General features: G+C 41.1%; 3 protein-coding genes, 1 non-coding gene and 1 pseudogene across 14 annotated transcripts; all 5 read left to right on the top strand.

The window, feature by feature from the left end:
- Positions 1-29,144: 29,144 nt before the first annotated feature.
- Positions 29,145-29,621, top strand: LOC147345900 (small ribosomal subunit protein uS8 pseudogene; annotated as a pseudogene). The gene has a single exon (XR_015153417.1). The product of XR_015153417.1 is annotated as a small ribosomal subunit protein uS8 pseudogene (transcript).
- Positions 29,622-61,184: 31,563 nt separating this feature from the next.
- Positions 61,185-88,301, top strand: SERPINB2 (serpin family B member 2). 2 transcript variants are annotated; one of them, XR_015153416.1, is made up of 10 exons: positions 61,185-61,275; positions 65,745-65,924; positions 70,187-70,306; positions 71,953-72,081; positions 72,723-72,840; positions 75,847-75,989; positions 76,676-76,840; positions 84,620-84,772; positions 84,866-84,939; positions 86,377-88,301. XR_015153416.1 is itself a non-coding variant. In XM_086372241.1 (8 exons), exons 2-8 carry the CDS (start codon positions 65,754-65,756, stop codon positions 77,782-77,784), a joined length of 1,251 nt encoding a protein of 416 aa, XP_086228367.1. In that variant the 5' UTR covers positions 61,185-61,275; positions 65,745-65,753; the 3' UTR covers positions 77,785-78,582. The 2 variants fall into 2 exon arrangements, 1 of the variants encoding a protein (XP_086228367.1); XM_086372241.1 differs by lacking the exons at positions 84,620-84,772; positions 84,866-84,939; positions 86,377-88,301 and adding an exon at positions 77,380-78,582.
- Positions 88,302-92,613: 4,312 nt separating this feature from the next.
- Positions 92,614-107,992, top strand: SERPINB10 (serpin family B member 10). The gene is given in 4 exon segments (XM_086372252.1): positions 92,614-93,576; positions 101,537-101,679; positions 105,393-105,548; positions 107,493-107,992. Coding segments are annotated over 4 exon segments (756 nt in total). The 5' UTR covers positions 92,614-93,524; the 3' UTR covers positions 107,898-107,992.
- Positions 107,993-110,542: 2,550 nt separating this feature from the next.
- On the top strand, positions 110,543-132,485 carry SERPINB8 (serpin family B member 8). Of its 9 annotated transcripts, none has more exons than XM_086372249.1 (8): positions 110,543-110,606; positions 119,480-119,657; positions 123,666-123,803; positions 125,377-125,462; positions 126,109-126,226; positions 126,818-126,960; positions 128,538-128,690; positions 131,959-132,485. In XM_086372249.1, exons 4-8 carry the CDS (start codon positions 125,385-125,387, stop codon positions 132,361-132,363), a joined length of 897 nt encoding a protein of 298 aa, XP_086228375.1. In that variant the 5' UTR covers positions 110,543-110,606; positions 119,480-119,657; positions 123,666-123,803; positions 125,377-125,384; the 3' UTR covers positions 132,364-132,485. The 9 variants fall into 9 exon arrangements, with proteins under 9 accessions (XP_086228375.1, XP_086228371.1, XP_086228370.1 ...); XM_086372245.1 differs by lacking the exon at positions 125,377-125,462 and adding an exon at positions 112,110-112,237; XM_086372251.1 differs by lacking the exon at positions 110,543-110,606 and adding an exon at positions 110,675-110,970.
- On the top strand, positions 113,787-113,859 carry TRNAK-UUU (transfer RNA lysine (anticodon UUU)). The gene has a single exon. It is a non-coding gene; the product is annotated as a tRNA-Lys (tRNA).
- Positions 132,486-144,179: the final 11,694 nt, after the last annotated feature.

The following is a 144,179-nucleotide window of genomic DNA, read 5'->3' as shown; positions in this document are numbered from 1 at the left end:
CTGCAATCACCATCTGCAGTGATTTTGGAGCCCAGAAAAAGTCTGACACTGTTTCCACTGTTTCCCCATCTATTTCCCATGAAGTGATGGGACTGGATGCCATGATCTTCGTTTTCTGAATATTGAGCTTTAAGCCAACTTTTCACTTTCCACTTTCATTTTCATCAAGAGTCTTTTTAGTTCCTCTTCACTTTCTGCCATAAGGGTGGTGTCATCTGCATATCTGAGGTTATTAATATTTCTCCTGGCAATCTTGATTCCAGCTTGTGCTTCTTCCAGTCCAGCGTTTCTCATTATGTACTCTGCATATAAGTTAAATAAGCAGGGTGACAATATACAGCCTTGATGTACTCCTTTTCCTATTTGGAACCAGTCTGTTGTTCCATGTCCATTTCTAACTGTTGCTTCCTGACCTGCATACAGATTTCTCAAGAGGCAGGTCAGGTGGTCTGGTATTCCCATGTCTTTCAGAATTTTCCACACTTTATTGTGATCCACACAGTCAAAGGCTTTGGCATAGTCAATAAAGCAGAAATAGATGTTTTTCTGGAACTCTCTTGCTTTTTCCATGGTCCAGCAGATGTTGGCAATTTGGTCTCTGGTTCCTCTGCCTTTTCTAAAACCAGCTTGAACATCAGGAAGTTCACAGTTCACGTATTGCTGAAGCCTGGCTTGGAGAATTTTGAGCATTACTTTACTAGCATGTGAGATGAGTGCCATTGTGCGGTAGTTTGAGCATTCTTTGGCATTGCCTTTCTTTGGGATTGGAATGAAAACTGCCCTTTTCCAGTCCTGTGGCCACTGCTGAATTTTCCAAATTTGCTGGCATATTGAGTGCAGCACTTTCACAGCATCATCTTTCAGGATTTGAAATAGCTCAACTGGAATTCCATCACCTCCACTAGCTTTGTTCATAGTGATGCTTTCTAAGGCCCACTTGACTTCACATTCCAGGATGTCTGGCTCTAGGTCAGTGATCACATCATTGTGATTATTTTGTATGTTAGGCGCTTATTAATGGGTTATGAAGTTATTGATATTGGAGGGGGTGACTGTGTGTGCTTCATGACTCAGTCAAGCTCTCTATTCTTTATTAACCACTAAATTCTCCTTTTTTTTTTATTTCCTCAAAACTTTTGTATAAGCTATGTTCCTGAGGTACAAAACACAGCCTACATCTTCCCCTCCCTTTGGCTACGCCTTGACCAAACATCTGATCATTACAGTAATTATGCTTTCTTCTGTTCTTCCCCAGGGTTCCCTGAGATGGGGTTTACCAGAGTGTTGATTATCAAACAGGCTCCTCTAGAGGAGAGTGAATCACCACCAAGTTCTCTGACTTTTAAGCTGATGCTCATCCTATTCTGGTGAATAATTTTGTTGTTATAAGTATGTGAATGTAGGGCTAAGCATAGAGGGATATGTAATCCCAGTGTGGATCTTCATTATGGTGTAATCAGAAGTGTTAAAGTCAGCTTCATGGCTTATTTATGCTTTTTTTATTATTTTATTTTTTAATTTAAAAACTTGTCTTCCACTTTTATTGATATGCAATTGACATATAGAGACTGTATAATTTTAAAATATGCACCATAATAAGTCAACTTACATACATGATGAAATGATTGTCACAAAAAATATAGTGAACATCCAATCTTACATAAATACAACATTAAATAAATATGAAAAATAGTTTTTCTTTGTGTTGAGAACTCAAGATTCTCTTAACTTTCATATGTAACATACACAGTGTTAAGTTTATTTCACAGTTTATTTTCTTTTAACTGTGGATTTTTACAACTTCACGAGGACTTAACTTTATTTCGAGGTAATCCCATGCTTTACACTGGATTTCTATTGATATGAGTTAATCTTGGGACCAAAGTGGCTGACATGCAATGTGCCAACGCTAATTAGTTAATATAACTTCCTCAGACTCCCTCTTGTATATGCTTGGTCTCACAGTCGTATCTGACTCTTCGAACCCCATGGACTGTAGCCTGCCAGGCTTCTCTGTCCATAGGATTCTCTAGGCAAGAATACTGGAGTGGGTTGCCATTTCATTCTCCAAGGGATCTTCCTGACCTGGGGATAGAACCTGCATGTTCTGTATCTCCCGCCTTGCAGGTGGGTTCTCTATCTGCTGAGCCTCCTCTTATGGCTTACCTTTCATCCCTACCATTTCCCATAGGGCAGGGTTACACAAGGCATAGTTTTTTGTGCAGCTGGTGTCTGCTTCTTCTAATCTTCTGTGTTTAGAGAGCATTCTCGACAGATGCAGATAATTGCATGTGTAATTGTATCAATGTTAGACATTAGTAGACTAAGATCATGGCATCCGGCCCCATCATTTCATGGCAAATAGATGGGAAACAGTGGCTGACTTTATTTTTTTGGGCTCCAAAATCACTGTAGATGGTGATTGCAGCCATGAAATTAAAAGACACTTGATCCTTGGAAGGAAAGTTATGACCAACCTAGACAGCATATTTAAAAGCAGAGACATTACTTTGCCAACAAAGGTCCGTCTAGTTAAGGCTATGGTTTTTCCAGTGGTTATGTATGGATGTGAGAGTTGGACTGTGAAGAAAGCTGAGCGCCAAAGAATTGATGTTTTTGAACTGTGGTGTTGGAGAAGACTCTTGAGAGTCCCTTGGACTGCAAGGAGATCCAACCAGTCCATCCTAAAGGAGATCAGTCCTGGATGTTCATTGGAAGGACTGATGCTGAAGCTGAAACTCCAATAATTTGGCCACCTTATGCGAAGAGTTGACTCATTGGAAAAGACCCTGATGCTGGGAAAGATTGAGGGCAGAAGGAGAAGGGGACGACAGAGGATGAGATGGTTGGATGGCATCACCAACTCGATGGACATGGGTTTGGGTGAACTCCAGGAGTTGGTGATGGAAAGGGAGGCCTGGTGCGCTGCAGTTCATGGGGTCGCAAAGAGTCGGACACAACTGAGTGACTGAACTGAACTGAACTGAGATTGGAACTTGTTTGCTTATGGGGCTATTAAATCCATCCAGGTATTTACAGGGCTTCACTTTAATTATTAAGCTATATCTCCAGGTTGAGTATGACTTTCTATGTATAAGTTTAAGTCATATATTGGTATTCAGTGTAGTAGTTTGAGTTAGGTTAAAATCAGAATTGAAATATCTAACATTTTTTTTCTTTTGAAGATTATTAAAATGTACTTTATTGCTTATTTTGTTTGAGGTGCATGACAGGTCCAGAGTGATGTCTTTTTTTTTTTTTTTTAACACACATTATCTTTTTTATTGGGGTATAGTTGCTTTACAATGTTGTGTCGGTTCCTGCTATACAATGAAGTGAATCATTGTGTGGTTGTGAATCAATGAAGTGAATCCCCATCCCACCCCTCTAGGCCATCACAGAGCACAGAGCTGGGCTCCCTGTGCTCAGCAGCAGCAGCTTCCCACTAGCTGTAGGTGTTACAGATGGTAGTGCGTATATATCAAAGGTACTCTCTCAGTTTGTCTCACCTGCTCTTCCCCCACTGTGTCCACAAGTCTGTTGTTGAAGTCTGTGTCTCTAGTGCTGCCCTGCAAATAGGCTCCTCAGTACCTTAAGTCAACATTTTGCTTCAGTAGACAAGACATGGGGGCTCATACGTGGTTTCGTTAGCTGGAGCACAATTAGCTCCTTGTGCCATCTACTTCTTGCCCAGAGGCCAGAGACAGACTGGTCTGGAGATGGAAGGGCATGTATTCACAAAGCTAACTCAAAAATGGGACAGCTGGGAAGGCAAAATTGTGATAATTTGAAGTGGCTCTGCATGGTGGCTTTTGTTAAAAATACCAAAACAAAAACCCAGTTCTGGGTGCCTCTCCAGGAATCAAGCCTGCAGCTGACACAGAGGATCTATATTAAACCCAGTCACACCCCTCTCAGAGCGTTACCATGTGACATTTACATGGAGTTTGTTAATTTATTGGACTTCCCTGATGGCTCAGCTGGTAAAGAATCTACCTGCAATGCAGGAGACCTGGCTTCGATCTCTGGATTGGAAGATTCCCTAGAGAAGGGTCCGGCTACCCACTACAGTATTCTGGCCTGAAGAATTCCATGGACTGTATAGTCCATGAATTACAAAGAATCAGACACAACTGAGCAAGTTTCACTTTCATTCTGTCAATTTATTACAACTGCTACACTCAACAACACTTTGATATGTCATGGGTATCTCTGCCATTTGCTACTGTAAAATCACATAATATCTATGGTGATACAGCTCAGTTGAAATGTGGCTTTCCATTAAACAGCTTCAATTTACTCATCCATATGATAAACTTTTAACCATGGTCAGAGTGGGCCTACCCAAGATAGTTTTACAAATCAAATGAAGTAATTCATATTTGATTAATTCATGTACTTATTTTTGTCCATGCTAGGTCTTCACTGCTGCTGAGGCTTTGCACTAGTCATGGTAAATGGAGAGAACTCACTAGCTGTGGCGTGTGGCCTTCTCACTGCAGTGGCTTCTCACGTTATGGAGCAGGGTCTCCAGGGCACAGGCTCAGTAGTTGTGGGGCACAGGCTCAGTTGCTCCATGACATGTAGGACCTTCCTGGACCAGGGATCAAGCCCCTTTTCCCTACACTGGCACACAGACTCTTCACTACTGGACCACCAAGGAAACCCGTGAAGTAATTAATACACAAGAGAATTTTACAGAAGCCACACATGCAAGCAATTCCAGTAGTTGGAATTCTTCAGAAGGAAGTAATGAGCGCATCATTTCCATTTTATATTTAAAGCTTTGCTTGCATAATAGTTTAAAATCATTTCTTAAAAACACAGCAATACAAATGCCTCTAAGCAGGAAGCTGATATAATGGAATGCTGCGGAGAGATAGCAAGAAACACACACTAATCAGAAATGTCATTAGTAGCTGTTTTTTCTGGGTAGTGGAATCACAGGAAATGATTAAAATTTTCTGTTTGCTTTGCAGTAAGTTATGAATTTTCTCCCATATATGTATAACTTTGATAACTTTTTAAAAAGAGATTACTTGTGTGTGGGGGGGGGGGGCGGGGATAGGAATCAATGTTTCCCTGTAAAATAGCTTTTAGATAGCTCTCCCCAGAATTTTCATTCTACAGAATTCCATTATTCGACGCTTGCAGTAGAACAGTAAGTGCAAGGCCATTCCTGAGCGCTATCAGAAAAGTCTTTTAAGCAAAATTACTGCCTTTCCAAGTAATCATATCCGCAAAAGAAAAGGATTTCTCTTCCATTTCCTGTCATTATAAGTTTAAATTAAATTCTGTCTTCTCTTTGTTTCCTTGTTCTCTTGTCCATGTTGTTTCTCTGTGGCTTAGAAGTGGATCATTTTGTGAGACTGTCTCTATGGAAACTCTCAGAAAATACAGAAAGAATTGGCCAAGTTGGAACAAACACAAACAGTGAAATTCATTTCATAGTCCTTTTGTGGACTGTGATTGTCCAGTCCATCTCTTTCTTTTCTGGTTCTGATGCTGAAATGCTTCATCTCATTTTGCACGGCCTCAGCCACCTCTGAGACATGGTGTCCCTCAGACCTGAGGAGGAAGGCTTTGCTCCCTACGTCACAGCACCAGCAGGACAGTTGTTCTCATCCCCGCTAATGTGTATGGGAATCCAAAGTAAAGGAAGAGATGCTTTATTTGCTTTGTTTAGTTCTTTTATTTCTCCTTGATGGAAGCTAAGGCTCTGTAAATGTTATTGTAATCTACTTATTTTATAACAGCTACTTAGCAAAAGTGTTTAGCCTTTCTTCTCTGCTGAATCTCAAATGAGAGCCTTTAAAAATGTAACTTCTTTCTGAGGTAATGCAACAGTAACCCATATATTGACTCAGGATATGAGAAACTCTTGGACAGTTTTTTTTTTTTTTTTTTTTGGTATCCTGCTGGTTGTGGTTGGCGAGAGTGCATGTGTAATGTGGCATATGCTTTGCCCAGATGGACTTATAATAGAAACAATTTCAATGAAATTATTTAATATGTACCATTTTCAAAAATATGCACTGTTGAAGACCAGCTCAGTGGATGGACCGAGTATAAGCTCCAAAGCACTTCCCAAAGCCACACTTGCAAGAAAAAAAAAGTCATGGTAAATGTTTGGTGGTCTGCTCCCCAGTCTGATCCACTACAGCTTTCTGAATCCCAGTGAAACTATTACATCTGAGGAGTATGCTCAGCAAATCAGTGAGATGCATCAAAAACTGCAAGGCTTGCAGCCAGCATTGGTCCACAGAAAGGGCCCAATTCTTCTCCATGACAATTCCCCACTGCACATCACACAAGTAACTTCAAAAGTTGAATGCATTGGGGTACGGCGTTTTGCCTCATCTGCCATATTCACCTGACCTCTCGCCAACCGCCTAACACTTCTTCAAGCAACTTGATGACTTTTTGCAGGGAGAATGCTTCCACAACCTGCAGGATGCAAAAAAAGTTGTCCAAGAGTTTGTCATATCCTGAAGCACATTTTTTTTTTTTGCTACAGAAATAAACAAACTTATTTCTCATTGGCAAAATGTATTGATTCTAATGGTTCCTAAATAAAGATACGTATGAGCTTAGTTATAATGATTTAAAACGCACAGCTTGAAACCACATTTATGTTTGCCCCAAACTAATAGATGGACAACAGGCATATAATAAGATGCTCAGCATCAATAGTTATTAGAAATGCAAACAAAATCACGGTGAAACACCACCTCACACCAGTCAGAGTGGCCCTCATCCAACCCTTCTTGTAGATAGGACACAAGTCAGGTATCTTTATGTATCTTTGTACCTATTTGTGTCTTTCATTCATAAAAGTGATTAATAGCAGAGAGGCAGAAAGTACCATGATGTTTTGAAAGGTTCTTAATTCTCACCAAATGAGAATTTCTAGGAAAGCATTTATTTTATATAAAACTGAAAGATGGTATTAAATGTAAAATTATGAAAAGGAAATAACTGAAGAAGCTCTGATGGAAACATTGTTGAATTCTTTTGTCAATCTCAGGGAGAGAGTATTAAATGTTTAAAGGCATTTTAATGATGATAACTTTGGAATTAGATTTCTCCACAGTGTTAATGCTGAGGGAGGCTATTTGATACACTTTCAAAATGTCATGTAGGTGAGATTTACATAAATAACAGCAGTTATATACCCATGCAGATAACTAAGATTTGCTTTGCTAATATGTATCACTGCAAATCACAGAACAATAGATTAAAACATTTGTGAAACTCATATAACAGGCAAATTAGCTAGTTGCCTTGGGATTGTTAATTGGAAAATTGCTGACTAGATCTAGGTATGGTACAGTATTTTAAATTAGTGCCTTCCTTTATCAGATAATTTCAATAATTTGAGGACGTGAGAAGAAGCAGCACATCTTTTGTCTTCCATAGTTCGTGATTGCATGAAAAGGATGTTGGATATTCTACATCAGAAAGAGTGGAAAGCTCTTAGTCCTCAGGGCAATAAGCAGTATGATATAACTCTGTTCCCTTGGGCACATGGAGCTTTAGGATTTCCTGTAAACCCAAGTTCAGTGCTGCTCCTTTGCTGAAGTCTTACGTCTCTGGGTAAGTTAGTCTTCACACTACCATCAAGGAGCATAGGAAAGCAAGTTTCATCTAGAGAACTAGAGTGCATGTCCACAAAATTTCACGTAGAAGGAAAACAATCCCTCAGATCCATGAGACTGGCTATTACATGGAAGTTCCTGAGCATGAATGCATGTGATTTAATATGCTTTTCAAATCCAGGACACCTGAACACTTGCTCGAGATCCCCAAGGAAGAGAGAGGTCATGAAAGGATAAAGCAAGCTTCATCACCAGCTCCTTTTTGATGGTCTCTGGTGGTAGACGTGACAACATGGAGAACATGCCTACATCAGAAGGTCCCCAGAGCCCAGGACCCCAGCAGGAGGACCACAGTCACAACCAGGGGCCACCCAACTTGGAATATCAGGCCTTCAGTCCCTACCACATCTCCCAGCATGCCACAAATAATTAAAATTGAACGGATGAGAAAGCATCACCCTCATGACAATAAGAGACTATCTGGAGCAAAGAGCTTGGAAGAAGGAAACCATGCCTGTCTGATCAGCTACTAGGGCTCATCCCTGTAAAATGTGAGTCAGTGGCCTTATTCAGCATAACACACACACAGCATACACATGGAACACACACACACAGAACACATACACAGCACACACACGACACACATGTACAGAAATTGTTTCATGGGAGTAGAGTGAGGGGAGGGCCTAGGTCCCTTTGGGCTACTATAACCAAAGACCACAGGTGCCGAGGTCCAGCCCCAGCTGATCCAGGGTATTCGAAGGGGAGATGGCTTCGGTGAGTTCACTGGATACAATAGCTTTAATTAAATATTAATTAGAGATGTAAAGAGTAATAGAATAAGGATAGCTTAGCAGGAAAATTCAGTGGAGAAAAGAGGCTGAGTAGCTTGGTTTGCGCGGGAAACCAATAAAACTTCAAGACAAGAAGCTTGCACCACTTACGTAGGCTGCAGGCGTCCTTCTGTTCTCCCGAAGGAGAGGAGACACTGAGGCCTCCCCGATCGGATCTTAGAAGCCCAGGCAAAATTAGTAAGCATGGTGGGCTCCATGCTCCAGATGGAAACTCAGCCAGAGTTTGAGAGAGAGAACGACATGGGGAGACCAGTCTTTCGAGGAACTGATCCCAATTCTTTATTTTCCAGGGTCTGTTTTTATACACTGAGATGTTATACAAAAGTCACGCGGGGTCAGCAGTCCTGACTTTTATTAAAGTCAGGTGCTTCATACAAATGTATACAGAGGTCTTAGGGGTGTTACGTCATCTTCTGGCCAGGGGGTCTGCTGACAATTTATGACCCTCTCCTTGTGACAGTGGTCAGTCAACACTTATTTCTCTGGGAGTGATTATTCTTAAAACAGACGCCACCCAAATAAAGTTACATTCCTATAGGGTGAGGGTGTAGTGGGTTTTAATTAAGGAAAGAATTTACTTAGCCTAAGGTCTAACGTGATTAATATCAAAGGTTAATACTTATTTCTTCTATATATTCATTAATGTGTATAAGGGCAGGGGATGTGGAGACAGCAGTAAACATTGGCTCAACAAATGAAAAACCCTTCACCAATACAATTTCTAATCAGCCCACTATAGACTTATACTAATAGTTTTCTAACTTCTCTAAAGAACCTGTTTTTAGAAGGTTTAAAGTATCTCATGCGTCTCACGGTTGGGAGGCTGTGAGCAATTACATGTGGCCGGACAAACCTGTCAGGCAGGCTAGAGACCCTTCAGAGGAGTTTGTAGATTGAAACACTCCTATCATGCCCAGGAATTATTATTAACTGGAGCTCTAAGTTAACTCCTTCTCCGAAAGAGGTGGTGGGGGACAGCCCCCCATAAAGTCAGAGGTGTAGGTGAGAGCGCAAAGTAGTAAAGTAGGCAGACTCTGGTTTTGGGGGTAGATGCTCAAGAATTTCCAGGGGGCCTCCTGAGGCTCCATCCTGCCTTTGCGTATGTCGAGCCTCCTTCCTCATGACCTTTGCCATGGGTGGAGGTCCTCATGCCACCTCCCTGCACACAGGCATGGAGGTTTATGAACAATAGATGCTTCTGGAGGCTGAAGGCCAAGGTCAGGGTCAGGGTCAGGGTCGGGTTCATGTGGACCCCACAAGGAGAAATGGGGAGGGGCTCCATGGTCCTTCTGTAACAACACTGACCCCATTTCTGAGGGCTCCACTCTCATGATAAGTGTCTCTCCAGGGCCCCACCTCCTAATACCATCACATGGGCATCAAGATCTAATGCATGAATCTGGGGGAGACACAAATGTAGCAGGAGCTGAAGTGAACATCCTTGGGCCGTACTTTTGAGTTATTGCTTTTTCTGTCTTTTTCCTTAACAAGATACATTTAAAAGCCAGATGTGATCAACCAGGATTATTATTCTTTTTAAAATTAAAATTAATAGAAATGTTGAATCAACTTTGCCTACTTGGGATAAACCACCCTTGATTGTGGTGTATAACTATTTTTAATACATTGTTGGGTTCTATTTGCTAACATTTTCATGTAGATTTTTACATTTATGTTCATGAGAGATATTGGTCTGTAGTCTCCTTTCATTTTTCAGAATTTACCTTTGGTTCTGCTGGGCCTTCATTGCTGTGTGGGCTTTTCTCTAATTGTGACAAGCGAGGGTTACTCTCCATTTCTGGTGCATGGGCTTCTCTTCGAGGTGGCTTCCCTTGTTGTGGAGCACAGCTCTAGAGCACAGGTTCAGCAGTTGTGGTGTGTGGGCTTAGTTGCTCTGTGGCATGTGGAATCTTCCCAGACCAGAGATCAAACCTGTGTCCCCTGCATTGGCATGTGGGTTCTTATCCACTGTACCAACAGGGAAGTTCATTATATGATTTCTGTTGTTTTAAATTTATTAAAGTGTGTCTGTGGCCCAGAATGTGGCATGGTATATCTTTGTGAATCTTCCATGTGAGCATGAGAATAATGCGTGTTCTGTTGTTGCCATAATTCGTAGATGTGAATTGTATCCAGTTGATGAATGCTATTTTTTTTAATATTTATTTATTTGGCCATGCTGGGTCTCAGTTGTGGCATATGGGATCTTCACTGTGTTATGTGGAATCTTTTGTTGCAGCTTACAGACTCTCTAGTTGTGACATGCAGGCTCAGTAGTTGGGGGTGTGGGCTTCAAAGCATGTGGCTTCACCAGCTGTGGCAACGGGCTTAGTTGCTCCATGGCATATGGGATCTTAGTTCCTGAACCAGGGTTTGAATTCATGTCCTTTGCATTGCAGGTGGAGTCTTAACCACTGGGCCACCAGGGAAGTTCCTAGATGTTGTTGTTGAGTTTTACTGTGTCCTTCCTGATTTTCTGCCTGATGATTTCTAATAGACATTTAGATTTCTAATAGTCCATTTCTAATAGACAGGTGTTGAAATCTCCAGTTCAGATAGTGGATTTACCTATGTCTTTTGCACTTTTATTAATTTGTCCTTCACACAGTTTGTCCGTTTCTAGGTTCATTCACATGAAGGATTGTTGTCTTCCTGATAATTGATCCTTTTACCATTATTTAATGCCCTCTTTATCCCTGACACCTTTCCTTGCTTTGAAGCTTTTTCTCTGTGAAATTAATAGGCTACTCCTGCTTTATCTTGACTACTGTTTACATGTGGATTTTCCTTCATCTGATTGTCTTTATACTCAGTGTGAGTTTCCTATAGACAATGTATGATTGAGCCTGCTGTTTTGATCCAGCTTACAATCAATTATTGGTCATTTAGATCACTGACTTTCAAAGTGTTTACTGATACAGTTGTATTAGTATCTACCATATTTGTTACTGTAGTTTATTTGTTGCCCTTTTACATCTAATTTTTTGATACTCTTTCTGCCTTTTGTGATTTTACCTGAGCATTTTGTATGATGTCATTTTCTCCCTTTTATTAGCATATCACTTAAATATTCAGTTTTACTTTTTTTAGCAGTTGCCCTAGAGTTTGCATCATACATTTACAGCTATCCATAGGCCACTTTAAAATAATGTCATAATTCAAAGGTGGTATAAATACCTTCGGAGAAGGCAATGGCAACCCACTCCAGTACTCTTGCCTGAAAAATCCCATGGACAGAGGAGCCTGGTAGGCTGCAGTCCACGGGGTCGCTAAGAGTTGGACACGACAGAGCGACTTCACTTTCCCTTTTCACTTTCATGCACTGGAGAAGGAAATGGCAACCCACTCAATTGTTCCTGCCTGCAGAATCCCAGGGACGGGGGAGCCTGGTGGGCTGCCGTCTATGGGGTCACACAGAGTCAGACATGACTGAAGCAACTTAGCAGCAGCAGCAGCATAAATACCTTAAAATAACAAAATAATCCTTGTCCCTTCCTTCAATCCCTTGAATCTTTGCTGTCAGTTTTAAAATATATATGCAAGCATGTTTTTGTTGTTGTTTAGTCACTAAGTCATGTCTATTTGTGACCCCATGGATCATAGCCTGCTAGGCTCCTCTGTCCATGGGATTTCCCAGGCAAGAATACTGGAGCAGGTTGCCATTTCCTTCATCAGGGGATCTTCCTGACCCAGGGATTGAACCTATATCTTCTGCATTGGCAGGCAGATTCTTTACTGCTGAGTCACCTGGGAAGCTCATATACAAGCATAAACAAGCATATATAAGTATATAATATATGCTCGGATAATTGAATATATTATTGGTAGTCTTATTTAACAAAATATTATCTGATAGATACATGAGAACTAAGAAAAATAAAAGTTTATTTTTGACTTCACTTATTCTTTCCTCAACGTTCTTTCTTCCTTTATGTAGGCCTGAGTTTCTGACCTTCTCTCTAAACAACTATCTTTTTCCTTCTATCTAAACAATTTATTATTTCCTTCTCTAAACAACTTACTTTTACCATTTCTGCCAAGGCAACAAATTTACTCAGTCTTTGTATGTCTGAAAAAGTCTATATTTCTCCTTCATCTTTGATAGATAATTTTGCAGGTTATAGAATTCTAAGTTGGTCGTTTTTTTTCTCAACACTAAATATTGGACTCTCTTCTTGCTTTCACGGATTCTGAGAAATCAAATGTAATCCTTCTCTTTGTTCCTCTAGGGTGTTAGAGAATGATTAAAGAAAATTCAGGAAATACAAACAAACTTTAACCCTTCATGAAGCAAAAAGTGTCCATTTGGAAAATTGCAAAATGGGGGAGACGGCAAGAAGCTTTTCTAAGAAAGAATGAAGAACAAAATGGAGACGAACAGAAAATTTCTGATTGGCTGGGCAACATAGTTAATCTTGTTTAGGATGAAAAGAAGCAGGTAATAAGTGTAGAGCCCAGAACTAGCTTGGCCTTTGGGGATTGACTGACTGGATATGCACTGTTTCTGGTCAAGAGGAACATGTCCAGAGACCCAAAAATCGTGTTGTTTCAATTTCCTGCCATGGCACCCTAGGCAGAAGCAGCTCCACCTTGGACCTACGAAGTTATTTTAGCACCAGAAAAAGTGCTTTGTTTTTGTTCCACACCACCCCCCCACTCTTGTGTCTCTCAGGATTTCTTGTTTGTCTTTGGTCTTATGTAGGTTGAGCATAAAATTCCAGCCAATATTGTTTCATAACCCTAAAAACGATGATGCCATACACATGCTGCACTCACTGTGCCAGCAAATTTGGAAAATTCAGCAGTGGCCATAGAGCTGGAAAAGATCAGCTTTCATTCAAATCCCAAAGAAAGGCAATGCCAAATAATGTTCAAACTACTGCACAACGTTTATTTCACATGCTAGCAAGCTAATCCTCAAACTCCTTCAAGCTGGGTTTCAGCAGTATGTGAACCAAGAATTTTCAGATTTACAAGCTGGATTTAGAAAAGGCAGAGGAGCCAGAGGTCAAATTGTCAACATCTATAGGATCATAGAAAAAGAAAGAGAATTCCAGAAAAACATCTATTTCTGTTTCATTAACTATGCTAAAGCCTTTGATTCTATGAATAACAATAAACTGTGGAAAGTTCTTGAAGAGATAGGAATATAAAACCATCTTACCTGCCTCCTGAGAGACTTGTATGCAGGTCAAGAAGCAACAGTTAGGACAAGGCATGGAACAGTGAACTGGTTCCAAATTGGGAAAGGAATACATCAAGACTGTTTATTGTCACCCTAGCTATTTAACTTATATGCAGAGTACATCATGCGAAAGGCTGGACTGGATGAGTCACAAGCTGGAATCAAGATTACTAGGAGAAATATTAGCAATCTCAGATATGCAGATGATACCACTTTAATGGCAGAAAGCAAAGAGAAACTAAAGGGCATCTTGATGGAGACTGAAAGAGAAGAGTGAAAAACCTGGCTTAAAACTCAACATTCAAAACTCACCATTTCATGGTGACTGCACCTTGAAAATTAAAAGACACTTGCTCCTTGAAAGAAAAACTATGACAAAGCTAGCCAGCATATTAAAAAGTAGAGACATCACTTTGCTGACAGGGCTGCGTCTAGTCAAAGCTATGGTTTTTCCTTTAGTCTTGTATGGATGTGAGAGTTAGACCATAAAGAAGGCTGATCACCAAAAAATTGATGCTTTCAAACTGTGGTGCTGGAGAAGACTCGAGAGTCCCTTGGACAGCAAACAGATCAAGCCAGTCAATCCTGAAGGAAATCAACCTTGAGTATTCACTGGAAGGACTGATGCTGAAGCTCCAATACTTTGGTCACCTGATGCAAAGGGCCAGCTCGTAGAAAAGACCCTGATACTGGGAAAGGTTGAAGGCAGGAGAGGAAGGGATAACAAAGGTGGTTGGATGGCATCAGTGACTCAGTGAACATGAGTTTGAGCAAACTCCAGGAGACAGTGAAAGACAGGGAAGCCATTGTCTGTGGAATTCCGAAGAGTTGGATACGACTTGGTGACTGAACTATGATAAATTATTTCATATATTTCGTATGTTTCTTTCTCTCTGCTCCTTCAGTTAGGCTCTGATGATTCCCAGGTGGGTTAAGTTCTCATTCCTAGGCTTCCCCAAGTGCAGCCTTATTAAGAAGAACAGAGGGCTCTTTCTGTTAGAGCATAAAGAGTTTTCTCACTGATATTTTATGTGAGAACCTGGTGACTGGGTTGAGGACCTCAGGGAAAACCCCACAATCTTGTGGGTGTCGTCCCCGATCATTAGGTCCCTTCTGGATTTTTTAACACAGATTGTCTCCCCTGATTAGATCAGATCAGTCGCTCAGTCATGTCCGACTCTTTGCGACCCCATGAATCGCAGCACGCCAGGCCTCCCTGTCCATCACCAACTCCCAGAGTTCACTCAGACTCACGCCCATCGAGTCAGTGATGCCATCCAGCCATCTCATCCTCTGTCGTCCCCTTCTCCTCCTGCCCTCAGTCCCTCCCAGCATCAGAGTCTTTTCCAATGAGTCAACTCTTCGCATGAGGTGGCCAGAGTACTGGAGTTTCAGCTTTAGCATCATTCCTTCCAAAGAAAGCCCAGGGCTGATCTCCTTCAGAATGGACTGGTTGGATCTCCTTGCAGTCCAAGGGACTCTCAAGAGTCTTTTCCAACACCACTGTTTAAAAGCATCAATTCTTCGGCACTCAGCCTTCTTCACAGTCCAACTCTCACATCCATACATGACCACAGGGAAAACCATAGCCTTGACTAGACGAACTTTTGTTGGCAAAGTAATGTCTCTGCTTTTGAATATGCTATCTAGGTTGGTCATAACTCTCCAAGGAGTAAGCGTCTTTTAATTTCATGGCTGCAGTCACCATCTGTAGTGATTTTGGAGCCCAGAAAAATAAAGTCTGACGCTGTTTCCACTGTTTCCCCATCTATTTCCCGTGAAGTGGTGGGACTGGATGCCATGATCTTTGTTTTATGAATGTTGAGCTTTAAGCCAACTTTTTCACTCTCCACTTTCATTTTCATCAAGAGGCTTTTGAGTTCCTCTTCACTTTCTGCCATAAGGGTGGTGTCATCTGCATATCTGAGGTTATTGATATTTCTCCCGGCAATCTTGATTCCAGTTTGTGTTTCTTCCAGTTCAGCGTTTCTCATGATGTACTCTGCATAGAAGTTAAATAAACAGGGTGACAATATACAGCCTAGACGAACTCCTTTTCCTATTTGTCTTCCCTGAGCCTCTGGCAACTCATAAATTACAGTTAAGGCTTTCCTGCCCCAGGACTGGCTCCTGTGATAATTTCCACTTGTGGAGTCTCCACTCCAGATGTTTTTTTCTCCCATGTGGGATGCAGGAGGGAAACAGAGGTGTGTAGTTCCTGGGCACAGGGCAGCTAGGCAATGAGGAAACCTGAGTAGGTTAGCCTCTGTAAAGTGGTTTCTCATGAGGTCAGGTATGGCGAAGGCCTGGAACATTGGGAAAAAATGATATTCAAACATAAAAGTGTCATGAAGAAGTTCTTGGACCTTATAAGCAAAAGCAACATTCTTTAGTGCCAATAAAAGATGCATATTAGGTTTTGGCTTGATTCACTGATCATTGTTCCTTGAGTTGAGAAAATCCCTTGGAAAATGGAATGGCTACCCACTCCAGTATTCTTGCCTGGAGAATTTCATGGATAGAGGAGCCTGGCAGGCTACTGTCCATGTGGATGCAAAGAGTTTCATGATTGAGGTAACTGACACACTTCTGCTTCTTATCCAGTGTAATGGAGCAAGATGTTACCAGTGACACGTTTTCAGTGGCATTTATATTTTAATAACTTTTAAAGTTTTGAAAATGCAGGTTTGTTAGTCCAACTTCATCCTCTCTATGCTCAGAAATTACACATTGTAAGTATAAGCTGGGAGGACATCTGTGCGAGTAATTCGAGGAGGCTTGAGAACGTGACCGTGTTGGCAGGTTGTGATGAACTCCGTGGCAGACAAGTGTGTGTGAGTGACTTGCAGATGAGATATTCAACGCCACATAGAAAGTCAGTTCAGACAGTGTCTTGACCGAGGCCTTCCCAACAGGGTGATTCCTAAATGACAGAAACGTCTGTCTCCTCATTAGATGTTTGTTTACATAACGAATCATTGCCTGAGATACTGAACCACCGTGAATCCTTGACATGCTGTTTTTGTACAATATAGAAACTCACAAGTGTTTTCTTATGTGACTGTACAAGCCACCTAAAATATTTTAGCAGGTTCAAGGCCACTTCTGCTTTCACCTGACTCATTCATTTTGGGGAGAGAGATCTGTTTTTAAGGTAGGGTTTTAATGGTACATGAGACCAGAGTCTCTTTTTTCTTTTTTTAAAAAATAAATTCTTGGAGTATAATTGCCTTATAATGTTTTGTTCATTTCTACTGTACAGCAAACATAAAAGTTTGCACATTTCCAAAAAAAAAAAAAAAGAGGGGATTCAAAATTAAAAAAAAAAGAGAGGATATAGTTATACATACAGCTGAATGTATATGTATAACTATATCCCCTCTTTGTTTGCATTTCAAGGGGGACAGAGGGGTGGGATGATTTGGGAGATTTGGATTGACATATATGCACTACTGACGCTAAGAATAAAATAGATAATTAATGAGAACTTACTGTACAATACAGAATCTTTTAAGTTTTTTTTCTTATTTATTTGTTTATGGCTGTGCTGGGTCTTCATTGCTGTGTGGGCTTTTCTTCTAGGTGTGGGGCATTGTGGCTTCTCTTGTCATGGTTCCCGGACTCCAGAGCCCCGGCTCAATAGTTGTGGCTTACTTGCTCTACAGCATGTGGGATCTTCCTGGACCAGGGATCGAACTCATGTTTCCTGCATTGGCAGGTGGCTTCTTTACCACTGAGCCACCAGAGAAGCCCCCAGGATCACTCTAACACTCTTCTCTTGGCCTTTAACACACTCTGGCTTTAACACACTCTAACACACTCTCAATCAGATTGAGACACTGTTTAAATAAATTTAAGTTTCTTTTTCTTTGAGTAGGGGAAGTTGATACTGCTTCAAATATCTTCTGAAGTTAGGCTTTCAATTTCACATTCATATATCCCAGGAGGGAGGCAGGACTTTCCAATATATGACAGTAAGGGTCAATTACACTTAAATTCATGCTTAATCATAACATGCTTACATTGTGGAAATTTGCATAAATTATTAATTACAGCTCATTAAAATTTTACAAATAGCAACCCACACCAGTATTCTTGCCTGGAGGGCTACAGTCCACAGGTTTACAAAGACTCAAACACGACTAAGCGACTAACACTTTCACTTTCTCAACTTTTCTCAAGCCAAAAAGAAAAAAATCTAGTTGTCTTTTGTTCGTACTCTCATAAATTCAGAGTGTCTTGTTAAGATCTGTTGGGACGTACCTTGGTCTTCATGGTCTGAATTTTTGCAGCTTCTTCTCAAAATGCCTCCAGCTGTCACCAAAGCTACTCCTGGTCTCTACTCAAAAACTGCCCCCTCCACTTTTAGCAGGAGTGAGTATACGTCTTTAAGTTAAAGGGTCCAGAGATCTCAAGCCAGGCCCCTCAAGAAGTTTATAGATGGTTTTGCAAGGGCCGTAAACCTAACCCCAGAACACCAACCAAGATGACACATCCAGAAGACAACTTCTCCAGAAGACCCAGGAAGCAAGCTCCCAATATCAGAGGCAGTTTGTCCTCTTTCAGTCTGCTCTCCCAAGTTATCTCCCTGCATCCTCACTTTCTTCTGCATTTACTTAAGAATCTAGATTATTAACAGATACTCAAAGTTCTTATTTACAATGTGTATGTGTTTCTCATCTTTAATTTTTCTTGTGATGCTTTGAGTCACTCCTTTGTGTGTCTTCTGATTAAGATGCACATTCAGGATAATGTTTTTACTTGTGTTCCTTTGAATGATAACCAGCTGTCTTTGATGCTAGTTCATTGCAGTAAGAAAGGCAGTTTTCTGTGTAATTGGAATCAAGCAATAAGTGCTTTGTAAGTGACAAAACACTGGGTCAAGTGGCCAGAAAAATCAAACTCCCATCAAACCTAGACATGAAGATGTCTGCCTGAACAATAACAACACGTGGCAACTTTGTAGCCCGTGTTTCACAGAAATAGAGCTTGGACACCCTTAGCTCCTGCTGAATACAGGACTACAAACCCCAAGACATGCCTTTCTTCATATTATTCCATGTCGCTTTGCTCAGATCAGTCATCACCAAAGTCCGAAATACTGAGGAATGGACTTTGTCCCTTCATGTGATCCAACAAGTGATCTTTGAGCAAAAGGAAATAGCAAATCTGACAGTAATAGATTCTGGAAAACTGCCAGCAGAGCCTTATCATACATGCCCAGCTCTCCAAAAAGCAGTGAAGATGGAAATCGCTTGTTTGCAGACAATGGTGTTGCAGTTTCCAACCTGAGCTGACAAAGATGTCAAGGGGGAGGAGCTGGGAGCCTAAACCCATGTGGTTTTGGTTTTCCCCATGATTAGAAACTATGCATCCCCAAGATACATTCCTGTCACTATGTGAAGGCTGATGAAAATGAAAGACAGGGCAAGTCTGGCTCTGGGAAATACCTTGCCCTGGAATCAACTGTAAATCAGCAAAAGCACCTGAATTATCAAGACTGTTGAGCAAACCTGGCTCAGAACTTGGTCTCGTATGCGCATGAGTATAAAGCTATTGTACCTCACACACTGTGGGGTCCCTAGGAGTTCCCCATCTCACAAGACTCATCTGAGAATCTGTCACCTAGTCAGACCCTGCAAACCCATCACTCCACTCTGCCTGTCTCGGCTGTCAAGATTCTGCCAAAGTATTTTCCAGGATGTTTTTGAGGGTGTTGTGCTAAAGCCTAAAGTTGACAAAAGCTATAAACACAAAATATTATAAGGTAATTAGCCTCCAATCAAAATAAATAAGTTTAAAAAATCAAGTTTATCTATAGGATAGCAAGCATGCCTAGAAATAGAATTGTGAAACAATCTTTCCATGATACATAGAGCAATAATAAAATGCTTATAAACAATGTCCACAAGAACGGCACAGGATCTATATAAATAAATCAATCGAGTCATTCTGAAAGAAGTAATGGAAAATGCCAACAAAATGAAAAAGTGGAAAAAGGATAAACTATCACTTTCTCCCAAAGTATCATAAAATTCATAGTCTTAAAGGGCCACAATTAAACAACTAGCACCATTCTCAAACTGGTACTTTTAGATGAAATATGAGTGGAGTGTTACATCCATCATTTATTTTGGCAGGTAAACTATATTAAACTAGATAAGCATTAGTCTTATCTTTATAAAAATAAATAAGATTTAATTACATTTTCAAAAGCATTTATATTCAGCTTAGTTTAAGTCATTCTGATCTCTTTATATTGTTCATTCTAATTTATCTTTTAATTTTAAAGATAATGTTGAAGTAATATAATTTTGATTGAACAAATTGAGGTGATCTATTGAAGGGAAAGTAATGTTTAGATCGAAAAAATTGAGTCATATTTTGTAAACTTTTATTACCTTCATTTTAGCAAAATCACTGCTTTCAATTATTTATATAAATATCCCTTCTCTTCAACAGAACACGGAAGCTGTGCAGTGAGAGTCAGCACTCTTGGATATTTTGTCAAATTTCAGTCACATAGTGCTCATAATTTCACATATTTTAAAGTCTCGTCTTGAAGATTCACATACTATTTGATAGTTTATTGGCATTTGTAATTTTCTCTTTTAAAATGTAAGCACAGCACACACTCGCCTCACTTGCACCGTTGTTTATAACTGTTACGAGGGGCTGCAAGAGGGTTCCTGAATTCATCTGAAAAGCTGGCAGGAAGTGAGGAAGCGCGGAGTCCTGAGGATCTGGAGTGGGGCCGGGGCGCAGGTGGAGCCTGGAGGAGCTCTAGTCCAGAGAAACTACGGAGGGACTTGACCACGGTTCTTGACCGTGGTTCTTACTTATTTTATTCTTATTGTGGCATCTTTATGCTTTCATTTATACATTTTACTACTGTAATAGACCCAAAGGAAGACCAGTACTGGACGGTGGTAAATTCAGCAGTGTCATATCATTTAAGATCTATCTGGTCTTTGGTGAGGATTATTCTCAACATCATACTCTATGAAGCTATAGCATCGATTATTGTAAAACCCATCTTGCATACTGTATGAAAATACAGTATCACGGGTCTGAAATGTTTCTGAAACAATCTCATAAGAAATAAAAATTTTTATTTAATTTTTATTTATTTTTCTGCACCTGGTCTTGTTTGTGACATGTGGGATCTAGTTCCCTGACCAGAGATTGAACCCAAACTCCTTGCACTGGGAGAAGAATTTTTCCCGCCTAATTTTTATTTAGTTGTTAGCTCTGAATATGGCAACTAAGGCTCTATATAGGAAGACTAGGACTGGATATGATAAAGAATTTAAGAATAGAAGACTTGGAGAGGAGTTTTGTTGTGGTAAATAAAGCAAAAGAGGGAAAAGGGCAAGTAACACTTGGCTTAAATGTGAGATAAGTGCAAGTTCAAAAAAAAGAAACATGGTGGAAAAGGCCACTCTAGTACTTATTGAGGAAATATTGTGTGGTGAGCCAGGCAGTTTCCCATCCCACGAACTGTACATTCTAGTGGGCAGATAGGACACCCCATTTTCTGAACCCCAAGCATGCCCTTGACGCACTTGTACTAGACAGGGTTGTTGGACCTATTTGAGTCGCTGTGTAAAACAGCAGAATCCAGTGAGTCAGAAATGTGCAAGTTCTGACGTTCTGCAAGTTCTGAGGCCTCACAAACCTGCCAATTCAGGAGACACGGGTTTTCAGGAAAATTCTGAAAGAGATGGGAATACCAGACCACCTGACTTGCCTCCTGAGAAATCTGTATGCAGGTCAGGAAGCAACAGTTAGAACCAGACGTGGAACAGACTGGTTCCAAATAGGAAAAGGAGTACGTCAAGGCTGTATATTGTCATCCTGCTCATTTAACTTATATGTAGAGTATATCATCAGGAATGTTGGACCAGATGAAGCACAAGCTGGAATCAAGATTGCCAGGAGAAATACCAATAACCTCAGATATGCAGATGACACCACCCTTATGGCAGAAAGTGAAGAAGAACTAAAGAGCCTCTTGATGAACATGAAAATGAAAGAGGAGAGTGAAAATATTGGCTTAAAACTCAACAATCAGAAAACAAAGATCATGGCATCTGGTCCCATCACTTCATGGCAAAGAGATAGGGAAACAGTGGAAAGAGTGGCAGACTTTATTTTGGGGGGCTCCAAAATCACTGCAGATGGTGACTGCAGCCATGAAATAAAAAGAAACTTGCTCCTTGGAAGAAAAGCTATGAAAAAACTAGACAGCATATTAAAAAGGAGAGAAATCACTTTGCCAGCAAAGGTCCATCTAGTCAAAGATATGGTTTTCCCAGTAGTTATGTATGGATGTGAGAGTTGGACTATAAAGAAAGCTGAGCACTGAAGAATTGATGCTTTTGAACTGTGGTGTTGGAGAAGACCTTTGAGAGTCTCTTGTATTGCAAGGAGATCAAACCAGTCAATCCTGAAGGAAAGTAGTCTTGAATAGTCATTGTGTTAGGGGAAGCACACTGATTGAAACCGCCCACCCTGGCCAGGCACCATAGTAACCATTTGCATGAGTTGTTTTATGACAGGAGATCCTGATAAGAAATGGAACTAATAAGCCACCACCAACCGGAAGAGTCCAGGAAAGGTCGAAAGGAGACACCGCATGTCTGTCCACTTCCCAGAATCCCTCTCGCTAGCATCCATCTTGGCTGAGCAATGCGTGCGCCACCAAGAAAGACTCTAAATTAGAATGATTGGCCAAAGACCACCCGGAAACTAATCCCATCACCATAAAACCCTATATTGAGAGCCATGCAGCAGAGCAGTTCTCCTGGGTTCCCTTACCCTACTGCTCCACACCCGGGTGCCCTTTCCCAATAAAATCTCTTGCTTTGTCAGTACATGTGTCTCCTTGGATAATTCATTTCCGAGTGTTAGATAAGAGCCCAGTTTCGGGCCTTGGAAGGGGTCCGCCTTCCTGCAACAAACGGCGACTCTGGCGGGGACTCTTCTTCACTGAGACTGACATCCTGACCACTCGGGGTACTCAGGGGCCAGCTTGCCTGCCCATGGACCAGACCCAGCAGCTGCAACTGGGACCCTTTTGTCCCTGGTCTCCTCCTGACGTGGACAACTGGCCAGAGTGCCCCGACCGGTAAGGAACAAGAGACTTTATTGACCCCTCTCCCCTTCCCTCTCTCTTTCCTCCCCTTAACCCTTCCTATCCTTCCCCGTTTTTCTAGTCCCCCTGTCCTGGACGCAAGAATCTGGTCGAACGGCCCTCAGCCTGAGCTGAGGATTGGAGATTGATCACCTCCTCTAGGCAGAGAATTCAAATTCTGGTTCTGGTCTGGTCTGATTTCTGGTAGGGCCAAGTTCCAGTCCTCCCTTCTCTGGAGGCCCAGGGAAAAGTCCCATAATGCCTGGGTATCTGTAGGTGGCAGGAGACGTCTGTAAGGCCACCTCTTTTGCCCCCCCTCCCGCCTCCTCCCCCTTCTTCTTTCAACCTGGTTTCCTTTCCTTCCTTTGAAATCTTTGAAGATGTTAGTACTTGGATCTGAAGTTCTGTGTCTCTGTAGGAGGTTTTCTGAGAGACTGTATTCTTGTATTTAAGGGAGTGTCTGATGAGGACTTCCAGGTTTATATGTGTGTGTTTTAACTCTGTGTTCTGTGTTGTGGTTTTTGATGGCCATTTTGCTTTGTCTGGCCACCATTTGGTTTAGACCTGCTGCCATTTTGTTAGAACTTGATTTTCTTTCCGTGTGCCTTGAGACAAGGGCTCTCAGGAACACTTATCTAGACCATCTCTAACTCCCTGAGACTGAGGGAAAAGGGGAAAAAGACTTTAAAATTTTTATATATTTCAACTGTTTTTTAAATAAACTAATAAATTTTATATTGTAATATCTAATTCACGACTAAACTTAGATAATGAAGCTAGATCTTGCACTGTGTCTGTGTAAATATGTCTTGGTATGTCTTTGTCTCTGGATAATATTTTTGAGGTTAATTTGTAGATGAGCTCTATTTAATTGGCTTAAAAAAGGTAAGCACTTACAAATCAAATAATTTTAAATTAATAAATTCCAGGTTCATGTGAACTGGGAAATATTCAGTATTAAATACCTGATATTAATGTTTGTTTGTTGACCTGTCTAATATAGATATATCTTAGAGTAATTAACACTAAGTAAAATATTTTCATTGTATCTAGGTTTCAGTTCAGTTCAGTTCAGTCGCTCAGTCGTGTCCGACTCTTTGCAACCCCATGAATCGCAGCACGCCAGGCCTCCCTGTCCATCACCAACTCCCAGAGTTCACTCAGACTCACACCCATCGAGTCAGTGATGCCATCCAGCCATCTCATCCTCTGTTGTCCCCTTCTCCCCCTGCCCCCAATCCCTCCCAGCATCAGAGTCTTTTCCAATGAGTCAACTCTTCACATGAGGTGGCCAAAGTACTGGAGTTTCAGCTTTAGCATCATTCCTTCCAAAGAAAGCCCAGGGCTGATCTCCTTCAGAATGGACTGGTTGGATCTCCTTGCAGTCCAAGGGACTCTCAAGAGTCTTCTCCAATGCCACAGTTCAAAAGCATCAATTCTTGGGTGCTCAGCTTTCTTCACAGTCCAACTTTCACATCCATACATGACCACAGGAAAAACCATAGCCTTGACTAGACGAACCTTTGTTGGCAAAGTAATGTCTCTGCTTTTGAATATGCTATCTAGGTTGGTCATAGCTTTCCTTCCAAGGAGTAAGCGTCTTTTAATTTCATGGCTGCAGTCACCATCTGCAGTGATTTTGGAGCCCAAAAAAAGAAAGTCTGATACTATTTCCACTGTTTCCCCATCTATTTCCCATGAAGTGATGGGACCAGATGCCATGATCTTTGTTTTCTGAATGTTGAGCTTTAAGCCAACTTTTTCACTCTCCTCTTTCACTTTCATCAAGAGGTTCTTTAGTTCTTCTTCACCTTCTGCCATAAGGGTGGTGTCATCTGCATATCTGAGGTTATTGGTATTTCTCCTGGAAATCTTGATTCCAGCTTGTGCTTCTTCCAATAAAAGTTAAATATTATATGTTACAAGTTTGTCAACAAGGAAATTACCTCGAGTGAAGAAACTTCTAAAAAATGTAAATGATGTATGAGCTTTTATATAAACTCTATTAAAAATAATTATTCTCTAGAAATATGTCTAAAATAGCTTCTCCAGATTGGCGTAACTTAAATTTCTAAGAGTTGTGCCAAGTGTGTTTAGTGTTGGAAGTCTATTAAATAGTTAGGTCATTTCCAAATAAAATAAGATTTTGAAACATTTACTACTAAACACTAATTTGCTTTTACAGAGAAACTAAAGGGATTTGAGACTATAAATGAATAATGTTTGATGCCATCCTAAAATGTTCTAAGAAAGCAAGGATTTTAGAAATTATCACTGGTATTTATGCTCACCAATGTATAAAATGCTAATATAAAAGTTAATTCTTGGTTGCTAAAGGAAAGTAGGACGTGTGTTTTCAGTAAAAAGAAAAGAAAAGAAAAAGTTATTAAAAAATACTAAAAAGAGTTATGCATGATCAGGATTTTCTAAAAGTAGATTACAGTTAGTTAGATAAATGGATTTTGTTAGAAATGACACAGCCATAAGAAAACTGGTTAGAGTCAACTTGGTCCAAGATGGCAGAGCTGACTTTCACTAGACCTTGAGCCTTGGTATTTAGGCCTATTATGACATATCAACAAGCTAAATGATACACCCATCAACATTGACTGCTGCTGCTGCTGCTGCTAAGTCACTTCAGTCGTGTCCGACTCTGTGCGACCCTAGAGATGGCAGCCCACCAGGCTCCCCCGTCCCTGGGATTCTCCAGGCAAGAACACTGGAGTGGGTTGCCATTTCCTTTTCCAATGCATGAGAGTGAAAAGTGAAAGTGAAGTCGCTCAGTCACGTCTGACTCCCAGTGACTCCATTGACTGCAGCCTACTAGGCTCCTCCGTCCATGGGATTTTCCAGGCAAGAGTACTGGAGTGGGGTGCCATTGCCTTCTCCCAACATTGACTAAATCTGACCAAATGTTCTAAACCTTTTTACTTGATCTTTTCAATAAAACTTCCTAAATAGAATTCTTTTGAAGTTTTTTTGACCTCTAGCTAACTTTGAGGTACTTCAGAGGGGCCCTGAAACATCTCAAAAAGAGATATTAAACTGTGTTTATTTGGTTGGTTAAATTACATTGAAAAGATTATCAAATGAGTAATAAATCCACTCATGTTATAATATATGGTAAAATTATTAATACAGATATCCTAGAAATTATATGGAGTTCTTAACATTCTGATATGTCCTGGTATTCTAATGGAAAACCTGATGCCTTCACAAAAGTTAACAAAAAGACTGCATGTACCAACAAATATGCTTATAACTTTTATGATTTCTATCTGAAAAATTATGGATTTAAATCTTAGGTTTTCAGGAAATAGGGAAAACTGTCCTCTCAAACTAATTATGACAATACTTTGGTAAAATTAGATGTTATAAACAAAACAATTATATTTTCTCTCTATCTGACTCCTCTAAAAATTGGAAATTCTTAGGTTTCCAGTAAGTTTATCAAATGAGTTAAGAAGGTTATCTCACGGGTACAAAAATCTCAAGAAATTTTTGAGACCTTAAAAAGGGAAAAATTCACCTATATTTGTTAGGCAAAATCTGTGATAAGCCTTTTGTGTGAGTTTCCCAGCCCTGTTTTATTTTAGAAGTTCAGTCTGAGACTCTATAAATCTTTCAGCAAAATAAAAAAGTCTATAATCAATTATGGTTATATAAATCATCAGACCAAAATTAGTGAGAACAGAACTATTTTGCTAACAAATTAGCCTTAATTTGTTTATATTTGATAAAAATGAGGGTAACTGTAGGGAAAAAAAGATATTTCAAAAAAATATTAAATCCCAGTTTGTTAATGGAGGTCTGCATCTAGTAAGACTCATCTCTTAGATAATTCTTTGCTGTTATGTGATATTAATGTAAAATTTAATTAAATTCTTGGAGAACACCCTAAGTTTGTTTCTGAAGCTTATCTCAGTAATCTATCTTTGGATAAAGATCAGATGCCTCATGACCTGCAACCCAGGACTGGAAAAAGACATAATTTAAGGGACTGTCTCCAACCTGGATGGAAGGACTTCTTTATCAGGTACTCTTAACTAGCTCATGCACAATGAAACTGAAGGGAAATTAACTCTTAGATTAATTCCCACTTCCAAAAGCCCCTACACTGGATTGGTCTATAGAGAAGACAGCTGACCTGATCTCACCTTAAAATGATGCTCAAGCAAGAGAAACTACACTACAACAGGATGAGACGATGACGACATCAGAGATAGACAGCTTACCCAAGATGCTGGACCTGATTTGTATGATCATTTATGTTTTCTTGACTTCTTAGACCTTTACATACAAATCAAATGCTTTTCCATCATAGGCCTGAGTCTATGCTAGTTTTAGAAATCAATCCAAGTGTTGGGTTTGTGGCCAATTACCTGTGTCTAGTTCTGGGTTACCTTGGTAAATTTCTCTACTACAAGACTCTAACTGGTTGGCCCTGAGAAAATTTACTTTAAAAAAAAAAAATTAAATTAAAAAAAAATATATAGTCATATTCAGGTCACTGTGATATTACTAGATGGGATCCCCACACCAGGCCAATTAATAATGCGTGCTCTGACTCTGGCCATAAATTTGAGCTTTTTTCTATTACTCAAGCTCAATCAGAACAACAAAAAAGGTTTCAACAAAGGAGGAAAAAATCTCCCACAATTATGGGATAGATTTATATAGATAACACCAGGCTATGGTAATTTAGGTTTAAAGTCTCCTCTGTGTTGGAAACAATTAAATCATACTAAGCCCAATCAGTCTAGTAATACTAGAAAACTGGGCTATGTGCCTTATAGATGGTGCCAATATATAATTTCCCTGGAAAATAAAGATTCTACAAAGCAGACTAAGTCAGATGACCTGAGATCTACTGGGCTACGTCTAATGGAAGCTCTTAAGTCTTATTTGTGACTTTACTAATACTGCTGGGCTATGTTATTTGTATTTCACCTGTTTTACAAAATTGCTGTTTCTTATACTGTCAAATGTGTGTCTGAGGCCTCTAATAAAATAATATATAGTCCCATATGAGATAGATGATAGTAACAGTAACTCTAAATATGGGAAGAAACAACAAGAAGAAATATTTTCCTGGACCAAGAGGCTAATAGACAGGTGGTCCAGAAAATTTTGGATACTGTTTTATGGCCTAGTCCAGTAACAGCACATTGAGTGGCCTGTCAACAAAACCTTTGCCAAACCTGAGAATGGACATTCTCAACACCATGGGATAAAATGGTCATGAAATGCCCCCCTCAAAATCATGGCCAAGCTTATGAGCAAAAAGGGGCTCTGCCAACTGAAGACTGACACTTGCCATCTACATCTACAAAAATTAAGTCATGGCCGCTGCAACTGCTGACTTTCAACGCCCCTAAAAGGAGTTCAGGGTGATAAACAAGAATCAGACACTCTGTGCTCTGGAAAAAACTGGCAGAACAGGTCTTCAGATAGTTAAATCTTTTCAAGAAAAGATGTTATGAGTCCCAATTCTTGCATCTTCTCATACCTAGAAAAACACTGATGTCATTAATGGTGAAATCTGCTTTGGCTATTAGAGTAGCTATGGTTCAGATATCCTGGGAAATAATTAGGTGTTGCTATAGGTGTACTTTCAGATTAGACCTTGTATTGCTAAACACTTGAGTTTTCTGAGTCGTGTCAGGCTTGGATGCCACCATTCTCAAAACAATGTTTGCTGGAAGCAAGTAACTGCAACCTTACTTTTTATAAAAACTAGGCAACTGGCTACCTGGCTACAAGTCTCCCTGAAGTGCCAGGTCCAGACTGGGTTTCAGGCCTATTCTTCTAAAAAAAAAAAAAAAAAGAGATTTATTTTGTCTACTAAATTCCAGTTATCACTCCTCCAACTACTTCTAATTGGGTCTGTTACACCAAAATGGCAGACCAAGAGATTGAGATTTCAATCATACAAGACTCAGATCTAAAACTTAGAACTCAGAAATACTTCCAATTCAGTGTCTCTTCTCCAAGCTCCTATGCTCCATTTTGACAGGAAGTTATCACAGTCATAGTTGCCTAGTTCCCTAAATTAAAACCGAGTAAAACTCTGTGGGGTTCTGGAGTAGAGATCTGTTCTGTGTTCTCCATTTCTTGTCTGTAAGATATGGGCTTCATTCAACCTCCTTGACCTTCTCTGAGTTCCAAAGGGTGGATTCAGACAATTGCTTGCTGTTCTAGGGGACATTTGCAAGGACTGAATAGTCTCTTTATTTTGTTTTCTCATCTCCCTTCTCATTTCTGACCCAAAAAAGAACCTGGCAATCAGGCCCTGACAAGATGGCTATTTCAAGGCACTAGCCTGCCGTCTTCTTGGTCAGCCGACTCCTCTATTAAAGTCTCTTCCTGTCTCTTTCCTCCATCTTTCCGTGCCGCCAGAATGGTGCGCGTGAATGTCCTGGCCGATGCTCTCAAGAGTATCAACAATGCCGAAAAGAGAGGCAAACGCCAGGTCCTTATTAGGCCGTGCTCCAAAGTCATCGTCAGGTTTCTAACAGTGATGATGAAGCATGGTTACATTGGCGAATTTGAAATCATTGATGATCACAGGGCTGGGAAAATTGTTGTGAACCTCACAGGCAGGCTAAATAAGTGTGGACTGATCAGCCCTAGATTTGATGTGCAACTCAAAGATCTAGAATGGCAGAATAACCTGCTCCCATCCCGTCAGTTTGGTTTCATTGTACTGACAACCTCAGCTGGCATTATGGACCATGAAGAAGCAAGACGAAAATATACAGGAGGGAAAATCCTGGGATTCTTTTTCTAGGGATGTAATACAAATAAAATGCCTCAGAGGACTCTGATGCTTCCTTAAAAAAAAAAAAAAAGTCTCTTCCTTGCCTCAAGTGCTGGTGTCTCTCAAATTCTTTGGACTGTCTTGCAGTGAGCAGAGCGAGCCAGGACTAGGTAACAGAAGCAGTGCTGTAGTGTACCTTGGGTTCATGCACCTTTTCATCAGTGGCTTTCTCAGGATATAGGCCAAGGTGTGGGGATGTCAGATCCTCGTTTTGATCTCTCTGAGAGGTTTTTTTTTTTTTTTTTTTTTTTCAGTCATTAAGAGACTTTCCATTATGCTGACTATTGCCAAAGAATGTTCCCACAGACCGCTTAGAGGCATTCTTTTTCCTCCAGGCTCCCGCCTGCATTTATTGTTTATAAATTTGTGATGATGGTGATTGTAACTGGTGGGATTTATTTCCCACCATCATTTTGATTGGCATTCCGGCAGGAATTTGGGATCCTTAGTTAGCATCTTGTCCTGTTGTGGAGGATTATTTTGTCTTCCCCCCGCCCTTAAAAAGTGTCAGGACACTTTAACTTTGAAAACTGGATTCCTGAAAGTCAGGTGTGCTTGGAATTTATTTCTCCAATACGCACCCCAGGACATTTCCTGAGGGCATCTGTCATTAACAGAATCTCAGCCCTTGTGAATTGAGGTGCCAGTGACCACCAGAGATAAAGTTTTAGTTACAAGAACTGTCCTCAAGGTGTCACCAGTGTTCAGTCCTACCTTTAGTTTCTGAGATAGGTAGAACCTTCCCTTGTGGCTCAGCTAGTAAAAAATCCGCCTGCAATGTGGGAGGCGTGGGTTCGATCCCTGGGTTGATCCCCTGGAGAAGGGAAAGGCTACCCTCCAGTATTCTGGCCTAGAGAATACCAGGGACTTTATAGTCCATGGAGTCACAAAGAGTCAGACCCAACTGAGCGACTTCCACTTTCACTTTAGGGAAAGTTGTGGCAGAAAGCAAAGAGGAATTACAGAGCCTCTTGATGAAAGTGAAAGAGAGTGAAAAAGCTGGCTTAAAACTCAACATTCAGAAAACTAAGATCATGGGATCCTGTCACATCACTTCATGGAAAAGATGGGGAAAAAATGGAAACCGTGACAGACTTTATTTTCTTGGGCTCCAAAATCACTGCAGATGGTGACTGCAGCCATGAAATTAAAAGACACTTGCTTCTTAGAAGAAAAGCTATGACCAACCTAGGCAGCATATTGAAAAGCAGAGACATTATTTTTCCAACAAAGGTCCATCTAGTCAAAGCTATGGTTTTTCCAGTGGTCATGTATGGATGTGAGAGTTGGACCATAAAGAAAGCTGAGTACCCAAGAATTGAGAGTCTCTTGAACTGCAAGGAGATCAAACCAGTCAATCCTAAAGGCAATCAACCATGAATACTCACTGGAAGGACTAATGCTGAAACGTCAATATTTTGGCCACCTGATGCAAAGAACTGATCCTCTAATGCTGGGAAAGATTGAAGGCAGGAGGAGAAGGGGACAACCGAGGATAAGATGGTTGGATGGTATCATCGACTCAATGGACACGAGCTTGAGTAAACCGCAGAAGTTGGTGATGGACAGGGAAGCCAGGCGGGCAGCAGTCCATGAGATTGCAAAGAGTCAGACATGACTGAGCAATTGAACTGAACAATAATAGAAGGATGCAATATTTTTACAGAATCTACTTTATTGAAATATTACCACACTGTAAGCTTTTTGTTGGTTTTGGAGATGAATTGCTCGTGGGTATCTTGGTTTACAAATAGTTCTTTGCATTCCAGGTTGCCTCCTTCATTCCTGAAGATTTCCTTTTTCGAACACCTGCTTTGAAATCATGTTTTCTTAGTTTTGGTTTATTTCTCATTGTCCTAGGAGATGGGCTCCTAAAGACCTTGCAATAAAGTCATCCAAACCCAAAAAGAACTTGTAGTTTATATCCTCACATGCCTTCCCTATATTTTCCTTGAGTTTCATAAAATCCCTCCTGACATTTGAATATTTATGATTTGGATTTCATTTCATATATGGTGTTAGAGTATTCTAACCTCATTCTTGTTTTGTTTGTTTTAATAAGCCTCCCATCAGTTCAGTTCAGTTCAGTCACTCAGTCGTGTCTGACTCTTTGCGACCCCGTGAATCGCAGCACGCCAGGCCTCCCTGTCCATCACCAACTCCCGGAGTTCACTCAGACTCATGTCCATCGAGTCAGTGATGCCATCCAGCCATCTCATCCTCTGTCGTCCCCTTCTCCTCCTGCCCCAATCCCTCCCAGCATCAGAGTCTTTTCCAGTGAGTCAACTCTTCGCATGAGGTGGCCAAAGTACTGGAGTTTCAGCTTTAGCATCATTCCTTCCAAAGAAATCCCAGGGCTGATCTCCTTCAGAATGGACTGGTTGGATCTCCTTGCAGTCCAAGGGACTCTTAAGAGTCTTCTCCAACACCACAGTTCAAAAGCATCAATTCTTTGGCACTCAGCTTTCTTTATAGTCCAACTCTCACATCCATACATGACTACTGGACAAGGCATAGCTTTGACTAGATGGACCTTTGTTGACAAAGTAATGTCTCTGCTTTTTAATATGCTGTCTAGGTTGGTCATAACTTTCCTTCCAAGGAGTAAGTGTCTTTTAATTTCCTGGCTACAATCACCATCCGCAGTGATTTTGGAGCCCCCCCGCCCCCCGCCAAAAAAAAGTCACAAAGAGTTGGACACGACTGAGCGACTTTACTTCTTTACTTCTTCAAAAAAAAAAGTCAGCCACTGTTTCTACTGTTTCCCCATCTGTTTGCCATGAAATAATGGGACCAGATGCCATGATCTTAGTTTTCTGAATATTGAACTTTAAGTCAACTTTTTCACTCTCCTCATTCACTTTCACCAAGAGGCTCTTTAGTTCTTCTTTACTTTCTACCATAAGGGTGGTGTCATCTGCATATCTGAGGTTATTGATATTTCTCCCAGCAATCTGTATTTCAGCTTGTGCTTCTTCCAGCCCAGCGTTTCTCATGATGTACTCTGCATATAAGTTAAATAAGCTGGGTGACAATATACAGCCTTGAGGTACTCCTTTTCCTGTTTGAAACCAGTCTGTTGTTCCATGTCCAGTTCTAACTGTTGCTTCCTGACCTGTATACAGGTTTCTTAAGAGGCAGGTCAGGTGGTCTGGTATTCCCATCTCTTTCAGAATTTTCCACAGTTTATTATGATCCACACAGTCAAAGGCTTTGGCATAGTCAATGAAGCAGAAATAGATGTTTTTCTGGAACTCTCTTGCTTTTTTGATGATCCAGTGGACGTTGGCAATTTGATCTCTGGTTCCTCTGCCTTTTCTAAAACATTTCAGTGTGATTTTATATTGGAATATAAGTGATTTCTGATTTTATGTGTATTTCAGTTGTACAGGAACCTGATACATTCATGAATGAACATTTATCTATTCTCTTTCAAGTTCTTGTTCCCATCTAGGTGATCACAGTGTGTTCAGTAAACTTCTACCTGCTAGTGAGTAGGTCGTTTTGGATCATCTATTGGATACATATATGTGTGTCTACGTTAATTCAAATCTCTTCATTTACTTCACCTGTACTGAAGATTGAGGGTTCCTGCAGAGGGCAAGAGACACTCCAGGAACGTTGTGGGGTCATATTGTCTGCTGCATCCTTCCAGGACGCTGCACCCCAAAGCAATCAATCCAGCCTGGGACTCAAGCCTACCCAGTCTCCAGAGATATGATACCAGCCAAGGTAACTATGGGATGAGGGGAATAGAGTCAGCATATGTTTCTATATTTATTGTGTTTATCTAGTTATTTGAACTTGAGTGTATAGGTGAATTACAAGCCTTTTTTTTTTTTTTTTTTAATTCATAGTCACTTGATTTACTCATATATTGATGTGTATATGCTGTATTTCAGGGACTGGTCCTGTATACATTATGACAGATAGTGGAGTATCATTCCTAGTGTTACCCAGTAGGTCCTTGGGGCTTATTTTCTAAACAGTAGTGTGCACGTTAGACAAGTAGCTTATTCCTATAGCACATTCCTATGTGCCTTTCTTCTCTGCTAACAGTAAGAGAGGTGAGTTTTTTCTAAGTCTGTGAACTGTTTATCTTGGCTCAAAGAGCTCCTATGTATCAGTTTTTAGATTCTACTTACAAGTGAGATCATGTTCTATTTGTTGCTCCATGTCTCTCTTACTTCACTTGCAATGATCATCTCTACCTTCTTGCCGGTGCCTGAACATGGCATTGTTTCATTCTTCCTGTTGGCTGATTCATATACCTTTGTGTGTATAGAACCCATTTTCTTTATTCATTTCTGTGTTCTTGTCCACTTAGGTTGCAGCTGTGGCCTTCCTTTGGAAATTGATCCAGAGGGGATGGCATGGGTACCCTTGTCTTCGAAAACCTTTCTTTTTCCTGACTGGATGACCAGGCACGCGATTGCTGTTTCCTCAGGCACGTCCATGTTTCATATTTTAAAGGTCCTCCATATTGTGCTTTCTGGTGGGTGAACCAATGGAGTTTTTTTAGTAATCCAATCTAAATTAATTTCTTGATGGGAGTTTCTATTCCTAAACTTTTCCCACTTTTATTTTTGCAAAGCTTCAGTCTTGATTATTTCTTGTGTTTGTAGCCATCCATCCACTCTTTCTTTTTCAATTGAGGTACAGTTGATTCACATTACTCTATTTGCTTTGGGGTACAGCATGATTCAATATTTTCATGGATATATACCACTTAAAGTTACTGCAAAATCATGGCTGTATTTCTCTCTGCTGCACATGATATTCTATTATTTTTCTTAAATTATACATAGTGATTTTTATTTCTTAATTTCTACTTCAGTCTGGCAAGACAGCACAACCAAATCCCCATAGGCATCTTTTGTGTGTGTGTATGTTAGTCACTTAGTCGTGTCTGACTCTGTGACCCCATAGACTGTAGGCCACCAGGCTCCTCTGTCCCTGGGATTCTCCAGGAAAGAATACTGCAATGGATTGTCATTTCCTTCTCCAGGGTATCTTCCTTACCCAGGGATTGAACCTGAATCTCCCACATTGCAGGCAGAATCTTTACCATCTGAGATATAAGGAAGTCCACACACAGCCATCTCTTTGTTTCTGGATTTATGAATCTCTTTCTCTTTCATGGATAAGTCCATCTGTGTCTTATTTTAGATGGAAATTAAATGTGATTTCCTATAGCAGTTTTCTCTGAGTTTCTGACAACTTCATAGACACTCTTGCCTCTTGCTGGGCCATGGGGGACCCTGGGGTCACTCCTCCCCCATGCCTCAGCAAGAGTAGTCAGTCATAATAATAATAATAAAAAAAAGCATAATTTGCAATTGTGTAAACTTAAAGGAATTTCCTGTTAGATCAGGTGCAAGACAATGATGTCCATTCTCACCATTTTGTTTCAGAATAGTTTTGGAAGTTCTAGTCATGGCAATCGGAGAAGAAAAAGGAATAAAAAGAGTCCAAATTGAAAAATAATAAGTAAAACTATCACTGTATGTAGATGACATGATATTATACATGTGTGTGTATTAGATTACTTCAGTCATGTCTGACTCTTTATGCTGACCCTAGGGACTGTATCCTGCCAGTCTCCCACATCCATGGGATTCTCCAAGCAAGAATATTGGTGTGGACTACTGAATCCTTTTCCAAGGGATGTTGCCAACATAGGGACTGAACCATCTCTCTTACATCTCCTGCATTGGCAGGCAGGCTCTTTAGCACTAGCACCACATGGGAAACTTAACCTACATAGAAAATTACATTGAAAATTCTAAAGACACTTTCATAAAACTAAAAGAGCTGGTCAATGAATTTAGTAAAGTTTCAGGATACAGAATTAATACACAGATTTCTATTGCATTCATATCCACTAAAAATGAAAAATCTGAACAAAATTAAGGTAGCCATTCTATTTACTATCACATCCAAAAGAAAAAGAAAAAAAAAAACACCTAGGAAACCCTTACCTAATGAGGCAAAAGATCGATACTCAGAAAACTCTAAGATACTGATGAAAGAAATCAAAGATGATACAAATGGAGAAATATAACATGATTTTTAATTAGAAGAATCAATACTGTCAAAGTGACTGTACTACCCAAAGTAATCTACAGATTCAAAGAGATCTCTACAGAATTACTAATGAGATTTTTTTTCAAAACTAGAACAAATGGTTTTAACAATTTATTTTAAAACAGAAAAGACCCCAAATCAATATTGAGAGAGAAAAATGGGCTGAAGGAATCAAGCTTGCTGACTTCCAACTATGCTACAAAGCCAGAGTCATCAAAACTATATGACACTGGCACAAAAACAGACATACAGATCAATAACACAGGATGGGAACCCAGAAATAACCCCACATACTTATTGCCAATTAATCTATGACAAAGAAGGCAAGACTATACAATGGATAAAAGACAGTATCTTCAACAAGTGGTGCTGGGAAAACTGGACAACTGTATGTAAAAGAAAAAAAATAGACTAGTCTCTAATATCATATATAAAAATAAATTCAAATTGGATCAAAGATCTATGTATAAGGCTATATACAATAAAGGTCTTAGAGTAAAACATAGGTAGAACATACATTGCAGCAATATCTACATTTATATATGTCTCCTAGAGTAATGAAAATAAAAGAAAAAAGAAAACAGGCAATTGGGACCTAATTAAACTTTAAATCTTTTGCAAAGCAAAGGAAATCATAAATTGAAAAGACAAACCAGATAGTGCTAGAAAATACTTGCAAATAAAGTGATTGATAAGATATTAATTTCCAACACATACAAAGAGCACATATAGGGCAGAAAAGGACTGATGATCTAAATAAACATTACTCAAAATAAGACATACAGATGGCCACTAAAAATATGTAAAGATGCTCAACATCACTAATTTTTCAGCAGTTCAGTCGTTCAGTCATGTCCAACTCTTTGCAACCCTAGGGACTGCAGCAAGCCAGGCTTCCCTGTCCATCACCAACTCTCAAAGCTTGCTCAAACTCATGTCCTTTGAGGCAGTAATGCCATCCAACCATCTCATTCTCTGTCGTCCCCTTCTCCTTCAGTCTTCAATCTTTCCCAACATCAAGTTCTCTTACAATGAGTCAGTTCTTCGCATCAGGTGGCCAAAGTACTGGAGCCTCAGCTTCAGCATCAGTCCTTCCCATGAATGTTCAGAGTTGATTTCCTTCAGGATTGACTTGTTTTATCTTGCAGTCCAAGGGACTCTCAGGAGTCTTCTCCAACATCACAGTTCAAAAGCATCAATTCTTCAGCACTCAGCCTTCTTTATCATCCAGTTCTGACATCCACACATGACTACTGGTAAAAGCATAGCTTTGACTATATGAACCTTTATAAGCCATGTATGTCTTTGCTTTTTAATATGCTGTCTAGGTTTGTCAGAGCTTTTCTTTCAAGGAGCAAGTGTTCTTTTAAGTTTATGGCTGCAGTCAATACCTGCAGTGATTTCGGAGCCCAAGGAGATAAAGTCTGTCACTATTTCCATTGTTTCTGATTTGCCATGACGTGATGGGGTGGACGCCATGATCTTCATTTTTTGAATGTTAAGTTTTAAGCCAGATTTTTCACTCATCTCTTTCACCTTCATTAAGAGGCTCCTTAGTACCTCTTTACTTTTTGCCATAAGGGTGGTGTCATTTGCATATATGAGGTTATTGATATTTATCCCAGGAAAATTCTAGCATTGACTGTATGGACCTTTGTTGGCAAAGTGATGTCTCTGCTTTTTAATATGCTGTCTACATTCCTCATAGCTTTCCTCCTGGGAACATTTTTTAAATTTAATGTCAGCATTTTTAATGTTGTTAGGCTTTTAGCTGTTTCATTCCTTGTGGAGCTCAAAGTAATTCCCCTCTGCTCTTCCCAAGTAGAATATTGGACAGTATCTGATCTGAGAGGCTCGTCTTCCAGTGTCATGTGTTTTTGCTTTTTCATACTGTTTATGGGGTTCTGGCAGCAAGAATATTGGAGTGGTTTCCCATTTCCTCCTTCAGTGGACCACATTTTGCCAGAACATTTCAAATGACCTGTCCATTTTGGGTGGCCCTGCATAGCATGGCTCGTAGCTCCACTGAGTTATTTATGCAAGACTCATTTCCACAAGGCTGTGACCCATGAAGGAGCAGGAAGGTCTTAGAATTACTTTCTTTTTAATGCATTCTATTTATTCCCCTCAGCCTAATTTTAAGTGTAATTTGTCTTTTTTTATTCATTGATATATTTTGCACATGTAGAATAGTGACTTTTATTTCTAAAATATTCACAATAATTCTTTATATATTGTCTTTTATATAATAATTATTTATTATATAAATAATTTATGTTTATTTTATATATATAATATAGGTATTATAATTTATATTTATTATATAAATAATTCTTTTATATATTGATATATTATGATATATCATGTCTTAATCATTATGACAGTGATGATTTTTTAATACTTTTCAGAATTCACAAAATGACAAATTATTTTACTGTAGAGTACTTGTAATTAAAAGAAATGTCTGCCAATTATGTTATGATCTCCTCAACTTTCTGTCTATGGTAATCCCAGAAAAGTGCAAAATTTTATCTCAGCATTTTGTATTACATTTCTTCCTTGTGTATAAGTCAATAATATGTGAACTCAGCCAACTACACAAACTGTTCAGTCATCCAAGTACTTATCAGGTGCCTGATACTGCAGTAGGCATAATGGGACACAACACATGTGCATCACACAGGGACACACTAAATATTTCTGACACACATTAAAGGAATGAATTGAAAAATACTGATATAAAGGAAATGGTAAATATGAAATTTATAAAAGATTCTGCATTATCAAATATAGATGTCAATTTCTATAAGCTCAACATATAAAAATGAAGAACAGTGGGCTACAGAGAGAAGAAATATATAAACATTAAAATCATCTAGTGAATGTTATCTGACATTATAAAAAAATACTTTCTGGGTACTAAAGCAATGCACTCACTTTTCATAAACTCCTAAAAATTAAAAGCTTAAACAGAATTGACAAAAGTTAAACCAGACTAATCAAAAAAAGAAAGAAAAAAATGGAGGAGGGCCCATAGAATATAATCAGTAATGGAAAAGGAGAAGGTACACAGATTACACAGAAATTCAGTGGACTATAGGGATCACTGCAATCAACTACACACCAATCAAGTATAAAGTCTAGAAGAAATGGACAAATTCTTAGAAATGTACAATATCCCAGTAATAAGGCACTAAGAAATAGAAAACATGAACAGACAAATTACCAGTAAGGAAATTGAATCAATAATTTTAAAACTTACCCCCCAAAAAAGTCCAGGGTAAGTTGGTTTTATAGGTGAATTCTACCAATTTAGAGAAGAGTTAATACCAATATTTCTGAAATGACTCCAAAAATATGCAGTGGAAGGGATACTTCCAAACTCAATCTAAATGCCACCATCACCTTGATATCAAAATTACAGAGGTCACCCCCCAAAAAAATTACAGTCCAATAACTGTGATGAACATAGACACAGAAACCTCAACATAATACTAGAAAACCAAATCCAATAATATATTAAAAGGACCAGACACCATGATCAAGTGGTCTTTATCTTAGGGACACAAGGCTTTTTCTCTACCTATAAATCAAACATTGTGATACAACACATTAACAAATTGAAGGATAAAAGCAGCGTGATTATCTGAGTAGGTGAGAAAAAAAGAGCTTTTTGACAAAATTCAGCAACCACTTAAGATAAAAACAAAACAGAACAAACTGCTCCAATAAGTGGACATAGATAGAACTTACCTAAACATGATTAAGCTCATATACAACAAACTCAAGGCAAGCATCATTCTCAATGGTGAAAAATTAAAGGAATTTCCTTTAAGATCAGGAACAAGACAATGATGTCCAGTCTCACCATTTTTATTCAGCATAGTTTTGGAAGATCTAGTCATGGCAATCAGAGAAGAAAAAGAAATAAAAATAATCCAAACTGAAAAATCATAAATAAAACTATCGCTGTTTGTAGATGATATGATTTTATACATGTGTGTGTACTAGGTCACTTCAATTCAGTCGCTCAGTCATGTCCGACTCTTTGCGACCCCAGGGACTGCAGCAAGCCAGGCCTCCCTGTCCATCACCAACTCCCGGAGTTCACCCAAACTCATGTGCATCAAGCTGGTGATGCCATCCAGCCATCTCATCCTCTGTCATCCCCTTTCCTGCCCCCAATCCCTCCCAGCATCAGGGTCTTTTCCAATGAGTCAGCTCTTCGCATGAGGTGGCCTAAGTATTGGAGTTTCAGCCTCAGCACCAGTCCTTCCAATGAACATCCAGGACTGGTCTCCTTTAGGATGGACTGGTTGGATCTCCTTGCAGTCCAAGGGACTCGCAAGAGTCTTCTCCAGCACCACAGTTCAAAAGCACCAATTCTTCAGCACTCAGCTTTCTTTATAGTCCAACTCTCACATCCATACATGACCACTGGAAATACCATAGCCTTGACTAGACAGACCTTTGTAATATCTCTGCTTTTTTAATATGCTATCTAGGTTGGTCATAACTTTTCTTCCAAGGAGCAAGCACCTTTTAATTTCCTGCCTGCAATCACCATCTCCAGTGATTTTGGAGTCCAAAAAAAAAATAAAATAAAATAAAATAAAGTCTGACACTGTTTCCACTGTTTCACCATCTATTTCCCATGAAGTGATGGGACTGGATGCCATGATCTTCATATTCTGAATGTTGAGCTTGAAGCCAACTTTTTCACTCTCCTCGTTCACTTTCATCAAGAGGCTTTTTAGTTGCTCTTCACTTTCTGCCATAAGGGTGGTGTCATCTGCATATCTGAGGTTATTGATATTGATTTCTCCCGGCAATCTTGATTCCAGCTTGTGCTTCTTCTAGCCCAGCGTTTCTCATGATGTACTCTGAATATAAATTAAATAAGCAAGGTGACAATATACAGCCTTGACGTACTCCCTATTTGGAACCAGTCTGTTGTTCCATGTCCAGTTCTAACTGTTGCTTCCTGACCTGAATATAGGTTTCTCAAGAGGCAGGTCAGGTGTTCTGGTATTCCCATCTCTTTCAGAATTTTCCACAGTTTATTGTGATCCACACAGTCAAAGGCTTTGGCATAGTCAATAAAGCAGAAATAGATGTTTTTCTGGAACTCTCTTGCTGTTTTGATGATCCAGTGGATGTTGGCAATTTGATCTCTGGTTCCTCTGCCTTTTCTAAAACTAGCTTGAATATCTGGAAGTTCAATTCACGTATTGCTGAAGCCTGGCTTGGAGAATTTTGAGCATTACTTTACTAGCGTGTGAGATGAGTGCAATTACGCAGTACGTCACTTCAGTCATGTCTAAAGCATTATAACCCTTTAAATTGTATAATTTATTGTATACTTTAAATTAGATAATGCTTGCAAACTGCTTTGTACAGTGAATACATGTGGTAGATACTCAACAACTGTCACTATGGTGTTATTATTGTTGTTAATTGAACCAAACCTTGTGCTCTTTTTGCTTAAAAAAGTTACTGTCTGTATATAAGTACAAAACTAGGGGAGCACATATGAGGTGGTTACATTGGCCCAGCATTGATGGAAGAGGGCTGCAGGCATAGGGAGGAGGAAGGAAGAAATGAAACAGTTCCTGGAGGGTGCACAGAGAAGATGCTCGAATGGGGTGCAAAAAATGTGAAGGATAGCTTTGGGTAGTTGGAGGGCTTGAGTCAGTATGTTGAAAAATAACTCCATGGAATTGAATTCACTCAGCATTCACTGAAGACCTGCTTAACTGAAAGCAAAGATAAATCTAATTTTACTGTAAGGTCATTTCCCAGAGAATAAGACAGACATGTAAATTATACCTGTTTGAATTTGGAGTGAAGAATCCAGGTGTGTATGGTGAGGAATTAGGGGACATTCTCATCCCAGGAAGTGGTGTAAAATATCAAAAAGAAGCAGTGAGAAGAACTAGAAGTCAGGTGGGACAATCTGTATATATAAAATAAATAAATAAAACATTAAAAGTGAAATTTAAGAATTGCCAGAGCAAACAAAGGGTAAAAACAAGTATGAAAACTGGGATATGGAACCAGAAACTGGGAATGTGGGAGGTATAAATATGTTTAAACAAGTTGGGAGGAACTGGGCGGGGTAGGGTAGGGAGAGGCAAATATTTTGCACAGTTCTTTTGCTCATGGAAGAACTTTATGACAAATAGCATCACATTTTTTAATTAACACAATGTACCTTTTCATTATAAGTTGACTTTTAAATTTATAATGTTTTTTATTGAATAAAGTGAATAAATTTGATGAAAGATTTATTACTGAATGATTGTTCACAATCTCCCACCCCTGCTTCCTGCTCTTTCTTTGCTTCTGTTATGTGGGGATGTTTCTTGCTTCTTGGAATGGCTTCCAGGTAGGGAAAGTTGACTAATGCATAGAGGGAAAGAGGAAATGACAAGAAGCCAGAGGGTAAATTAACTGATAACAATCAAGGGCTAAGAAAAGGGAGGGAGAGAGAAAGCCAGATGAATCGCAGAGTGAGGAGTTCCAAAGGTCTGAGAGGGGATGTGAGTAGAGAGAGACTGAGAACAGATGAGCAAAGTCCAGAGTGAGAGGGAAATGCTGGGGGTAGGGCCAGTGGCTGAGAGAGTTGCAAAGGGATTGATAAGACGGCGCTATGGGTTCCCAACTGGAAACCCTTTAGTGTTCTTCCAAGAGACAGAAGTAAAGTGTGGAATTGCCTTTTGATTATTTCTGGTTGCTGCCTGTCTGGACAAAAATACACTGTAGGCTACATGTGTCTTTTATACATAGAGAACTCAGGTGGGCTTTATCTGCATGATACTGATAAATGGAATATTTCCTACCATGAGTTCAGTCACTCAGTTGTGTCCAGCTCTTTGCGACCCCATGGACTTCAGCACACCAGGCTTCCCATCACCAATTCCCGGGGCTTGCTCAAAAGCTTGTCCATTGAGTTGGTGATGCCATCCAACCATCTCATATCAGTAAACGAACAATCATCAATGATTGTAGCCACCAGGGAAGGTGAGCTGATGAGGCCTAATGAAACTCAGGAAGGAAAGAATACCTACCATCTAGCAGTCATCAGATAGCAGCCACTCCCCACAGTGAGCCCTGAGGAAACTCAGGATGTGAAAACACAGGATCCTGGACCCAGATAGCTGAGACATATAACAAAGGAATGATTTCAGTGAGCCCAGGCTCTTGTATCTTCCCACACATAGTGAACCAGTGAAGTTGCTCAGTCCTGTCTGACTCTTTGAGATTCCATGGACTGTAGCCTACCAGGCTCCTCCATCCATGGAGCTTTCCAGGCAAAAGTACTGGAGTGGGTTGCCATTTCCTTCTTCAGGGGACCTTCCCGACCTGGGGATTGAACCCAGGTCTCCTACATTGCAAGCAGACGCTTTACCATCTGAGCTACCAGGGAAGCCCACACATAGAAAAGTGCTAAACTCCTTAACTTGGGATATCTGGTTTTCTTTAATTTACAGTAATCTTTTAGCATTCAAACTACCTGCCTTTTGTTGCAAAACCTCTATATAATCTGTCCCTCCCTCCCATGCCTCCTCAGCGCAATTCTTCCTGGGTTACTTAAGATGCTGACTCCCCGGCTCAATGTCCTAAAAATTCCTGCCGAATAAAAAATAACTGTCAACTTTTATGTTGTAAATACTCTTTTAATTTCACAATACCATTCACTTTTACTTTCATTTCTTCTTTCGCTATGCAATCATTTAAAGGAACCATAAAAAAAAAAAAAACAGACGTGTAAAACATTTTCTTCAAAATGGTCTGTGTCAAATAACTTTCCTTAGAATGAGTGTACTTCCTACCACGTACACATTCGCTGGGCCTGCATTCCAAAAATGTCGCAAGAATACGTGCACAGCTGGGTTGCCCCATGACACAGCAGCTGCATGCTGTGTTGCCATTATGAATCTGCAGGAAATGGACTTTGCATGTGAAGTGGTCTTCCTGTCTTTCCTCATGAGCAGAAACATATCATTAGGGAGGAGCTGCTGGGTCAGCACTCAGGGTGGATGTGGTGATGACTAGAGGTTCTGGAGCTCTTTCCTGGAGCAGGGCTGGAGGGTGGGCTCCAACAACCAAGTCTTCAGCACAGATCTCTGTTAAAGGAGCGGGGTCTGGGAACAGTGCTGAGCCTTTTGTACCTCCAGAGACCCTCAACTAGCATTTGAGTGGTTAGAGGTGAGGAGCTAGAGGGCTAGCCCTGCCCAGGCAGATGTTCATATTAACAGGGAAGAGCCAATTCTGACTCCTTGTTCCATCTGTTTCTTTGACTTTAAACTTTGCTTTTTGTTGTTTTAGTTATTGTAATCATACATAATGGCCTGAAGCGCCAAAGAATTGATGCATTTAAACTGTGGTGCTGGAGAAGACTCTTGAGAATCCCTTGGACTGCAAGGAGATCAAACCAGTCAATCCTAAAGGAAATCAACCCTAAATATTTGTTGGAAGGACTGAATATTTTGGTTACCTGATGTGAAGAGCCAATGCATTGGAAAAGACCCTGAGGCTGGGGAAGATTGATGGCAGGAGAGAAGGGGGCAACGGAGGATGAGATGGTTGGATGGCATCACCAACTCAATGGACATGAGGTGGGGCAAGCTATGGGAAATAGTGAAGATCAGAGAAGCCTGGCGTGCAGCAGTCTACAGGGTCACAAAGAGTCTGACACGACTTAGGGACTGAGCAACAACAAATAATGGCCTTTCTCAGGGAACCCTGCCCCTCTGCCTGACTGTGGCTTTGTTCACCTCACACAGAGACAATCTCATTCTGTCCACCTGTGAATGACTGCAGGAAAGAAGACATTAACACATCCTCTCCTAGTTTACAAAATAAAGGGCCTTTATACTTTGTTTCCTCACCTCCCTCCCCATCCCATCTCTGTTCTATAAAAGAAACTGGCATCCAGACCCTAATAAGATGGTTATTTTGAGACATGGGTCTGCTGTCTTCTGGGTCTGCCAGCTTTCAGAATTATTCCAATAAGTCTGTAGACTCAATGGCCTGATGTATGATAAGCAGAGCAAACTTGGACTTGGTAACATTCAGGCATGCTGAGGAAGGGCTCAGGTTTTGCCCTGACTGCATCATCAAAAATTTAGGTAAGGTTTTTAGGGGCTTCCCTGGTGGCTCATTGGTAAAGAATCCACCTGCCAATGCAAGAGACATGGGTTCAATCCCTGATTCTGGAAGATCCCACATGCCATGGACCAACTAAACCTCAGTAGTCGTGTGCCACGACTACTGAGCCTGTTCTCTAGAGCCTGGGAGCTGCAACTACTGAGCTCACGTGCCCTAGAACCTGTGCTCTGCAAGGGAGAAGCCCCTGTAATGAGAAGCCCACACACAGCAACCAGAGAGTAGCCCCTTGCTTGCAAGTAAAGAAAAGTCCATGCAGCAGCAAAGACCCAACACAGCTGAAAATACATAAATCAATAAAATTATTTTTTAAAATTAGATTAGGTTTTTACATCAAGTCTATCAAGAAATTTGATTCAATCATCCTGTAAATGAAAGAGACAAGGTGAAAAACTGGGCTTTACCAGACAGGAGGTTAGGGATCTCCTTATAAGGTAGCAGGTCCTATTTTCTAGAGAAAGGTGAGCCAGCTAAGGCTGAGCTGAAGGATGGTGGCTGGGTCTCTTAGTGTGAAATTTTCCTGCTATAATCCTTCTCTGCTTAGGTTTCATGAGAGTTTAAGAACTATGGAGAAAGCCACCTGCATTATTGATAGGTTGCATGCGTGCGTGCTAAGTCACTTCAATTGAGTCCAACTCTTTGCAACCCCATGGACTGTAGCCTGTCAGGTTCCTCTAGCCATGGGATTCTCCAGGCAAGAATACTGGAGTGGGTTTCTATGCCTTCCTCCAGGGGATCTTCCCATTCATTTCAGTTCAGTTCAGTTGCTCAGTTCAGTTTGAGACACCATGGACTACAGCACGCCAGGCCTCCCTGTCCATCACCAACTCCCAGAGTTTACTCAAACTCATGTCCATTGAATCAGTGATGCCATCCAACCATCTCGTCCCCTGTTGTCCCCTCTCCTCCCACCTTCAATCTTTCCCAGCATCAGGGTCTTTTAAAAGGAGTCAGTTCTTCACATCAGGTAGCCAAAGTATTGGAGTTTCAGCTTCAGCGTCAGTCCTACCAATGAATATTTAGGACTTATCTCCTTCAGAATGGAATGGTTGGATCTCCTTCCAGTCCAAGGGACTCTCAAGAATCTTCTCCAACATCACAGTTCAAAAACATCAATTCTTCAGCACTCAGCTTTCTTCACAGTCCAACTCTCACATCCATACATGACTATTGGAAAAGCCATAACTTTGACTAGAGGGACCTTTGTTGGCAAAGAAATGTCTCTCCTTTTTAATATACTCTCTAGGTTGGTCATAACTTTTCTTACAAGGAATAACCATCTTTTAATTTCCTGGCTGCAGTCATCATGTGCACTGATTTTGGAGCCCAAAAAATAAAGTCTGCCACTGTTTCCATTATTTCCCCATCTATTTGCCATGAAGTGAAGGGACCAGATGGCCTCATCTTAGTTTTCTGAATGTTGAGTTCTAAGCCAACTTTTTCACTCTCCTCTTTCACTTTCATCAAGAGGCTCTTTAGTTCTTCTTCACTTTCTGCCATAAGGTGGTGTCATCTGCATATCTGAGGTTATTGATATTTCTCCCGGCAATCTTGATTCCATCTTGTGCTTCATCCAGCCCAGCATTTCTCATGATATACTCTGTGTATAAGTTAAATAATCAGGTGACAATATACAGCCTTGATGTATTCCTTTCCTGATTTTAAACCAGTCTGTTGTTTCAAGTCCAGTTCTAACTTTTCCTTCTTGACCTGCATTCAGATTTCTAGTCTAGTATTTCCATCTCTTTGGGAATTTTCCACTGTTTGTTGTGATCCACACAGTCAAAGGCTTTGGCATAGTCAATAAAGCAGAAGTAGATGTTTATCTAGAACTCTCTTCCTTTTTTGATGTTGGCAATTTGACCTGTGATTCCTCTGCCTTTTTTTAATCCAGCTTGAACATCTGGAAGTTCATGGTTCATGTACTGGTGAAGCCTGGCTCGGAGAATTTTGAGCATTCATTTGCTAGCTTGTGAGATGAGTGCAATTGTGTGGTAGTTTGGGCATTCTTTGGCGTTTCCGTTCTTTGGGATTGGAATGAAAACTGACCTTTTCCAGTCCTGTGACCACTGCTGAGTTTTCCAAATTTGTTGGCATATTGAGTGCAGCACTTTCACATCATCATCTTTTAGGATTGGAAATAGCTCAACTGGAATTCCATCATCTCCACTAGCTTTGTTTATTCATAGTGATGCTTTCTACGGCCCACTTGACTTCACATTCCAGGATGTCTGGCTCTAGGTGAGTGATCACACCATCATGGTTATCTGTGTCATGAAGATCTTTTTTGTATAGTTCATCTGTGTATTCTTGCCTGCCGAGGTCCAGCCCCGGCTGATCCAGGGTATTCGAAGGAGAGACGGCCTAGGCAACTATTTATATGCTAACTAGAGATATAAGAGTAATAGAATGAGGATAGCTCAGTAGGAAAATTCAGTGGAGAAAAGAGGCTGAGTAGCTTGGTTTACGGGAGAGACCAATAAAACTTCAAGACAGGAAGTTTGCACCACTTACGTAGGCCGCAGGCGCCCTCTCGAATAGCGGAAGGTGCCCACCCTAGACACCTTCTCGAGTGGGCCTTAGAAGCCCAGGCATAATTAGTAAGCATGGTGGGTTCCGCACTCCAGATGGAGACTTCAGCCAGAATTTAAAGGGAAGAATGACATGGGGAGACCAAGCGTTGGTGAGCAAGGCCCGTAGCTTTATTTTCAACAGGGGCTTATATACCCTAAGTTACACATAGAGGATAATAGGGGATGCAAAGTCAGCAGTTTTTGATCCTTATCAAAAACCAGGGTTTCTTTCCTGCAAATTTATCGTATACAAATGGTTTAGGTGATTTACATCATCTTCTGGCCAGAAGGCCTACTAACATTTTATGACTCTTGACAAGGACTTATCAACAAAAACTTATTTTCACTAAGAGTAATTATTTTAAGGTTTGGCGCCATCTTCCGAAGATAAAATTGCATTCCTATAGGGCGGATGTGTTATGGGTTTACAACAAAGGAAAGAACTTATTACCTTAAGGGTCTAAAGTTACTAACACCAAGGCCACTACTTATTTTTTCTATATACCAACTATATTAATTAATACACATTCAAGGATACAATTCAGAGGATGTGAAGACTTGGCAACAAGCATTGGCTCATCAATGAAATCCTTTACTAGTTTATTCTAACAGTTTCTAACTCTCTGAGAGGTTCTAAGCTATTTGAATATCTTAAGCTCCCCATGCCTCTCCAGGCTGGGAGACTGTAAACAATTCTATGCATAGCTGTAGGAGTCCGGGTAAACTTGTCAGGCGAGTTAGAGAGCCATCTGAGGGGTTTGGATTTAAACACGCCTAATTGCCCAGGAACTTTATTAATTGGAGCTGTAAGTTAACTCTTTGACAGAGAGAGCGAGATGGTGGTGGGGGACAGCCCCCAGTAAAGTCAGAGGTGAGAGCACAAAGCATTAAAGTAGGCAGACTCTGGTTTTGTGGGGGTAGATGCTCGAGAATATCCAGGGGGACTCCTGAGGCTCAATCCCACCTTTGCGTATGCATATGACCTTTGTCATGAGTGGAATCCCTCACCGGCTCCCGGCACTTGCCTCCTCTTCTTAATATCTTCTGCTCTGTTTAGGTCCATACCATTTCTGTCCTTTATTGGGCCCATCTTTGCATGAAATGTTCCCTTGGTATCTCTAATTTTCTTGAAGAGATCTCTAGTCTTTCCCATTCTTTTGTTTTCCTCTATTTATTTGCATTGATCACTGAGGAAGGCTTTCTTATCTCTCCTTGCTATTCTTTGGAACTCTGCTTTCAAATGGATATATCTTTCCTTTTCTCTTTTGCCTTTCACTTCTCTTCTTTTCACAGCCTCCTCAGACAACCATTTTGCCTTTTTGCATTTCTTTTTTGGGGGGATGGTCTTGATCATTGCCTCCTGTACCATGTCACAAACCTTCATCCGTGGTTCTCAGGCACTCTGTCTATCAGATCTGATTCCTTGAATCTATTTATCACTTTCATTGTATAATCATAAGGGATTTGATTTAGGTCATATCTGAGTGGTCTAGTGGTGTTTCCCTACTTTCTTCAATTTAAGTCTGAATTTGGCAGTAAGGAGTTCATGATCTGAGCCACGGTTAGCTCCCAGTCTTATTTTTGCTGACTGTATAGAGCTTCTCCATCTTTGGCTGCAAAGAATATAGTCAATCTGATTTCAGTATTAACCATCTGGTGATGTCCATGTGTAGAGTCTTCTCTTGTGTCATTGGAAGAGGATATTTGCTATGATCAGCACGTTACGTTGGCAAAACTCTGTTAGCCTTTGACCTGCTTCCTTTTTTACTCCAAGGCCAAATTTGTCTGTTACTCCAGGAAGCTCTTTACTTCCTACTTTTGCATTCCAGTCCCCTATAATGAAGAAGACATCTTTTTTGGTTGTTAGTTCTAAAAGGTCTTCACAGAGCCCTTCAGTTTCTTCAGCATTACTGGTTGGGGCATAGACTTGGATTACTGTGATATTGAATGGTTTGCCTTGGAAATGAACAGAGATCATTGTGTAGTTTTTGAGATTGCATCCAAGTATTGCATTTTGGATTCTTTTGTTGACTATGAGGGCTACTCCATTTCTTCTAAGCGATTCTTGCCCATCGTAGTAGATATAATGGTCATCTGAGTTAAATTGACCCCTTCCAGTCCATTTTTGTTCACTGATTCCTAAAATGTCTATGTTCTCTCTTACCACTACTGTTTGACCGCTTCCAATTTGCCTTGATTCATGGACCTGACATTCCAAGTTCCTATGCAATATTGCTCTTTACAACATTGGACTTTACTTCCATCACCCATCACAACCACAACTGGGTGTTGTTTTTGCTTTGGCTCCATTTCTTCATTCTTTCTGGAGTTATTGCTCCACTCTTCTCTAGTAGCATATTGGGCACCTACTGACCTGGGGAGTTCATCTTTCAGTGTCATATCTTTTTTCCTTTTCACCCTGTTCATGGGGTTCTCAAGGCAAGAATACTGAAGTGGTTTGCCATTGCCTTCTCTAGTGGACCACATTTTGTCAGCACTCTCTGCCATGACCCATCCGTCTTGAGTGGCCCTACGTGGCATGGCTCGTAGTTTTATTGAGCTAGACCAGGCTGTGGTCCATGTGATCAGTTTCATTAGTTTTCTGTGATTGTGGTTTTCATTCTGTCTGCCCTCTGATGGATAAGAATAAGAGGCTTATGGAAGTTTCCTGACAGCATCTAATGTAGAGCTACCCCAGCCATATGTAGGTTGGGATGGTAGACAATGCATTGCCAGAGGTCACTTACCCTGAGAATGTCCCGTTTAGCCTATTGACTGAAGACTTCTCATTTGCTAATGACTTTGCCAGGCTCTGGGGAGGTCAAGAATGAATACCACATTGTCTGATGCTGGTAGTCCTGATAGCCCCTTAAATAATCACAGAAATATAGACTCATACATTTCAATAGTGTAAAGAGATTTGACCTAAAACATTTAGATTCAATTTAATGTTGACCATTCATTAACTGTGAGGCACACCCTTTGCTCTCTTATCCTGTTTCCTCAGCTGTAAAGCAATGATTTATCCTGGTTAAACAGTCACTGAACTTATTTAATAAGATAATGTGTATTAATGGGACTTCTCTGGTGGCTCAGATGGTAAAGAATCTGCGTGTAATGTGGAGACCCAGGTTCTATCCCTGGATGGGGAAGTTTTCCTGGAGAAGGAAATGGCAATATCATTTCAGTATTCTTGCCAGGAGAGTTCCATGGACAGAGGAGCCTAGTGGGCTACAATCCATGGGGTTACAAAGAGTCAGACACAACTGAGCGATTAACACAATGTACATTAAAATATTTTATAATTTGTATGGGATCACCACAATGTGGAAGAGACAGCCTAAAATGACACAGCCAACTATTATCAGATGTCAATATAATGCTCAAGTGTTATAGTTAAGAGATAATTATATCTTAATTATATCTCTTAATATCTCAAGAGATAATTACTAATAATACTCTAATAATAATAATGTGATCAGTTGCAGCCAGCTCTTTGCAACCCCATGAACTGTAGCCCACCAGGCTCCTCTGTCCATGGAATTTTCCAGTAAAGAATATTGGAGTGGATTGCCATTTCCTTCTCCAATAATAACAATATTGAGTGCTTATTATGATTAGACATTCTATTCATGCTTCACCTGCATAATTTCGTTTATAACAACAGTAGTTTTGAATACAGAACATGCAACTATTTTCAAATTGCTCCTACTTTATAACTTTATCCAAAGCTGTTGGAACTCATGAGTATTATTATATTTTAGATAGCTGTATCAAACATTGGAAATGCAGGATATGTGTGAAAATTTTCACACTGATATAAGAAGGAAGAGGATCTTGTTTCAAGTTTATGAGGCCATAAACCTATAATACTTAAATTATACTCATGAGTTCCGTATTAGAAAGTCATGCAAAATGATTTCAATATGAGTCATAGATTCAGGCTAAGAAGTCATGACTGTTAGGCAATTATGATGACCAAAGTTTCTTCCTTGATGGTGGAGTTCTCCAAAAACTTTTTACAATCCACTTTGGTTACAAACTCTTATTCCATAACCCATATCTGTTTGCCTGGGCAAGTCCAAGAATTGGTTATGGAATAAGAGTTTATAACCACTATAGAAAAGTTAAATTATTATACTCAATCTCATGTCCTGCCAACGTGTGGACAGATAAACCAACACTTTCATACAGGTTTGGCCAAGAATTTCTCTTGTGTTTTTCCATAACCCAAATGTACTTCTTAGCAAACCCAATATTAAGGCAACAAGCTTGTGGAGGCAAGTATGGAAATTACCAAAAAATAGGATTAAAATAGTGTTGGAAGGGTGATAAGAGCAAAATTCACTGAGACACAATATACTTTGTGTCTTCATTCACTTCATTCACTTCATTCCTTTGATTAAGACTTCAAATCAGCCAGAGCTCCAAAGGAATAGATTAAATAACTAGAAGCAAATGTCAGGGGGGAAAAAAAGTCATCACAAGTCCAGACCTGATGGAAATCTGAGATGTTCTTATCTTTGCATGATTTCATCAGCTTATTCACTTCAGTGCCATTCACATAAATCATTTATTTCTTTCAATGAGACTAATAGTCTTGCCAATCTCACATAATCTATAATGTAAAAAGTGGTGTTTAGAAGCATCTTTAAAAATTCCTTTTTCAGTTGAAAGTTTTACTCACTTCTATTTGGAGTCAAGTGTCCAATACAAAACTTGGAAAATGAAGGCAGATGGAGTAGTCTTCCCCTGTAAAGTCCACTTTCTGTGGCCTTGACCCTTATCATCTTTTAGTTCTTTGCCTCCTTCCTTAGTACTGATACTTACTCACTGCTTAGAACTCTTGGGGTCCCAGCTTCACTCAAACTCTGGAGTAGAGGAGATTATTCCCCTTCCACAGGCCTGATACCCTCCATGCTTGGTGTCCAAGATGAAGGGGTCTGTTCCTTTGCCTACCTGTCCCTGAATTTCCCTGAGCTCCTAGACCCAGGATCCCAGCATTCACCTCATATCCAGTTCATGGGACCCACTCTTAACTATTCTCTGTCCTGGAAGGTTGGGTTTTTGAGAAATGGAGTATTTGCTGCCATATAAGTTAAAAAAAAAAAAAAAAAAGGAGACGTCACAGTCATCAGAGATTGCAGTCATCACAGATGGTGAGCTGGTGAGCCCTGAGGAAACTCATGAAGAAAGAGTATCGCCATCTAGCAGTGATCAGACTACACCCACTCCCCACAGTGAACCCTGAGGAAACTTGGGATGTGAAAACAGAATCCTTGCCCCAGACAGCTGAGACACATACCAAAGGAATGATTTCAGTGAGCCCAGACTCTTGCATCTTCCCACATATTAAAAAGTGTTAAATTCCTTAACTTGGGATACTGATTTTCTTTAATTTACAATAATCTTTTGACATGCAGACTATCTCCCCTTTGTTGCAACACTTCTATATAACCTGGCTCTCCCCCATCACCTTGTTTGGAGCAGTTCTCTCGGGGTTACTTGCGATGCTGCCTCCTGGGTGTCAAGTCCTAAAAATTCCCACCAAATAAAATGCAACTCTCAACTTTTAGGTTGTGGGTTTTTTTTTTTTTTTTTTTTTAGTTGACATTTTCTATCCTCATAGAAAAGGGGAAAGAAGAAAAAAACACATTTTGGGTAGTTCAGCAGTTCTACAGAAGATCAGCATTGAGACACAAAAGTTAACTTTCAGTTTAGGTCAAAAAACAGTAAGTAGGTATCCACAATGAGCACATATTATACCAAATTACGAAATTACACCCAATTTCCGCCCTGAAAGAGTCTTACTGCAGAAACAAATATGCAAAGATAGCACTTTGATACAATTTCTAAGTATGTAATAGAGGTGATAGTAATCAATGAATGATTAATCAATGAATATGATAGTAATCATTAATTTTGAGTACTTACTATATGCCAGCTATTCGGTTGGCCAAAAAGTTTGTGTGGATTTTTCCATAATATGTTATCAGATCAGATTAGATCAGATCAGTCGTTCAGTTGTGTCCGACTCTTTGCGACCCCATGAATCACAGCACGCCAGGCCTCCCTGTCCATCACCAACTCCCGGAGTTCACTCAGACTCACGTCCATCGAGTCAGTGATGCCATCCAGCCTATGTTATAGAAAATCCAAAAAACTTTTTGACCAACTCAATATTATGCTAAAAACGTATCTAAAGTCTTTAATGTCATTGGAGAGGAAGGCAGGGGCTAGATAATAAATGGTCTTGGACTCATGTAAACCCAGTTAGGACTTTACGTGTTTGCATGCTCAGTTGTGTCTGATTCTTTGTGACATTTTTGGACTGTAGACCACCAGATTCTTTTGTCTATGGGATTTCCCAGGCAAGAATGTTGGAGTGGGTTGCATCTCCTTCTTCAGGGGATCTTCCCAACTCATGGATCAAACCCATATGCCCTGTGTCTCCTGCATTTCAGGTATATTCTTTACCACCTGAGCCACCAGGGAAGCCTTACTTGACAGGTAGCATAATGGAGACTCATTGAAGAATTTGAAGAAGAGTCAAGGCTGGGTCAGATTTACATTGTAAATACAACAAGCTGTGGCTTAAAGGATAAGACATGGAAGACAGGTCAGGGCAGAGATGATGAAGATCTGAGCCAGGGCAATAGTTTAAGAGAGAAAAAAAAAAGAGAAGCTTGTCAACTCAAAATATCTTAAAACTAAAATTAGTGAGATCTATTAAATGATAGATGTGACAGTGGATAAAAATAAAGGCATCAAGGATGTGGCTTTGATTTTGGCTTACTAGTAGATGGGGAGTATATGAGGAGAAACATGTCTGGGAGAATGATGGGGAGATGACGTGTCCAGTTTTGGACACGCTGAAACCAGAGTGGCCATGGTCAAACAGTGGAGATGTCCATAACAAGTTGGATTTGGCATCTCAAGGTCTGGGGGAGGCAAAGGCTGGAGATAGAGTTGTAGAAGTCTGTGTTGTTTCCTTTCCCTCCTCCTCCCTAGTCATCCAGGCATCACACTCAACCCCATATTGCTGTCGATACATTCCGTGAATTGTGACTAATGGACGAGAAGAACTGAGCAACAGTTTCTTCCCCCTCCTCCTCATTTGACACAAGCCTAAATAAGGCTATCATAATTTGAAGATAATGTGGATTCTCTGGTTCAATCCTGTGATAAAACACATCCCTGCCTCACACTTCGTTTAACTTTTCTCTGCCATGTCCTTCCTTCCCCCTAATTATTTAACATGAGATCAAATCTGAATCTGTATGTGAATCAGGCATGTAATTTAGTAGTGAGTGTCAATTGGTCTCAGGTCTTTTATCTACTCAAAGGAAAAAGAAATACAGAAATTCATAGAAGTGTAAAACAAAAGTAATTGATACCTCGATTTGGAGTAATGAATATGTGGTTATTTATCATCTATGTATGTTTTATGAAGGTTGAAACTAAAATGTGTTACTTTTACTGGGCATATGCCATTGACTGAGATGTAGTAGGAACACACTAGATAAGAGAAAGAGTAAATTAAGGCATGTTAGGTGATACAACGGGCTTCCCTAGTAGCTCAGACAGTAAAGCATCTGCCTACAATGCGAGATGGTTCAATCCCTGGGTCGGGAAGACTACCTGGAGAAGAAAATGGCAACCCACTTTAGTACTCTTGCTTGGAAAATCCCATGGACTGAGGAGCCTGGTAGTACAATCCATGGGGTCACAAAGAGTCGGACACGACTGAGCAACTTCACTTCATACTTCAGGTGATATAATAATCCATTTATAGGAAAATGATCACAAGGATAATAGAGGGTTGAATGATGCGTGCAACTGTGGTTACAGGAGTCCAAGAATATATCACTAGATCCTTGAAGGAAATTCATCACTGTAAGTGTAGAGTTTCACCTGGTGTGTATGGTGAGTGAATTCATGATTCACGATGCATTCTGAGGCTGCTCTGAAAAAGGAGTCTCTTTGCATGCTTTTGTCATGACAAGTTTTAGGAAGGTTGTTGACTTTCTCAAACACCTCAACCATAGAACTCTGGATATATGTTCCCACAGTCTTCCAACCACAGCATCCATGTTGGGTTTATCACTTGGCAACAAGATAAATATTCTGATGAGATGTTACACTCCCTAACAAAGCTCATTTCATGTACAAACTTTCTCACACTCGTGGCTAGCCCAGGGCAACATCTCAAAATAGATGAGGTTTGCTTTCTGTTGTCCTGGATTCTAGAAGTGTCACTCTCTGTGGCCTAGCCTCAATCTCAATAAAAACCTTCTCATTCTCTTGCTTATCTTCTTCACACACCCCGAAACTCCTTCCCTGACCATGTCTCCATCCACTCCATCAAAATCCTCTCTGCAGGAATTTGAAAACATGTATTATCTCTCCAGGAGACATTAACATGCTATATTTTATTTTTGTTGCTAATTGTAAAAGGAGATGTTTATTCTTTTGTAAAGATACTTCAAGGAATGTATGTTGGAGGGTGTTCTAGTCAAGGTGACCCCAAATTCACACTACAGGGCTAACTACTTCCATATACACTTGGTCCTGCTCCCAGCAACAACTATTTAAATTTCTAAAGTGAATCATGCTATTTAAACACACAGGTTAATTTGTTCTAATGATCTTTGTTATAAAAACAGTGTTGTAATATATTTAACTGAAAGTCTTTTATAAAATAAGATTACTATATGGAGTTTTGTTTTTTTAACAATTTATTCTCCTTCAATTGTTATGGGCTGTCTGGATTTTTTCTTTTTTCATTTTGTTCCAGTGATATTTGTTGGAATAATCTGACATTTGTTGGAAATGTCTGAGTTCAGCTGGTGTTCAAGTTGGGGTGTTCTCCATAGCTTTTCTCTTTCTGGATGATGTCTTATCTTTAAGGGCTGTTTTATTTTTTTGGCTATGCCTTGCATGAGGGATCTTTTTTCCCGGACCAGGGATCAAGCCTGTGCCCCGTGAAGTGGAAGTTCAGAGTCCTAACCACTGGATAGCCAGGGAAGTCCCACTATATGGACTTTTGTGTCAAATGGGACTTCCTTTTTGACCTACATTTACATTATCCTTTGGATAACTTCATTAATGACATTACTGCTAGGGGAGATACAGCTTTCTAAATTGTATAGTCCCTAGTTACCAACAAATCACGTGGAAAGGGTAATTAGGAAGAGTTAGTATTTGCTCTGGAGAAGGCAATGGCACCCCACTCCAGTACTCTTGCCTGGAAAATCCCATGGATGGAGGAGCCTGGTAGGCTGCAGTCCATGGGGTTACTAAGAGTCAGACACGACTGAGCGACATCACTTTCACTTTCCACTTTCATGCATTGGAGAAGGAAATGGCAATCCACTCCAGTGTTCTTGCCTGGAAAATTCCGTGGGCAGATGAGCATGGCGGACTATAGTCCATGGAGTTGCAAACAGTTGGACAAGACTTAGCAACTGAGCACCCAAGCACACCTTTAAATTAGCTCTCAACTCCATCTAGCTTAGAGGGCCCTCTGTAAGATGCTGTCTTCTTTCCTCTCTCCAGCTCCTGTACACTGACTGCTCCAGGCAGACCTCAGCCACAGTCAGTCAGTGTGCTCCCCACTCTGTAATTTTAGTGTCTTTCTTTTTCTATCTCCATTTTTTAAAATTTATCTCAACTCTTTCCTTGAGGTCCTCAAACACAGTTTCAATGCTTTCCCCTCCTCCCTATAACATTTCCTACCTTTGGCCCTATTCAATTTAGCTCTGAATCATATATTGCCTTTTACAACTTTCTCTAATTGCTTGATTGGTGAATGTCGTTTTTTCGGATGTTGAGCTTATCAAATTGCTTTAATCTAGACAGGGCAGTGACTTCCACACCTGGACACCAGCAATCCCTGTTATACTAGCTAACACCATGGGGCACTTGCCATGTGAAGAATAATATGTTAAGTACTTGACAGACAGTAACTCATTCATTCTTCACAAAAGTCCGTGTCTTTTAGGAATGCTTTTGGCTGCTAATGAGGACCCGAGATGGCTCAAAATGCCTAAACAATACAGATTTATTTATAATCTATTATGACAGTAACAACCAGAACAAAAACCGGATGTAGGTGGTTTCCAGCATTGGCTAGGAACTCTGATGTCAGGGTTCTGGTTTGGCATCTCTACAAGTCTTTCCGGCTTCCCGTGGTTGCGATATGGCTGTAGCATTTCCCCGTACAACATCCTCACACAACCTTGCTCAAGGTCGGGCAGGAGGGGTGATGTATGTAGGACAGGGGGTTCTCCTTGCATATCTCCCTCTTATCAGGAGAGAAAAATTTCCCCAGATTTTTCCCAGCAGACTTCTCCCACATCTCATTGACTAGAACTGGGTTATCTCTCCACCCTCTAGATAAGCAACTAGGTCCTTCTTCCCAAGATCAAGAAAGCTCTGAATACTGAAAATCAGGAAGAAAGATGTGAAAAATGAACTGCTCTTGCATTGGCAATGAACACTACCAGCTGTGGAGCATGTTAGGAAATGTAAGCTCAGAGAAGCTGAGGCATTTGCACAAGATTATCCACTCCAGTATTCTTGCCTGGAGAATCCCCACGGACAGAGGAGCCTGGTGGGCTACAGCCCGTGGAGTTGCAAAGAGTCGGACGCAACTGAGCGACTAAGCACGAGGACAGGACATACAACTAGTAAAGAGCATCTTCGTTGTTGTTTAGTCACTAAGTCGTGTCCGATTCTTTTGTAACCCCATGGACTGTAGTCCACCAGGCTCTTCCATCGATGGGATTTCCCAGGCAAGAATACTGGAGTGGGTTGCTATTTCTTACTCCAGGGGATCATCCTGATCCAGGAATCAAACCCGCTTCTCCTGCACAGGCAGGTGGATTCTTTACCGTCTGAGCCACCAGGGCTTCGCACTAAATGGCATGAAGATGTTTCAAATCAGACTTTTGGAGTCTCTCGAAATCCACATCTTTGCTCACCACACTATAAGGTCTTTCTAGAGAGTTTTAGCATCTTATTCAATTCATCAAAAAATATTCAGTGTCCATTTGATGCTCAACACTGTTCTTACTGCTGAAAGGGAATGAAGTATATAACCTAGTTAGTGACAAAAGCTCAACCCAGATGAAACAGCTGGAACACACAAGGTTAATTAATTAATAATCATACATTTTTATGTTGCAAGTTCAACTTGAAGGGGTATGGTTCTATATCGCAGGAATTCACCGAGTTTTATAGAAGTCAGACTGGACACTATGTTCATAGTGTCCAATCATACGTATTTGATTCAGTGGGAATAAATTGGCTTAGGAGACTGTTGTGCTGCCTATGTGTGGTTAAAAAACAGTTGAACAAATTGAAAAAGGAGAGAGACCTAGACCACGAAGCAATAGTACCCGCTGAAAGTTCACTGAGTCAGAGAAGTGGCTGAGTGCCAAGGGAAGTGAAAATTTATAAAAGGGTCATTGGCTGTCTGCAAGGTTTCTGTGGTCTAATGGAGAAACCGAGGATTTGAAAGATCACTCTTGAAGTGAAATTTCAGCTCTTTTTTTTTATGTGACCTGAGATCTTCCAGAAATTAGTAAACTGAATAATTCGGCTTTTGATGGCCAGATACAGATTCTGAAGAACACACCTATCTCATTGTCCCTTTAATAATAATGAGGGGCTTGAGTTCAGTCTGGTCGTTCAAGTGGTAAAGAATCATCCTGCAGTGCAGGGAACCTGGGTTCAATCCCTGAGTGGGAAGATCCCCTGGAGAAGGGAATGGCTCTCCTCTCCAGTATTCTTGCCTGGAGAATCCCATGGACAGAGGAGCCTGGAGGTCTACAGTCCATAGGGTCACAAAGAGTCGGACACAACTGAGCGACGAACACTTTGGGTTAAGTCAGCCCACTCCTTTTTGACCAGAGACTCACATTAGCAAGAAGAGCTAAAGATAAGTCTGGCTCTGTGGACCACAGCCAAGCTAAGAAGCTCACACAGGGCTCAAAATCACAGGCTTGGTTTCAAGGACACCCCAGATTGTCAACTCAGCTCTTCAAGTGGAGACTTGGGGCTTGCCACACCAGCAGAGAAAAAGCATTGTGCTTTTATCCCTATCGCTTTGGGGATTTCCTATGCATAAAAGTTAAGTGTGCAACTAGAGATTATCTTACTAGGCGAGGTAAGTCAGAAAGAGAAGGACAAATACTACATGATATCACTTATATGTGGAATCTAAAATGTGGAGTGAGTGAACATCTGTGGAACAGATTCGGACCTAGTGATCAGACTTGTGGTTGCCAAGGGGGAGAGAGGAGAGGAAATGGGACGGACTGGGATTTAGGGGCTGGTAGATGCAAACTATTACATTTAGAACAGGTTCAATGCACGATACTGGATGCTTGGGGCTGGTGCACTGGGATGACCCAGAGGGATGGTACGGGGAGGAAGGAGGGAGGAGGGTTCAGGATGGGGAACATGTGTATACCTGTGGCAGATTCATGTTGATATATGGCAAAACCAATACAATATTGTAAAGTTAAAAAATAAAATAAAAAAAATAAGAAATAAAATAAAATAAAATAGGTATATAACCAGGCCTTACTATATAGCACAGGGAAAGTATATCCAATCTCCTGGGATAAGCCATAATGGTGTTTGTGTACGCTCAGTCATTTCTGACTCTTTGTGGTCCTAGGGACTGTAGCCCACCTGGTTCCTCTGTCCATAGGATTTTCCAGGCAAGAATACTGGAGTAGAGTGCAATTTCCTACTCCAGGGGATCTTTCTGATCCAGGGATCGAATCTGCCTCTCTTAGTCTCCTGCATTGGCAGGAGGATTCTTTACCTCTAGTGACACCTGGGAAGCTCATAATAGCAGAATATAAAAAATAAAAAAACTATATATGTGTGTAAAGCTGAGTCACTTTGCTGTGCAGTTTTAAATCAACTATGCTTCAATAAAGAAGCAAAGTGAAGAGAAGAAAAGCTATCTTCACAATGTGTTGGAAACACTTTTCCATAAGCTCTAACAATATGAACATTTTAAAACTCAGCTTCTCTTTCATTACACATATCTTTTATCTATTTTTACTCCTCGGCTTCCTTTGGCTGTATCTAAAAATCTAGTGATTTTCAGAATCATATTTTTGACATCACAAATTCCAATTAACACCTATAATTTACCCTCTTAAAAGTTAAAGTACACAGTGGATTTTCACTGTTGAATTAAAGATAAGATTTATGTTCTAAAAAAGGACAAATGAAACATTCTTTGGGTGTGGTTTGTGACAGGAGATTAGGGTGGAACCCAGAATTATTTTGGAAATTATAGCTTGAGAAAATGTAAAAGGGTTTAAAATAGAGAATTTATAAGGAAAAAAAAGTGTTTATTTGTTTTTTTTTTCTGTTCTCAAAGAATTGCTTGGGGGCTGTCTAGATTCAAAAGACAAAGGATTCCATTACTTTTAAGTATTGCAAGAAGCTCCCAGGCCATTCTTGGCAAAAGATAGAAGAGATATTGTAGAATTTCTTACGAGGAGAGCAAGTTATAGCAGGGAATGTTGAAACTAGGGCTGACAGATTTTAGTTAATTTTAAGAGGCATATGTAGGTATTGCCACATTCTTAAGTTTCTGAATGATGTCATCTTTCCAACAAATTTCTTCAATGATGCCTTAGCAAACAAGCATTTCTATTCTAATGATGTCTGAGTAAAATGTTGAATCACTCAAAGGATACAGATAGAGAGAAAAAAAAAATGCCATGTGGGAGGGGCAGAGCTTTATAAAACCAGTCATTGCCATGTCTGAACTCTAACAACGCTCAGAAGACCGTTTCCTGTCAGGCAGAGAAGAACCAGGTATTTCAGTCATTTCTTTGTCTCTATTTATGAAATAGGGTTTTATTTTGCATACTGGCATTATTAATATAATGAAAATTAAACTGTGGGATGTTTTCAGAGGATGAGTAAAAATTTCATGGTGTTTTCTTGTTTAGTTGCTTGTTTGAGAATATTTTGGTTCAAGATTTGAATTAAATTAAGTTAGACCTAATCTTAAATCTCAGAGACCAGCACATGCCTATGTAACATTCATCAAACCAAAATGTACATTCTAGTTGTGATGTCAGTTTTACCAAACAGCTCAGAATGTGTGTATCCTTTACTAGTTAGTGTTTGGCACTGAATTTAATGAAAATAGCCAGATCAATTAAAAAGGATTATTTTAGTAACTGAAAGTAATTTATAAATTGTGTATAAATATGAGAAAGACAAAAAGAGGACTCAGTTTTCATCTTAAACAACCAGAAATTAAGCAAAAAGCTGGGTGGTTCAATTCAATACCAGAATATACTTGTTGAATTTAGTTTGCTAATTGGTCAGTTTAGTGAAAGAGAAAGAAGAGCCCAGTTAGTTGCTGGATCGACTGAAGTAATAGTTCAATAAATAATTTAATATCCCATAAACAAATAACTTCATTATGAAAAGAATCAAGTGCAGAAAAGGTTTTTAATTTTGTGGGGGCAAAACTTGGTAATTTGGAATGGGAAATTTCCTTGAAGTATTGTTTTTTCTGTGTCATTAATTTTTCTGGTCAATTTCAAAAAATTTACACTGTGTTGCTACAAAAAAATTCATCTAAAAATGCTACAGCACACTCAAATCTAACATTCGATGCCAGTGAGCAGGAGTGTGGCTATGGGTCTGAGCTCCTTGTCGCCTGTGCCAAGTTTCAGAGGCACATTAGTCAACTTGTGTTGCGGGAACCGACACAAACATCACAGAGACCAGCCCCACACGTGCTTTTCATCCGTTTGTTCCTCTAAAGATGATATTAAACGTTAGTTAGGAGTATGATATCTAGAAATTGTCGAAGTTGTGTAGCTCACTCTAGTGTTAAGAAATTCACAACAGGTGTTTCCTGTTCTGAGAGATTCTGATGTCACTCAGTGACTTCGATTTTACATGGTCTTAGGCAGACTCCCATTTAAATGCAAGGTGGACGTGTGGTAGAGTCAGAAGACACATACAAACACATTATATATATATGGAGAATCCCAGGGACAGAGGAGCCTGGTGGGCTGCCATCTAATGGGGTCGCACAGAGTCAGACACGACTGAAGCGACTTAGCAGCAGCAGCAGCAGCATATAAAATATATTCATAGATTTCTACAAATATAAACTCCTCAAACCTTATTTGAAAGGTCTGTAGGAACAGCACTAGAGCTGGGATCAGAAGCTAGTGTAGGCTTTGAAACTAGCTGTGCTATGGACGTCTTCATATTCTCATTGGTATAACTGGAATTACTAGCTTTATCAGACAAGTAATTATGCAAGTTAAATAAAACAGTGAGGCTGAAGGAATTTGGTAACTGTGATATAGACATAACACATTATTTTTTATGTTAAATGCAGTTAATTGCACCTATCTGAAAGATAAACTTTAAATGTTTTTAAAACAAGTAAATACATCTGGGGTGATTTACTTTTGTCCTTACTCATTTTTTTAATTTTTTAAAAAAATAGTCACAGTCAACTGAAATTCTAATTTGGCATTAAAAGCCCTTACTGTTAGTTTGTCTTGACACTTAAATTTTGTTAGTGTCAAAGTGACTGACTATTCAGGTCATTATAAATAATTGGGTATAGGAGGGGCCTACATTAATTAATTAATTGGTCACACTGTGCAGACCGTGGGATCTTAGTTCACTGACCAGGGATTGAGCCCATGCCCTCAGCAATGAAAGTTCAGAGTCTTAGCCCCTGCACCACTAGGGAATTCCCAGGCTTAAGTTTATTTTTCTAGCTCTGATTCTTTATTTTTTCATACACAATAGAGAAATATTTATGCTATTAATTCTCTGTTTCTGAAATGTTTTTGAGATAATTTGCAAAAAAGGATCTACTCAGGAATAATTCATTATAAAGATGATTTTAAAATGTAGAAGGAAGAGGAAACAAATTTCTGTCACCCAGGTTAATCTGATCTCAGTGATGAAGCAAGCAAAAAAAGAAACTGACTTTTAAAAACCTTAATAAACCTTATAGAAGTATCAAAAACTGGCTTCCTTGCTCTTTTTATTTCCTCTTTCTAGCATTTCTCAAACCAGTAGCTGGGTGAAACTCTTACACATAGTAATTCACCATCAGCAAGTAAAGTGTAAGTGACATTGGACAGAGCGGGTTTCTGAAGCCTGAATCCCTGCACCATTACATACAAACTCTGTGACCTTTTATAAGTTACTTAACCTCTCTAGCGGAGAAGGCAATCACACCCACTCCAGTACTCTTGCCTGGAAAATCCCATGGATGGAGGAGCCTGGTAGGCTGCAGTCCATGGGGTCGCTGAGTCGGACACGACTGAGCGACTTCACTTTCACTTTTCACTTTCATGCATTGGAGAAGGAAATGGCAACCCACTCCAGTGTTCTTGCCTGGAGAATCCCAGGGACAGGGGAGCCTGGTGGGCTGCCGTCTACGGGGTCGCACAGAGTCAGACACGACTGAAGCGACTTAGCAGCAGCAGTAGCAGTAACCTCTCTAGGCATCAGGATGTAACCTCTATGTACCTCACGCTGATCCTGTTGAATATCAAATATTAAAGGAGACAAGAAGACATGAGAGAGTTTCAGGGACAAATTTTATTGAATTTACTACTTTGTCTTGATAAAATACAATTGGGTGGTAACTCACATGAGAAATTTTGATACAAATGGCAATCACTTTCTTCACAAGAAATGTTCATGAACCAAATGTTCACATAAGACACCCATGGACTAGGGAGCCATGAGCCTGGAGACCCTGCTGAGGGAGTCCATGGCTATAGAGCGCCTCCTCCAGGGCCGCCCCCAGTGGCTCTGCAGCCACAGTCCCCAGAAGGTTTCCTGTGGAGTGATGAGTGTCAGCATTGCTTGGTATATTTATAGATTTTGGTAAGTGCAGGGTGTGTTTGAAGCCATTATGAAAACATAAGATACAATCTGTTGGCTAGAAACAGCAGGTACCCACCCACACCCAGGTGTGGCCAAGCATTTGGCTGCTTGTGAGTCTTAGGTCACGGAAATGTGTCTGTTATTTATCTTCAGATGGTGGATGGTGTGTGTGTGTGAGCTCCATATATCCAGGACCACCCCTGCAGGGGGACCTGGTGTTGATTGCCCTGCTAGGGGTGTTGGGAGGAGGGGGCCTTTCCAGCACTCCCAGTAACAAACTGCTCAGCACAGGGGAGCTTTGGAAGAAAGGCTGTGGTGTGTGAGTGAGTGGAGGGGGCCTAGGAATGGGAGATAGGGCGATGTGAAACACCCACTCTTGAAAGGTGAGTCTAGGTCACTTTTAGAAAGGAGTTTGACCATCTCCACTGGGGCCAACAAGAGTATGTGTGCAGGCGGCATGCATTTGAATATCTGTGCATTTGCCTCTAGTGTGTACGATGGTGATGGTTTAGTCACTAAGTCGTGTCCATGGACTCTTGTGACTCTGTGGACTGTAGTCTACCAGGCTCCTCTGTCCATGAGATATCCCAGGCAAGAACACTGGAGTGGGTTGCCATTTCCTTCTCCAGGGGATCTTCCCAACCTGGGCATCGAATCTGAGTTTTCTGCGTTGCAGATGGTCTCCTGCATTTCAGGTGGATTCTTTACTGACTGAGCCACCAAGGAAGGCCCCTGTGTGTGTATCTGTGTGTCTGTATGTGTGATGTGTGTTTGTAGGTACAACACTGAAGTTGAGAGTATGACCCTGGAGGTACCCACCAACCTGGCTTCAATTTCCAGTCCTGTTCCTTATAGTTGAGTGACATGGGTCACTTTTCTGATTCTCTCTGGGCAGTAGCTTTTTCCTTTGTAAGCACAAGAATAGCAGTGTCTTTCTCACAGGGCTTGTGTAAGGATTACCTGGTTAGTACAGGTAAAATGTTGAACACAGTATCTGTTGTACAGTTAAGAATTCAATCAGGGCTATTTATTGTTATTGCTGTTATTATCATTATTATGAGGTGGAGGGTCACCACGCATCATAGGACTGTTCTCTCTATCTCAGGATCAGTTGTGTAATTTGCAGGATCCAGTGCAAAAGGGAAATGCAGGCAAGACCCTTTGTATAAAATCATTAAGGAACTGCCGTGTTGTGACAGCAGCGCATTGCACCGAGAGTGGAACCTTTTGTGGCTGCACAGGTCCCCGGGTCACAATGCTGCTGACCCTGTTCAGTGAAGGGAGAACAGAGAGGGAACCCCTGCCCTGTGAAGGGTACAGCCTGTACTATGCCGCTGACATCCTCAAAATGTTGAGTCATCTCGTAGAGCTGTTGCTTTTCCTCGTTTTCCTTCCAGATTGAGACAATGGAAGAACTTAATGTGGCAAATACAATCTTTGCCCTCAATTTCTTCAAGCATCTTGCAAATACAAGCGCCAACACCCAGAATATCTTCTTCTGTCCCTGGAGCATCTCCTCCACCGTGGCCATGGTCTACCTGGGCGCCCGGGGCAATACTGCAGACCAGATAGCCCAAGTAAGTTTCTGTTTAAGTTCCCAATTGGGACTGAAGGATTCCTGAACTGAATTGCAGAACTGATCTGATTATATGCTTGTGGTATCTGGACTATAACAAAGTCAGCGGCTTGTGGAATCTTAGTTCCCCCACCAGGTATTGAATCCGTGTCCTCAGCAATCATCACAAACCATTACAGCATGTGTTACTTAGATTCAAATCTATAAAAGAGCCAAACCACAGAAACCCTCAATAGTTGATATAGCAGGAGGATTATCAGAGTTTCTTGTCCTACAATGTTAGAAATAGTTAATAGTGACCATATCTGACATCTGATAATGTTTATATTTTTCAAAGGATTTGTGTGCTTTACCTCTTATGGGTTTTAAAACAAGTGTCACTGACGTATGGGCAGTGGGACTAAAGCACCTTTCCCAGGGGTTCCTCTGGTTTCTGTCCTCTCATCTCAGGCTCCTTCCATTTATGTAAAGAATTCCTCTTAGTGGTTTTGAGAGTGCTACGAAGAGAAAAAAAAAAAAAAAAAACTGTCCCAGAGCTCGGTCTTTGCACTCTGGGGGAGGCACAGAGAGCACCATGACTTCAGAGGGCCTCAGCCAACATTCTCCACCCCGTGAGCTCATGTCAACAAAATGGGGCTGACGGGATGGCCAATCCTCAATGTCAAGGTGGTCAGGAGTGGCACAGCACTGTGGGGGATTTCTGTCAGGGCCACTGGCCTCCTTCCTTGGTGAATGGACACCAAGTCAGTCAGGGGACCGACTGGGTCTATGGAAATATGTTGAACTAGTTTGCCTATACATAGCAATCAACCTATGGGATGAATGCAGCGCTATTAAAATTCACATGATCCTTCATGTCAATGTAGGGCAAAAGCCACTACAATATTCTAAAGTAATTAGCCTTCAATTAAAATAAATTAATTAATTAAAAAAATTCACAGGATCCTGTCTTCCCTGGGTCCGAGACAAACAAGGTAATTATACCATTAAAATTCTTTCCTAGTCCCATTTATATAGACATTAGCATTGAATGCTATGAGTACAAGCTCTGGTTTCCCACACGCATGGAGGCTGCTGTCAGTCACACCAGAATGCCGCTGGCTACTGTTGAGTTTCTTGTAAGAATCACACCTGAGTGTGTGAATACAGATAGATGGATACAGTCTTCGAGGTACACGGTGACCCATTTAAGACAGGACTTGTTCGGAGTGACTCACACAGAGTGTTAGCCAATCTCACCGCAGGAGGAAAAAGGATGGGAGCTTCGCTCTCTGTGTTTGTGGGAGTTTAAACGTGAAGACTTACGACAAAGCCCCGTTGCTCAACTCCCTGATACCAGCCACATTTTGCAAAACTCCTTCCCCTTTATTTTCTTTGCCTTGAAAAAATAAATAAATAAAGGCAGTGAACTCCATTAAAAACTTTAGAAAACATCAAGGCCTTCATTTTTTTTTTTTTTTTTTTTAGTTTTTGGCCATGCTATGAGGCATGTGGAATGTTAGTTCCCTGCCCAGGGCTCGAACCCATGCCCCCTGCATTGGAAGCATGGAGTCTTAACCAGTGGACCACCAGGGAAATCTTTTTAAATGTAAAGGAATCAGAACCTTTTTTTTTTTTTGAAGACAAATGCCAAACAAAGTGCTCTAGGTGCTAAAAGTAAAAACCTTGACTTTGATACTAGAGGAAAAGTAACTTATTGGTCACTCGGGGTACAACAGTTTTTCTGTGTTTGGAAGGTATTTTCTCCACATGGGACAAGGATTTTATATACAGTAGTTTTCTTGTAACTCTGCTACATGGGGAGATTCTAAAATTCAAAGGCAAATTGGCTTAATTCTCTACCAAAAAAGAGGAGACACTCTTTGGTTTGGAGGTGAAAGCCTGGACTTTGGGGACAGACCCTGCCTGTCTTTGGTTGATGGCTATGCCACTTACTAGGTGTGTAAGTGGAGACATTTAATGCTCTGAGCCTCAGCTTTCTTATTTTTTTATTTTACTTTTTAAGAACAGCTTTGCTGATTTCTAATTCACATTTCATAAATTTCACCCATTTAAAGTTTATAATTCAGTAGTTCTTAGTATATTCACAAGAATTGTGCAGCCATCACCACAATCTAATTTTGGAATATCTTCATCTCCCCTAAAAGAAACTCTGTACGGTCTATGCCTATACCTCCCTGAACCCTCCCGATCTTGGAAGCTAAACAGGGCTGGGCCTGGTTAGTACTTGGATGGGAGACATTCTGTACCCATGAACTATATTAATCTGATCATATGTAATGTGGATTGCTAACCACATATTTTGTACATTAGTTGCAGACCTCTTAAACACCATTTGATAACTCAAAAGAGTCTAGTGGTAACTGTCTTATTTTAAAAATGTGAATGGAAATATGTATCTGGCAAGATGGGTATGAAAATTACAGTTAACTGGAGAGGTACATGGTAGAACTAATTGTTTTCTTAGCTGATACATACAATGCCCCATCCAGGCATCTGAATGTTTTAGGAATTTATCCCCAGAAAACAAAATCCTATGAGGTAGGTGCTCTGATTACCATACTCACTTTACAGATGAGAAAATCAGGGCAGGAAGAGGCCACACACAGTTGGGAACAGGTGTAGCTGGTAAAGCTAGAACAGTTGTAGTGGAAAAAAGGGTAAACAGAATAAATATATACTCTCTTACAGAGCACAGACAATTTGAGATTTGCAGGAGTATTTTTACCCAGCTCTTATCTTTAGGATAAGGCCACAGACCGGCCCAGGGCAGGCTGCCTCTCTGGGCAGGGTACCTGCCCCAGCCTGGCTCAGGGTCATTTCACATGCCCCACACTTGCAAGGACTCTTGCCATGACTCAAAAGGGCTTCAGTGCTGCCCAGAGACCCTGACTTATGGGTCAACTTCCTTAAAAGGTAGGACAACCAGAGAAGCTCTTACACAAAATAGTCCATAGTCCCCCTTGTGTAGCGGCAGTCAGACCGCTTTTTTTCAGAGAGTATTAGGTAGGAACTTATAATATATGATCTGAAGAGCAGAGAAAGATCCCAGAAATCCTAACACCTCTCCTTCTAGCCTAGAAATTCACCATCTGCTGGACAAACTTGCATTCCTTCCCTTGTCAGAACCTCCTCCATCAACGCATTAACCAATAAGCTCCTCCCTGCCTGGGGCCCTATGGGGCTGGGACCCAAGAGATGCTTGAGGTGGGGGTGGGTGGGTGGTAGCAGGGCCAAGCTGAGGAGTCTACGATACTGGAGAGGGGACCTGAACACCTTCCAGGGCAAATCTTTACCTGCCAGCTTCACTGTTAGCTGGATCTGCCACTTAGAATGTAAAGAAATTCACATTGGGACTTCCTGGTGATCCAGGGGCTAAGACTCTGTGCTCCCAATGCAAGAGGGCTTGGGTTTGATCCCTGGTCGGGGAACATGTGGAAACTAAAGATCCTGCATGCCTCAGCTAAAGATGCTGCCTGCCTCAACCGGGGGCAGCTAAATAAATCCATAAATGAAAATGTTTTTAAAAAGAAATTCATATTGTCTTCTGACTCCTGCCATCTGCCCCCAACATGGACAGAAGTGGGGGATTTCTTCATGTGTAAATAACATTTGTGGAAATGTTTTAGATGACCCCTGGTAATACTGAGCAACTTGTTTTTGTGCTTAAGATAGCTGTGGCTGCTAATTTTTGACAGATTAGAAGGGTATAAAGGGCTCCCCTTGTAGCTAAGTCAGTAAAGAATTTGCCTGAAATGCAGGAGACCCTGGTTCGATCCCTGGGTTGGAAAGATCCTCTGGAGAAGGAAATGGCAACCCACTCCAGTATTCTTGCCTGGAGAATCCCATGGACAGAGGAGCCTGGAAGGCTACAGTCCATGGGGTTGCAAGAGTCGGACACGACTTAGCGTCTAAACCATCACAGAAGGGTATATCATGTAAGGCCACTGAATAGAGAGAATAAAGGTCAGGAGTTAACCTTGCTACTTCTTTCAAGGCAATTTATGAGTTGAGTGATAATTTAATTAAAATGTTATAAATCATCTCATAATAAAGAAAAATATTGTCAAAATGGCCAGTATTTGAATTAGTATAAAATAACTCATGCTAATTCCTATGAAGGGAATCTCACTGACTTGTTGCCCAGATACAAAGGCAGGGAACTAGATGTAGGACCACCAAGAGGTAACTGACAGCCATTGATTTAAAAGCTAAATAATGCAGCAGAAAAATGTACCCAGTTTTCTCAAATTCCAATTGTAGGTACTTCAGTTTAACCAAGTTGGAGTCCACAAAGGCACCCCAGTGACCCCACAGAGCCTCACCAGTTGTGATTTCACGCAGCAGATCCAGAGGGACACCTATCCTGATGCTATTTTGCAGGTATCTGACTCATCTGTTCCTAGTTCTTTTGTATTTTGCTTCCAGAAACTTGTTATAAAGTCACAATATTTATGAAGAAACCTAGTACAACGTCCACCTTTTACAGTAGAAAACTAAGACTCACAGTCCTTGAGTGAATATCTTACGGTCACTCTGATAAGGAAGGGCAGAGCTGGGGTAGAATCCAGGTTTTATGACTTCCAGGTCAAGACTGTTTCTAAATTCTGTCACATCACTCTGCCATTAGTTGGGTATGTATAATGTATTCTAAAGCCAATGTAGAGACTCCTAGAATACACATGTGAATGCAGATTTCCAGAGTCAAGGGTGACAACTAATTGAATAATGGAGACGGCCAGGCTTGTTGACTTCAGGAGATGTCTCTGACCTTCACATATCCTTTATCTCCTCTCTATCTATCCAGGGCTTCCCCAATGGCTTAGTGGTAAAGAATCCGCCTGCAGTGCAGGAAACGCAGGACATGTGGGTTCAGTCCCTGGGTGGCAAGATCCCCTGGAGCAGGAAATGGCAATCCACTGCAGTCTTCTTGCTAGAAAAATCCCATAGTCAGAGGAGCCTGGTGGGATACAGTCCAAAGAGTCTCGAAGAGCTGCACATAGCCAAGTAACTGAGCATGAGCACACATCTATCCATCTATTGTCATCATTATGATCATCATCTACTATCTATCAGTATCTATCTCCCTATCTGCCAATCTATCATCATCATAATTAGCAACTGAACAATAACAATCTATCTACCTATTTATCGTCATTATCATGATCATCATCTACTATCTATCTATCATCCATTCATCTAGTCTATCTCAGATTAATAATATCTTTTCCCAGTAATTCACTTCCGTAAACACCAGCCATCCAGCTACATTATAAGAGGCTGGTATAGGTGGGCTTCTGTTGGTAAACAATTTCCACTATCACACCCCTGAGTTAGGTCATGGGGAGATACCTCTCACAGGTTCCTTCCTGGGAACGCTGATGCTCCACCTGCCTGTCACCCAGGGAATTACAGACTCAGGATAGAGAGAGGGCCTCTTCAATATGGCGATTCTGCCAGGTCTGGGTGGACAGCAGGTGGTCCATCTTCAGGGCTCTGACCTTGGCTTCACCCAGCTGTTTCTGTGACTAAGCCCTGTGTCTGTCATCATGCTTGCAAACTTCAGGTTGAGGATTGGAATTCCCTTCAATTTTATGTTTTCTAAACTCCAGATTTTCCATTCCACAGACTACCCCTTAATTATGCCATGGGACTTGTTGAAGTTAAATAAATATTTAAAGAACATTTCTAAGGTGACATTTTAATATAATAAAAATTGCTTAGTGACTTTATAGTTTAGCTAAAGTATCGAAAGAACCTGACTTTTTCTAGGATCTCAGTTCTGTCACAGTTAAATCCAATCCATAGGCAGAGCAAAATCTGAAACAAGTAAAAACTTATCTGATAAAGTTTAATGTACTACATCTATATCAACAGTATTTCCTCAGAGTTACCTTCAAAGTGACAGAAAAAAAGTATATTTTAATACAGCATTTTATTGATATCCTAGAAAAAAATACTATTGCTTCAGAAATATCTTGTTTAGGAGTCCTGAGTTATATAAAATGAATCCCTCCTTTCCTTTTAAGGCACAAGCTGCGGGGAAAATCCATTCATCCTTCCGTTCTCTCAGCAATGCCATCAACGCGTCCACGGGGGAGTATTTATTGGAAAGTGCCAATATGCTGTTTGGAGAGAAGTCTGCAAGATTCAAGGAAGTGAGTGAAACCTGCGATTTAAATGGCAGGGCCCCAAACTTGCAATGAGGTCACTTTCAAAGCTGTTTTCTCTGATTCATTCCCAGTGGGTCAGAATTCCACTCGGGCTCGCTAAGGCTCTGCGAGTCCATGGGACAAGATCCAACGCAGTTATGCTTACGCTCCCTCCGTGGGTGCTTCCTCTTTCTACTGTAAAAACCCTACGTGTAAAATCACAAGTCAGGAGGCGGACACAGCTATTCCCAGAACCGCTAACCCCACGCCCAACCCCTCCTTCTGTACTCTGTTCATAATGCACAGTAGGCAGGAGAACAAATGCAGTAGGGACTGGATTGGGGTGGGGGGGGCGGTCAAAAGAGCACATAATCAGCGCCCCAGCCACCCCGCTACCCATTCTTCAGGCTCCCCAATCTTGACAGGAAACCTGTAATTTACAATTACACCATTGCTTGTGGGGTATCCAGGAGAAGGGCATGGCAACCCATTCTAGTATTCCTGCCTGGAGAAGTCCATGAACAGACGGAGCCTGGTGGTCCACAGTCCGTGGAGTCACAGAGTCCGAGGCGACTGAGCAAGTAACACTTTCACTTGCTGGGTGGATAGTCTATGTAACCTTTGTCATTATTGTTTTCACTTTAAAGGAATACATGCAACTCTCCAAGAAATATTACTCTACAGAACCCCAGGCGGTGGACTTCCTAGAACGTGCAGAAGACACCAGAAAAAAGATTAATTCCTGGGTCAAGACCCAAACTAAAGGTAAACCCAAGGAAATAGTTTCTGCTCTTCTTTCCAGATAGAAAACTCTGATTTTTTTTTTTTTAAGTCCTTAAACTTAACTCTTAATCCCAACCTTAGTTATTTTGGCTAATGTAACTTGATACTTGTGGAGCTTAGTGGTGTTTTAAGTGAGAAAAAAAAATAACGGAGGCATCCTAATAGAAGATATATATTCAGAATTTCAATAATCTGGTTTTGGATTATTACCTTAGAATAGAATGTAAGAAGAGGCAGATCTTTTCTAACCTAGGAAATATCAGTACTGAAATAATTGTGACTTTATGTTCACTATGAACAAACGTAAAGAACAAAGGCACAGTTGTCAACTGAGTAATTGGTGTGAGAATATCAGCAATGGAAAAAGGAGAGACCATAAAATCTTAACTCTTTCTTCTATTGCACCATTCAGAGTCAGTATGTTGTCAATTTCTTTCAGTCCCTGCTTCATCTGTCATTGATCATCTAAGCTATTTCTACCTTGGTTACACATGTCCTTGGTTCTTAACTGACTCATCTAAGATGCCACTATCGGTTAGTGGTACATCTGGGGTTCCCTCTTCTTCTGAGCTTTAGTCTAATTCTGGAATTCTTCAATTTAATGCTCAAAGAGTTTGATATCTTAATGCATAAAACATATTTTCACTTATCTCCCATGTTTATTTATTTACTTTTAAATACATTTTTATTTGGCTGTGTTGGGTCGCAGTTGTGGCATGTGAAATCTAGTTCCCTCAACCAGGGATTGAATCTGGGCCCTTGGCATTGGGAGCATGGAATATTAGCCACTGGACTACTAGGGAAACCCCTACATCCTATGTTTAAAACATTATTTCAAGTCATAGTATGCTATCCTGCTTTCTTAGCTACCATAATAGAAAAAAACACTTGTATTAAGTTCTGTAGAATTGAAAAAAGTATTATTTCTCTAAAAATAGTTGACCTACTTCAGTTCTTCATTTCTAGATTTTTAAATTACTGCTTTAAAAGACTGAAACACCACTGACAAAAAGAAAGCAGAGAAAGTGAAGATTTAACAGAAATGAAAGTCAAAGCAGATTGCAAAATTAAAGAGACACATGAAAGCTTTGCTTTTTTGAGAACAGCAAGAATTTCTCTTCTTTCTAAGCATTTGTGGTGAATGGCTATAAATCAATGAGTGGAATTGCAAAAATGCCAAATAGTCATTTGGAATGATTTTTATAATAATGTGAGAAAATATTTCTTTTTTCCTTGTTATGATCAAATACTATGTGTCACAAAGTTAAATAAAGTCCCAGCAGATTTCCAAGTGAAGTGAAGTGAAGTCGCTCAGTCATGTTCAACTTTTTGTGACCCCATGGACTGTAGCCCACCAGGCTCCTTCATCCATGGAATTTTCTAAGCAAGAGTACTGACCTTTTCGCTTGAGTCTCATATCTGTCAGTAGAAATGGAAGATGGTGGAATTCTGACCGGTTCTCAAGCATTGTGACCTTGGAAAGGTTACTAATATCTCACTATAGTGTCCATTTGCATTGTTGTTCTGTTGCTAAGTCTTGTCCGACTCTGCCACCTCATGAATTGCAGGATGCCAGGCTTCCCTGTCCTTCACTATCTCCTGTAGTTTGCTCAAACTGATGTCCATTGAGCCAGTGATGCCATCTCACCATCTTATCCTCTGTTGCCACCTTCTCCTCTTGCTGTCAGTCTTTCCAGCATCAGCGTCTTTCCGAATGAGTCAACTCTTCCCATCAGGTGGCCAAAGTATTGGAGCTTCAGTTTCAGTATCAGTCCTTCCAATGAAGGGTTGATTTCCTTCTTGTGTAAAATGACACCAATAATACTTCCTTTACTAGAGTGGTTGTGAGGTTAAATAAAATAATGTGGTTGAAATACTACAGAGCAGGTATTCACTATAAATGGGCTGTTTCTTAAATTAACTTAAAAAAAAATCACACTCAGATATTATTATTTCTGGGAACTTTTTTGGGCTCAATCATTCACTCCCTTCTCTGTGTTGTCACAGTTCTCTGCATTATTCAGCTCTCTTACAGAACTAATTGCACTTTTTTTCCTAAATGATTTAGAATGTCGCTCCAGTATTCTAAGCCTCCCCAGGACAATTCTTCCTTTATTACTTAATGGAATCTGTGCTATTCCTTATGTAGGTCTATCACAACTTCCAAAACATTGTTTTTGGGTGAATCAGTAGACCCATGGGCTGTTAAGACCAGATCTAGAAGAAGCCCTAGTGACTTACTGGGGAAATGCATTATTATACTCCTTGTTAGTGTTAGTCACTAAATTGTGTCCATCTCTTTGCGATCCCATGGACTGCAGCCCACCAGGCTCCTCTGCCCATGAAATTCTCCAGGCAAGAATACTGGAGTGGGTTGCCATTCTCTTCTCCAGGGGATCTTCACCACCCAGTAACCGAACTTGGGTCTCCCGCACTGCTGGCATATTCTTTACCATCTGAGCCACCAGGGAAGCCCATTATATTCCTTGAGTCCCTTTTTCACTCCCATCTGAATGAACTAACTTCATATAACTACAAAACTTTGAGAAAACAGTATAAAAGGAATTTAAAATTTTCTGGGACTTTTCTGGTGGTCCAGGGGTTAAGACTCTGCACTCTCAAAGCAAGGGATGCAGGTTCAATTCATGGTCAGGGAAATAAAATCCTGTATGCAGCACAGTGTGGCCAAAGGAAATAAATTTAAAAAAGAAACTTTAAAAAAATATTCCAAGTCTGATAGTAATTCTAAATCATAATTATATTACTTCTTTATTTTCTCTTGAAGTTTGCAAACCTGAAAAATTTGGTCTGGGTTTTACTTATGATTTAAATAAATTAAGAGAAAAATTTGAAAGTGACTATCAGCATCTCTTCAGAGTATGATAAATGTGGATGTTGAGCTTGATGGTGACTCAAAAGACTCAAGAAATCATAATGACTTTATAATTGTTAATCATAAAACCTAAACATATATCATATTTTCTGTAGGCAAAATCCCAAACTTGCTACCTGAAGGTTCTGTTGATGTAGACACCAAGATGGTCCTGGTGAATGCTGTCTACTTCAAAGGAAGGTGGAAGACTCCATTTCAGAAGAAATTAAAAGGACTTTATCCTTTCCGTGTGAACTCGGTATGAAACAATAACAACAAATTGAATTTTCTTAACATAAAGTTTAGGGCCTTTGACAAAAGAGAGAAAGAATAATTAGGGACCACTCATTGATACCCATGCATGATTTGCTATTAATAGTTATATGTTATGCACACTGGATAGTTTATTGACTCTTTTAGTTTCCCGAATTGCACTCAGTAATTTTCTGAGAGGCCTTATGAGTAGTGGTGAAGACCATGGGCTTTATAATTACACAATTCTGGACTCACATTTAGGCTCTACTGCTGACCAGCTATGATGTTACTTCTGGTTCATGCATTCCATTTTTTGATTTGTGAAACTAGTATGATAATTTCCAACCTAAAAGGTTGTTATAAAGATTCAATGAGATTTTGCAGAGTTCTTGACCCCTAGTAAGTACTGAACAAATGTTTTAGTATTATTATAACTGTCCATCTTATTACTAATGGGTACTATCTTGAAAATAACGAAATAGATCAGAATCACTGTGAGAATATGCAAATAATAAATTTTATTTTTTAAATATATTTTGACATTTCTAAACAAATTTCAAAACAAATTTTTAATTTTTGAAAAACATATTTCTTTAGCATGAAAGCATAACCCATTCTCTTTTATGTCTGATTGTAAATCTTTTGACATCTTACTACCAACTTTCATATTTTACTTTTTAATTACTTTAGACTCAGCGCAAATCAGTAGAGATGATGTTCCTGAATGAAAAGCTAAACATTGGATACATAGCAGATCTGAAGGTCCAGATTCTAGAACTCCCATATGCTGGCGATGTCAGTATGTTCCTGCTGCTCCCAGATGGAATTGCTGAATCCTCTACGGGCTTGGAGTTGGTAAGAATTCCAGCTTCCATTGTTTTAAACTTCTGGGGCTAAACTCACCTTTGCACACGTCTGCTGTTGTTGTTGCTATTTAGTCCCTAAGTCAGGCCCAACACTTTGAGACCCCCTGGACGGTAGCCCACCATGCTCCTCTGTCCATGGGGTTTCCCAGGCAAGACTACTGAAGTCGGTTACCATTTCCTTCTCCAGGGGATCTTCCCCATTCAATAATCAAACCCACGTCTCCTGCATTGGCAGGTGGATTCTTTATCACTGAGCCATCTGGGAAACCCTTGAATATACCTACACCTGAGGAAATGGTGTGCAGTTTGAATACGTGAACTGGTTTGAGAGTAACTGTGCCAGATTTCCCATTGTCATTCATAAGTCTTAAACACATGTCATACATGCTATCTTCTTGCAAAATTTTTACCAAACTATTAAATTTTAATATCACCTACAATATCGTGAAGTCATTGGTTGTTAACATCAGAGGTTGTTGTTCTTCTCTGCTAAGCATTCATTGGTTTTTTTATGTTTTGGATTCATAGCTAGAAAGTGAAATCACCTATGACAAACTCAACAAGTGGCTCAGCAAAGACACCATGGCAGAGGATGACGTGGTGGTGTACATCCCCGAGTTCAAATTAGAAGAGCGTTATGAACTCAAGACCATTCTCACAAGCATGGGCATGGGTGATGCCTTCAGCCAGGGCCGAGCCAATTTCTCAGGCATGTCGGGAAAGAATGACCTGTTTCTGTCTGAAGTGTTCCATCAGGCTTCGGTGGAAGTGAACGAGGAGGGCACTGAGGCTGCTGCCGGCACTGGGGCCATCATGACAGGGAGAACAGGCCACGGAGGCCCGCAGTTCGTGGCAGACCATCCTTTCCTCTTCTTTATCATGCACAAGATAACCAAGAGCATCCTCTTTTGGGGCAGATTTGCCTCACCCTAAATTGAAAGTTTCTATTTCTGCACAGGAATTTGTAAAATGAGTGTAAGCCTCAGGATTTCTCCAAGTGCCAAAACTTCTCTGCATGTTTCTGTTTTTCTGAAAAACTTTTATTACACACTAACTAGAAACACAGACATAGCGTGACATCTGTGAATCATAACATTACCCCCCTATTAATCATTTGGCCTTCTAAAATGGGATGATATCTCATTTAGTTCTTTCTTACTCTCGGTTTATTTTATAGCGTTAACTTTTACTGTATTATTTATTATTTTATATACTGTTTTTTTTTTTATTATGGTCGCTGTCTAGTATAGGTGATACATTTACAGAAGCCAGGTATCACTTATTTTTCTTTCTAAGGAAAAATATGTATTTGTGGGCTTCCCTGGTGGCTCAGAGGATGGAGAATCCACCTGCAATGCAGGATACCTGAGTTCGATCCCTGGGTCAGGTAGACCCCCTGGAGAAGGAAATAGCTACCCACTTCAGTGTTCTTGCCTGGAGAATTCCATTGACAGAGGAGCCTAGCAGGCTGCAGTCCGTGGGGTTACAATAAGTCAAACATGACTTAGTCACTAAGCATGCATGCATATGTATTTGTTCTTATAATGAAGGATAAGTAGGCGGCCTTCCATGACCTTTTGTAATAGAAGCCTAGAAGAAAGCATTGAACAACGGGGAAATACATATTGTGTGCATTTCTAAACAAATGTCTAGCATTATGTATCACATGCATGTGGCTGTAACTTATGTAAGGTTGCAAAAATATAGAAATAAACCTATTTTCACAAACCATTTGCTTGTTTACATTCTACTAGGTCTTTAGGTTATAAGACCTGCTTATCCTGTTTCTCAGAAATCAGGCATCACAGGTCATTTGTGAGACCCAAGCAAACAGAATAAAGGAGCCAAGGGAATAACCAACTGTTTTGCAAGGGGCCCCAGTGTTGGGGGTGGGGTGGAGTTGGGTGAAAGATTGATTAGAACTGCCTTCTCACAGCAGAAAAACGTCTAGAAATTCAAAATGATAGTTTGGGTCAGAGTCCTTTGGGGACCCCTGTATTCAAATCAGAACATCAGGAATAAACACCGAGTCTAGTGGTTGCAGACATAGCATCAAGGTCATAATCACTGAGTGAGTTGACAGAGAGTTCAGAGGGGTAGAGATGAGCTGGGCACAAGGGTGGAAAACACCCTTGTTTTCTTATTTTAAGTGTGTTGCTTCAAATAGCACTGAACACTTTTGAGTGGATCAGCAGCAGAGAAGAACATAATTTAAGTCTTGAGAACTAAAGAAGATCTGAGGATTAGGGAGTTTGACCTGGCTGCAGAAGTGTGGCTGGATCCTGAAAATGCATTCCAGGCGTTGACCTCTTTATAATGAAAGCCATGGATGGGTGACCCACTGGAGCATGGTGGCTAAAGAGGTAGCCTCATGACTTTGACTTCAGTTCAGTTCAATTCAGTCGCTCAGTCGTGTCCGACTCTTTGTGACCCCGTGAATCGCAGCACGCCAGGCCTCCCTGTCCATCACCAACTCCGAGAGTTCACTCAGACTCACGTCCATCGAGTCAGTGATGCCATCCAGCCATCTCATCCTCTATCATCCCCTTCTCCTCCTGCCCCCAATCCTTCCCAGCATCAGAGCCTTTTCCAATGAGTCAGCTCTTCGCATGAGGTGGCCAAAGTACTGCAGTTTCAGCTTCCTCATCATTCCCTCCAAAGAAATCCCAGGGCTGATCTCCTTTAGAATGGACTGGTTGGATCTCCTTGCAGTCCAAGGGACTCTCAAGAGTCTTCTCCAACACCACAGTTCAAAAGCATCAATTCTTCGGCGCTCAGCCTTCTTCACAGTCCAACTCTCACATCCATACATGACCACAGGAAAAACCACAGCCTTGACTAGATGGACCTTTGTTGGCAAAGTAATGTCTCTGCTTTTGAAAATGCTATCTAGGTTGGTCATAACTTTCCTTCCAAGGAGTAAGCATCTTTTAATTTCATGGCTGCAGTCACCATCTGCAGTGATTTTGGAGCCCAAAAAAATGAAGTCTGACACTGTTTCCACTGTTTCCCCATCTATTTCCCATGAAGTGATGGGACCGGATGCCATGATCTTCGTTTTCTGAATGTTGAGCTTTAAGCCAACTTTTTCACTCTCCACTTTCACTTTCATTAAGAGGCTTTTTAGTTCCTCTTCACTTTCTGCCATAAGGGTGGTGTCATCTGCATATCTGAGGTTACTGATATTTCTCCCAGCAATCTTGATTCCAGTTTGTATTTCTTCCAGTCCAGCGTTTCTCATGATGTACTCTGCATACAAGTTAAATAAGCAGGTGACAATATACAACCTTGACGTACTCCTTTTCCTATTTGGAACCAGTCTGTTGTTCCATGTCCAGTTATAACTGTTGCTTCCTGACCGGAATATAGGCTCCTCTGGAGGCAGGTAGGTGGTCTGGTATTCCCATCTCTTTCAGAATTTTCCACAGTTTATTGTGATCCACACAGTCAAAGGCTTTGGCATAGTCAATAAAGCAGAAGTAGATGTTTTTCTGGAACTCTCTTGCTTTTTCCATGATCCAGTGGATGTTGGCAATTTGATCTCTGGTTCCTCTGCCTTTTCTAAAACCAGCTTGAACATCAGGAAGTTCATGGTTCATGTATTGCTGAAGCCTGGCTTGGAGAATTTTGAGCATGACTTTACTAGCATGTGAGATGAGTGCAATTGTGCGGTAGTTTGAGCATTCTTTGGCATTGCCTTTCTTTGGGATTGGAATGAAAACTAACCTTTTCCCGACTTAGTGAAGTGAAGTCGCTCAGTCATGTCGGACTCTTTGCGACCCCATGGGCAGTAGCCTGGTACCAGGCTCCTGCATCCATGGGATTTTCTAGGCAAGTGTACTGGAGTGGGTTGCCATTTCCTTCTCCAGGGAATCTTCCCGACACAGGGATCAAACTCAGGTCTCTAGGATTGTAGACAGATGCTTTACCATCTGAGCCACTTAAGTGCACCTAAATCCCGGTTCAAACACTTATGAGTCCTCTTAATTATAAGCTGGGAATGATGCTTCTTCATGCTTCAGTTTTCTTACATTGTAAACTAGGGAAAACAGTGTTTTTCTCATAAGGTTGCTCTGATGGTGGAATGAATTCATATCTAACAAGAAATTAAACAAATGCTTAGCATATAAATACTAGTGATTACAGTTATTTTCTTAGTTGGAAATAAAACTCACTGTCAGCTGATCAAGCATAGCATCCCAGAAAATTATTTAGTTAATTTTTTAAGGCTTGAATTATGTTTTATTACCTCAAAATCAGATATTCTTAAAAATTATAGGTTCTTCCTTTTATTCTCCTACTTACTTTTAGATTCATTTAAAAAATGTATTTTATCAATTCATTCAGCAAGGTAATAACTAGTAACTTTCTGAATCATTGTGAGGTTCTGAGTCTTAAGATATATATCACCTTCATCACTGAATTAGAGGATGAGCACAGAATTATAGGTTCAAAGTATTCTTCACACTTTGTTGTTGTTCACTTGCTATGTTGTGATCAGTTGTGTCCGACTCTTTGCTACCCCATGGACTACAGCATGCCAGGCTTCCCTGTCCTTCACCATCTCCCTGATTTTGCTCAAACTCATGTCCATCCAGTAGGTGATGCCATCCAACCATCTTATTCTCTGTTCCCCTCTTCTTCTGCCTTCACTCTTTCCCAGCATCAGGGTCTTTTCCAATGAGTCATCTCTTCTCATCAGGTGGCCAAAGTATTGGAGCTTCAGCTTCAGCATCAGTCCTTCCAATGAATATTCAGGGTTGATTTCCCTTACAATTGATTGGCTTAATCTCCTTGCAGTCCAAGGGAATCTCAAGAGTCTTCTCCAGCATCACAATTCAAAAGCATCAATTCTTCAGCGCTCAACCTTCTTTATGGTCCAACTCTCAAATCTGTACTTGACTACTGGAAAAACCATAGCTTTGACTCTAGGGAACTTTGTGGACAAAGTGATGTCTCTGGAGTTTTGCTTCTTGTAGTTTTAATAATTTTATTTTTGCTTTTGATGCTGTTCTTAATATTTCATCACATTATGAGTCCTTTAAAATGGTTTTCAAAATTTAGTTTATTCATCAGGAGATGTTTTCCATTTGGAAACCTGCATCTTGGTTTAGTTCTGGGAAACTCTCAGACACCACTATGGCCTGAATATTTGTTACCCTTACTCCAACACAGCTGTTGAAACCCTAATCCCTGATGTAATGTTGTTTTTAGGGGGGCCCTTTGGAAGATAATTGGGATTAGAATTGGTCATGAGGGTGTGCCCCAGAATGTAATTAGTGTTCTTATGTAACTGGGAAGGGTTAATTTGGAATTCACAATGAATCTGCTTTTTGATTTTTAACCCTTATATTGTCAATTTTGTTATTATAGGCATACATAATGATCTGCCTCAGGTAGATAACCTGACTCTGCCCACCTGTGAAGGACTGTGATATTCTTAGATTCATCGTGTCACCTTAACTTCTTTGTGTGGCAAATGGCGGGGACCTCCCTTGTCTGCTGCTTACTCGTGGGGCCCAGATATTCACATTTTGGGAGGCGGGCATCACAGGTAGATGTGGCATCTTTGATTTCTGATGACAGGAGATATTCCATTTCACACCACCCATGAAATCACAATTGATGCTTTTGAGCTGTGGTGTTGGAGAAGACTCTTGAGATTCCCTGTGAGCCAGGAAGTGAGCCCTGACCAAGTGCCCAATCACATTGGCACCCTCATCTCAGACCTGCAATGTCCAGAACTGTGAAAAATGGATATTCTCCAGGCACCCAGTCAGTGGTCTTGTTACCTGACCTATGGTTGAATAAAGCAGCCATTATCCACAAAATTGTCTGGGCTCCACCCTATTTTCTTTCTTCTTCTGGATTCCCATTTAAATAATACTAATGTACCTAGAGTTCTTTTTTTTTTATCTAACAGATTTTGAATATTTAATACGTTCCTTGCAATCTTAACATCAAATATTGCAAAAACAAAACAAAAGCTAGAGCAAAACTCTCCCTTTACACCTGTTCTCCATTCATATAGCTCCTATTCCTTCATGCTCAGTAGGAATATTGGTACATATTGCTAAACATACACCAGGCAGGCCACAACTAACAACAAATAAACAAATGAGCAAAATTCTGCTGATATTATAGCGTTGACTTAGGATAGCATTACCTCTTTCCTTGCCCCCTCCAAACAGTCATCAAAACAATGCAAAACCAAAATTTTATCAGTATAGCTAGTATGTGTGTGCTGGGCTCAGTCACTTCAGTCTTCTCAGACTCTTGGCAACCCCGTGGACTGTAGCCTGCCAGGCTCCTCTATCCATGGGATTCTCCAGGAAAGAATACTGAAGTGGGTTGCCATGATCTCCTCCAGGGGATCTTTTTTGGCCCAGGGATCAAACCTGCATCTCTTATGTCTCCTGAATTGGCAGACGGTTCTTTACTGCTGGTGCCACCTGGGAAGCCCATAGCTAGTGTTGAGACCGGCTCGACAAGCAGGGTTTCCAAAGTGCAATACAGCAAAAGAATCAGAAATGAGACACACGAATTTAGAGAAAAGCGATGATCAGGGGATCAACACCGCTCCAAGGCAAAGGTGCCAAAACTGAGTCCAAGCCAGCTTTGTTATACTTTCAGCCGTGAATGAAAGAATATGTGAGGAGTTAAGCTAATAACTTACGTGGCCTTCATGGCCAAAAAACAAAATGATCATTAACCACTGAGTAATTGGGAAACAGTAATTAATAACAAATCAGTAACTAAGACTAATATTCTTATCTATTTTTCCACCAGAAATTTAAAAGATGTGACTCTGAGACGCCAGTTGAGAAACAGTCTGGGGTCGGTTTTCTGACTCCAGGATCATATCTTGTTTTCAAGATTATGAACTATTCCCTCTAGACTTATTCCAAGAGTCTTGTGCCTTATAGCATCCAGTTTAATCAATAATTATAAATGTCTTTTGTGGCCCTTGCTGGGGCCTGCTTTTCTTTTATTCTTCCTGTCTCCTACAAGCTAGTATATCAATATATAAAGATTTCATTTTATTATTTATCTATTTTTGGCTGTGCAGTGCAGCCTCTGGGACCTTTGTTCCCTGATCACAGATTGAACCCATGCCCCCTGCAGTGGAAGTGCAGAGTCTTAAACAGCAAACTGCCAGGAAAGTCCCTAAAGATTTTAAACAAGAGGTAAGTGAGAAAGGAATCTGGAGAAGTTTTGTGGGAAAACATGAGTAAAACTTAGTCTGTGGTTTTAGAGAAGGTGAAATAATTTCTTGTCTGATTCCCCCCCAAACCAATATGGATACATTGAATGTAATGCAAATAACTAGATCTATGCAGTGATATAGCCTGAGTCACACTCTAGTGAACCACTGGCAGTCAAGACGGACAATCCCTTGATCTGGAGCCTCCATACGATGCATGAGTGTGTGTGTGCATGTGTGTGCTAAGTCGCTTCACTTGTGTCCAACTTTTGGCAGCCCTATTGACTGCGACCAGCCCTACTGACCAGGCTTCTCTGTCCATGGGATTCTCCAGGCAAGAATGCTGGAATGGGTTGCCATGCCCTTCTCCAGAGGATCTTCCCAGGCCCTCCTCCAGGGGATCAGACCCTGGGATTGAACCAACATCTCTTAGGTCTCTTGCATTGGGAGGCGGGGTTCTTTACCACTAGTGCTGCCTGGGAAGCCTTGAGATCCTCCTGTCCCAGGGATCAAAACTGTGTCTTCTGCATTGCCTGGCAGGGTTTTTTTTTTTTTTTTTACCAGACCCAGTAACTGCATCTAAAACACCCGTCCAGACCCCATGTCTCTGGAGTGGGGACAATGGACATAAACTAATTGGAGTTGTGCTTGGGGGTCGACACCAGCACCCAAATGAGAAGAACAGAAACATTTCCTGGATACTTCACGTAGTAACTTGTGAGCAATTTAACAGCAAACAGTTTACCTATAATAATCTCCATATCATTGCTCTTAATTATTCTACTAATTTAAAACTTTCTGTTTTTGTAGGAAAAAAAATATCCTGGGGAAGCCACTAATCGCTGCCAGTTGGCAGACTAGAGAAAACGTGAAGCCGGGAATGTGTGAGTTACAATTCGTCATAATTCCAGGCCCTATATGCAGACAGACATGGAAAATGTGGGCAATTAAGTAATTGAAAACCTTATCTATCTTTCTTTTTATCTGAGCTTCTGGCCAAGATAAACTTGAAAGGAAGAGTGTGTGGGCTTGTAAAAGTGAATCAGAGGGTGGGGCTAAGAAAAGCGTAGTGCTAAAATTGCTAAAAATTACTCCTACAGTTCAGAGTTAATTAACTCAGCCACAATCTCTTACTAAAGGAACCCACTGCCAATTCTGCTCCAGTGGAAGAAAACAAGGTGTTGTAAATATGTCTCTGTTTAAAAATATTTATTTATGTGTTCTTTCTTCATTGAAGTGCTTAGCTAAATAACAAGTTATCAAGACTTCCACAGAACAGAAATGATAGTTGAAGGCCATCCCCCAAGAATTCTGTGCAAGTCTGAGAGATTTAACCCTGAACTGGTTCAAAGATGGTGCTGGAAAAAGGCTAAGCAGGAGAGCACCTTCATTTCCAAAGATGTGAGAGAGATGGTTTTACCATGAATTGTTAAACCATGAATGATGTTTTCTCCAGTCACATTTTTGGATTTGCAACCTTTGTATCTGTCAACAGGGGCAAAAAGAAATAGGATAGTCTCAGAATGATTGAACCAAAACCCTTCTACCCCTTCAAAAGATTGGACATGGCAACATAAACTTGATCTCACTCATTTGTGTAGGGAACTATTGATCTGACTCTTTATCCCCTACTCCTACCCAGCTTCAAGTCTTGGCCACCATTCCAGGGGCCATTAGCTTTCCCCTCTTTCATAGAATAATCTAAGCCCCTAACCTTACACTACATGCTTATCAGACACCCTGCCAGACTATTAATTCCCACAGAAATGGCTTTAGGTAAACTTAGAAGTGCTGGGAGTGTGGAGAGGTTATTTTCTGATATGCATGGCTCCACCAGGTAGGCAGTATTAGCACTGTCGGAAAGTCAGGAGGCCTTAAATATCCTCTCATGGAAAAGGGGAGGAGAGTCCTTCCTGCTCCCTCCTCCAGCTCACCATCATCCTTCCTTTTTGCCTCCTCCTGCTTATCCTCTTTCATCACCCAATCCCTCCCTTTTACCATAAAACCTTAAAGGCAAGAAAATATAGTGACAAAAGCATTTGCATTTAGGTTCCAGAGCCTGGGATTGTGATGATAGCTCTTAGATGACTATGCATTTTAATCAGCACATTTAACCTCTCTGGGCCTTAGCTTCCTAGCAGATAAAATGAGGCAATTTGATTAGAAGGAATGGAAGATTCTTTCCAATTCTGATATGTTGGGAATATGTGTATCTATGATGAGACATTTTGATGAATGCCACTATCCTTTTCTTATTTCCATATTTCTTTAGTTAAGCCCCTTTACAGATTGAGATTTTACATAAATGTGTTTATTTATAGGTGTGTATACATACTGTATATGTATAGTGCAGGCGGCTGCGACCGGCGCAAGCACGGCCAAGAGGAATTACCCCACGTCCGAGGTCAGGGGCAGCGGCTGCGACGGTGTAGGAACGACTGAGAAGAGCTACCCAAGTCTGAGATCAGGGGCAGCAACTGAGAGGAGCTACCCCACGTCCGAGGTCAGGGGTGTCAGCCGGGAGGAGCTACCCCACGCCCCCATGCCCGAGGCCAGGGGCGGCGGCCAGGAGGAGCTACTCCATGCCGGAGGCCAGGGGCGGCGGCGGTAGGACCAACCCCACGTCCAAGGAGCGGTGGCTGCGTGGGCGCAGGAGGGCCTAGAGGAACTATCCCACGTTGAAGGTCAGGAAGGGCGGCATTGAGGAGATACCCCTCGTCCAAGGTAAGGAGCAGGGGCTACACTTTGCTGGAGCAGCCGTGAAGAGATACCCAACGGCCAAGGTAAGAGAAACCCAAGTAAGACGGTAGGTGTTGCAAGAGGGCATCAGAGGGCAGACACACTGAAACCATACTCACAAAAAACTAGTCAATCTAATCACACTAGGACCACAGCCTTGTCTAACTCAATGAAACTAAGCCATGCCCGTGGTGCAACCCAAGATGGGCGGGTCATGATGGAGAGATCTGACAGAATGTGGTCCACCGGAGAAGGGAATGGCAAACCACTTCAGTATTCTTGCCTTGAGAACCCCATGAACAGTATGAAAAGGCAAAATGATAGGATACTGAAAGAGGAACTCCCCAGGTCAGTGGGTGCCCAATATGCTACTGGAGATCAGTGGAGAAATAACTCCAGAAAGAATGAAGGGATGGAGCCAAAGCAAAAACAATACCCAGCTGTGGATGTGACTGGTGATAGAAGCAAGGTCTGATGCTGTAAAGAGTAATATTTCATAGGAACCTGGAATGTCAGGTCCATGAATCAAGGCAAATTGGAAGTGGCCTAACAAGAGATGGCAAGAGTGAACGTCGACATTCTAGGAATCAGCGAACTCAAATGGACTGGAATGGGTGAATTTAACTCAGATGACCGTTATATCTACTACTGCAGGCAGGAATCCCTCAGAAGAAATGGAGTAGCCATCATGGTCAACAAAAGAGTACGAAATGCAGTACTTGGATGCAATCTCAAAAACGACAGAATGAACTCTGTTCATTTCCAAGGTAAACCATTCAATATCACAGTAATCCAAGTCTATGCCCCAACCAGTAACGCTGAAGAAGCTGAAGTTGAACGGTTCTATGAAGACCTACAAGACCTTTTAGAACTAACACCCAAAAAAGGTGTCCTTTTCATTATAGGGGACTGGAATGCAAAAGTAGGAAGTCAAGAAACACCTGGAGTAACAGGCAAATTTGGCCTTGGAATACGGAATGAAGCAGGGCAAAGACTAATAGAGTTTTGCCAAGAAAATGCACTGGTCATAGCAAACACCCTCTTCCAACAACACAAGAGAAGATGTTACACATGGGCATCACTCTACAGATGGTCAACACTGAAATCAGATTGATTATGTTCTTTGCAGCCAAAGATGGAGAAGCTCTATACAGTCAACAAAAACAGGACCGGGAGCTGACTGTGGCTCAGATCATGAACTCCTTATTACCAAATTCAGACTTAAATTGAAGAAAGTAGGGAAAACCACTAGACCATTCAGGTATGACCTAAATCAGATCCCTTATGATTATGCAGTGGAATTGAGAAATAGATTTAAGGGCCTAGATCTGATAGATAGAGTGCCTGATGAACTATGGAATGAGGTTCTTGACATTGTATAGGAGACAGGGATCAAGACCATCCCCATGGAAAAGAAATGCAAAAAAGCAAAATGGCTGTCTGTGGAGGCCTTACAAATAGCTGTGAAAAGAAGACAAGCAAAAAGCAAAGGAGAAAAAGAAAGATATAAGCATCTGAATGCAGAGTTCCAAAGAATAGCAAGGAGAGAAAAGAAAGCCTTCCTCAGTGATCAATGCAAAGAAGTAGAGGAAAACAACATAATGGGAAAGACTAGAGATATCTTCAAGAAAATTAGAGATACCAAGGGAACATTTCATGCAAAGATGGGCTCGATAAAGGACAGAAATGGTATGGACCTAAAAGAAGCAGAAGATATTAAGAAGAGGTGGCAAGAATACACAGAAGAACTGTACAAAAAAGATCTTCATGACCCAGATAATCACGATGGTGTGATCACTGACCTAGAGCCAGATATCCTGGAATGTCAAGTCAAGTGGGCCTTAGAAAGCATCACTACTAACAAAGGTAGTGCAGGTGATGGAATTCCAGTTGAGGTATTTCAGATCCTGAAAGATGATGCTGTGAAAGTGCTGCATTCAATATGCCAACAAATTTGGAAAACTCAGCGGTGGCCACAGGACTGGAAAAGGTAAGTCTTCATTCCAATCCCAAAGAAAGGCAATGCCAAAGAATGCTCAAACTACCACACAATTGCACTCATCTCGCATGTTAGTAAAGTAATGCTCAAAATTCTCCAAGCCGCGCTTCAGCAATAAATGAACCGTGAACTTCCTGATGTTCAAGCTGGTTTTAGAAAAGGCAGAGGAACCAGAGATCAAATTGCCAACATCCACTGGATCATGGAAAAAGCAAGAGAGTTCCAGAAAAACATCTACTTCTGCTTTATTGACTATGCCAAAGCCTTTGACTGTGTGGATCACAATAAACTGTGGACAATTCTGAAAGAGATGGGAATACCAGACCACCTGACCTGCCTCTTGAGAAATCTGTATGCAGGTCAGAAAACAACAGTTAGAACTGGACATGGGACAACAGACTGGTTCCAAATAGGAAAAGGAGTACTTCAAGGCTGTATATTGTCACCCTGCTTATTTAACTTGTATGCAGAGTACATCATGAGAAACGCTGGACTGGAAGAGATACAAACTGGAATCAAGATTGCCGGGAGAAATATCAATAACCTCAGATATGCAGATGACACCACCCTTATGGCAGAAAGGGAAGAGGAACTAAAAAGCCTCTTGATAAAAGTGAAAGTGGAGAGTGAAAAAGTTGGCTTAAAGCTCAACATTCAGAAAACGAAGATCATGGCATCCGGTCCCATCACTTCATGGGAAATAGATGGGGAAACAGTGGAAACAGTGTCAGACTTTATTTTTCGGGGCTCCAAAATGACTGCAGATTGTGGGTAACTGCAGCCATGAAATTAAAAGATGCTTACTCCTTGGAAGGAAAGTTATGACCAACCTAGATAGCATATTCAAAAGCAGAGACATTACTTTGCCAACAAAGGTCCGTCTAGTCAGGCTATGGTTTTTCCTGTGGTCATGTATGGATGTGAGAGTTGGACTGTGAAAAAGCCTGAGTGCCAAAGAATTGGTGCTTTTGAACTGTGGTGTTGGAGAAGACTCTTGTGAGTCCCTTGGACTGCAAGGAGATCCAACCAGTCTGTTCTGAAGGAGACCAGCCCTGGGATTTCTTTGGAAGGAGTGATGCTAAAGCTGAAACTCCAGTACTTTGGCCACCTTATGTGAAGAGTTGACTCATTGGAAAAGACTCTGATGCTGGGAGGGTTTGGGGGCAGGAGGAGAAGGGGACGATAGAGGATGAGATGGCTGGATGGCATCACTGACTCAATGGACGTGAGTCTGAGTGAACTCCAGGAGTTGGTGATGGACAGGGAGGCCTGGTGTTCTATGATTCATGGCGTCGCAAAGAGTCAGACACGACTGAGTGACTGAACTGAACTGAACTGATACTGATATAAGGGCTTCCCTGATAGCTCAGTTGGTAAAAGAATCTGTCTGCAATGCAGGAGACCTAGGTTTGATTCCTGGTTTGGGAAGATCCCCTGGAGAAGGGAATGGCTACCCACTCCAGTATCCTGGCCTAGAGAGTTTCCTGGACTGTAAAGGAAATCAGTGCTGAATGTTCATTGGAAGGACTGATGCTGAAGCTGAAACTCCAATACTTTGGCCACATGATGCGAAGAATCGACTCATTGGGAAAGACCCTGATGATCGGAAAGACTGAAGGCAAGAGGAGAAGGGGACAAGAGGATGAGATGGTTGAATGGCATCACCAACTCTATGGACATGAGTTTCAGTAAGCTCCAGGAGCCGGTGATGGACAGGAAAGCCTGGTGTGCTGCAGTCCATGGGGTTACAAAGAGTTGGACATGACTCAGTGACTGAACTGAACTGAACTGATACTGATATATGGAGTAGGAAATGGCAACCCACTGCAGTATTCTTGTCTGGAAAATTCCATGCACAGAGGAGCCTGGTGGACTACAATCCATGGGGTCAGAAAGAGTCAGTCTGGGCAACTGAGCATGCATACTGATATATCTATATACCTCTTGAAAACTGCAGAAGAGCAATCATTTTGAAAAGGGAATATTTGACTTCTGACCTAGACATTAGTCTTTACTTATAATTTCCCCTGAAAAGATCACTCTCCATCCTTTGAATGGATAAATTATTTCATGAGAATTTCATCCCCAAATTTTGCATCTTTCAGAAAGCACTTTTCACTACTGGCTTAGCACTTCAGTACTTTTTTTAAAGGCAAGAATTGTTCTTCTTGTATGTTCTGGGCTGCATCTGATATACTAATGATGATATTAACAAGAGAGTTAATGAAGCTGAAGATAACTGGCTATTAATTTTCCACAAGAAATTAACTCTTTCATCAGAAAGAATTATCATTTTCGGGGATTTGTTACAAGTATCTAAACTCTAGAATAATCATAAATCATAAGTAGAAAGATATAAGTCCTCAGCCCTAAAATAGTAGTTTCTCCTCTTTCCTTCAAGGTGATTATGCTTTGGCCATGGAGCCAAGTATTTTCCATATGAAAAAATTCATAAGTTCTTAAAAGATAAAGCTTAGGGGACTTTCCTGGTGGTCTAGTGGCTAAGACTCCCTGCTCCCAAAGCAGAGGACTTGAATTTGATGCCTGTTCAAGGAACTAGATCCCACATGCCTCAACCAAAGACCCTACATGCCACATATAAGACCCAGTATAGCCAAATAAAAAAAGCTTAAAAATAAAAGATAAAGCTTAATCTATAGGCAGTAAACAAAGCATCATTTAAATGGACATAGCTATAAAGAAAACAGGGAGCTTATCTCCAAGATGGCACTGGATCTGTCAGGAGAAAGTGCTTATATTCATTTTGATACTTTGTAAATTTCAAACATTTTTTGAGGGCATAGAGTTATTACAAAACTAGAGTTGTTGCTCTTTTTATTAAAATGTGTTAGCCTAGAATTATCACCAGCTTCTGCAATAAGTAGGTGATGATGATGCTTCTGTATCATCAACTAGAGATGATTTAAGGGCTGAGAAGCTGTTTGGTTAAGGGTAAGCCTATGACTAGGAGAGGTTTCACCAGTTTTCACTGTTAACTCAAGTCATGATAAAATCAAGACTTTGTCTATACATGTTTCTTCTGTGATTCAACCATTTAACTAGAACGATCTCCTGACTTTTCTCAAGTTCTCATTCTAGGTTTCTCAGAGGGCCAGATGATATCAGTGCAAGACCAAGTTCTACACAATAGTGGCCGTAATGGGAATCTCTAGACCTAGGAATCTGGCTTATTTTAAATTAATCAGTTTGAGAAATTATTTGGCTATAAAATGATAATGGTTTGAACTCATTATTTCTTTGATAGCGATCCAGTCTTAAAAAACTTAAAAGAAAATATCAGAGTGATTAAAAGTGAAATTTAGAAGCTGAATACAATATTTTAGAAATATGAGAAAGCTTGAATTCCTCTGTTCATTAAGATTGGTTTCAGGGAGACTCGGTGAGTGAGAATAAATACAAGAGTCTTGACTTCTCTACTTCTCTATAAGCATTTCTTCTCTACTTCTGTATAAGCATTATAAACTGTGGAAATTTTCAGGTTTAAATAGATTTTAAAAAATGGTGACTAGAACCCAAACTATAAACACTCTAAATAAAAAATAAGTATTTGTAAGTTTCCATTTTGTGCAAAGTCCTGAGCTGGGTGCTAGTTGATGCACAAAGAAGATTAAGAAAATTTTGCTCTCAGGGAACTTATCTTAGAGTTGAAAAGATATAAGTATATAAAAACAGAACTAGCAGTGTGATGAGTGCCAAGCAAGTGGTGAAATTTACGTTATGGGACTTTGGTGGCAGACATGCTCCTGTGAACCGTCAAGTTCAGAAAAAGCTTCCAGAGGAAAATATCTGCAGTAAAGTTGGGTTTCACCTTCTTGTAAAGGAGGATAAAGGCTCTCCAGGAACCAGGATATCACTCATCAAAGTGTGAACAAATAAACAAGGTTAAAAAGTATAAAAACAGGGGGTAAAAGATAAGTGAGAAAAAGTACAAAGTCAAAAAGGTGTATAACTATTCCTCATTTACTGGTAAAGTCAGCAGGTATGTGTTGTATTAAAAAGAAGCACTTGGCTGATTCCATTACCATTTATATTCTGGCATTTTCAACAGGGAGCCACTAACTGACCAGGATCCAGGTGTTCTCTCAGGAGTATCAGCTGTAGAATTTGAGGGAGTTCTCTTAAACTCTCTAGACTCCAGTTTTCTAATATTAAAATAATATTGGAATTATGTTCATTCAGTTCTTATGAGAGTATGGATAAAAGATATACAGATTATTGTCGTTGGTGTTTAGATGCTAAATTGTATCCAACTCTTTGTGACCCATGGACTGTAGCTCACCAGACTCCTCTGTCCACAGGATTTCCCCGGCAAGAATTCTGGAATAGGTTGACATTTCCTTCTCCGGGGGATCTTCCTGCTTCAAGGATTGAACCCATGTGTCTTGCATTGGCAGGCCAACTGTTTACCATTGAGCCACTGGGGAAGCCCCATATAGATTTTACATTGGATAATACATTCTTTTGTCATTTCAATGAAGTGTGATAAAAAAGATAATTGTGTAAGCCAAAAAATCCATGTACAAAAATAAAATAAATGGAAAGGATTATTAACACGATCTTTAACTGCTTTACTTTTCTTATATCTTCCCAATAGACTCTATAGCAAAATCTGTCAACCAATTTGCTCTGGAGTTTGGCAAAAAGCTAGCTGAATCTGCTGAGGGTAAAAATATCTTCTTTTCTCCCTGGGGCATCTCAGCTTCCTTGGCCATGGTGTATTTAGGCACCAAAGGGACCAACCACTGCAGCCCAAATGGCCTAGGTGAGTAAGAAAGATCAACTATCCTCTATGTCTTAAAATGAAATGTTTCTTTCTTTTTTTTTTTTGCTTTCACTTTCATTCCTCTCCTGAAACCCAAATAATCCACATTTTACAATCATGTCTTCCAAAATAAAAGACACACAAATTTTCCAGACCTTAAAAAATAAGTCTGAGAGACTGAATCAACTGACAGCTGTTTCTAGGAAAACCATTTAAGAATGCCTGTTCTCTGGCAAAATCGGTTGTAGGGATGAGGTTATCAAGTTTGGCTCAATGTTTAAAAAAAATTATTTTGATTATTAAAATATTTCAAGAAAGTCATGGCTCATATTTGGATAGCGTTAGTCATCATCTTTCTAATCTTAGAAGGATTTTCTTAAAAACACAAATAGAGGACTTCTTTGGTGGTCCAGTGGTTAAGAATCTGCCTTTCCATGTAGGGGACACAGTTTCTCAGGGAAGATCCCACAGGCTGCAGGGCAACTACTGTAGCCTGTGAGTCGAGAGTCTAGACTCCAAAATAAGGGAAACCCCACTTAGAGAGTAGCACCCAGTCACCTCAACTACAGAAAGCCTGAATGCCCGTGCAGAGCAGCAAAGCCCCAGTGCAACCAACAATAAATAAATAAAATAATAAATGATTTTAAACGACACAAATAGAAAAATCAGGTGAATTCTGTTCCTCATGCTTTGTTTGGTTGTTACTTTGTTCAGTCCCTGCTTGTCTGGACAAATCTAATGAATCCATGAAGAGAATTAAAATAGCAGAACAGTATTATTGTATAAGCAGTTATTAATTTGATGTAAGCATTCTCAAATCACAGCGTGTGTGTGGGCATAGCCTTATATATCAAAGCAAAAGTAAAAGCCACTCATTAGTGTCTGACTTTTTGTGACCCCCAGGGACTGCAGCCTGCCAGGCTCCTCTGTCCATGGAATTCTCCAGACAAGAATACTGGAGTGGGTTGCCATGCCCTCCTCCAGGGGATCTTCCCAACCCAGGGGTCAAACCCATGTCTTCTGCATTGCAGGCGGATTCTTTACCATCTGAACCACCAAAGAAGACCTTATATAGCAAAACATATAATCTAATAGCCATATATATATGTATCTATGCATGTGTAAACATAAATGTGTGTGTTTTAAATAAAAATAGAAGCAAATAAATTCAGCTCTATATCATACAGCAATATAAAGGCCAAGTGACAGAACTGCCACCCAAGAGGGTGGCCTCCATGACAAATGTAGAAATGAGACAGATAATAATCTTGAATGAGAGAGGCAGGGTACATATTCTGTCAGTCTGGACTGAGAATATCTCCTTAGTCTTGTAATTTACAAGATACTTCATGGCTTAAAAAGAGTAATAACAGAATTTTGGTTCACAGAAATATCCTAGTTCACAGCTAGTTAATAATAGGCTATTTATGAAAAGGTTTCACTATGAATGTGATAGATTTAATCTTAGATAAATTCCAATTTGGGTCCATTTCTATAAATGTATTGCTGGATGTTGCTTACTCTTGTTTTATTTCAATGCTACTTAAATATTAACAGCTTCAGTTTGAAATTAATGAATTCTCTCAGTAAAGTTCAGTTCAGTTGCTCAGTCGTGTCCGACTCTTTGCGACCCCATGAATTGCAGCACACCAGGCATCCCTGTCCATCACAAACTCCTGGAGTTCACTCAGACTCATGTCCATCGAGTCAGTGCTGCCATCCAGCCATCTCATCCTCTGTCGTCCCCTTCTCCTCCTGTCCCCAATCCCTCCCAGCATCAGGGTCTTTTACAATGAGTCAACTCATTTGGCATGAGATGGCCAAAGTATTGGAGTTTCAGCCTCAGTATCAGTCCTTCCAATGAACACCCAGGACTGGTCTCCTTTAGGATGGACTGTTTGGATGTCCTTGCAGTCCAAGGGACTCTCAAGAGTCTTCTCCAGCACCACAGTTCAAAAGCATCAATTCTTTGGCACTCAGCATTCTTTATAGTCCAACTCTCACATCCATACATGACCACAGGAAAAACCATAGCCTTGACTAGGTGGACCTTTGTTAGCAAATTAATATCTCTACTTTTGAATATGCTATCTAGGTTGGTCATAACTTTCGTTCCAAGGAGTAAGCGTCTTTTAATTTCATGGCTACAATCACCATCTGCAGTGATTTTGGAGCCCCCCAAAATAAAGTCTGACACTGTTTTCACTGTTTCTCCATCTATTTCCCATGAAGTGATGGGACCAGATGCCATGATCTTCGTTTTCTGAATGTTGAGCTTTAAGCCAACTTTTTCACTCTCCTCTTTCACTTTCATCAAGAGGCTTTTTAGTTCCTCTTCACTTTCTGCCATAAGGGTGGTGTCATCTGCATATCTGAGGTTATTGATATTTCTTCCGTCAATCTTGATTCCAGCTTGTGCTTCTTCCAGTCCAGCATTTCTCATGATGTACTCTGCATACAAGTTAAATAAGCAGGGTGACAATATACAGCCTTGATGTACTCCTTTTCCTATTTGGAGCCAGTCTGTTGTTCCCTGTCCAGTTATAACTGTTGCTTCCTGACCTGAATATAGGTTTCTCAGGAGGCAGGTCAGGTGGTCTGGTATTCCCATCTCTTTCAGAATTGTCCACAGTTTATTGTGATTCACACAGTCAAAGGCTTTGGCATAGTCCATAAAGCAGAAGTAGATGTTTTTCTGGAACTCTCTTGCTTTTTTGATGATCCAGTGGATGTTGGCAATTTGATCTCTGGTTCCTCTGCCTCCTCTGGTTCTAAAGCCAGCTTGAACATGTGTAAGTTCATGGCTCATGTATTGCTGAAGCCTGGCTTGGAGAATTTTGAGCATTACTTTACTAGCGTGTGAGATGAGTGCAATTGTGCTGTAGTTTGAGCATTCTTTGGCATTGCCTTTCTTTGGGATTGGAATGAAAACTTACCTTTTCCAGTCCTGTGGCCACTGCTGAGTTTTTCATATTTGCTGGCATATTGAATGCAGCACTTTCACAGCATCATCTTTCAGGATTTGAAATAGCTCAATTGGAATTCCATCACCTCCACTAGCTTTGTTCATAGTGATGCTTTCTAAGGCCCACTCGACTTCACATTCCAGAATGTCTGGCTCTAGGTCACTGATCACACCATTGTGGTTATCTGGGTCATGAAGATCTTTTTCGTATAGTTCCTCTGTATATTCTTGCCACCTCTTAATATCTTCTGCTTCTTTTAGGTCCATACCATTTCTGTCCTTTATCGAGCCCATCTTTGCATGAAATGTTCCCTTGGTATCTCTAATTTTCTTGAAGAGATCTCTAGTCTTTCCCATTCTGTTGTTTTCCTCTGCTTCTTTGCATTGATCACTGAGGAAGGCTTTCTCGTCTCTCCTTGCTATTCTTTGGAATTCTGCATTCAGATGTTTATATCTTCCCTTTTCTCCTTTGCTTTTCGCTTCTCTTCTTCTCACAGCTATTTGTAAGGCCTCCACAGACAGCCATTTTGCTTTTTTGCATTTCTTTTCCATGGGGATGGTCTTGATCCCTGTCTCCTGTACAATGTCACGAACCTCCATTCATAGTTCATCAGGTACTCTATCAGATCTAGTCCCTTAAATCTATTTGTCACTTCCACTGTATAATCATAAGGGGTTTGATTTAGGTCATACCTGAATGGTCTAGTGGTTTTCCCTACTTTCTTCAGTTTAAGTCTGAATTTGGCAATAAGGAGTTCATGATCTGAGCCACAGTCAGCTCCCGGTCTTGTTTTTGCTGACTGTATAGAGCTTCTCCATCTTTGGCTGCAAGGAATATAATCAATCTGATTTCAGTATTGACCATCTGGTTACGTCCATGTGTAACATCTTCTCTTGTGTTGTTGGAAGAGGGTGTTTGCTATGACCAGTGCGTTCTCTTGGCAAAACTCTATTAGCCTTTGTCCTTCTTCATTCTGTATTCCAAGGCCAAATTTGCCTGTTACTCCAGGTGTTTCTTAACTTCCTACTTTTCCATTTCAGTCCCCTATAATGAAAAAGATATCTTTTAGGGGTGTTAGTTCTAGAAGGTCTTGTAGGTCTTCATAGACCTATTCAACTTCAGCTTCTTCAGCATTACTGGTCGGGGCATAGACTTGGATTACTGTGATATTGAATGGTTTGCCTTGGAAACAAAGAGAGATCATTCTGTCATTTCTGAGATTGCATCCAAGTACTGCATCTCAGACTCTTTTGTTGACTATGATGGCTACTCCATTTCTTCTAAAGGATTCTTGCCCACAGTCGTAGATATGATGGTCATCTGAGTTAAATTCATCCATTCCAGTCCATTTTAGCTCCCTGATTCCTAAAATGTCAACGTTCACTCTTGTACTCAGGTCAAACCCCTGTCTGACCACTTCCAATTTGCCCTGATTCATGGACCTAACATTCCAGGTTCCTATGCAGTATTGCTCTTTACAACATCGGACCTTGCTTCCATCACCAGTCACATCCACAACTGGGTGTTGTTTTTGCTTTGGCTCCATTTCTTCATTCTTTCTGGAGTTACTTCTCCCCTGATCTCCAGTAGCATATTGGGCACCTACCAACATGGGGAATTCATCTTTCAATGTGATATTGTTTTGCCTTTTTATACTGTTCAAGGGGTTCTCAAGGCAAGAATACTGAAGTGATTTGCCATTCCCTTCTCCAGTGGACCGCATTTTGTCAGAATTATCCATCATGACCCGTCTGTTTTGGGTGGCCCTACACAGAATGGCTAATAGTTTCATTGAGTTAGACAAGGCTTGGATGTGTGGTATCTCCTCTTGGCTGGTCGCTGCTCCAGCACTGCACTGCTGCTGCTCACACATCAATTCCACTAATATCCCAAGCTTGGGAACATGATACACTTTATGCTCTGGTGACAATTTTGCCTTAGCTTGCCTGGGGATTTCCTGACTTTAGTATCTGAAAGTCTCAGTCCCGGACAAACCAAGATAGTCAATTGCTTGGACTTGTAACAAAAGATGAATCCTAACTTCCTAAACTGACATAGAAGCTCAGCGTTACCTCAGAGATCTTTCCTGTCTCTCTACTTCAACTCTTGTCATTCTCTGACTCAAAATTAATGCTCAGGAATTCTAAGTGGCACAGAATCCTGAAAGATTCCTGTGCTACCTCACGACCCCACACACCTGCTCCTGTGTCCCCACAGTCTGAAACTGTCCCATCTTCTGCCACTCCTAGCCCCTTCATGGCCACTGGATAACAACTCAGGGCCTCCCTCAGGGATAAGAGCCTTCCTACTTGCTCTCAAAACCCCTTTGGGAACCTTTATCTTGACACCATGTTGCTCCTAAAATTAACAATTGTTCAGTTGTTCATTGAAGTCCCTACCTCTCACACTAGATTCAAAGACTCAAGTGCAATATTACTACCTTTTTCGAGTTTCTGCTTTGAATCACTAACACATAACAGCCTCGCTTATGGTAGTTGCTCCAAACATTAATGTTTATTGAAGTGAATTGAGGAAGCTGGCAGCCCTAAATTCTCAGTTCTTTTTTTCATTGAACTAGTGACTCATGAGCCATGCTGAGGCAGGAGTGACTGTTTTCCCTAACTTATGCCTGATTTGGATTTATCCAAATGTGAGCCTGGTTTGAGAATTATAGATTAGCCTGTATTTACAGAAAGAAACTATTTGCATTGTTCCAGTTCATATGAGAAACAAACGTGATTGTACAGGCAAAAGCACATTGAAATACACAACACAGACTCAGCATAGTAGCTGTGCTAAGTCACTTCAGTCATGTCCAATTCTTTGCGACCCTATTGACTACAGCTCACCAGGCTCCTTGGTCCATGGGCTCCTCCAGGCAAGAATACTGGAGTGGGTTGCCATGCCCTCCTCCAGGGGAATCTTCCTGATACAGAGATCGAATCCATGTCTCTTATTTCTACCTGCATTGACAAGCAGGTTCTTTCCACTAGAAATGGAAGCAATTATAGTGCCAGAGCTGAACTAAATCTCAGCTCTCAAATTCCTGCCCTCTGCCTTCGTGGTTCTCTGGAAGACAGGAGGTGACCTTACAGACAGGAAGGCAGGGAATGACCCATGTGCTATCTTTCACCCCAGCAAAGTCTTTCAGAGCTGAATAGAGAGAAACTGTCATGCTCATAAGATTGGTTTGTGTAAGTGTCTTGCCATCTTCCCCATATAGGCTGATGCGCTCAAGGAGCATGACAGAATCCATTTCACCAGATCACAGAGCTGTCCAGATCTCCCTATGATGACAGAAATGTGCCATAAATCCGAGGGCTGCCATAGCAGATGACCACAAACTGTGTGGTTTAAACCAATGGAAATATAGCCTCTGATAGTTCTGGTGCTTTCCTAGTGGCTCAGTGGTAAAGAATCTGCCTACCAATGCAGGGGATGCAGGAGATGCAGGTTTCATCCTTGGGTTGGGACGATCCCCTGAAGAAGGAATGACAACCCACTCCGGTATTCTTGCCTGGGAAATTGCGTGGACACAGGAGCCTGGCAGGCTACAGTCCATGGGGTTGCAAAGAGTCAGAGATGACTTAGTGTGAAACAATGCAACAACACAATTCTGGAGGCTGCACTTCTGAAATTAAGGTGTTAACATGGCTCTGTTGTTGTTCAGTCGCTAAGTTGTGTCTGACTCTTCACAACCCCATGAACTGTGGCTCGCCAGGCTTCTACTCCTTTGGAAAGTTTTAGGAAAGAAGCCATTCCATGCCTCTCTTCTAGTTGCTCATGGTTGCTGGCAAACCTTGGCTTATAGAAGCATCTCTCTGATCTTTACCTCTGTTGATACATGGCTTTCTTCTTTTGCTCTCCTTTGTCTCTGTGTTTTAACAGTCCATGTGTCTGTTCTGAATTTCCCTTCTTTTATAAGAACAGCAGTCATTGAATTATAGCCCCAATCTAATCCAGTATGACTTCATTTTAACTTGATTCTACCTGCAAAGACCCTATTTTGAAATAAGACCACATTTACAGGGACTGGGGGTTAAGAATGAATGTATCTTTTGGGGAGGACAAAATTCAGCCCACAAGAGTAATATTCTCTCCCAAATGCATAACCTAAGTATTATCTTGAGGAAGCATCAGACAAATCTGAACCAAGAATTACGCATTCTACAATTTTGTTTTTCAAAAGTATCAAGGTCATGAAAGACAAAGAATGAATGAGGAACTGCCTCAGATTAAAGAAGACTAAGAGGAAATGAAAGCTAAATGCAACCGGAGTCCTTGGATTGATTTCTGGTCTAGAAAAAAAGGACACTATTGCCTTTCATTGGAGAAGGCAATGGCACCCCACTCCAGTACTCTTGCCTGGAAAATCCCATGGATGGAGGAGCCTGGTAGGCTGCAGTCTATGAGGTTGCTAAGAGTCGGACACAACTGAGCGACTTCTCTTTCATTTTTCACTTTCATGCATTGGAAAAGGAAATGGCAACCCACTCCAGTGTTCTTGCCTGGAGAATCCCAGGGACAGGGGAGCCTGGTAGGAGGCCATCTATGGGGTCCCACAGAGTCAGACACGACTGAAGCGACCTAGCAGCATTGAAACAACAGATGAAATTTAAACAGGGGATGCCCCTGGCAGTCTAGTGGGGCTGGGATCTTGCCTTCCAAAACATGAGGTATGGGTTTGATCCCTGGTTGGGGAGCTAAGATCTCACATGACTTGTGGCCAAAAAAACAAAACATAAGACAGAAGCGGTATTGTAACAAATTCAGTAAGAACTTTAAAAATGGTCTACAAAAAAAAAAAAAATTTAGAAGAAGAAATCTAAATAGATCTGTTGATATTAAAAGTATTCTATCAATACTGACTTCCTAGTTTGGATTCTTGTGAGTATGTTCCATTTAATAGTATTTCATAATCATCAGTTTTATAAGTGTGGCATTTCACCACGATGTAACTGTATCATTTGGAATCTGTCCCTTTGCTCCTGTAGGAAAAATCCTGAATCTCCTACCTGATGATGCTGTGGATCCTACAACCAGAATGGTTCTGGTGAATGCCCTTTACTTTAAAGGAGTCTGGGAACATCAATTCTTATTCCAAAATGCCACAGAAAAGTCTTTCAAAATAAACAAGGTAGGAGCCTGTTAGTAACCAGTATGCATTTTATAAAATATTGTAAATGAAATTCTATTTTAAATTCATTCTATCTGAATATGTGTTCCTGTAAACTGGCTCTTTACTCGGGCAGGGACGACTGGCCTAAAAGCCCCAGTTTCATCCCATGTCCCCAGTAATCTGGACATTACCCTTTCATTATTTTATTCTCTGAAGATAAACCACGCACATATTTTATCACTCACTCCTTGCTGCAACTATGGTAGTAGTGTAGGTGAGGCATTTACTGCATTTATTTCCCAGCTTAAAAATGCAGTGTGGCTAAGTGACTAGATTCATTTCAATTTTATTTATTTTGGTTGCATTACAGTTTCCCGAGTCAATAGAGGAAACAACCTTTAAATGTCCAGTGTTTGTGTGTGTGCATGTGTTAATCGCTATTTGTGACCCTACAAAGACTTTGTGACTGTAGCCCTCCAGGCTCCCCTTTCTATGGGATTTTCCAAGCAAGAATACTGGAGTGGGTAGCCATTTCCTCCTCCAGGGGATCTTCCCGATCCGAGGATCGAACCTGGGTCTCCTGCAGTGGCAGGCGGATGCTCTACCGCTGAGCCAGTGGCGAAGCCCCAAGTGACTAGAGCTGTGCTTCAGTGAGAAGGCTGCCAGAACCAAGATTCCACGCTCTTCACTTACTAGTTCTGTTCTTGTTCTACTAAACTAGCACTGCTGCTGCTGCTAAGTCGCTTCAGTCGTGTCCGACTCTGTGTGACCCCATAGACGGCAGCCCACCAGGCTCCCCCGTCCCTGGGATCCTCCAGGCAAGAACACTGGAGTGGGTTGCCATTTCCTCCTCCAATGCATAAAAGTGAAAAGTGAAAGTGAAGTCACTCAGTCGTGTCCGACTCCTAGCGACCCCATGGACTGCAGCCTACCAGGCTCCTCCGTCCATGGGATTTTCCAGGCAGAAGTACTGCACTATCTTATACCAAACTCTTACTTTTCCAGAAGAAAAATAAATAGAAAACATTGTAAAAGCTCATCTCTTTCTTTAAGGTTTCCCTCTGGGCTGGCACACAGAACACTTGTTTTTATAGTAGGAATTTACTTCAGTAACAAGGGAGGTTAACGGAAGGTCACAGATACACCCAAGGGCTGGGTCTTGGGACTTGAGTGGAAACAAGGATTCAAATATTGTCAGGATTCATTCTCTATCAATACCTTGGCCACCTGATGCGAAGAGCTGATTCATTTGAAAAGACTCTGATGCTGGGAAAGATTGAGGGCAGGAGGAGAAGGGGACAACAGAGGATGAGATGGTTGGATGGCATCACCGACTCAGTGGACATGGGTTTGAGTAAACTCTGGGAGTTAGTGATGGACAGGGAGGCCTGGCGTGCTGCGGTCCATGGGGTCGCAAAGAGTTGGACACAACTGAGCGGCTGAACTGAACTGAAGTGATTCTCTATCTTTTCAACTCTGTTTCTCCCATCCTTTTTCTCTCAATCTGAAGTCTAACCTCCATTCTAGAGATCAGTTTGATAGGTCGCATTCCAAATTCCTAGGTAAGGAACTGACTGGCCAAAGTTTGTGCAAACATTTTAGTCCTGGGTGGATGATCTCACTTAAACAGTGCTGCTGAGGACATATTATTCTAACCATATGGTTGTGTGCAATAGGCAGTTTTCAGATAATCAGTGGTGTAAGGATAGAGAAGGGACTGAATTTATAATCCAACAGGCTAACTAGAAATAAGCTGGATAGTTACTTGGCTTAATAAAATCACTAGGAATTTTCAGCTGCAGGTGATAGGAAAGCATTCCAAACTAGCTCCAGTGACATGAGAATTATTTTAGTGTTAGCTCAAGAGCTTCCTTGATGGCACAGTGGTAAAGAACCCACCTGCCAATGTGGGAGGTGTGGGTTCGATACCCTGGTCGAGAAGATCCCCTGGAGAAGAAAATGGCAACCCACTTCAGTATTCTTGCCTGGAAAATCCCATGGACAGAAGACACTGGCGGGCTACAGTCCATGGTTTCGCAAAAGAGTTGGACATGAATAAGAGACTAAACAACATCAAAGCAACCAAGAGGAACCAGGAGTGGGACCTCTAGAGTCTCAAACATAATCTGTTCTCTCTGCCTCTACCCTTGACCCATTATTATTGCTCTCATTCTCTAATATTAAAGATGGAATTTATCCATATAACAAGGGAATATGACTGCCCTGTATTCTAGCTTCACAACTCTGCTATTAATACAGAGAGTCTTGGCTGCTAGCTCTAACAGAATGCTCCCAAAGAAGACTCTGGTTGGTCCCACTCATACGCTTATCCTTGAGACAATCATTTCATCACAAGCATCATGAACGAACAGCCCTGGTCACATGGCCACTACCTTAGCAGAAAGGTAGGACTTTGTGATTGACGTTTAGCTCCACATAGAGTGGATAAATAACAAGTCTACAATGTCTGAACTGCAGGGTTTTACTTTCGTTTACCATTGGCTTTACTAACATTTCATAATGCCATGTATCCACCATTACAGTATCAAACAAAATAATTTCATTGTCCTAAAAATGCCCTGTACTCAACACATTCATCCCTCCCTCTAAGTCTCTGGCAACTGCTGATCTTTGTACTGTCTCTATAGTTTTGCCTTTTTCAGAATGCCATCTAATTGGAATCTCATAGTATGTAGTTTTCTTGGACCACCTTCTTCCACTAAGCAATATGTACTTAAACTTCCTCCATGCCTTTTTGTGGCTTGATAGGTCATTTCACTTTATTGCTGAATAATCTCCCATTGTATGGATGTAAGAGTTTGTTTATCCATTCACCTTTCTGAAGGGCATTTTGGTTCTTTCCAGCTTTCGGTAGTTACACTAAAGCTGCTATAAGCATTTGTGTGCAAAATTTTGTGTGAACATGTTAACTCATTTTGGTGACCACCCAAGAGCACAGTTGCTGGATCACGTGGTAAGGTCGTGTTTAGCCTTGTAAGAAATCACTGCACTGCCATCTGGTGCGACTTCCACTTTACATTCTCACTGGCAGAGAATGTCAGTTCCACCTTCACTAGAGGTTTGTGTCATCTGGGTTTTGAATTTTTAGCCATTCTATTAGCTGTGGAGTGGTATCTTCTCTTTTAATTTGCAATTCCCTCAGCACATAGGATTGAACATCTTTTCTTACGCTGTAGGTCTTCCTTTGGTGAGGTATCAGTTCAGATCTTTTGCCTATTTTTTAAGTAGGGTTCATTGCTTTACCACTGTTGAGTTTTAAGAATTCTTCACAAATTTCGGATAACGGTACTTTATCAAACATGTGTTTTGCAATTCTTAGCTCCTAGCTTATTGCTTGTGTTTTCATTCTCTTAAGTGAATTTCAGTTTTATGATATTAAAAGACTGTCTCAAATGTTTGAATCTGAAATGCAACTTAGTTTCTGAATCATTGGCATTTGCATAGTTTGCATAAAATTACATACTCTTAAGTGTTTGGTAGAATCCAGCTTGCTGTGATTCACAGAGGATGGCATAATACTGCCAGAGAAAGAAACTCCCACATCATTTATTGATGATGTTATCCAGTAGAACACATATTTCCAGAAAGCAAGGTTTGGATAATTTTATTCAGCATTTGGCAGAGGATCACCATCTTTGACTCAATGTTGCTAAAGAATTAAGAATTTGGTGAGAGACCTCCCCAGTGATTTTGCTGCATACATTCTACAGATTACAAGCAAACCAGTGCAAATGATGTCCATGAAAGAAAAACTTTGAGTATTTTACATAGAAAACCCACAAGCCATAGGCCTTCAACTCTACTATGAGAGCCGTGACCTCAGTCTGCTCATACTACTGCCAGAAAACATTGGAGGACTGGATCAGGTAAAGGGATCAGTCTGTTCATATCTCTCTCTTGTCCTCTCCCCTTTGGTAACATTTGTTTTTTCTCTGTGAGTCAGTGTCTATTTTGCAAACGCAAAGTCGCTTTAGTCATGTTTGACTCTGTGTCATGGACCCATCAAGCTCCTCTGCCCATGGGATTCTCCAAGCAAGAATACTGGGATGGGTAGCCATTTCCTTCTCCAGAGGACCTTCCCGACCCAGGGATCAAACCTGTGTCTTTTATGTCTCCTGCATTCGCAGGCAGGTTCTTTACCACTAGCACCACCTGGGAACATTTATTTACATGGAAAAATAACTTTTTAAAAAAGACACCAGTCTAACATGAAGATGGTTCTAGTGTTTATTCCTCCTGGGAAAAACATAAAGACACAATCTCCCAGTTCTTTAATTGCTGTACAGGAAGGCAAACAACATACCTTCAGCCCTAGGTACTGTATTTTCACATTATCATTTAAGCTTTACAAAATTTTGTAAGGTTGATGTTACTATTCGTCAGGAAGGTTAAGTAGTCTACAGAAACCTTGAGCATCAGGTAGTTACACAAACAACAGTTAGAGATATTTATCATGAGTAACAAAGCTGTGTAGATTGATCATAACAATCTTTCAGGTAGTATAGGTCTTTTTCCTCCTTCTGGTAGAACCTAGTTCATTAACTTTATGTTTAAGTGAGCTTTAGACATACATTTAAAAACATTAAACAGAGTCTAAAATATTGTTTAAAGAACACTTTTTTTTTTTATCAAGTAAACATTCTTCAGAAGATATAGTCTCTATCAGTGCATCTTCAAGTTATTATTCAAGTTATTCATCAGTTAAATATCTCTTAAGCCTGATTTTGGTCAGACCACATTCTGAGCAATTCACATGCAATAAGTGGTCTGTGTGTCTTTGGCCCTGTGATAATTCTCATGTGTGCCAGATTGTTTATATTTCTGCTTCCACTGCCCTACTAGTGTTTAGAAAGATTTCTAGATAGTGTCATAAAATTTGTGAAACTGGAGAGGATGGTAAAAATAAGACCAAGTGTGAATATTAAACTATTAGAGTTACATCATTATAAGGTAAGCCTTTTTTTAGAAAATGCAAGTTCCTGACCTGAAAACATTGTCACTTAATGCACATCATTTACATATGTGTCTTTGATAGCAATATTTGGATCAAGAAAACTTCAAAGTAGCAAAAGCATGTGCTTTAAACAAACATGTTATTTGAAAAATCAAACATTGCTTTGTAGCCTATCTATGTACACATATGTGTATATACATATATATTTATTGTTTCAAAATTTTAAATACCAAGAGAAAAAGCAGCTTCAAAATCACTATTTAAAAAGTTATTACTCTTAAGATAGAAGGATTTTCCTTTCTTTTTTTCTGTGATTTATAGCTACTAGTTTCATACTGGTGTGATTTTAGACATTTTATTTTATTTCAGATTTTGTTTTTGAAGGATTGTGTACTGTGTTAATAAAACTAATTTAATAAATTAGCTATTAAATTAGTTTATTAATTAATAAACTAGTTTTAAACTAGTTAATAAAACTAATAAAAATAATTTTTTTTTGTTCCCTGGCATACAACATGTCCTAGAGTATATGCTTTTGTATCGATGACATCTAAATGTATATGTATATTAATATATTTGTGTATGTAGTTGTTGTCTTGCAAATTATTACAGAAGCATTTTCATTTCAAGGTCTAATCTACTAAGCCTATATGCTGAGAACTATTAATCTGCAAAATGATATGTCAACAGTGTGAAGGATCTCATTATAAACAAAAAACTTCCAAATGTATGTGTTTTATTACCTTTGGTAATAGGAGTGATTATAATTCATCTATGTAATATCTAGAGGTCTCACTCAACCTCTATTTCTTAACTGGAAATTACTGACTTTTTCTTCATCGGCTCCAAATTGCAGCTGGAAACAGTGATCACCTACCAGAAGCTGAGTGAGTAGACTAGCACAAACATGATGGAGTTGGGCAACCTGCAGTTAAATCTTCCCAAGTTCAAGCTGGAAGAGACTTATGATATCAAGTCAACTTTGAGAAGTACGGGGATGAGCGATGCCTTTAACCAGAGCAAAGCTGATTTCTCAGGAATGTCCTTAGAGAAAAACCTATTTCTGTCCAATGTTTTCCATAAGTCTTTTGTGGAAGTAAATGAACAAGGTGCAGAGGCTGCAGCTGGTACTGGGAGTGAAGTGAGTGTAAGAATTAAACTCCCCTCCATAAAATTCAATGCAGACCACCTATTCCTCTTCTTCATCAGGCACAACAAAACCAACAGCATTCTATTTTATGGGAGATTCTGCTCCCCCTAAACCCTGCATCTCTCTCATCAAACAAGAGCATCTTAGTGTGAAAAATACACATATGATCAAAAACACAATTCTAATAAAACCGGTTTGTAGCCTGACTCTTTCTTATGCATAAATATTAGCAAAATTATCTTGAAATAATATATTCTAGTGATCCTATGTGGCCTATATAGCTAGAGAGAATGGCAAATTTAATTTTTTTAACATTTTATTTTAATGTGAATTTTATTTACATTTCAGAAATTTGGTTATTCAATCAAATGCCTTCCAATGCTTGACCTACCTGGTCACTGTATTTCCATTGTCATTTATATTTCACATGCATCATTTCGTGAAGAAAAATCTTTATAAAGGTGATATAATGATATCACTGATATTAATATGTGAATTTAAAAGCATTCCAAAATAAAAATTTTACTAGAATTATTATGGGTAAAAGTTGTCACATCAACACCTTTGCTTTTAAAAATCTTATAAACTAGAAGAGTAAATTTCTAATTTATATAAACGTATTGTCAGGTATAAAAAGATATTCTTAGTAGAATTTTATCTCCACAAAATTGCCTTTGTTTTTCCAACTCCTACTAAAAATGCTCCTACACAATGGCTTATTGGTCGTCTCATCAGCTCTTATTCTAATTTTAGAGACTGAGTGTATCATTCTAGGTTGCTTTTATTCATTTTAATGTACTGAGTGAAAGATATAATCTACTATGGATCTGACATGAAGAGTGTATAAAATAGTACAAGAAAACGTGTTTTCTGTATAAAATCTTGGTTTGGTATCATAGAATTAAAAAAAAAGAGATCCTATACTTTGGGCTTCCCTACTGGCTCAGATGATAAAGAATCTGCCTGCAATACAGGAGACCCGGGTTCTTTGCTTTAGCTCCAAAGAAGGGAAACTGTAGTATATATGACGTTTTATCATATCATCATGTAACGTTTTGCCTCTACCCATAGCACCTCACATGAAGTAACAACAAAAGAAATCCCTGTGTCTGTGTTCTATCGCATTAAAAGTCCTTAGGTTTTACGTATCATGTGGACTCAAAAGAAAAGTAGGTTAACAAGTGAACAGGGAGCCTAGAAACCAAGCCAAGATAAAGGAAGACCAGAGTGACTCTGTCAGAAGCTGACAGTCTAAGAACATTCAACACAATATTTTCCAAACAAACAAGAGGAAAAAGGATGATAGTAGAAACTGCAGGTTAGGAAGATGCATTCAGGCAGTCATTCATTTAAAAAATGGTTACTAGACATCTGTGCTGTGTTAGTTGATATTTGGGGCATAAGACTCTGCTTCTGAACACAGACGGACCCTGGTCCCCTGTCTCCTGGAGTCATGAAGCTTACAAACTCAAGGGGGAAATAGACTCAAAGTAGATGCTAGTACAAAAAATGATTGCAAAATAAACTGCAGTCATCCTGGACACACATGTATGTGTGTGCACTCATCAGGCTTTTTCAATAATAAGGCTTAAAGTATTCCCTGGTATTTGTTTTTCTCTTTTAGCACAAATGTATATAGCCTGTCTTTTTAGAAGTATCACAGACTTTAGAACAATAGATAACAATTATGGTCTGTTAATCTCCCTTTTTCCCCCAGGGAAAACAAAACTATTAATGGAAAAAGCAGTACAGTAATTAAAGAGTATATGGGCTTCCCTGGTGGCTCTGGTGGTAAAGAATCTGCCAGCCGATGCAAGAGATGCAAATTCATTCCTGGAGAAGAAAATGGCAATCCACTCCAGTATTCTTGCCTGGAAAATCCCTTGGACAGAGGGACCTGGGGGGATAAAGTCCATGGGGTCACAAAGAGTCGGACAGGACTGAGAGACTAAACAACATGTTCAATAATATAGATATTTGTGTAGTGGCTAAAAATGTAACTAGACAGACTGGAATCTGGATTTTTAAAGTTCTCTTCCATAGGCTTACTAAACAAGGCGTATTAAACAAGCTGGGCATGTGTGCTAAGTCACTTCAGTTGTGTCTGTCTCTTTGTGACCCCATGGACTGCAGTCCACCAGGCTCCTCCATGGGATTTCCCAGGCAAGAATACTGGGGTGAATTGTCATTTCTTTCTCCAGGGGATCTTCCCAACCAAGGGATCGAACCCCACAACTCATGTCTCCTGCATTGGCAGGGAAGTTCTTTATACCACTTAGCTCCACCTGCGGAGCCCTCTAAATAAGCTAAGGAAAAGTGAAAGTGAAGTGCTCAGTCCTGTCCCTGACTCTTTGCGACCCCATGGACTGTAGCCTACAGACTCCACCTGCCATGGGATTTTCCAGCCAAGAATACTGGTATGGGTTGCCATTTCCTTCTCCAGATCTTCCCAACCCAGGGATTGAAGCCGGGTCTCCGGCATTGTAGGCAGACGCTTTACCATCTGAGCCACCAGGGAAGTCCTAAGACTATGGCAAGTTAACCCAGGAAAGCAAACCCATTCCCTAAAGGGCGAGGCCTTCTGCAAACACCCTCGGAGGACCAGGCGCTAGCCTCCACCACCAATCCGTCTGCTCTCTCGGGCCCGGGGAAGGGAGATACGCGCGAGGCTCAGCCTCCGCCCACGGTCCAGTCGCTGCACAGGCCGGGCCATCTCCCGGAGTTCTGAGTCACTGCCGGAAGCCTGGCCCCAACTTAAAGCGGACGTGAAGCATCCACCGAGCTGGAAGAGCCGCAGCCGCCGCAGCAGGAATCTCCCAGGTACCCGGTCTCCGGGGGCTCCCGAGCCCTCCGGGTACCCAGGCGGCTGCCTCTAGCCTGGGGACGTTGTAGTTGTAGGGACGGCGGGAGGCCGGAGGCAACGCGGGTCAGAGCAGGGAGGTGGAGAGGACCAGGGGAAGGCCCGCGGGGGTATCTGGGCAGGAGAGACGCGGAGCCGGGGTCGCCCCGGGCCCCGCCGCACCCGCGGGATCCCGGCCCGCTGGGTTGGGGCCTCAAGGGTGAATCTCCAAGGACGGGACTAGGAGGCCCGAGCTCTGGAGTGCAGACCCGCCCTGGGTCACAGGGTGGTCCCCGCAGTGGGGGCGACACGGGCCTGCTGACTCCACTGCGCTGCGATTTGCCGGTAGGGAGGGCGCGGCCGGGAGCCCCGCCCGGGCTGCGGTTCCGGGAGGAGGACTGGCGGGAGCCCTGGCGTGAGCGGGGGGTGAAGGGTGAGACGGGGGAGGGAAGCCTGTAGGCTCTTTAATTACTATACTGAATTTCCATTAATAGTTTTGTTTTCCAGGGGCAAAAACGGTTAACAGACCATGATTATTATCAATTGTTCTAAAGTCTGTGATACTTCTAACAAGGTTGGGGGCGGAGGGGGAGAGGGGGAGTCGGCGGGGGACGGGGCGGGGGTGCGGAGCGCAGCGGGAGGTCTATGGTGCCCACCGCAGCCTCGCCTGGAAAACTCCAGGTGAGTGAAGCCTCCGGTGAGCTCAGGAAGGTGCCGGGCCTCCAGCTTATTGGGTGTAACCAGCCACCCTCCCCTCCCCTCCTCCACATTCTTCTATGTGTTCCTCCTCCCCTCTGTCCCTCCCTTCTTTACCTCCTTTCTTTCTGTATTTCTTTCTTTTTTTTTTTCCTTTAACATCTGTTCATCTGTTCTTACTCATGGGCTCCTCTCTCTGTGTTCTGCTGCGCTTAGTCGCTCAGTCATGTCCGATTCCTTGCGACCCCATGGGGTCTTCTACCCTGCCAGGCTCCTCTGTCCATGGGATTCTCCAGGCAGGAATGCTGGAGGGGTTGTCATGCCCTCCCTCCAGGGGATCTTCCCGACCCAGGCCTCCCATAATGCAGGCGGATTCTTTACCAGCTGAGCTACCAGGGAAGCCCTCTCTCTCACGTGAAACAAACAGCTTCCTCCCCGTCTCCCCATCCTCAGCAGTCACAGTGTGGATTGCACACTCCCCCGATACCCCCAACTCCCTGGTTCCTGCTCCCACTAACTCTGCTGAGGGATTTGAGGTCTGAACTGCCACCCCTCACCACTCCCCGGTCCAGCCTGGGGTGCTGCCTTCCTCTCCTCCTCCATCCTCCCCACTTGCCTGGTCCCTTACTCATGTCCAGTTCTCCCAAGACATCAGGATTGCTGGGTCCTAGTCTCTTGGCTTTTCCTCTCACTACCTGTGAAAATGGGAAATTCCCCAGAACAAAGTAGATTTTTTTTTCCTCTTAGGCCTCCACCTGTACGTTCTAATTCCATCCATTTACCTACAGGTTCCTGGAATGTGGATGCAGACTAAGGGCTGTCAATCTCTTGCTCTAGAACCTCCTATCCTCTTAAGTCCCCTCCCTGTGTTCACAAACAACCCTGGGCAGTCTTTGTTACTGGAGCCCTTGAAATGGTATGTTCCACTCATCTCAAACAGAATGTAGCACCTTCCCCATTCCAAGCTGACTCATATAACTTCCTGTGGTTGGTGTCCCACCCTTTGGACGGATTAGCTAAGAGCCTCTGCCTGGGACTCTGTCCTCCTCCTTATCCTCAGGTGATCAACCCCCGAGCCTGGCAGTTCCATCCTCCACTCTCTAGTGCAGACATTTTCTCTGTGTTGGGGAGTCGCTAGTCAGTAGCAAGGGTCCCCAGTTTTGTTTTTTAACACCAAACCATGAGCCACAATCTTTTTCTAAAACTCATATAAAGTCTTTGTTTGAAAACTGCCTGGCTTCCTAGATCATAGCTCAAGTCCCAAACTCTCAACCTGGTGTATGGGGTGCCCCCTTCCTGTCTCAGGCACTGTGCCTCAGGTAGGAAGCAGCACTCACCTGCTCCCTGGGCCCCACGTGGGCCATGCGCTTCCTGTCCATTCTGTGCACCTGCTGGCCCTGACACTCACTCCCTTCCAAAGCTCCTGCCAGTCTTTGAGAACCAACTTACTGCTCCCCTTCTCCTGGGCTTCTGAAGAGATTTCTTTCTGCTTTACTGTTGGCTTCCTTAGCGCTTTGTTGTTTATCCTGGTACAGAGTACAGGCCAGCTTGAAACCAGGCATTTATGCGTGTGTATCTCCCCAAGGATGGGAGCTCCCAGTTGTTGCAGAAACCAGTACTCGAGAAACCAAGCACCACACTCGGAGAGTTGGAGAACTCAGATTTATTATGCAGGTGGACCCAGAGGAGTTAACACTCCAAGCTCTGAGCCCAAAGGGATTACAGAGTTTTTATAGACAGACTATAGTGGGCAACTGGAGAAGGCAATGGCACCCCACTCCAGTACTCTTGCCTGGAAAATCTCATGGACCGAGGAGGCTGGTAGGCTGCAATCCATGGGGTCGCTAAGAGTCAGACATGACTGAGCGACTTCCCTTTCACTTTTCACTTTCATGCCTTGGAGAAGGAAATGGCAACCCACTCCAGTGTTCTTGCCTGGAGAATCCCAGGGACGGGGGAGCCTGGTGGGCTGCCGTCTATGGGGTCGCACAGAGTCAGACACGACTGACGTGACTTAGCAGCAGCAGCAGAGTGGGCAACACTAGCTGTTAATAGGCTGGTTTTAACTAAGGGGTTACGTGTGAGCGGGAACAGCAGTCAAGATAGGGAAGGGAATGCCTGACCTTTACACGGACAGGCATGATTAAGCAAGTTTGCAGAAGCGGGACAGCTGAAAAGAGCAGGACGAGGATGAGTGAGATAAGCTCCAGTTCTTAGTATTGTAAGTCCCCACTTTCTGAGACTACGTGACCTGCGTGATCCAGACTTTGCAAGGAGCAAGCTGAGTTACAGAGACAGAAGGAGCAGGAGGTTACATAAAATTTTAACTTTTCCTCTTCACAGTCAGGAATTATGGCCTTTGTTTTTTGTTTTTTAATCCTCCAAAATCTTATAAGGAAAGTTCGACATAAACGCTCTTTGAACAAATTCACTTTTGGATGTATGTATGGGTTGGATGTATGTATGCCTGGATAGCTCAGTTGGTAGAGCATCAGACTTTTAATCTGAGGGGCCAGGGTTCATGACCCTGTTTGGGCATCTCTGTTTTTTGTGACTTTGTGGCACAATGGTAGCGCCTCTGACTCCAGAATTTTGGGCTTCCCTGGTGGCTCATATGGTAAAGAATCTGTCTGCAATGCCAGAGACCCAGGTTCGATCCCTGGGTGAGGAAGATCCCCTGGAGAAGGGAAAGGCTACGCACTCTAGCATTCTGGCCTGGAGAATTCCAGGGACTGTATAGTCCATGGGGTCCCAAGGAATTGGACACGACTGAGCAACTTTCACTTCACTTCACTTCATGGGTTGGAGGTGAGGGGTAGAGCAGGGACGTGACAGGTATTCTGTCCCAGGAGGAAATGATGCTGAATACAGTCAGTCCTCTACTCTATCAGAGGTTCTGCTTCCGCAGAACCCACAAGAAACTGCAAATGTTTGAAAAAAAAATTCCAGGAAGTTCTCAAAAGCAAAACTTGAAATTGCACCCTCTGGCAACTATTTACATAGCATTTTACATTGTGTGAGGGATTATAAATAATCTAGAGATGATTTAAAGTAGATAAGAGAATATGTGTAGTTTATATGCAAATACTACACCATTTTATAGAAGGGACTTAAGTGTCTTTGGATTTTGGTATCCAGGGGGCTTGTGGAACCAACCCCTCATGGATACTGAGGGATATCTCCTTGGAAGCAGAAGGCTTGCTTTTATGACTGAATCTGCTAGTTTCTTCTGAGACCTGAGGACAGTATTTTAATTGTCCTGACATTGTTCACCTGTAGAAGGAAAACAAGTTTAATGCCAATCCATTTTTATTGGCTGGAAGTAAAATCTTTTCACTGGTGTGAGCTGGGACGCATCTGAGAAGTGCACTTGCGTGTGTGTGCAAGGGTGTTTCAGTGCTTGGGGGACATGATGATGGAAAATACTCAGCCGCAGACTAGCACCCCGATGTTGAAAAGGAACGGAGGTAAGGAGATGAGATGGAGAAAGGGGAAATGTGGAAGAAACCTGAAATTAGACATTTACAATTAAGAGCAGTTAAAATGTAAAGAGGAAATTAATGTGATACTCCAGTTCATTCCTTCGCCTGTGCAGATTGGACAACTACACACTCACAGACACACACAGACGCGTGCGCAGACTCACTCACCAGCATAAGCTTATGCCAGCCTCACCCTGGCTCCTGTGACACAAAGAATGCTGCTCACCTTCCAGTTCTACAAGGATCAGGTGTTGAGCTGCTGCAGTCACTGGCTGACAGTGTACCCTGAACAGAATTCAGAATGAAAAACAATAAGCCACTCTGTACTTTGGGAAAACAGGCTCCTTAGAGATTTCACTGGAAAAAAATTAATAAGCTGAGATTCTTGCATCTTCCCCTACATCACAAAGCGCTAAAAGTACTAAGTGCTCTCTGGTCCTCGTGACTAGCAGTGACCTTTTACGGAGCTGAACGGCTGACCACAGGCATTCTGTAGCCCAAATCGTGCTTTTCTGCCTGCCCCCTCGGAGCTATGTCAGAGAGCCTATCTCCCTTACTATAGTTTACCTTAGTAAGATCCTGAGTAAAACTTAACTCACAACTTAAAGTCATGTTGTGCATTTTTCTGTTTCAGTCCACAGTCCAAAGCTTCCATGCTCCTGTAAAATCCAATCCAAATTTATTCCTGTCTTTCATCTCCAGGTACCCAATTCTCTCCTTCTTTGAATCTCTTTGCTGCCACTTTCTGATAGGTGCAGTGCTATCAGGTTTCAGTATCCCTCTTGGCTTCCCTGGTGGGTCAGCCGGTAAAGAGTCTGCCTGCAAAGCGGGAGACACCGGTTCTATTCCTGGGTCGGGAAGATCCACTGGAGAAGGGAATGGCTACCCTCTCCAGTATTCTTGTCTGGAGAATTCCATGGACAGAGGAGCCTGGTGGGTACAGTCCATGGGATCACAAAGAGTCTGACATGACTGAGTGAATAACAGTTTCCTGGCTCCTAGGTTTTTATTTTCTGACCAGAAGTGGCGAGGAGGCAGGCTGGGTCCTGCTCTGTGGTGGGACTTTTCCACTGCAGGTACATCAGCCTTCCAACTCCTGCAGCCCTCGTGTTGGAACCTAGCAGCTGAAGTCCCTGGAGAGACTTACTGAAGTGAGGGCTGAAAAAAACAACATTTTGTCCCTCTATTAAGTATTAACTATAGAGCACTGTTGTATTTTCTTGGATGACGTTTTAATACTTTTTTCCCGCCAAACTTTAATCTGTACTGGATGGGACTGTTTTATACTTAGGGTGAATGTCACACTTTTTTTTTTATCTACCATGCTTTTGTTTCTTTTAAGCCAAAGACATCTTCTCTTGAAACAATTACTTAGCAGCTTCAAAGGAACCATTCAACAGCGAGGAGGCTGTGGTTGAAATGTTGCCCTTCCCCCACCCCCTTCACTTACCGCTTCTGTCTGACCCCCTCCAAAGCTTAATGAGATTCACTTTCGAGACGGTTTCAGGAAGCCCGGTCAGTCCTCCGGGAGACTGAAAGATGAAGGACCAGAGGGTGACCCATCTGCTTATAAAAATGCACAAAGGCGTGATGACCCATATCTCTAGGTAGAGCTTCCAGTACTTTTGGTTTTGCTTGTTTGCTAGTTTTTCAAACTGGAACAGATTGTTCTTGTGTCACTTTACAAGTTTTGAGTTAAAAAGATACATATACATTTTTTAAAAGGATCACATAATAGAAAAGATGAGCTTATAGGATCATGGGATTATGGATGATGATTTGTCCTTTTATTTTCCAAAATGCTCTCAACTGTAAGAGTAAAGAGACTCAGGGAAACTGAGATGAGTTGATGAGTTTTAGTAATTTACTGACTAGGAGCCAAGGTTTCGAGAAGGTTTAATAGAAATAAATGCAAGGTTTATAATTTTTTCCTAAAATTATACTAATCAGCTGCAAAAACTTCTCGCAACTGGCAGCGAGGTGGCTGCTGACGTTTTTCTCGCCCTGTGCCATGGAGACCATCCTCCTTGATGATTGTATTTTAAAGGGCTGGCTTCTAGGGGCTTGAGAAAGAGTGTCTAGGGTTGTAAAATAAGAAAGAGACTTTTCAAAATGTTTAGCTGCCAAGAAGCAGAGAAAAAACTTATGATGACCAAAGGAAAGGGAGGCCAGGGATCAGAGTTGGGAAGAATCTTGTCTGTAGTTTAGTTAAGCTGGGGGAGGGTCAAGGCTGGATCCGTAATGAGTTCCTGATTCAAACTGCCCACCCGATGACTTGAGATCTGGGCTTCATATTCTATCTACATTCCCAGGGGGCCCCTTTCACAGTTATTAGTCCAATTTCAACACCACCAGTGGAAAACTGTTTTTTCTTTTTTTTTTTTTGAGTCCTTCTGATTTAAAGTGCATTTTGTGTTTTTCCAGGAACCTGCATTTTAGGGCAGGCTGTCCCACACAAACCCTCCAATACCATTGAAATACATCTAGCTGTTTTCTTTTTCTTTTTAAAAAAAATTTGATTGAACCCCACACCATGTGGAAACTTAGGTCTGAGACCAGGGACCAAACCCATACCCCTTGCATTGGAAGATGGAATCTTAACCACTGGACCACAAGGGAAGTCTGTTTCTGGCTGTTTTCATGTGAGATAATATGGGATTGAGATTAGGATGCGGGGGAGGAGGCCTTTTTAAAGCCCATGAACTGAGCAAGATGATTAACTCAATCCTCTGTGCCTGTGGTTAAAACCAACAGAGAAACAACAATAACAACAGAGTTTGGGGGTTGATGGGGAAAGGGAAAACATGTTTACAAATAGTTTTAATGAGGGAAAATGTGCTATAATGATGAATGAAAGGAACAGAATGCTACAATTGTAGGGATATTATATATACAACTATGCCAAAGCCTTTGACTGTGTGGACCACAACAAACTCTGAAAAATTCTTAAAGAGATGGGAATACCAGACCACCTGACTTGCTTCCTGAGAAATCTGTATGCAGGTCAGGAAGCAACAGTTAGAACTGGACATGGAACCAACAGATTGGTTCCAAATAGGAGTACGTCAAAGCTGTTTATTGTCACCCTGCTTATTTAACTTGTATGCAGAGTATATCATGAGAAATGCTGGGCTGGATGAAGCACAAGCTGGAATCAAGGAGAAATATCAATGACTTCAGAAGATGAAGATGACACCACCTTTATGGCAGAAAGCAAAGAAGAGCTAAAGAGCCTCTTGATGAAAGTTAAAGAGGAGAGTGAAAAAATAGGCTTAAAACTCAACATTCAGAAAACTAAGATTATGACATCTGGTCCCATCATTTCATGGCAAATAGATGGGGAAACAATGGAAACAGTAACAGACTTTATTTTGGGGGGCTCTGTAGAGCCCATCACTGCAGGTAGTGACTGCAGCTGTGAAATGAAAAGATGCTTGCTCCTTGGAAGAAAAGCTATGACCAACATAGACAGCATATTAAAAAGCAGAGACATTACTTTGCCAACAAAGGTCTGTCTAGTCAAAGCTATGGTTTTTCCAGTAATCATGTATAGATGTGAGAGTTGGACTATAAAGAAAGCTGAGTGCCAAACAATTGATGCTTTTGAACTGTGGTGTTGGAGAAGACCCTTGAGAGTCCCTTGGACTGCAAGGAGATCCACCCAGTCCATCCTAAAGGAAATCAGTCCTGAATTTCATTGGAAGGACTGATGCTAAAGCTGAAACTCCAATACTTTGGCCACCTGTTGCAAAGAACTGACTTATTTGAAAAGACCCTGATGCTGGGAACGATTGAAGGCAGGAGGAGAAGGGGACCACAGAGGATGAGACGGTTAAATGGCATCACTGACTCAATAGACATGAGTTTGAGTAAACTCCAGGAGTTGGTGATGGACAGGAAAGCCTGGCGTGCTGCAGTCCATGGGGTCACAAAGAGTCGGACACGACTGAGTGACTGAACTGAACTATATAGGCAACTATGTAAGAAGATGTGTGTATGTAAATGACATTTTTATTTACAGAAAAGTGTTAATAACTCATAGAATGTTGCTTAAAGATTATGCCAGAGACACCAAACTGAGGGAGAATGATCAGTAATAGGGGGTTTATCTTACACTTCTGGAGGTCAGAGGTCCAGAAGAGGTTGGCAGAGCTACTGTTTTTTCTCTCGGGGCTCTAGGGCAGAGTCCAGTTCCTTGCATTTTGCAGCTCCGCGAGGCTGCCTGCATTCTTTAGTTTCTGACCCCACATCATCCTTCCATCCTCATGTCTCCTTCTCTGCCTCTGACCCTCCTGCCTTTTATTTTTTTTTAATGTTGATTTATTTGGCTGTGCCAAGTCTTAATTTTGGCACATGGGATCTTGTTCTCTGACCTGGGATCAAACCTCAACCCCTGCATTGGGCAGAGAGCTTAATGGCTGGACCACCAGGGAAGTCCCTTGCGGTCCTCTTATAAGAAGCCTGTGATTACACTGAGCTCACCCGGTGATCCAGGTGACGCTTTCCATTGCAAGATCCTTAATTCAGTCTCACCCACAGGTTTCCGGGATTCGACGCACATGTCTGAGGGTGCAGCTGCTTTGCTGACCACACCCAGTGTCCACAGATGGGGCACGAATGAGCAGGTGACTAGTGGAGTGCGTGGCTGATGTGCCTGTGTTTGGCTTTTGCTACAGACCTCCACCGATGGATGCTCTCTGCAAAGCAAATGGCACCTTTGCCATCAACTTATTAAAAATGTTGGGTGAAGAGGACCACTTGAGAAACGTGTTCTTCTCTCCGCTGAGCCTCTCCTCTGTCCTGACCATGGTCTTAATGGGGGCCAAGGGGAACACGGCGGCCCAGATGTCCCAGGTATGTGGGCTTCCTCTGCTTTCACAGGGCTGCTCTGTTCCTGCCTCACACCTGCTGATGGACGCCAGTGAGGCTGGGAGGGGCACTGGAGTGATGGAAAGAATGCAGACCTGAAAGTGGAAAGAATTGTGTGAGAGACATCTGCTAGTGTTCACGGGAGACACTGAGTGTTGTTTCCTGCATCTTTGATGAGCAAGTTCAGTTCAGTTGCTGGGTCGTGTCTGACTCTTTGCAGCATGCCAGGCCTCCATGGCCATTACCAGCTCCCGGAGTTTACTCAAACTCATGTCCATTGAGTCGGTGGTGCCATCCAACCATCTCATCCTCTGTGGTCCCCTTCTCCTCCTGCCTTCAATCTTTCCCAGCATCAGGGTCTTTTCAAATGAGTCAGTCCTTCCCATTAGGTGGCCAAAGTATTGAAGTTTCTGCTTCAGCATCCAATGAATATTCAGGACTGATTTCCTTTAGGATAGACTGGTTGGATCTCCTTGCACTCCATGGGACTCTAAAGAGTCTTCTCCAGCACCACAGTTCAAAAGCAGCAATTCTTCGGTGCTCAGTTTTCTTTATAGTCCAAATCTCACATATATACAGGACTACTGGAAAAATCATAGCCTTGAATAGACAGACCTTTGTTGGCAAAGTAATGTCTGCTTTTTAGTATGCCATCTAGGTTGGTCATAACTTTTCTTTCAAGGAGCAAGCGTCTGTTAATTTCATGGCTGCAGTCACCATCTGCAGTGATTTTGGAGCCCCCAAAAACAAAGTCAGCCACTGTTTCCCCATCTATTTGCCATGAAGTGATGGGACCAGATGCCATGATCTTTGTTTTCTGAATGTTGAACTTTAAGCCAACTTTTTCACTCTTTCACTTTCATCAAGAGACTCTTTAGTTCTTCTTCACTTTCTGCCATAAGGGTGGTATCAACTGCATATGTGAGGTTATTGATATTTCTCCTGGCAGTCTTGATTCCAGCTTGTGCATCTTCCAGCCCGGCATTTCTCATGATGTATTCTGCATATAAGTTAAATAAGTTAAATAAGAGTGACAGTATATAACCTTGACGTACTCCTTTTCCTATTTGGAACCAGTCTGTTGTTCCCTGTCCAGTTCTAACAGTTTCCTCCTGACCTGCATACAGATTTCTCAAGAGGCAGGTCAGGTGGTCTCGTATTCCCATCTCTTTAAGAATTTTCCATAGTTCATTGTGGTCCACACAGTCAAAGGCTTTGGCATAGTCAATAAAGCAGAAGTAGATGTTTTTCTAGAACGCTCTTGCTTTTTCGATGATCCAGTGGATGTTGGCAATTTGATCTCTGGTTCCTCTGCCTTTTCTAAATCCAGCTTGAACATTTGGAAGTTCAGGGTTCATGTTGAAGCCTGGCTTGGATAATTTTGAACATTACTTTACTACTGTGTGAGAAGAGTACAATTGTGTGGTAGTTTGAGCATTCTTTGGCATTGCCTTTCTTTGTGATTGGAATGAAAACTGACCTTCTCCAGTCCTGTGGCCACTGCTGAGTTCTCCAAATTTGCTGGCCTATTGAGTGCAGCACTTTCACAGCATCATCTTTCAAGATTTGAAATAGCTCAACTGCAATTCCGTCACCTCCACTAGCTTTGTTTGTAGTGGTGCTTTCTAAGGTCCACTTGACTTCACATTCCAGGATGTATGGCTCTAGGTGAGTGATCATACCATTGTGGTTATCTGGGTCATGAAGATCTTTTTTGTACAGTTCTTCTGTGTATTCTTGCCACCTCTTCTTAATGTCTTCTGCTTCTGTTAGGTCCATACCATTTCTGTCCTTTATCGAGCCCATCTTTGCATGAAATGTTCCCTTGATATCTCTACTTTTCTTGAAGAGATCTCTATTCTTTCCCATTCTATTGTTTTCCTCTCTTTCTTTGCATTGATCACTGAGGAAGGCTTTCTTATCTCTTCTTGCTATTCTTTGGAACTCTGCATTCAAATGGGTATATCTTTCCTTTTCTCCTTTGCTTTTTGCTTGTCTTCTTTTCACAGCTATTTGTCAGGCCTCCTAAGACAGCCATTTTGCTTTTATCCATTTCTTTTTCATGGGGATAGTCTTCATTCCTATCTCCTATACAATGTCCCTAACCTCTGTCCATAGTTCATCAGGCACTTGGTCTATCAGATATAATCCCTTGCATGTATTTCTCACTTCCACTGTATAATCATAAGGGATCTGATATAGGTCATACCTGAATGGTCTAGTGGTTTTCGCTACTTTCTTCAATTTAAATCTGAATTTGACAATAAGGAGTTCATGATCTGAGCCACAGTCAGCTCCTGGTCTTGTTTTTGTTGACTGTGTAGAGCTTCTCCACCTTTGGCTGCAAAGAACATAATCAATCTGATTTGGGTGTTGAGCATCTGGTGATGTCCATGTGTAGAGTCTTCTCTTGTGTTGTTGGAAGAGGGTGTTTGCTATGTTTCCCTTGATGAGCCAGGGAAACTACAATTCTGTTCCACAAAAAAGCCAAGAATTCCAACTTTGTTCTATTTTAAACTTTTGCTAATGTCATATCTCAAATGGAAATGCTACTATGTAAATGAATTTTTTGTTTAATGTGTGTTTCTAGTATAATGTTACGCATAAGTGGAAAAAGTGCAACACAAATGGGGACTTATATCTTCTGGAATTTTTAGGATATAATCTATATATATATATAGAAAGAGCTCAGCCATATATATATATGTATATATAATATGTATATATAATCAATCAATCAATATATAATCTGGTTGACCTGACATGGTTTATATATGACTTTAGCTACCAATAAAGTGGGCTTTCTAGGTGGCTCACTGGGTAAAGAATCAACCTGCCAATGCAGGAGATGTAGGAGACTGGGTTCAATCCCTGGCTCAGGAAGATCCCCTGAAGAAGGAAGTGGCAACCCCCTCCAATATTCTTGCCTTGGGAATCCCATGGACAAAGGGGCCTGGTGGGCTACAGTCCGTGGGATTGCAAAGAGTCAGACATGACTGAAGTGACTGAGCACACACGCATGCACCAGGGAGGTAGTGGCTATTGCTTTAGGGAGGTAGACTCCCTGGTGAAAAGGTCCCAGAAAACTGTCATATACGCATCATGTTCCCACGAATATCAAGGTTCAGGGACCCTCCTCAGAATCCTTCCTCAGCCACAGTTGAGTCCCGGGTGGCTGTTTCTTTCAGCTCCCTGGAGGAGGGAGGCTTTGGGCTGGTGGTGTTGGGAGATAAGGGAACAGACTTAATTCTCACTCCGATTTGAATTTAAATCCCGTCAAGAGTGGAGGACTTCTGTGGAATTCCCAATGAAACATTCCCATGTCTCTTTCTGCTCATTCTTGTAGCCTAGAGGTCATTGCATGACCTGTTTGTTTTATTCAGTCTCCTTCCTGAATGATTATGCGCTGCCTTCCTGGCAGAGCTAAACCTGCTAGAGCAGGGCTGTCCACTTGGGGGCGATTCGGCATCCCCGGGACACTTGACAAGGTCTGGACTGTGTTGGTTGTCGTTCCCGAGAGATGCTGCTGACATCTAGTGGACAGAGGCCAGAAATGCAGCTAAATATTCTAGTGTGCGCAGGACAGCCTCACAGCAAAGTGGTGGTGGTGGTTTAGTTGCTAAGTCGGGTCCAACTCTTGAGACCCCATGGACTGTAGCCCGCCTTGGGATTTCTGTCCATGGGATTTCCCAGGCAAGAATATTGGAGTGGGTTGCCATTTCCTCCTCCAGGGGATCTTCCCAACCCGGGGATCAAACCCACCTCTCCTATGTCTTCTGCATTAGCAGGAGGATTCTTTACTGCTGAGCCCCCAGGTTTGTGGCCCCAAAAGTCTATATTTCCAGGTTGAGAAACTCTGTGCTAGATGGTCAAACCAAACTCCTTTTAAAATAGGATCCTTTGTTATTTTCAGTGCAGAAATTTGCTTGGGAAGAGCTCTTTGAGGGAGAAAATGGCATGTTAAAAGTTAGTGTTCTTGTCTTCTATCACCAGGCACTTTGTCTGAATGAAAGTGGAGATGTCCATCGAGGTTTCCAGTCACTCCTCAGGGAAGTCAGCACGTCCGGCCCAAAGTGCCTGCTCAGAACTGCCAACAGACTCTTTGGGGAAAAGACATGTGATTTCCTGCCAGTAAGTAGTGCTTGCACATCGATAAAAAAAGACACTGAAAATAAAACAGAATTGTGGAAGAGCAGAAATAAAGTATAGTTGTGCTGCCTTAAAAATATGCTTAGAATATACTTCTGTATTTGAGAATTTTGTGATTGCTTCTGAACTGTATCCTTTAAAAAAATGACTGTTTCTGATATATCATACTCCCAGATGTCAATTTCAATTTGTCCATCTTCCTGCAACCCGCACCTGCCTTTCCCCCACCCGCATCTCAATGACCACAACCCCTAACCCTTGTCTCATCTTTACTGGGCACTTTCTGTGGAGCTGACCATGCAAAGTCTTTTAAATTTGTCCCCTCTCCTGAATCACCATCGTCATTGCCTGTGTCCAGGCTCTCACTCCTTCTACACTGTTAGTTTAATTGTTTTCTAAATGATCTCTCCAAGTGCAGCCTGGTCCGTGCACACCACTGATAGTATTCAATTCCGTTCAGTCGCTCAGTCGTGTCCGGCTCTTTGTGACCCCATGGACTGCAGCACGCCAGGTCTCCCTGTCCATCACCAGCTCCCGGAGTTTACTCAAACTCATGTCCATTGAGTCAGTGATGCCATCCAACCATCTCACTCACTGTCGTCCCCTTCTCCTCCCACCTTCAATCTTTCCCAGCATCAGGGTCTTCTCAAATGAGTCAGTTCTTCACATCAGGTAGCCAAAGTATTGGAGTTTCAACTTCAGCATCAGTCCTTCCAACAAATATTCAGGACTGATTTCCTTTAGGACTAGATCTCCTTGCTGTCCAAGGGACTCTCAAGGGTCTTCTCCAACAACACGGTTCAAAAGCATCAATTCTTCAGTGCTCAGCTTTCTTTATAGTCCAACTCTCACATCCATAACATGACTACTGGAAAAACTATAGCTTTGACTAGATGGACTTTTGTTGGTAAATGATAGAAAAGTCTTTCTAAAATTAAAATCTGTCACTTAAAAATAAGATTTTGAATCTGAGTATTTCCTGTTTACTGCAGTGTATAATTTCAAAGGTCTCTAGTCCATTATTCAATAAGTGAGATCCAAAAAATTGTGCTCTACAGTAAACAGAGAGATGTTATTTTAAGATTAATGAAATGATCAGGCTAAGGCTGGCCATCTTAGCAGTCAGCAGTTCCAAGGATTATTATGTAAGACTCAAATATAACCTTGTCCTGGCTGCTGTTGGGTGCTACCCAGTGCAGACTGCCTGCTCTGGGGTTCAGTAGCCTTGGAGATGATTCTGAGTCCTTCAGCTAGTTAGGTTTTCTAGGATAAGTACCCACTCCAGTGTTCTTGCTTGGAGAATCCCAGGGACGGGGGAGCCCGGTGGGCCACCGTCTATGGGGTCGCACAGAGTCGGACACGACTGAAGCGACTTAGCCCCAGCAGGAAAAGTACTTGTGATTCCAGGAAATCCTGGTTTATGGATGTTCATTTTTGAATATCAGCCAGATTTTTGAATATTGTAATTGGGGAATATTGAGGACACAGAGGATCGTTCTCCACTTTTCATGGTCGCTTGGGTTCTTCTTCTCTCTGCATCTTCTTTCCTCCGTAGAAACTAACATGTTTGAGGACAGGAGATGGGCAGAGGATGGGAGCCAATTGCCAGGCACATTATATCAGAAAACAAGTTTTTGTGAGGTGAGTTACCTGTGGATTTTAATGTGTTGCATGTAATGCCCTTCCTGATTTGACCCCAACTTACAGTTCATGGCTTATCCCTTGCTACTTTTTTCCCTAATTCCCTACACACACACACACACACACACACAAAATGATTCCATTCCTGGAAGACCCGGAAGATTTTTTGATAGTCTAGTTCAAGCCTTCTAATCATTCCATAAAGTTGTTTTGGACACTCTGGTCTGTTCTGATCATACAGAAATGAGTAAAACATGGTTAGACCACATAGTGGAGGAGATAAAAATCAAACAGAAGGTCAACGTGGAGTTTAAGTGTTTGACAGGAAAGTTCGCAGGCTGTTTTGTGCATAGCTGCCGCTGTCCATATTCTCAAAACATCTTGCAACTCTCTGTGTATATATATTTCTCCTCCGCAGACTGTGAGCCACCTCAGGTCCAAAGTCCTGTCTTTACCCTGGCGTCCCGCACCTGGCACGGTGCCAGTGGTCTGTACATTTTGATTAATTGCACTAATGAGTTTTAAAGTACAGAGTGCCCTGTACAAGCATTTATGCCAGAAACGTGTTAAGAAAAAAAATGTTTTCACACTTTTAGGAAATTTTGCCAGGTTGAATATGGCCACACTTGGTATTCTGCATTTGTAGGCTTTTAAAGAATCCTGCCAGAAGTTCTATCAGGCTGACCTGGAGGAGCTGTCCTTTGCTGAAGACACTGAAGAATGCAGGAAACATATAAATGACTGGGTGATGGAGAAGACGGACGGTGAGCGGTTTTCATTTTGGGAGAGGTGGTGTTATAAGGGAGACAGAGCCAAGACCGCCCGGATGTGACCTCCTCGGTGTGACCACTCTGACGCTGTTTCCAGTAGCCTGTGTGTATGTTTGCTGGGTTTTGAAGCAGGTAATGCCATTCTGACATGGACTGCAGCCTGCCAGGCTCCTCTGTCCGTGGGATTCTCCAGGCAAGCATACTGGTGCGAATAACCATTCCCCTTCTCCAGGGGAATCTTCCCAACCCAGGGATTGAACCCGGATCTCCTGCATTGCAGGCAGATTCTTCATTGTCTGAGCCATCAGGGAAGCCCCAATGCCAATCTGATATTTTTCTTGGGCTTACGGTGTGGTGATTTCTGAAAAATGCTTAAACCTAGTGTTAGTCTCTGCTTCAAGATTATTGTTTAAAGACAAATACTAGACTGCATGTGTGCCCCGCATGAAACACCATCCCCCTGAGTCCTCAGGCAGCCAGAACGGCAGAATTCCAGCCATTTTTCAATATCGAGAGAGAGAACTTCTGTAAAAGAAAGGTTTATTCTCCCCCAATAGCAGTAACTTTCTCTTATATTCTTTACAGGTAAGATATCAGAGATACTGGGGGCTGGCACGGTCAGTCCTCTGACTAAGCTGGTCCTGGTGAATGCCATCTATTTCAAAGGCAAGTGGAATGAGCAGTTTGATAGAAAGCACACAAGGGGAATGCCCTTTAAGACTAACCAGGTAGGAAAACATTTTGCAGACATATTTCTATTTTCTAAAGACTGTGAAGGAATGGAAAAATAATTTATTTTACACTGTCTTAATTCTTAATTTATTTCTGAATAAATTTCATGTCCCCTGTATATTTCTTATTGGAATGGGAAAGAGAAATACCAAAATAATTGTTATATTGATCTTTTTGTTTTTGGATCCTTGGTCAAGTCGATCTGTCTCTGGTCATATTATTTGGATTGAAAGAAAATTTCTTCTAAGCCTTGGAGTTATGTTTGTATTATTTGATCACTGAGTGTATTTAGACTTTTTCTCGCAATTGTCAATGACAACTATGACTATTTATTACCTTAGAATTCATGGCTGTACAATTTGGAATACAAGAAAAAAAGTGTTAGCAAATGTTCAGGACAGCTTTGTTTTTATTTTTTTTTGGATCTTTTTTTAAAAAATAAAATGTTTACATATTTAAGGTGTATAAGAAGAGGATTTGAGATACACAGTGAAATGATTACTGCAGTGAAGCTAATTAAGATATCTTTTGCTCACATAGTTACCATATATTTTCTCGATGACAGCACCTGAAATCTACCCTCTTAGCAAATGTCCAGCATTCCATATTATTATATTATTAATCCACACTATTATTAACCATAGTCATCATGCTATGTGTTTGATTTTTAGACTTCTATACCTAACTTTATAAACAACTTTTCTCCTTTCACTTTTGAATATGATAATGGCTGAGGTCAATAACTCTCAGCTTGGAATTTGACCTCTATCCACTTGATAATAGCATATTGCACAAAAATTTACATGCCCAGAATACATTTGTTGCAGTCTTTAAAAATGGTGGACTCTGGACATCTCATCAAGGTTTTCCCTCCAAGAAAAGCAAGGCCATAGCGCCAGTTATATAATTGAGCAACTTTTCAGAGTAAAAGTGTAACTCTCTCTGGCCTATATACCTTTTCTAAATAAATCTTCCAGGGCAAAGATTTGAATATTAGTTCATTTTCCTCTTAACTTCGAGAAATAATTTTTTAATTAAAAGGTCCCTGCGAGTGCTACTCTACTTATCTTTTAAAAAGAGAAAAACGCACAATTTCTTCTGAGGATAATATAGAGAGTTTTATGTCTCTGTTCGTCATTTTTTTCTCTCCCACGTGGTAGTACTTGATCCGCTGGGACAATGGAATGTTATTACTCAATGCTAGTATGTACTAATGAAGATTTTGCATCAATCAGCATAAATGCACAGAAACAATAATTATATGTACCTATATGTTATGTTCCGTGGGCTTCCCTGGTAGCTCAGTGGTAAAGAATCTGCCTGCAATGCAGGAGACATGGGACCGACCTCTGGGTCAGGAATATCTCTTGGAGAAGGAAATGGCAACCCATTCCAGTGTCTTGCCTGAAGAATCCCATGGCAGAGGAGCCTGGTGGCTACAGTCTATGGTGTCACAAAGAGTCAGACGTGACTTAGTGACTGAACGACAAGGGTTCTGTGAATTAGACATACCAGTTCTTAGCACTCTGTGTTATTTTTCAGTGATTTGATTTTAGTTTCATGTTTTTATCAGGAGAAGAAGACAGTACAGATGATGTTCAAGCAAGCCAAGTTTAAAATGGGGCACGTGGAGGAGGTGCCTGCCCAGGTCCTGGAGCTGCCCTACATGGGCGCCGAGCTGAGCATGCTCATCCTTCTGCCTGATGAGAACACAGATCTTGCTGTGGTAAGCCCTTGACATGGAGTCTGAGTGTCTATGGATCCAGTCTGCGCATGTTTGTTTGTTTTTTTTAAACTTTTTATTCTGTATTGGGATATAGCTGATTAACAATGCTGTAATAATTTCAGGTGAACAGTGAAGGGACTCAGCCATATATGCATATATATGCATGCATCCATTCTCCCCCAACCTCCCCTCCCATCCAGCTGCCACGTACCATCATGCAGAGTTCCCTGTGCTCTACATTAGGTCCTTGCTGGCTATCCGTTTTAAATGTAGCAGTGTATACATGTCCGCCCCACTCTCCCTAACTATGCCTTCCCCTAGTCCTTCCCCGTGGCAATCCTAAGTAGCCTGAGCTCATTTTCAAAAGTGCATCCACTGGATTGCATTTGAGGCATTTCCAGTTTAGGGTTGTGCTAAGTGAGTAAGTGAGTGATAGTCGCTCAGTTGTGTCCAACTCTTCGATGGACTGTAGCCTGCCTGGCTCCTCTGTCTGTGAATTCTCCAGGCAAGAATACTGGAGTGGGTTGCCATTTCTTTCTGCAGAGGGTTGTTCTAAGGAGTGCTAAATGAATACCACTGCGTGACTTTTGGAGAACATGTGTGTACATTTCCACTGAGTGTACACCTAGGAGTGGAATTGCTGGAATAAACAAATTCTGATGAAGCCTAGAGGAAGAGAGTTCCAAAAATAAGAACATTATTATTTATTCTGAAGAGAGGGGCTAGTTGCCAGCCCAGTAATTATTGAACAAAAGAACAGGAAAAAGATAAAGATGGCTCTGAGCAGTGTTCCTCAAGCACTTTAATATGTGCATAATAATCTAATGGGATCCTGTTAAAATACAGATTCTGATTTAGGGGGATTATGGCCTGAGATTTTGCATTTCTGACAAGATTCCAAATGATACAGATGCTTTTGGTCATAAACCCAATTTTGAGGAGCAAGAGTCTAAAGTACAGGTGAGGAATTTTTCTCAGACAGGAGGAAAAGGATATTTTCCCATGACAGGAAAAGAGGGTTCAGGTTGGGGGAAAGTAAATTTACAGGATGGGAGGTGCAGGAGCGACAGTGTGCTGGTTATCTGGCTCCTGAGGTGTCAGGGAAGACCTCATTTATAACATTTGCTGATTCCTGTGGTGTAAATACCTGCACCATGGCCAAGTTTAGGCTCCCAAGGGTTTAACAGTTGACTTTTGCAGAAGATGCAAGCTGGCGCCAGCACACCGGCGCACGCCAGCCCACCCCTGTGAGGGGAGGGCCTGCCTGATTTCCTTGGCTTCTCTATGGAATCAAGAACCTCCTGGCATAAGGCAAGGAAGCCATGGCAATTTTAAGAAAATGAGATGCAGACATAGAGAAGAGACATAGAGAAGAGACACAGCAGGGGTAGGAGAGGGTGGGATGAACTGAGAGAGTAGCATGGAAACATGCACATTTCCACAGGTGAAGTAGGTAGCCCCTGGGAATTTGCTCTATGATGCAGGGAGCTCAAACCCCATGCTCTGTGACAACCTACAGGGTTGGGACAGGGTGGGAGGTGGGAGGGAGGTTCAATAGGGAGGGACATATATATATATATATATATATATATATATATATATATATACACACACACACTTATGGCTGATTCATGTTGATGAATGGCAGAAACCAGTGCTACATTATGAGGCAATTATCCTCCAGTTAATAATAAACAAATAAAAAATAAATGATAGTTATATAATATGAGGTATTAATTACTGCTATAATGGCAATTATATTTTAATATATAAATGTATGACACTAACATGTATATGTCAAATTTACACAATGTTGTATATCACATATATTTCATTTTTTTCAAAAGCTCCCCACCCCCCAAAAAAAAGAAAATTAGGAAAGTCTAGGAACAGAACTGACATCCAAACATTTGCCACTGGAGAGGAGCTCTCACCTGGACTTCTGCTGGTGGGGGGAAGATGCTCCTCTGTATATTTTCCTTGTTAATAAACAAGAATGAAGGCTGGATCTGGGAGGGTTTGAAGCTACCCCTAGAACAGGCAGAGGGCAAGCAAGGATGCCAGAAGCAACAGTCCTGTGGGATTTCCCATCCTGCCCTCCTCCCCCAGAATCACGGAGTTCTCCCTTTTTCATTCAGCCGAGTTCTGAGTCATGCTTTTCTCTCTTTGGTCAACAGTTTCTCAAACTCACGATACTGTATTGCGTTTGATGTTGTTCAGTTGCTAAGTCATATATAACTCTTGGAGCCCCGTGAACTGCAACATGCCAGGCTTCCCTGTCCTTCATTATCTCCCTGAGTTTGCTAAAACTCATGTCCATTGAGTCAGTGATGCCATCCAACCATCTCATCCTTAATTTTTCCCTGCATTAGGGTCTTTTCAATGTCAGCTCTTCCAATTAGGTGGCCAAAGTATTGGAGCTTCCGCTTCAGCATCAGTCCTGCCAATGAATATTCAGAGTTAATTTCCTGTAGGATTGACTGGTTTGATCTCCTTGCAGTCCAAGGGACTCTTAAGAGTCTTCTCCAACACCACAGTTCACAAGTGTCAGTTCTTTGGCAGTCAGTCTTCTTAATGGTCCAACTCTCACATCCATACATGACTACTGGAAAAGCCATAGCTTTGACTATACATAGTTTATCGGCAAGGTGATGTCTCTGCTTTTTAAAACACTGTTTAGGTTAGTCATAGCTCTTCTTCCAAGGAGCAAGCGTCTTAATTCCGTGGTAGTAGTCACTGTCCACATTGATTTTGGAGGCCAGAAAAATGAAATCTGACACTGTTTCCCCATCTATTTGCCATGAAATGATAGGACTGGATGCCATGATCTTAGTTTTTTGAATGCTCAGTTTTAAGCCAGCTTTTTCACTCTCCTTTTTCACCTTCATCAAGAGGCTCTTTAGTCCCTCTTCACTTTCTGCCATTAAAGTGGTATCATCTACATAAGTACAATAAATTGGTTATGAGAATTTCCTAAACTAAAAAACCAACTTGACATGAATTTGGTCCAAATAGTTCAAAATAAAACCCCATCTTTGTCTCAGGTGTTTCCTAGCTGTTGCTCTCTTATATCCATAAAACAGGGAAAATGCAAGAAATAGAGGGAAAATCTTGGTGTGCTTATAAGAGGAAATATCCTGTAGATTACTGGAGCAGAACTCAGTATCAAGTCACAGGTCATGAGGGGCAGGGGTTAATGAACCTATAGGTGGGTGGGTACCGGGCTATTGTCATCTAGCTTTTAAGACTTAACTCTTCATTGTTTCAGGTGGAAAAAGCACTTACATATGAGAAGTTCAGAACCTGGACGAGTCCAGAAAAGCTGACTGAGGAGAAAGTTCAAGTTTTTCTTCCCAGATTAAAGCTGGAGGCAAGTTATGACTTGGAGGCTTTTCTTCGAAGTTTAGGAATGACTGATGCTTTCGAGGAAGCCAAGGCAGACTTTTCCGGAATGTCAGCTAAGAAGAACGTGCCCATGTCCAAGGTTGCACACAAGTGCTTCGTGGAGGTCAATGAGGAGGGCACAGAGGCAGCTGGGGCCACTGCCGTGGTCAGGAACTCCCGGTGCTGTAGAATGGAACCGAAATTTTGTGCAGACCACCCTTTCCTCTTCTTCATCAGGCACCGGGAAACCAACAGCATTTTGTTCTGTGGCAGGTTCTCTTCTCCATAAGAGGCACAATCGCTTTACTTCTCTCTTCTCGCTTCTACACACTCTGCCTTACTCCAAATTCCGGTTGCCAAATTGATGCAGTGGTTTGAATGCTGAAATAAAGTGTGATTATGGTTAACAGATCTCCCCTTCGTAAAGTTGTTGAGAAGATTTAATGGGTTGATAAAGAACCTGGGGACTTCCCTGGTGGCTCCGATGGTAAAGAACCCGCCTACAATGCAGGAGACCTGGGTTTGATCTCTGGGTGGGGAAGATCCCCTGGAGAAGGGAATGGGAATTCACTCCAGTATTCTTGCCTGGTCAATTCCATGGACAGAGGAGCCTGGTGAGCTATAGTCTGTGGGGTCACAGAGAATCAGACACGGCTATGACTGTCACTTTCACTTTGGAACAATACCTGTTATAGTAGCAAATGATATCATTATTGGACAAGAGTTAATTGCATTTTTATGTGCTTAAGAAACAACAGTGAGAAAATGTAATTACTTTTGCACTAAAAATATAATGTTCTCAGGAATAATGATTAACAAAACCTAAGTAAGACTGTTACACTAAAAATTATAAAGTGCTATTGACAGCCATTAAAGATGACCAAAATAAATGGACATATTTCATGTCAAGAATAGACCTTGAGTTCAAAATTATCAGTTCTCCTCCACTTGTTCTATAGATGTCATTCTAATCCAAATTCCAGCCATGTTTCTATGGGACTTGACAAGTTTATTTTAAAAGGCATATGAATAAGCAAAAAGCCAAAAAGATATAACACATTCTAAAGAAAAAGATCAAGTTGAAGAGCTCTGGTTCTACTAGGTAGTGAAGCTTATTATAAATTACTGGTAATATACTGTGGTGTTTACTCAGGGATAGACATACCGATTAACGGTACAGAATAAAGAGCCCAGAAGCATACTTAATGCATGTATGAAAATGTGAAATAGAAAAGAACTGGTATTAGAGGTCAATAAGAAAATGACAGCCCAATACAATGTTCTGTGCAAACTTCCTTAAATAAAAGAAGAAAACGAGACTTCCCTGGTGGTCCTGTAGTTAAGAATCTGCCTTCAAATGCAGAGGATGCAGGTTCGATCCCTGGTAGGGGAACTAAGATCTCACATGCTTTACGGCGGCTAAACCCACTGCGAGTCACACAACTTGAGAGAGCAGCCCAGAATGCAACTAAGAATCGAGGCAGCTAAATTAATTAATTAATTAATTGGGGAAAAAAGAGAAAACAATTATTGACAGAGTAAATACTTAATTAGAAAAGAAAAATTTATATCCTTTACAATAAAATATAGCAGAATATCCTTTGACTTTAGGGAAAAAGAAGAATTTCTTCATCAATATATAGAAAAGTAAGACAAACAATGGACAAAATCAACTACATTAAAATACAGGTTAAGTTTAAAAGCCATAAAACTATCAAAATGTAAGCACAAAACAGGAGATGATAATTTAATGGATTTAACCGCTAGAGGATAAATCTCCAAAATGTGAAATAATTCCATGAAATAAATGGGAAGAAAAGCAGCAAACGACCCAATGGAAAAGTTGACAAAGACTTGAAATGGAGAACTCACAAAAGAGAAAATAGAAAAGGTCAGTAAACACATGAAAAGATGCTCAATGTCATTCATAAAAGTAAACAAATTAAAATAGACATTAGAGATCAGAGGGAGATGTGACCATGGAGGAAAGGCAGAGAGAGAGTCAATGTTGCTGACTTTTGAAGATGGAGGAAACGGGCCCAGCCAAGTGTGGATGGAGAAGCTGGAAGGCAGGGACATGCATTCTGGCCTGGAGCCCTGAGACAGGGCTGTGGCTCTGCTAGGACCTTGGTTTTAGCCCAGAGACCTGCCCTGAACTTCTGAATAGCACAGCTTTGACATAGTGAATGTGTGGTGTTTTACCAATAAGTCACTACATTTATCATTCGGAAATGAATACAGCATTCAAGACTGGTTCTTTTCATTGGCAAATGACTGAAACACATTTCTGTCTTAGTGAAAAGCAATTTATTATCTGATATCAAGTTTGGAAAAGTGTGTGAGGAATAATCAGAATCTTGGACCCAAGTGCCTTAGGTTCTTTCTTCATCTCGGGTTTTATTGTTTCTCTGTGTGTCAGCTTCCTTCTCTTTCCCCGCGGAACTTGAAGCAGAGTTCCACCCTTTAACCCCAATATGGACTGGCCAAATTTTGCTCCACAGCTGTCCATTCTAGAACAAACAACATGGGCAAAGTGTCTGGAAACCATAGAGATGAACTAGAGACAGTTACTAAAATATATTGCTTGGAAGACTGATCAGGTGTCTCTTTTCCACCCAACCTGTTTTGCCTTTAATTGAGCAGTGATGCTTCTTAGTTTCATGGCCTCCTCCTGCCAATTAAAGATTGACACAACTAGAAAAATGATTAATTTGAAATAATATTGATCAGGCTGTTTGAAAGCATTTGAATCATCAAAACTATCATAAACTAGGCTCATCAAATGTGCTGGTTTTTATTGCTGACAGATTGCTACAGTCTCAGTGGCATGAGAAAGGGTTTCCCAGATGGTACAGGGGGAAAGAACCTACCTGCAATGCAAGAGACCCAGGTTTGATCCCTGGGTTGGGAAGATCCCCTGGAAGAGGGCATGGCAACCTATTCCAGTATTCTTGCCTGGAGACTCCCATGGACACAGGAGCCTGGTCACAAAGAGTCGGACAGACTGATCGACTAACACTGAGTAAGAGATCTCTGTCTCATAATATTGTAGGTAAGTGACTTGTCTGCCCTGTCTTAGGTCTTACAGGGTCAAAGTCTGGCTGTTGGCCAGGCTGCCTCCTTGGCAGGGTCTGAGGAAGAATTCATTTCTGGGGACTTTCAGGTTACTGGCAGCACTGAGCTCCATGTGCTTGCAGGAATGAGGCCCCTGTTTCCTCTTTGCCTGTCAGCTGAGGGCCTTTCTTGTGGCTTCTTCCATTTTCAACGCCAACAATGGTGGTCCCCCATCCACCTGATGCTTTTGTAAGGAAGGGAATCTTCTGTCCACTGTTTTAGGTTTCCAGCTGAGACTTGTTAACAAAAAGATTAACAAGAGAAAATCAGTTTGTTTATTTTTTATTTATTTGGCTGCACCAGGTCTCAGTTTCAGCACATGGGATCTTTTCAGTTGCTGCGTGTAAGATCCAGTTCCCTGACCAGGGATCAAACTGGGACCCCTGCACTGGGAGAATGGAGCCTTAGCCACTGGTCCACTGGGGAAGTCTGGAACAAAAGTTTATTGACGTATGTACTGTTACCAGTTATTCCACTCCTAGTTAGGAACCCTAGAGAAACCATATGTTCCAGAGACGTGTAAAATAATGCTCATGGCAATACCATTGCAAGAAACCAAGGAAAAACTGTTAAAGAAAGCTCAAGAAACCTAGGAGGACTTCCTTGGTGGTCCAGTGGTTAAGACTGTGCTTTCAGTGCAGAGGCAGGATTGGCCCCTGGTCAGGGAAATAAGGTCCCACATGCCATGCAGCATGGCCAAAAAAAAGGAATAAAAAGTTAGAAAAACAACCCTAGGAAAAATGCTGAATTATTAAAATGAGTAGATTATGTTGCACTCATACAAAGGATCGGGGTTATGGCCTTCTTCAGCTCCGGGGCACCATCCACATTGTCAGCACCTTTACAGAACACAATGTACAAGCTTCCACGATTTTTTACAGAAGACCGTATATTAGGGAAATGAATTAATCACAGCCATCAGCATAAAATGGTCCAGAGCAACGCTATCATGTATCAATTGCATTTGTATAAAGTTAAACAATAAGCAAGCTGATCATTAAATTGTTTAAAGCAACATATATATAGTTAAGCTATAGAGAAAAAGCAAAGGAACTGCTTACACAAAATACAGGATAGTACTGAATCCAGTGCAGGGAAAGAGTATAATCAAATCAACGGGAAGCTGCAGAATTATACCCGATACTCTGTTTCTTAAGCTGGATAGTGGATATTAGAATTTTATTCAACTTAACTATTAATCTTTAAATATGCATATATATATCCATTGTGTGTATTTGTGATACATTTCACAATAAAACATTTTAACAAAAGAATGGAGAAATCATGGTATAATATGATGCCATAAGAACTACAGCCAGCTAAGAGAAGCAAGACTAACTATTACAAATTTAATAATGGAACTAAATGTAACTTCCTTATTAAAAGATAGAAATCTCTTACATTGAAAATAAAAAATGGTGTTTTGTCAAATATGGTCTTCCATTAGCATATCTCAAACAAAATGACATAAAATCAGCAAAGATATATCAGGCAGATTTAAAGAAAGGGACAACAGGAGTCAAGCTATTAATACCAGAAAAATCGGACTTTAAGGAATGAATTAAAATGGAAAAATGCTGTCATTTGATATAGAAAAGGTACGATTCACAGTAAAGATGCAATTTAAATTTCAATGTGCCTCTTTCAAAACGGGACAGATGAACACACAAAAAAATAATAATTAAAAAACTGATAAAAAAGCCAAAGATCATACCATACTTCACAATAAGACCCATTTTTGTACATTTGCACACCTCTGAAAGTAAGCTATGTCTTGATATAATTGTCACGGTCCATACATGTTTTAGTCAAGGTATCTATTTTTTTTTTCATTTCAAGTTATTTTTGGTGTTGTATGTGTTGAGAATAGTCGCCATTAATTTTAAAGATGATATCTGGCATTGAAAACATTATTGTAAATGCTAAAAATTATTGAAGTGAAACAGTGATGTGGAATTTGATATTTGAGAAGTGAATATCTAGGTTTGGAGGAATGAGTGAAATTCCCAATTTTCTTGCAAAGCAACGTTGTAGGACCTAAGAAAGAACAAGTGGGTGAGTGTGTTACAGGGTTGCACTTCACACACCAACATCAAAGCTTGCAGGAAGAGTGTCAGTAGCTTGGAAGAAAAACCTCCCGATAATAGCACTGTGTTTGTTCATGTTTGTAATGCCCACATACCAAAATTCTTGCCAACATATTAAAGAATACCATTATGAAAAATTAACATCTATGATTTTAAGCCCCATAACCATTTAAAAGAACCAGATTCTAAAGTTTTTTTGTGTGTGATTTATTTTGCAAATATTGCATTCTATCAATACATATGAATAAGATATACAAAAATATATGTCTAAACGCAAAGGAACTTTTTACATATTTATCATGAAATTTCAAGTGAAATAAAGTATTGCTGCTGCTGTTGTTGTTTAGTCTCTAAGTCGTGTCTGACTCTTTGCAACTGCATGGACTACAGCACTCCAGGCTTCCCTGTCCTTCACAATCTCCTGGAATTTGCTCAGACTCATGTTCACTGAGTCGGTGATATCATTCAACCATCTCATCCTCTGCCCCCTTCTTCTCCTCCTGCCCTCAATCTTTCCCAGCATCAGGGGCTTTTCCAATGAGTCGGCTCTTCCCATCAGGTGGCCAGAGTATTGGAGCTTCAGCTTCAGCATCAGTCCTTCCAATAAATATTCAGGGTTGAGCTTCTTTAGGATAGACTGGTTTGATCCCTTGCTGTCCAAAAGACTCTCAAGAGTCTTCTCCAACACCACAATTGGAAAACATCAATTATTGTATCATAATTCAGTCGGCACAAGTTTTAATTCCTTAGCAAAACATGAAATAATATTGCATTTTAATGAGGTCATTTTAGTCTTCTTGTTCCATTACCTCTTGTGGAGTGAAGGTCATAAAGATGAACCAAAGGGATGCAAAACAATATAGTTACAAAGTATCCTAAATATCAGGGAAAGAAGTAGAATAAAGGAGGCAATGAGAGAATCACCTGGGAGACTTACTTGGATGGCCAAAGAGGGGAGATCTCTTTGAGGAAGTACCATTTAAGATCTACATTTTGAGTGACAATAACCAGGCTGTTAATGAGCAAAATGTACCAAGAAGAAGAAACAGCAGGTGCAAACTCCTGATATTGAAAGGTGCTTATTGAAGGAGCACTGAAACAATGTGTGAGGGAAGTTTTGAGCCAGAGGAGGAGGGGTGAAAAGGAAGCAAAATAAAGAAGCAGGGTCAGTCATGAAGGGTGGGTGTGTCACACACAAAAATTTATATTTAACTAATAATACTATTGGTGTGCTTCCCTGGTGGCTTAAAATGTAAAGAATCCATCTGCCAATGCAGGGGCCGCAGGAGATTCAGCTTCAATCCCTGGGTCCGGAAGATCCCCTGGAGAAGGGAATGGCTACCCACTCCAATATTCTTGCCTGGAAAATCCCATGGAGCCTGGTGGGCTTCAGTCCATGGGGTCTAAAAGAGGACACGACTAAGCGACTAACACTTTCACTTTCTTTCATATGGCACCCCACTCCAGTACACTTGTCTGGAGAATCCCATGGATGGAGGAGCCTGGTGGGCTGCAGTCCATGGGGTCTCTAGGAGTCGGACACGACTGAGCGACTTCACTTTCTCTTTTCACTCTCATGCATTGGAGAAGGAAATGACAACCCACTCCAGTGTTCTTGCCTGGAGAATCCCAGGGACGGGGGAGCCTGGTGTGCTGCCGTCTGTGGGGTCTCACAGAGTCGGAGACGACTGAAGCGACTTAGCATAGCATAGCATAGCATAGCAAAAGGGTTTTATGTAGAAGGAAAGACTTAAATCATCTGCAGTTTCTAAATATGATTTGGATTGCTGTATGGAGAATAAAATAGGGCAAACATAGAAACAAGATGTCCAATTGGGAGGTTATTTTAACAGTCTTGGCAAGAGATGAGGGCTGATCTGGCTAGAGTAGTAGAGGACTATGCTTAGAAAAGGGAACGTATTAGAGACATATTTTAGAGAAGTTATCACAGGTCACAGTGTGGAACAAAATGTACCAGGATACGTGTGAGGGTGGGGAGGGCAACTTAAGCTATGGAAGGGTCTGGCATAAGTTAAGGAACAAAAGGAGGTGCTTTTCCTGTGGTGGGGAAAAGCTGAAGGGGGAGCAGGGTTGGGCAGTTGTAGGTGGCATGGGGACCAAGGGTCCCATTTTGAACTGGTTAACACTGAGATTCTTGCAACATTTATGAACAGTTGGCACTCCATATTGTGGAATTCAATCTGTGGTTGATTGAATCCATGGATGTGGAACTTGTGGCTAATGAAGGCCGACAGTATGTGTTATTTCAAGAAGGTAGCTTCATAGCTGTATCTAGAGCACAGAACAGAGTCAGATGATGCAAGGCCAGGGAAGTAGTTGGGGATGCAGAGCCCTAGGCGGAAAGATTATGGATTGAGAGTCCTTTCAGCAATCCTTCCGTAAGCCAATTATCTCTTTTTTCAACCGCAGACTCTTGGATGGTGTGATCCAATTTCATAAATAACACATCAACTTGATTTCTGTTGTACATACCAGTTTCCATCCATTACCTTCAGATTCTGCAGGAGAGCCTTCTCAGATTGCCCTTCTCTGAGTATTTTCCATGCCGCTTCTTTGCGTTTGATCTGAGGGTTCATCTCTATAGGCTCTACGCCTTTCACTTAAAATTTAAAAAATTTACTTATTGTTGAAAAATGTGTCATCTGTATATCTGAAAGGCAGATTAAGCCACAAAACTCCAAATCTTTTAAAATTTTTAAAAGGCTGAACTGTCTGAATGCCTCACCTGTTGACTGAATGCCTCACCTAGGACTTCTCATATTAAGCAGTGTTTGGAAAAAAGTAATTTTATCTTTGGGGTTTTCTATCTTTTCTCTTATCCATAATGTTTAACTCTGTGGGCTTCAAATTTTAAGATGCACCATGCCTTCATCAGCCCTTCATCCTTTTTGTCCAGTACTTTTTTGAAATTTACAGCCTTGGTCCCTGTGTTCCAGGTTATATGTCATCAGACAGATCTGACACAGAAGGCATAGGTCTGCACACAGACCTCTGACTCTGCAGCTGTGAGGCAGTGATGAGGCGGGTTTCAGCAAGTCTATGGCTTAATAAGTATAACACAGGATGGACCTGAAATAGCAGGACAAACGTTAGGCCCCAGGACCTACTGAACTTGAATTTCAGTCCTGGCTGTGTGTGCTTAGTCACTCAGTCGTGTTCGACTCTTTGTGACCCCACTGACTCCTCTGTCTGTGGGATTTCCCAGGTAAGAATACTGGAGTGGGTAACCATTCCCTTCTCCAGAGGATCTTCCCAACCCAGGGATCAAATTCGGGTCTCCTGCATTGCGGGCAAATTCTTTACCCCTAGCACCACCTGATTAGAGCTGTCTTAATCACTGGGCAAAGTTGGATTTGCAGGGAGAAGCGATTGGCTCCCCAGATGTAGAGGGGCAGTTGCTAAGAATTTGGAAGTCACTAACTAGTTCTACGACCTTGAAAAAGTTACCACATGTCTTCTGGGTTCCAAGTCTCCTGTTTTGTAACATGAAAGGGTTTGCCTGAATGATCTAAGAGGCTTCCAGCTCTATTGCTGTCTACCAAATGTGCAGCACAAGACTATTTGGGGCCATGCACGTGACTTTCTGTGTTGCAATTTTTCATTACTTTGTAATCTTTTGTTATTTCAAAGATGACTTTCAGTGTTAGAAATCTAAGTTGGCTCTACTGGGCTTGTTATGGTTATGCCTTTTTTTCATTTCAGTCAAAGACTTTGATGACAGTTTTTAGTGAGAGCCCAGCAAAATAAAATCACGTTTTCTGTTCTAACATTTGTTTCATCTTCATCTTTTGTCAGCGGAAATATTGCTATTTGTCATTTCAACATTTTCCAGGGACATTGCTTTCCTCATCGGGGGTCTTTGAAGTTCCTCTCATCAGAATGAAGGCTTCTGCTAATAGTTCTCCAGGGCTGCGGCTTGTGTCAGAGACAGGGGTCTAGGCAAGCCTGCTACGTGTTAACCAAGGGCTCCAGGCAGTCTCTTTGCTTCCTGATAAAGAGAGCGACATTCGATTAGAGGACCAAAATTTGGAGGAAAAAGCTGCTGCAGGGCTCAGCGGCTCATGTGGCTTTTGTGCAGTTCTTAGGAAGTAAGATTATTTATATTCACAGAACCGCTAAGCCTCTTTCAGGTGACACCTGGGAGTGCAGGGTTTGGGGGCAGGGCAGCTGATCTGGTTATGCTTCCTGAGAAGTACAGCTGGTGACTGAAGCTTGCCAGAAAGTCCTTCCACTGGGAGAGGCCTTGTTTATCCAATAGGTCACAAAGCTTAATAGACGATTCTTTAGAAAAGCTTTCTAGCTGTCTCTGCCAAGACCAGTTCCCTCAAAGCCTTAATCAGTTATTGTTTGTTCAGTTGCTAAGTCGTGTCTGAGTCTTTGTGACCCCATGAACTGTAGCACACCAGGCTTCCCTGTCCTCACTGTCTCCCGGTATTTGCTCAAACTCATGTCCATTGAATCGGTGATGCCATCCAACCATCTCATCCTCTGTCTCCCCCTTTTCCTCCTGCCCTCCATCTTTCCCAGCATCAGGGTCTTTTCCAATGAGTTGACCCTCACACCAGGTGGCTAAAGTATTGGAGCTTCAGCTTGCATCAGTTCTTCCAATGAATATTCAGGGTTGATTTCCTTTAGGATTGACTGTTTTGATCTCCTTGCAGTCCATGGGACTCTCAAGAGTCTTCTCCAGCACCACAATTAGAAAGCATCAATTCTTTGGCGCTCAGCCTTCTTTATGGTACAACTCTCACAACCATACATAACTACTGGGAAAATCACAGCTTTGATTATCCTCAATCAGGGCACAATGCAAGTGTGTTTTCAGAAACACAGGTTGGAAATCGTGTTTGTTTTTTTCTTTTTTTCTGGTTGAAACCAGGTGTGTTCTGGTTTGAAATGATATTTGTTCTGATCTGAAATCAGATTTGTTCTAGAAAACCCAGAAGTTTTGAGACTTCTGCTTTCAAAGGAGGCTGCAGCAAGGTTGATTTCCTTACCTTCAGGTAGACATCACAGACAGAAATATTCATCCTTGATTTCTACCTCTCTGGTTCCCCAATTAATTAATATCTGATTGGTTAAAAACCCTGCCTGTTTTATAAATTCATGTGCTTCTCCCATCCTGCCAACACTTCGCTAGTTCTGCTCCAGTCTTATCCACTTCCTCCTGAATTTAATCCTTAACTTGTTATTAAGGTCATACTTCTAAAAAATAAAGATTGTTCAACCACTTTCATTTTTCAAAGCCCTCATAATAAAATCCAAACTTGTTCAAGTGACATGACCAGTTATGATCTGCCCCTAATCAATTTTTTTTTTTGGCCATACTGCATGGTATATGGAATCTTAGTTTCCCAAAAAGGGATTGAACCCACACCCCCTACAGTGGAAGTGCTGACTCTTAACCACTGGACCGCCAGGGAAGTCCCCTCACTAATTCTTTACTCTCATTGCTTCCCTTTTTTCTCTCGCTTGTATATTATACTTCAGCTACAGTGAACTTGGTAGCCTGATTCATATTCCATGTGGCTTCATATCTTCACCACATTCGATGCTTCCTCCTCTCATTGTAATTTCCTATTTGCCCCCTGAATCTGCCCATCATATATACCCTGCAACCTGGAGAACTTCTCAGGTGTTGTTCCTAGGTAAAGGTGAGACAAGAGGAACCCAGTCATCTGAAAGTGATGACAGATTCGCTGTCCACCCTGGATCTTTCTGTAACTGGCCTCCCCTTTCTGTAACTGGAGTGTAGCTGTCCCCACTTTAAAGATGGAAAAAAAAAAACAGATATTCAGTTTATTTTTTTTTTTTTTAGTTTCAGTACTTAGATTAAATCTTATTTATTTTAAAAAAATGAATATATTCTTTTAATACCAGTTCATTATTTTAAACTGAATATCTCTTTAATTATTAAAAGATATTCAGTTTAAAATAATGAACTGGAAATCATATATCCAACAAGCAGCAGAGAAGGATTTAACCTTGCTTGATTTACCCTTCCCCTTAGTTCCTCTCATCAGTAAGGGGTAGCAGTGACCCCTGTAGCAGGCTGATGGCCCCTCTGCACTGCACCTGCCTCCTCTTTCTTTCCAAAAGATAAGCAACTTTCCTTATGCTCATTTGTATACCAAGATTGTCCATATGGAGAGTCATTTTTGACTCTGACTCTGGACTGGAAATAAAACTTTTATTACAGAAGCACTAGTTGTAATTATACTTCAAATCTGCAACCGTTTAGAGGCCAATTACAGATTACGCTGGCCACAATAGCCACTTTCCTAGATTGTAATTTCTCTTAGGCGTTCATAAAACAGACTGAAAACAATTCCAATATGCTACCACTTGGTGTTGCTATTAGTCTGTACGTAGGTAACTGAACCACAATTTCCTTTTCGCTTATTCTAGACAGATGACAACTTGTTTATTTTAAAGAAATACTTTTGAGCTAAACTAGAATAGATATATTAGAATTCAACTAAAATTTTTGCTTTTTAATTTTATTTTTCAAAAGTTAATAGTATTCAGCTTTGAGTTTATTTCCAGAGACACTTCTGAACAAATAAATCTTGTCTGATTAAAAAGCCTCCTTAATTACATCCATCATCTTGGTGCACTGAGCAGAAATTACAGAACCAGAAGGAACTCTTAAAATGTCAAAGGCCAATCAATACAAAGTGAATGGAACGTTAAGAATTGATTTCTTACAACTAGTGGTTTGATTATTAGAATTGTTCTAGTTTTCTTGTGCTGAAGATGTTGTAAGCATTTGGTTCCATTGAAGTGACTAAGAAAAATAATATTGATTGAATAATTATGATGTGAAGCCATTGTGTTAAATGACATTGTGTTTAAAATGTTTACATTTTAAAATATAATCATC

The sequence above is a fragment of the Bos grunniens genome, chromosome 24 (genome assembly GCF_055505025.1).
Source record: "Bos grunniens cultivar Pamir isolate PY7600 chromosome 24, Bosgru_T2T1.0, whole genome shotgun sequence".
Lineage (NCBI taxonomy): Eukaryota > Metazoa > Chordata > Mammalia > Artiodactyla > Bovidae > Bos > Bos grunniens.
Note: the sequence above shows the minus strand (reverse complement) of the source record. Positions and strands in the feature narration are given on the sequence as shown.

Excerpts from the sequence above, each read along its gene's own strand:
- SERPINB2 (XM_086372241.1), top strand. The coding sequence starts at position 65,754 with ATGGAAGAACTTAATGTGGCAAATACAATCTTTGCCCTCAATTTCTTC. Across the intron at positions 65,925-70,186 it reads CTGCAGACCAGATAGCCCAA|GTACTTCAGTTTAACCAAGT; the intron begins GTAAGTTTCTGT and ends TTCCAATTGTAG. Across the intron at positions 70,307-71,952 it reads ATCCTGATGCTATTTTGCAG|GCACAAGCTGCGGGGAAAAT; the intron begins GTATCTGACTCA and ends TTTCCTTTTAAG.
- SERPINB8 (XM_086372243.1), top strand. The coding sequence starts at position 116,343 with ATGAAGGACCAGAGGGTGACCCATCTGCTTATAAAAATGCACAAAGGC. Across the intron at positions 116,411-119,479 it reads GTGATGACCCATATCTCTAG|ACCTCCACCGATGGATGCTC; the intron begins GTAGAGCTTCCA and ends CTTTTGCTACAG. Across the intron at positions 126,227-126,817 it reads GGTGATGGAGAAGACGGACG|GTAAGATATCAGAGATACTG; the intron begins GTGAGCGGTTTT and ends TATTCTTTACAG.